Genomic DNA, 144179 nt, shown 5'->3' on the forward strand with positions numbered 1-144179 from the left:
TGTTAGATTGGTATTCGATAAAATACGAAAGACTTTATTGCGAACTGCGTACTGCTGTCAGTACGCTCAACATGAACTCCGAATTGTTCTCCCTGCACTGATATGACAGACCCTGAGCGCTGAGTTCGAGACCATGCTGCATAGTGGGTTTGCAACAAACATACCATGTAGCATGGTCTCGGACTCAGCGCCCAGCGCTCGAAGGCATGTCAGTGGAAGACATCAGCTGGGGCGTTCTTGTTAACCGTCCTGACAGCAGTACAGGGCCTGCAAAGAGTATGCCTTTCAAGCCTTGCATCGTGAGATTTGCTTTCTTTTCCCCTGTCACCTTAGTGCCGCTACTGCGGGAGAGATAATTTTTATATTTTTTTATGAACGGGATGGACAATGCACTGAAGTATGGATGCGTAAAAAAGGGATAGCTAGTCCCATTCCTTGTGAACAGCGGTCTTGATTCTCTTCAGGAGCTCTGAATTCATATCCAAGGTGACAAGGGGAGACTCGTCTCTTTTTGTATTCATTCGCTTACCAGTCCCTCGATGGCAAGAATAAACTACACATCGACAGAAAACGTAGCCTCATGCTCGAGCTGACCGAGACATTTTCTGGATTTGCATCCAGATAATTCCTTATATAGGAGTATTATCCAGGGTGCAGCGTCAGAGGCAGGGTCTTGCTGGACGTTGAACTGCCCGTTTGGGGGCACTTGAGTTCTGGTAGGGGTTCGTGCTTCGCTTGTAACGTTTAAAGGCGGCGGCTTTTTCAAGGTCGTATTACCTCTGGGCAACTCCGGTAGTTTTTTTCCGTCAGCATTTTGAAGCATCCTGAGCATGTTGTGTGGCTTCGAGAAAATAATAGCGAAAATAGCTCCTCTACTCATGGCAAGATATTACGTCGCTGCAACGGCAGGCATGGTAGTAGACGACTGAAAATCAGGCTGCCGATCAGCTTTAAAAGTTACGGGCCTGACTTGTGCCCCCACACGGAAAAAAACTGAACAGGATCGAACTTCAGGCTTGGTTTCGGTTTTTTCTTCGGCCGCTTGAGGAAGTATTTTTAAACTTCGCAGAAAACTTGTCAACACGGAGCAATCAAGCAAGATTTTGCGCTCAAGGCGGCGTCGTTTTCTTGCACTGAACCTGCACTGACGTAGTTCTCGCGATTTCTAAGCATCGCCGCCCCACTCATTAGGTGCAAGCGCCTACTGTGTACGAGGTGACGACGTCCAATTGTCTAATGTTTGTTCGAATAGAGATTATTGCAGCTCCCAGCTCGGACTTTTGTTCACAACATTTCCAGAAAAACCGACTCCTTTGGGGGCTTCCCTGAAGGTGCTGGACATGTTCTTAACGATTCCGTGCCGCCAACATTGAAGGGAACAGAGCTACCGAAAAAACGGCCATGAGAGCACCTTGTCACTGGACTATGGAGCTCAAAGCGCTGCGCACGATTATTAAGTTTTTTTTTTTGCTTACCGTAAAGTTTACCGTTATGTTTCTGTAAACTGGAAGACTCATTTTAGGCACAGTAATCTAGTCAAAATACGTATATTCCAAATTTTTTTGTCATGCTATTTTCCAACGGGATATGTCGAATAATTTTTCAAATTTTTTGCCGAGGGTCCAAAATTTTTGAAACAGGTTCTTTCTTCGTATAAAAAATATATTGTTTTTCTATTCGCATCATTAAAAATGAAAATTCATTACCTAAGCTATGATTGCTGCAATAAAGTAAAATGTTTAATTTAGTTGCCAAAAAACCTTTATTGCCGTCCTGATTTTGCCTTTCCAACGATAAGGAAGTAGTTATAATATTGCGATTACTATAGTAAATACCATCAAAACAAATGACAAAATACATTGGATATTTGTTTCTTTCAACTCCTTGACATCTCTTTGACTGCACACTGACCTACTAAATACGTTTGCATAAAACGTTCCACCAAAGCCGTCCACGGCTAATGCCTCCGAGCGGCGCCGACCATCCTGAAGAGTCGTTCTCTTTGCTGCCGGTGTTAGCCGTGAATGAGTGCCGCAACATTTATTCATGTTAGCAAACCGGAAAGAAAAGCGCTGTGAGACTACATCATGCGTTGCCATTAAAAATTATTATGTTCCCCAGTTCTCTGTTTTTCTTTGCCACTCTACACAAATCACCCATTTTCATTTCGAACACGCGTGCTCCAGTGAGCCGCTCCCATTCACAGTCCTTGGACGCATTCCGTTCGTCCGTCGCTGACGCTGCCTCCGCCGCGGTGACTGATACCCACTGTCCTCATACGAAGGCGAAGTGAGTGCCCAAAGATAGCGCTGCCGCCTTCAAAGGCAACGCCGCATTATCGAAGGCGACGGTGCGGAGTCCTGAAAGACGTGCTAGCGACTGATTTCCGTTACCTGTGAGCGACCTCCATTGCGGCCAGTTTGGTCGCTAACTTATCATAACTGAAATAGGGATGCAAACCATGCTGAAATCGGTCATTGCACTGGCGGCTTGCAAAAACGTGACGAAGAAACCAAGCCAGCGATACCATAGAGGGAGGCTTGCATAAGAAGGCACGGCAAGAGCGCTGTAGAAGGAATTGTTATGTAACTACAGTGCTGATCAAGGCCATCAGTAGACACTGAATATAAGCAAAGTGAGTTTCTAGGAAGTAGGTAAAGTACAAAACAGGAGGTAAGACCAAAGATTTCCGTGCCATAATCCTTGTAAACTTGTTTTGTTTACTTGTCCCAGCAAAAAGATATTTAAATATTCTGGCAACATAGAGCTGCAGTTTCTAGCCCTGCTGTGTTTCGTTGCACAATAGGGTGCACTAAAAACATAGAATGACACAAAGCGAAGAAGTCAGCTCTCCAGTCACAGGTGACTCGACTCATTGCTGATATTGACTCCTCCTGAAACACCGCACGGGCAACCAAAAAGAATTCTGTGTTTTTTTTGGCAACGATTAGCCCTCTAGAGACACGTCTAAACGAAGCTAACGCCGCTGTCGAGACGCTAGTGCCAGTGGAAGATGCGAAGCATGACTACACCCGAACCATCGAGTATGACGACAAGATCGTTACGTACATCGCGGTGCTCCAAGCTCAGATAAAAGAAATTCAAGGAAAGGGGAAGCCGAAAGAAGAGCCATCACCAAACAACGACGCAGGCGACGCAACCATGGCCTGTCAGATGAAGCTTCAAAAATTAGGACTCGTAAAAATTGGTCGAAAAGATTTGTCCTGAAAAGAATTGTGGCAGCCCTGCGAGTAAGTGATTCGCAAGAACGATCGGCTAACTGCTTGGACAAGTTGGGGTGCTTAAAGTCGGTTGTGCCTGGCGAAGCAGCAGGAACGCTCAAGAGCCTTCCCCCGACATCGCAGTGCTATCGCGACGCCATCTTGCTGCTGAAAAAACGCTTCGATGGTGAGGAGGCCGCCATAAAAGCGCACATGCGAAAGCTCTTGGACCTTGAGAGCGTGCGAAACACCGAATACATACGGCCCTCGGGCCGTTATGCGATACCCCCGTCTCTCGCCTCCGCGGGCTGGACGCGCTCGACCAAAAACACAAGACCTACGGCACGCTGCTTTGTCCCGTCGTACAACGTGCCCTGCCGAAATAATTATTTCTCGAGTTCCACCAAACCGTGGCGAACGAGGCAACCTAGGGAATGTCAACACAGAATACTGAGCCAAATTGATTTCTGCTGCGAAGAAAATACGCTCCGGGAAAGCCAACAGAAACAGCCACAAAAGGTACTCTGTCTTCATTCTCGAAGTTAATTGTCTTTTTCAGCATTGAAGAGCAAAGCCGCGAGAACCTCGTCGCTAAGCAAGGTACTAGCAAGAAGCACCAAGTATGAATGCCGATGACGTTAAACCCAACTGGGAGTTACAAGAACAGCACTGGAACGAAATCTAAAACATTAGCTGCTGAACTAAAGCAATCAGCCAGAATTTATCATTGTTTCCTTTATAGGAATAATCACGAAATGGCCGCCTGCCATACTGGTAATTCATTAGAAGAAAAGAAGAAAATGCTACGTGCGGGAAATCGGGAAGGCGGTGCTTCCCCTGTTCACCGTTCTAACCAGTGCAGAAGCAGCATTAAATGCGGTGACTGTGTGCGTGGCATACGACAACAATATTCGATCTGAAATTGACCCATCCGAAAGGCAAAGCAAATGCAAACAATGTGACAACAGTACTGTTAAGAACGGTGCCAACAGGAAGAAGCCAGAACCCACGTTTCTCCTGGATGCTTCCGAGAAACCCCAACCGACTCGACGACGTTTGCCTCAAGTCGTGAACGCGAGATTTCCAACACTGGGACGCTCCCAGGGATGGCGTCCAGGCCTGCGTCTCTCAGAGCCTGCACGTCGTCATCGTGAAGCGTGTTGTGCGTTCGGGCAGGTCAGCTACTGGGACGCTCCCAAGGAGGGCGTCCAAGCCTGCCAGGCCAATCAGCCACCAAGACGCTCCTGATTGGACGAAAAGGGGCGGGAGTCTATACCAACTGTATTTAAGGGCTCCCGTCTCCTTTGTTCGTGTAATTCCCTACTGTGTTCCATCTTGGCACGTATCGTGCTTTTCGCCGCTCCTTGTAAATATGTAAATAAATTGTCTTCTTTCGCCACCTCTTTACCGCTTCGCCCAGCGGCACTCCTGTCCTGGTGGTGGGAACGGGTGTCGTCTTGACCGTGTTTCCGTCGAGCCACGACCCGGAACCTTCAGCCTCAACCGTACCAGCGAACTTGCAATCTACAGTTTAAGAAACACGCAAACGAGAAGTACTGCCACAAATTGCAGCGTTGTTGTGTGCTGGTGAAACGAAAGCAGCATACTCACATGCTCTCTTTGACGGTGGAAGCCAACGTTCATTCATTACGAAGTGAGCCTCGCAAAAAGTAGCCGTGGCTTATCTCGGCTAGGCCAGGATATACGTAGCGAGAGCAGTTTCGTCTACGGACATTTGGATAGACACGCCGTCGTTGTCGTTCAGCACCCTGGCGGCGTCGCTTGCGAGACGTTCCTCTCATTCTTCGGACGTCTCGGCCTCCTGCTTTGCCTTTTCTCGCCTCGTTTTCGCGTGGCACGGAAGCTATGCGCGGTGTGCCACCTTCGCCATCTGCTTGACCAACCGCGGGCATTGCGAGAGTGGTTTTCAGGGGCGCCCTATGATGACGCTTCTACTACACGCCAAGGACGGAGGAAATTTCCTACTCGTTTGATTGCGACATCTGTAATAAACATGCTCATATTTACTCATGTAGGCTTTAAAACCTACGTCGAAGATATGAAATTATTGAGACACACATAATATGTGAAGAAAGAATCCCGATACCTGAACTGAGGATCAAGGAACTGCTTAGGCCTTTGGCTGCGGCCGACAGGACCTGCGACAACGAAAGCGCTGACATCGGCCTCCTGATCGGTTCACAGCATTACTAGGAACTTGTACCTGGAAGAAGCAAGCAGCTAGACGGAAAACTCCGGAGCAGTCGGGACTGCCTTTGGGTGGTGAATTCAAGGGCCTGTAAAAGTAAGGCTCACTGTAAGTGCATGCAAACCATTGATCTTCGCATATCCCTTTCCGAGAGTGAGCATATAAACTGCTTGGAACGTTTCTAGACCCTGGAGTCTATGGGAGTCACGGATGACAACTGTGTTGGGCAACAGCTGCTTGGTTCATTCTAAAACAATATTGCGTGTGGAATGAAGATGATGATTCAGCACCGCCACCAACGACGACGAAGCGCTAGCGCCGCCCGTGAAAGGCTCGTGCTGGAGAACTGCCGCTTGTGTGCCGGGCTCTCGCCTCGCTGGTTCCTAGACGACTTGCGCCCGGGTCTTCAATGCCGGCGCTTCAACGTGCCCATAAACCACTCTCAGCCGTTTTCAAGAGCACACTTGTGGAGGATTCCGGCCGTCCCGCCGTGCGGAAACTGCGCGCTGAGCAAAGCCTGCGTGTCCGAGCTCAGCACAAGAACGAGACTTTCACGAGCTACATTGAAGATGTAGTTGACCTATGCAAGCGTGTTGATCCGGCTATGTCCGAAGCTGACAAGATTAAGCACGTCCTGAAAGGCATCGACGACGACGCTTTTCGGATGTTGTTGGCGAAGAGCCCCACCACCGTCGCCTCGGTTTATACCCAGTGCCAAAGTTTTGACGAGTTGCGCAAGCAACGTCTTTGCGCTCGTCGCCCTCCCCCGCCTGCCGACTCCATCTCCGGCCTGGGCATCAACCACTACTTGCTAGCTACAATCAAAGACTTTGTGCGGGAAGAGGTCGCCCGGCAGCTATCGCTCATATCTAACCCACTCCCGTCACTGCCCGTCCTCAGTCCTGAGATCCGGAATGTCATCACGCAGGAGGTCGCCGATGCACTTCCTAGTTTTCGGGAACCGGCACCTGTGGATTTAGTGGATTTCGACACGAAATAGCCCTGGCAGCAAAACACAGATATCAGTGAGAAATGTCTGTCCCAATAGAAAAACCGCCTGCGAAGGACTGAATTGCTGGAAACCTACAACGCTGTCATCAAGCAGTATTGCATGGAAGACATAGCTGAGCCAGTAGTACAAAAAGAAGAGCGGGGAAAGCTTCTACTAAATACTTCATCTACTAAATGCTTCATCAGCAGGGGTTTCCAGAAACGAGCAATATGAAGGCACTTCGAGTGTTTTCTGTTGCTACATCATATGGACATAAGTTAAAGCCACTGAACCAAAACCTAGAGAGTGGATCGAATTTGGCAGCATACCTTATCCCACTGCTACTGAATTTCAGAAGCAACAGAAATGCATTGGTGGAAGGTATTGAAACGGCATACTTACAAATAGAGATAAGAGAGAACGACAAGGATGCATTGCGCTTTCTGTGACACCACAAGACAGCAGGTGCCAGAGAACCAGCAGGCAAAGTACAGACTGCGAATGAAGCGAGTTCCTTTTGGAACCACAACGAGTCCTTTCTTGTTGACAGCAACTCTTCAGCATCATTTCGAGAAAGTAGAAGAGTATCCGAACACATAACCACAGCTGGCGCATTCCTTGTATGTGGATGACCTCCTAACGGGAGCAGAAAATGAAGACAGAGCATTGAAGATCTATGAAGAAGCTAGGACCGTCTTCAGCGCGGCCTCTATGACACTGCACAAGTGGGCATCCAATAACCAGACAAAGACCGAATGGTTTCCGACGGACGATTGTCGAGCAAGACACTTAGGAACCTCCCAGTTATCCTTAAAGTGTTAGGACTGACATGGAATCCCAGCACAGATAGCTTCACCTTCACCCCAAAGTCCAGCAGCCTATCTGAGCCAAGACCAAGTTCAAAAAGGCTGCTTTGAAGACTACAGCAAAACTACATGACCCACTTGGATGGATAGTGCCATTCACGGTCCGGGCAAAGGCTTTAATCCAAGAGCTGTAGCAGAGAAATGTTGAATGGGATGCCAACCTACCTCAGGATCCTGACACGAAATGGATGCGGTGGTGCGAGGAACTAAGTAAATTGAAAAGATTTCAAGTGCAACGCTGATACAAATCAGGCATAGTCAAACACGCCATCAAAACAGTCCTGCGCGTATTTGCTGACACCAGCCTAGTGGCATACGGGGCAGTGGCCTACATCTGCGTAGCAGATGCGGATAGGATTACAAGTTCGAGCATCCAGATTAGCAAATCAAACAAATCCACAAAAGTAAGAGCGAACCACCTCAAGTGACACCTTTTTCGATTGACTCGGTAATAGCATTGCTTTTGATCACGAGAGAGCCTTCTAAGTTGAAACTATTTGCGAGAAATCGCGTGACGGAAATGCAGCGTCTCACCGACACCTCACAGCGGAAACATTTTCCTGGATCCCAGATGCCGGCGGATCTCATTCTCAGAGGAGTTGCACCTATCAGCTTGTTGAGAGTACCACCTGGTGGAAAGGAACGGCACGGATGAAAGTGATTAAAAACCGGGTCCATGTTTCTGGCTACCATGAAACATTCCGACAATGGAGTAAGAAGAAAACTGTGGAAGTCCTTTATACAACTCAAAATTTTTTCCGAGCGCACGAGAATGAAACGAGGACTGAAAGAAGACACACACCTCGTTTCAGTCCTCGTTTCATTCTCGTGCGGTCGGAAAAATTTTTGAGATGTGTAACCAACTAGCCCGCCAGTTCGTCCTGAGCAAATTCCTTTATACAAGTACCGATGAACCTCCACAGCTGTTAGACACGGATCTATACAGCAATGCAACAAGACTCTTCCGAGTTACAGCTTCGATATTACGATACGTCAACAAGCTATATCTGAGCACTAAGGAAGGATCACTGGCGGCAGTTAAACTGGATGACGCCGAGAAGTACTGGAAGGGCAAGCTCAGCGAGAAAAGCCGGAGAGGGAAATTCAATGTGCGAAAAAAAGGAGATGGCTTTCCAGCAGACACGCCGCTGACAGATACTCCAGGGTTTGTTGAAAACGACAGTATTCTCCGTATAAGCGGCAGACTTCAACAGAGTGGCAAGCCGTACAATGATCGCCATCCCATTGTATTGGCGAGGCGACATCACTTGGCAGAATTGCTCGTGCGTCAAGCACATCACCTAGTGCTACACGGGGGAGTACGGGACCCTATGACACAGGTAAGAGAGAAGTACCATGTTGTACGAGCACGAGACCCGGCCTCGGCTTTTAAAGCCGCGTTACTCTTGAGCATGTTTTTTTTTTCGCTCACACCGCCATATGCGAGTCGAAGGGGAAAGGAGTGCGAGCGGCGCCTCTCCTCCCCGCCAATTCCCTTGCGGAAAGTTAGCTCTCGGGAAGCGAGTTGAATACCCGAGTCAGGTTCGTTAATTAAGACCATTTCGCTCGGTGGTCGTCGCCAATTGACCGGAGCAACTCGAATCCTCTTCGCGGCTCGCCATAGTGACCGCGATTTAATAAACCATTTGGTAATTTCAGCCTATCAGTGTAAACAACGGCGCAACAGTATTTCGATAACTCTGTAGCAAAACCGAATTACCACCGACAGCAGTCTATCGCACGGCACATGGCTCTACAAGAATCTGTCGCACGACAGAACCCTCGACAGGCTGTTGTGCCTCGTGACAGATCTCACGATAGCCAGTTTTGTCGCATGACAATAGCCGTGTAGAAGTTTATCGCACGACAGAACCCTCGACAGGCAACTCTTTCAAGGCACGCAGGCTCTGTCGCGCGGCACGACTCTCTCTGTCGCACGCAGTACCTGGGACAGAAACCTGAAGCGCGACAATATCCTACGACAGGCACATTCTTCGCACGACAAAATGCAGGAATTATGACTGTCGTGCCACAGAAACCAATTGAAACACCTTTGTCTCGCGAAAGAACCCACTGCACGAGGCCCTCTCGCACGAGACAACGCGCGATAAGAAAGCTTGTCTCGCGACCAAAAAATTTGTCGCGCGACAGATGCGCGACAGATAATTCTGTCACGCGTTTTGAAAGGGCAGGTCCAGAGAGGCCCCGGCTTGGCGGGGGAAGGGGATGCCGGGCATGAGAGGAGGATACGGGTAACGGTGGCCTCAGGGTGGGAGCACAGGATGCTCACGCTGACATTGTGGAATGCAAGCAAAACAGAGACAGAGAAAGAAGACAACAGGGCAAGGCGCTCGTCCTGTTCTGTTTGTGCCCCCATTGTCAACATGAGCAGCTTCCAACTAGCCCAACTTACCATTCTGCTGAAGCGCAAGATGCATATCAGGGGGGGGGGGGAAGATACTGCCATAATTTCAGAAAGATCGGCCTGTGTATGCAGCGGGCGCGTCTGCAGGCGACGCCAGATTGGCTGATTTCTGGCAGTAAGGCATGGATGGGGTGGTGAATAGATTAGGTGCTCAGCACAGTAGTTTACGATGTGCTCAGCAAACGAATGCATAAGCTGCTTTGAGAAATTGACAACGAGGTGCGCCTGTGCCCGGTTTCTAGATCATCGGGCTAACCAGTTGGTGGCCTCGTTGCCGGGATTTCCCGAGTACGCAGGCGCCGAGATGAGCTCAGTGTGCCGGGTGAGGTTGGGGTGGTCATGTGCAGCAGGCTTTGTGCAAGGGGATGAACCCTGCCCCTGGTAAAGTCGAAGAAACGGTCGTACCAGGGTTTAGTTTCCATTCTGTTCCCTCCGCCCATGTACCACTTTTTGAATTTTGTTCGATCTGGAAACGACATACTATGAAAGTACGTAAAATTCCCCTCTCGCCATGGGCCAAGACATCTATAGGTTGCACAGCGAGACATTGCCTGTTATAAAGTAGTTAGAAAAAAGGGCAGTTTATTGTCTATGGTAATTAGCCGCCTTTGTGATGTTCCAGAAATTCCTGAGCATTGTTTCCTTGATTGCAAAGATGGAAGGCTCATATGCTATATCTTGAAACAAATATTGAAAAATGCAATTTGATTTGACACCGCACTGCACTGAGATCTTTGCATGAATCCTGAGATATGTTCTTGTTTTTTTATTGGACTATGCATGCTCGAGAAAACACGCATGATGAAAGGACTGGGAATCTGTCCTTGCAACAGACCACTTGAGCACAATGGTTGTTCATCTAAAGCTATGCCCAGACATAGATTGAACCTGAGTGGTTACCCCTCCTAGTGCTGTGCGCTCATTGCCCTTTTTCTAGTGAATCGTTCTTGAGGTGTGCAGCATTATGTTGTAGTAGTGACCTACCCTGAGTTGCGTCGTTTCTCGTGCTTGGTTCTTTGCGTGTGGCGTACCACGGCCGCTCGATCTCTCCTCCCTTGGGAGCGGCCTGCCGAGTCGCGGAGCAGACAAAGGGGAGAGTGTGATGCGGCTACTTGCCATTTCGGCCGCTAGGGGCGCCAAGCATCGGTGACACGCTCCCGGCAGACCGGCGCGGTCGGAGGCTCGGAAGCTGAGGCTTTGTGTGTTTTCTCTTGCGTTTACGTGGTGTTCCTGTTCGAACTTCACTGCGCTCACGTACGTGCGTCGAAAACAAGCATTGTGAACTCTTTCTGAGTGTAGCTGCGCACAACACTGGCGAATAACCGTAAACGCGGTGCCTTGTCGTATGCCTTCGTCGAGCGAAAGAATGCTCCTCGGCAAGCTCTGCTGCACGTGCTCTTACCACGTTCCATGGCGTATAAGCTACGTTTTTTGCCAGATCATTTAAGGGGTTGTCGATAATGCCTAAAAACTGTTGTGTGCCGCACTGCCTATCGAATACTGCAAGAAACCCGGAACTTTGTTACCATGAACTACCGTTCAATGCTAAACTTCGGGAGGAGTGGTTACGCAACATCTCGCGGCAAGGTGGTGACAAGGGCAGCCAGTGGCAAGCAAGCTCCAGAGCTGTTGTATGCTCACTGCATTTCAATCAGGAGGATTATCGACAAGGAACGAAGCGCAAGTGCTCAGGCCGACGGCGGTTCCGACGAAGTTTCCCTTCTATCCCACATACAAACAGCCGGTGACTTCAAAGAAGCGGAGGACGCTTTGTCGTGCGCAACCTGACGTTCTTATATCTCAGACGACCGGTACATTAGAAGGTAAATCGAGATGAATGAATGCGGAAGAGAAATCTGCACACTCAGATTTCAGCACTGAACACGGCGGAAGCGAAAGTTTCAGAGTCCAGTCAGATGTAGCAGAAAGCAATTCTTCGGACGATTGCATTGGTGTAGAGGTATGTCGGATAAAGGAGTGTAAAGATGAAGAATGCCAGACGTCATTCAATTTGACAGACTTTTTCGACGAGACTAAAACAAGAGCTCATCGCTTCGAAATGCACACCCGAGTACTTAATGAGCGACTGCAAAAGCTGCAAGAAAGTTATGACGAAGTCCGCCAACGATTGAAACGTTATGAAGATGACCGAGCTGTGCAGGCCGCAGTGAACATGTCCAAGGCTGCAGCAGACGGTGACAAGACTGCAAAGTTTGTTTTGGAACATGTCATGAACTTTGACAAAGCAAGACCAGCTTGGGACAAGCCAACATTGAGAGAGTGTATATTATGGAAAGCTACGTCCTCCAAATTTGGATACGACTTGGTGCGCGGAAGAAAGCATCTGAAACTACCATGCCGAAGCACGCTGCAGAAGCTGTTGAGGCCACTCCTAGCCAACTGGGCAGGAGACGCGAATAGCTCGCTGGAAAGTATCAAAGGTACACGAAGTATCCTTGTGCTGTTGTCAGATGTGCTAATGTGCTCGTCTCGTGAGGAGACACATGTGAAAGTCCGTGAGAAGAAGAATGGTTCGCCTTTAGCCCCTCCTCCTTGACATAATTCACAATATTGTCGCCAACTACAAGACTACAGAGTGAGCAGTGGCGAGTACAGGAGCGCTCTCGCAAGGCCCACCACCACTATTAAATCATGCCATGGCCATTCGCCGTGTAGTCTTGCCTTCGGCTCGCCGTCACGTTACAACATGTATTTATGTCCTGCATAAGCGGAAATGTACGGAGAATCGTTACTGCTCGCCGCCTTTTATATAAATCAACAATACTGAGTAAAAACATTTTCTTGTTATCTGAAGCCGCTCTTTCTTCCAAAAAAGTAATAAGGGCGTCTGTGCCGTAAACAAAGGGCATGAGTTGAGCATGCGTGGACAATGTCAGTAGTCGTTATGGAAATCTCAGTTGCGTGTTCTGCGTAGCTTTCGGTGCTGCGAAATTTACCGACCACGCGGATATCGACAAACATCCGCGTACGCGACCGTGCTCATTTTATTTGCGTTTCCGAAGGTGTGAAATTATACCCGGCCACCCCGTTCCCTACTTTATACCATTACGAATACTAGAGGATAAAGAACCAGTAGATCGAAATATAATTTTTATTCAGTTTTGGAGCCCTAACTCAAAGGACTCCGAGGCCCAGTGCATACCGCGAGGTGCAGTGCATACACCGCAAAACTGCAGGCAACGATTCCGTTAAAATGCGCACACCGCCCCGCCAGCGCTTCTACTCCTTCACCGATAGCCAGCGCCACGGCCGCCGCGGCGGCGCAAGCTGGTACTTCCGCCATCACAGGCCGCGAGGCGCATTCGGCAGGCCGCTCCCAAGGGAGATCGAGCGGCCGTGGGCGTACTATGCATTGTTTTGATCTGCGATTGTTTTTTTCGCGGTTTCTACATAGTTCACGTATATAGAACATTGCATCACTGTTGTAAACACCGTATTAAAAAAAAGCGACCATAGCCTCGTGCACCGGGACCCGACCTTTCAAGCTTATCTGTTTACATCGCTGAAGATTCGACTTTCAGTTGTTTATCTTGATATGTTTTTTTTACCTAGTGCCGTCTTTATATCTAGGCATCGGCATAAGATCATAAGATCAAAGGTGGAAAGATTCTTGCTGGGTATCGGCGAGCGTATGAGTACTTTTGCACTAAAAATTAACAACTTTTAAGCAGCATGTCGATGATTTCTCCTAGTGCGGGGTACACTTGCAGGCCCTGAGGGTTTTGAGGAAACGGTAGGTTACATCGTGCTAGGCCTGTACCATCACATTGAAGTAATAGAGTGCATGAATGCTCCTAATCGCTTTTTTGCAATATATACACACTGAACTTGGCATTTAGGTCAAAATTTTAGTATCGGCTAGTCGGTGGCTCATCTTAAGGAAAGTGTATGCAGCGAAAAAAACGGGGACAGCGCAGGAAACAGAAACAACAGGACTGCCGCTGAACAGCGCCAGTCCTGTTGTTTGTGTCTTCTCTGCTGTCCTTGTGTTTTGGGCTGCATATACTTTCCTTAAGTTGGCTTTTAGAATTCTATGATGTGCTTCGTTCCTTTGGCTTCTGTATCGTTCACCTCAAGGTGAAGCATCCTCTGCGGCAAATTGTCAAAGAGAGTTGGATGTGGCTTGGCTGTATCAAATTTTTGTTGCTTCTTTCGTTCGCCCATTGCTTGCGGATACGATCCTGCTGTCACTAAGCAGCGAATAAGCTCCAGCCCGCTGTTTGTTCTGCGGACGTTTGTGGCACCGTGCGCGATCGCCTTAGGCTCTCTTCTCTTCTCCAAACTTCTATTCTTCTATCGACGTGCGCCCATCGTTTTTTTTTCTGATTCCATCCTGTTGTTTTCTCTGTTGTTTCTGTCAGTAATGCTTGCGGAACTGCCTCCTAGAGGCACTCACCCGAGCATTGATTGATTTTCTCAGATAGCTGCAGTGCCGCAGAATGATGGAGAGATGAAGTTAGGTGCGCTACTAAAACAGATTGATGGCAGGTAACAACACCGTGCCAGTTATATTTCACTGCGTCGGTGGTATAGTACACTTCATACAAAAAGCAATTATTTTCTATCTTTGTGAGTCCTCCGCCTCCCTGCAGACATAAGAGATCTCGAAGGTTCGGGAGCCCGAAAATTACCTTCTGCGGTTACGTCTTTTCGAGGACACACCAGAAAAAATGCCTCTCCTAGATACGAGCCAACATCCACATTCATCCTCAAGAAAACCACGCATACCCGGAACGGAAAAGCAAGGAAGGAATAACATAAAAGAGGCAAGGAGCGGTGATCACTGTAAAAGTAAAATTTTCACCCAGTACTGCTAACGCCAATTTCTCGCATCACACAACGTGAACTTCAGTGCACTTCTTTTTGTATTCACTAACTAATGTTGAGAGCTTTAGTGCAGCCTCCAGAAAAATAGTCCATTCCAATCAAATTGTGCCACATAGCGGCAAATACGAGATAATTTATGAGAAGGGATGAAAAAGAAATTAAAAGTGCTCCCGTGATGAGTTCCCGGGGGCAATTTTTGTTCTTTATTGCCATCTCATATCATCATGCCGGTACAAAATAGCTGCACTCGCAGTGTATTTCTGCTGCGTTTACGAACGTGCAGAAGCGTATTTCCAGCGTATTTCCAGATGTCATTCCAAACTACGAGTGAGCAGCATGCAAATGCTTCGCAGTTTCCCATCGGTAGGTGCTCCTGTTAGGTGGTATTCTCGGGTACTTTTCGCCAAAATTGTCGTTTGAAAAACTTCAAGACGCGCTGGAAAGAGAAATGGGAGGCCCAAGTGAGTACGGTTGATAAAACAAAACTGCTGTGGGCCGAAGTCTGAGCTGGACGGCCACATGAGCCTATAGAGCTGCGCACCTACCATAAACTCTGTATTTATGGCAGATTTGTAGGGATATGGAGGGTCGCAAGGGAAGAAATTGACTATGAGGGTGAGGCGAAGATGTTGGCGCTTAATCGCTTCCTGCTGTGTCAGTGCGCTGCGCGTCTGCGGAAGGCCCGTACCTTCGGGCGACATCTTCTCTTGTTGAATATATTCGTTTTGTTCCTACCGAATCTAGCTGTATCACTGTGCTTCGCAGTCCTGTCTACACCGGGGTAGTATGTGGGGTCGTCACTCTGCATTAACACAAAACAAAAGACAGCTCCGAAAGTAGGAACATAACGTCGAAGCTGTGGTTGTCTTCCAATCTTCATCCCGCCGTTTTCTTCTGCTTCAGAACTTTGCAACCAGAGCTGCTATATCTGTTTGCAGTAGTTTGCAGCAAAGCTGTATGTATAGAGCGCGGGTTTCTTTATAAACAAGGTAGAAGTCATCGCTTCGCGATGATTCTCACTATATTTAGTTTCTTATGCTTTTCCGCCGCATGCTACATGCCTCTAAAAGCCAACGTTGCTGACAGTCCTTTTACAACGAGGTCTCTTGTAACCCGTCGAATGAGAATTAACGCCCCGAAATTAAGACGGTCGCACAATCTCCATACGCAGTCATGGCGAGCCGTGTATTCCTGCTGGTTCTGCTGAGACTGGCTGTGGCCAGCGACCTGCACGTGGTCAGGCAGACTGCCAGGGGCCCTGTGCGTGGCACGATCCTGCACGTGCTCGGACGACGCATCGAGCAGTACAAGGGCATCCCTTTCGCTGAGCCGCCTGTCGGCGAGCTTCGCTTCCGGCCCCCGCGGCCAAAAGAGGCCTGGACGGGCACTCTCGATGCCACCGCCTCTACCGCAGCCACGGGCTGCCCCCAGGTAGGCGCCTACCAGCTACCAGACCACTTGCAAGTGCGACTAGGAGCTGCTTTGTGTAGCATTTCTTCTCAGCAAGCAGGCAGAGGCCAAGGGCAAGAAAATGAAGAAATACATTCTTTAACTAATTCCACCAGTTCTTCTTGCAAAAACCTGTGCACGAATTTGTGTAACAAAGAATGGCGGCGATGTGCTTGTACGAAAAGAATAATTTTGACTTAAGGCATCCTAATTCGTCTTGTTGATAAAACAATTCATTGATGAAGGCAGGCGGAGGGGAGTGGTTAGTCATTCCGACAACTCAATCGCATCCTTCATGCGACTACGCTGGTCCTGTCAGGAAAGTGATGCAGTTATATCAGTAAAATAATGTTGATTCAACATATCGATGTCTTGGAGATGAGCATAAGAAAACTTATACCTGGGCAGCCCGTACAGAACCCTGCTTCGAGTAGTGCAGTAGAGGTCGACTGACTTACTACGCGCAGCCCTGAAGGCTATAAAAACACCCATTAGAACTTACTCCTGCGCCTACACCCCACCAGGGAGCCCACGGAACGCCATAGCCCGTTCATCTGTACGCCTTGATCATCGGTAAATTGGTTTTTGAGGAAAGGAAATGTATATCTCTCGCATATCTCGATGGACACCTGAACCTCGCCGTAAGGGATGGGATGAATATCGAAGTGAACGAAGACACCGTGTTCACTAGACGCGCCTTTGCTCCATTCAGCCTGAGGACATCATCATCGTCATCCTTCCAAACCCTGGAGCTGGGATGGCTAGGGAGAAAGACGAAAACGGCGTTCCGAGCGGAATTCCCCCATCATGTGGTGCTTTCTACTGATGCCTCCGTCAGCTGCCAAAAAGCTGCAGTTGGCATCTTTTCGCAGGATTTAGCATGGAGCTATTCTGTCCGCATCCCAGATTATATCCCCATATTCTTTGCGGAATTTTTGGCTCTTGGAATGGCCCTGCACAAAATTCCATGTCATATTCCCCATATTCTTTGCGGAATTTTTGGCTCTTGGAATGGCCCTGCACAAAATTCCATGTCATATTCCCCATATTCTTTGCGGAATTTTTGGCTCTTAGAATGGCCCTGCACAAAATTCCATGTCATGTATCTCACGTTATCATCCTGGCTGATTGTTTGTCAGTTTTAGTCTCCCTTGAAACTTCCCAAAAAGATTTTTTGTGCCGCTTCCAGCTATTTTTTGTCCCGTCCACTTTAAAGGAGGTCCGTTTTGTCTGGGTTCCTGGTCATGCAGGCATTCATTCCAATGAGGTGGCTGATTATTTAGCAAGGTCAGCTCTTGACGGGCCAGTAACGCATCCCGTCCCGAATTTCAGTCTGCTGGCGATCTCCAGGTTTCAGAGGTTCCAACACATATCAGCCAGGTTACGAGATCCCCTACTAAATACTGCTGATTATGAGCACTTAGCGTATAAATGGAACGTCCATTCGTGTAAAACCAGGCAGTGTGAGGTATCAATGACGCGACTGCTGTGCAGGATTCCCAGTTTAAATTTATACCTATGCAGATGTGGGTGGTCTCCGACAAACCTATGTGACTCATGCGGGGTCGTTGAATCTGTGGAATATTTCCTGCTCTACTGTCCAAAGTTCGCACTTCAGAGAAAGATTTACCTGGAGGTCCCTCTCTCCAGGTTAGGGCTCCCGTTATCTCTGCCAGTGTTGTTATCGTTCGGAGCGAGCGCCAAAGGATTTGCATTGAGTTCAATTTGTGGGAACCTCCATGATTACATAATTGCAACTGGTAGGTTGATTTGCTAACTCCTTTAAAAGTCTCGGAGTGTTTTTTTTAATTATTATTATTCTCGCCAAAATGTTCTTTGTTATTTCGCTTCAAATATTCTTCTGTCGTTTTTCATGAATACATTTTTCAAAATTCACGTTTAATCCCATGAAAATTTTCTTATGTATACCACTACACCTTGGCCAATCCCCCCACGTGGGTATGTGCCATTATAAAGAGGCGAAGAAGAAGAAGAAGAAGAATGGTCGAGTTTTTGATGCTCTCCGCAGAAATGGATAAATCGGCTCTAGGCCGAGGTACTGTTGCGGCTTCTGCTGCCAGTAATACTTACCGTACTGTTCTTCCCCGTCTGCCTGCTGGTAAGCTGGTTTTTAACTCCGTATTTCTGCATGCGGACCTTGCTGGCCGTCCCTATCGTGCCCAGGACTTTAGAGATGCCTTACGTGGTGTCATTGACCTCTGTGACATCAGCTCTATCGGACAGTTTCAGATGTCTCACGTATGGATGATAACATGCAAGACAGCGTTTGCGAAAGCTAAGCTCGCGAGCACTCAGGAGTTACAAGTGAAAAACCGCCGTTTTCTAGTGATTGACCCGGAACCGAAGACAGTAAAGCTCAAGATACTTTGGCTCCCAGAACATCTTGAAGATTTTTACATTCGGGACGCCCTTCGCGCTTGCGGAACGATTACGTCCATCACAGTGGAGCACTGGAGGGTTCCAGAAATGGAGGGCATGCGCACCTTGAATCGAGACGTTGCCTTGACTCTTGCTGATGGCGTCACTGTCAACGACGTGCCTCATATTTTGACAATTTGCAGTGTACAATGTCTGGTTTTAGTGCCAGGAAGGCCACCACTGTGTCTCCGTTGCCACAAGTTTGGCCATATACGCCGTCATTGCCGCACTCCTCGGTGTGATGATTGTCGGCGTTCCGGCCATACTACAGAGGAGTGCGTAGTGTCGTATGCTGATAAGCTACGCGGTGGCACCCGTGCCATGGACGACGCATTGCAGGAGCACTTGATGGAAGCAACAGAAGTTTTGCATGCTGCTGGTGGCACGCCAGCCGTTGCGTCCATTGAATCAGCGACTACTGACCCGCTGTCTGGCCCCGTTCCTGCTGTGCAGCATGAGCCTACCCAGCATTCACAGATGGAGCAGCTGTCTGCAGGTGATGAGCGTCGATGCCCGGCGGAGCAGGATCCAGCTATATGCAGTGTCAGTGATGGTACTCTTGGCGCACGTGCCTGTGCTGTGCGTGGGCCAGAGGAAGACAAGGACGACGGTGTGGCTCCGGCGCCGAGTGCCTGCACTGCTACATCTTCTGAGGCTCCTGCCGGATGTGCCACACAGGTAACAGAGTGCCAACCTGGCACTTCACTCCCCGACGGCAACTGTGATGCCGATGAGCAAATTTTAAGTGTGGCCTCGAAGCGCGGTGTGTCTCCGAGTTCTACCTCCTCTGAGGAGGACAGTGTGCCCGCCAAGCACAAGTCCCGCCGTCGAAAGTCAAAGAATAAGAAACCTCCTCGGCGCTCCAGATCAAGGAGAAAGGGCGTCAACTCTAGGGAGGTCTCACCTTCCGGAGTGATGCCCCCAGACGTCGTGGATGCCTGATTGAACTCAAGTTAGCCACCATGGCGTCTAACCAGCAGTTGACTGTCGCAACACTCAACATATGTGGACTCTGTTCAAGGCAGAAACAGGTACAGTTACGCCGAATGCTTTGGGGCAATCGGCTAGACATTGTCGCTATTCAAGAAACTAAGATAGAAAGTGAAGTGGACACAGAGACAGCCCTGCGACCTTTCCTAACTGATTACAACGTCTGTGTGTCGCACTCAGTGGGTCTTTCGGCAAGTTGCTTTCTTTTCGTAAAGAGTCTACCTATTTCTTACTTTAAGTACCAGGTTGACACAGAAGGGCGTCTGATATGTTGTGACTTTCGACTGCATGGCGAGTCGTGGAGGGTTATCAATGTGTATGCTTCAAATAATCCGGTGCAACGAGCAGTTTTTTTTTCATGACATTGTTACTCTCCTAGGATGTGATCGTTATTTCGTTTTCATGGATGACTTCAACTGTGTGTGCGACCCACGCGATCGCACAGGTCCTAACCAAAAGGCCGATAAGAGCTCTGGTATATTATTGTCTATTACGGAAAACGAAGGTTTAATTGATGCCGGATTGTCATCCGCATTCACATACATCAGAGGAGCCTCACATTCACGCCTTGATCGCATTTACGTTTCCGTAGATCTCCTTAAACGGCACATTTCATGTGATGTCAAGCCTGTTTCTTTCTCAGATCATGCTATGGTCATTGCGTGGATTGGAGAATGCGCCCGTCCCAAATTTCAGCCGCAGTGGGAACTGTGGAAGCTTAATTCCGATCTTCTAAATGATGAGCATTTTCAGCAGCGAGTGATGACAGCTTTGGAATCTTCCTTGGTCATGGATGTCCGATATTTGCAGCTTGGGAGATGTTTCAGCTAGAAGTTCGTAGCATAGCTATTGAGATCGGCTCCGTGATGTCTTATCTTAAGCATGGTGAGGAGAAACGGTTACTTCAGAGTCTTTATAATCTACTTGCGCTTGAATGTGAGGCTCCTGGCTTGTACACAGAGGAAATTGGTGCTGTTAAGTGCAACCTTCAGAAGTTTGATGCAGAACGCTATCGCGCGGCCCGTGTACGATCCCGCAGCAACCGTGCTCTGCACTCTGAGGAGCCTACTAGACAGGCCTTGCTAGATGAGCGTAGTCACGTGGCTGCCAAGCGAATTTGTGAGCTCTACTGTGGTGGTGCCCTGGTCACAAGTACAGATGTCATAGTTACCGAGTTTGAAAACTACTATAGCTCTCTGTTTGCTGCCACGTCTAGCACTGCTGATGATGATCATATAGCGCGATTGGTGTCCATGATTAACCCACTCAATGAGGATGAGTACAAGGCAATAAGTGGCTCTTTAAGCTTGGGTGAATTGCAAGATGGAATTGATCAATTGCCGCTTTCGAAAACCACGGAGCCTGACGGCATCTCAGGAGAATTTTACAAGGCATTTAAAGCCGTTCTAGCCCCTGTCCTCCTCCAAATTTTTGAGACAAGTATTGATGTTGAATTTCTGCCTCAGTCATTTACGAAAAGTCACATTGTGTTTATACCAAAACCCGAGGATAAGGAAAAACTTCGATTTGTAGATAGTTACAAACCAATCACGCTTTCTAATGTAGATTATGAGATTTTGCTAAAGTACTGTCAAATCGGCTGCAGCTTGCAATGTCTACTTTGATTGGGCCTCATCAAACATGTGGCTTGCGGGGACGATCAATACAATCTAACCTCCATGTAGCGCGTACGCTGTTGCAGTATTGCAATGACGCTCAAGAACAATTAGCAATTCTGCAAATTGACCTGGCAAAGGCATTTGATCGAGTGTGCCATTCATTTCTTTTTGCACTTTTAAATCACGTAAATCTCGGTTCAATACTTTCTACTGGCATACGCCTTTGTTACAAATCCAGTACCACGCGCTTGATTGTTAATGGCTGTCTCTCGCAACCAGTCCCAATTCAGTCTTCGGTGAAACAAGGGTGCCCACTGTCTACGCTCCTGTTCGCATTATACTTGGAGAAACTTTGCATGAGTGTTATAAACAGTAGAGCTGTCAATGGTTTCCGAATAATGGGCCACGAACTGAAGGTATTGGCTTATGCAGATGACCTTGCGTTTTTTGTACTGAGAAGCCAGGCATCGATGAGGTTATTCGTTTAACGGGGGACTTTGTTTCGGTGTCAGGAAGTCGGATTAATTGCTCTAAGTGTTGCGGTCTTCGGTTTGGTAGCTGGGGTTCGACACCTGCTGAATATGCTGGTATGACATGGACATGCAGGCCACCAAAGTACCTTGGCGTCCCTTTGAGTACCTATAAGCATAGCGCACATTATTGGAAAGACCGTGTGTCAACTCTTCAGCTATGCTGAAACGTTTGTCCCCCATGGCCTCTCAAGTTTTGGCAGGGCGACCGCCTGTAATCTGTTTCTCGCCACTAAAATATATTATGTAGTGCAAATTATTCATTGCGTAAGACTTCCTATCCAGCGTTTTCATAGGGTTTTCGCTACTTTTGCGTGGGATTCGTCTTTTGAATCCATGACGCATGATAACCTTTTTCGGCCTGTAAGCGCTGGCGGCCTTGGTCTAGTTCACTATATGTCCGACAGATAGTGTCAGGTTTCATGTTTATCCGTGACACTACACACCCAATAGTACGTTCATTCCTGCAAACAAATTTAGTTCATGGTTTACTCAACCTCATTGTGTCTTCCAATGTTTGTGACCGTCCGTGTTTTTGGGGCAAAATGCAAGAGGTGTATTTGGCTGTCCGTTTCCTACTTGTTCGTTTTTCTCCTGAGTTCCTTTTTTTAGTGTCGTGGAAAAAGTTGTATAAGGATTTCATTAGTATGCTCTTCCCTCCGCCCATGTACCGCTCTCTGTATTTTGGTTTACTGGGCCATGAAGTACTCAAAAGAGTACGTAAGATGCCAGTCTCGCCGTGTACAAAGACCTTTTTCTTTATGTTACATACCGGTACGTTGCCCGTTAGAACATGGTTAGAGAAAAAGGGCATTTTTGTGTATACCGTTAATTGCCACCTTTGTGATGAACCAGAAACAATTGAGCATTGTTTCATCAGTTGCAAAGATGCAGTACTCTTCCGGGATATCCTGCAACGCACATTTAAAAAAAGAATTCATCTGACTCCACATTCTGTTCGCTATCTCACTGCGCTGCCATTTGTTGATGAACCCATGGACATGTTCTTTCTGATTGGACTGCACAGCGTCTGGAAAACCCGCATGATGAACAGACATTGTGAACCTGTTGTGTCTACAAAGGATCACTTCAGTCGAATGGTTGTTCATCTAAGAGACGTGTATGCCCAGACTGAGTACGAACCGGAGTGGCACTCACTATTACTGATGTGCTCTGCATTGCCCCTTTTCTAGTGCATGGTCTTTTCAATATGTATTGTTTAACACTGTTTTCATAATGGCTTGTATATAGTTCATGTACATAGAACAATACATCACTGTATAAATACCATGCTGAAAAAAATATAAAGCTGGGATGGCGAAGTGGTTAGCGTGCTCGTCTCGCACTCCGGAGACCCTCGTTCGATTCCCCAACTTGACCGATTTCCTACTCGGTCTTATTTGTTTATTTTTTATTTTTTTAATTGCAGCATAACTACACCATTCCTTTAATTGGTTGCATGGTTACTAGCCAAAGTGCATTTAGCCCCGTTTGAAATTCGCGAACTGTGACGTCACGACCATTTCGACCAATTGAAACGCGTGACATTTCTGTCGACAAATCCTGCTTACAACGATGAGGCATTAACGGCTTCCGCTTTAATAAACATAGTGCCGGCAAGCCTGAACTGGGAAATTTCTCTGGTATATATAGATGACGTAGTTATCTTCGCCTGACACTTAGAAGAGCACCTAAAGAGGCTTCGAAAAATACTAGAGGCAATCCAGTCATGCTGCTTGACCTCGAAAGCAGAAAAGTGCCCGTTTGCTTATGAAGAGCTGCTATTTATAGGCCGCATCGCTTGCAAGAAGGGAGTACGGCCAGACCCGGAGAAAACCCCTGCTATCGCACTGTTTCTACCACCGGCAGATAAGAAAGCTGTGCGCAGATTCCTCGGACTGTGCGCGTATTATTGACGATTTGTCAAGAACTTTTCTCGAATCGCCGATCCTCTGACCCAAATGACGAAGGCAGACGTACCATTTAAATAGGAACCGCCAGAAGCGGAACCCTTCAAGGAACTTCAGCATTGTTTACAGTCCCCTCCGATCCTCGCACACTTTGATGGAAATTTCTAGACTGAACTTCATAGAGGCGCAAGGAGCGTGGGCCTAGGCGCCATCCTCGTTCAGAAATTAGACGGACGGGAGAAAGTAATCGCATACGCTAGCTGCTTTTCTCAAAGGCAGAGGCTAACTATTCGACAACAGAAAAGGACTACCTTGCCATCATCTCGGCTACGTCGAAATTCCGGCCCTACCTTTACATGCGACCATTCAAGGTGGCAGCGGTCACCACGCACTGCGCTGGCTTGCCAGTTTGAAGGACCCCTCCGGCCGCCTCACTCGATGGAGCTTCTGGCTCCTGGAGTTTGACGTCGCCGTTGTTTACAAGTCCCGACACAAGCACTCTGGCGCCGACTGCCTCTCAAGAGCCCCTGCACTTGTACCGCCGCCGGATGACGCTGACGACGCCTTCCGGGACCCTCTTTTGCACAGCAGAAACGCTCGGACCCCGGCCCGAAACGCCTCATTGAGAACTTGGAAAGCAAGGTACCGCCGCCGGATGACGCTGACGACGCCTTCCTGGGACCCTCTTTTGCACAGCAGAAACGCTCGGATCCCGGCCCGAAACGCCTCATTCAGAACATGGAAAGCAAGGTACCGCCGCCGGATGACGGTGACGACGTCTTCCTGGGATCCATCAGCTCTAGCTCTTTTGCACAGCAGAAACGCTCGGACCCCGACCTGAAACGCCTAATTGAGAACTTGGAAAGCAAGGTACCGCCGCCGGATGAGGGCGAGGACGCCTTCCTGGGACCCTCTTTTGCACAACAGAAACGCTCGGACCCCGGCCCGAAACGGCTCATTCAGAACATGGAAAGCAAGGTGCCGCCGCCGGATGACGGTGACGACGCTTTCCTGGGACCCATCAGCTCTAGCTCTTTTGCACAGCAGAAACACTCGGACCCCGACCTGAAACGCCTCATTGAGAACTTGGAAAGCAAGGTACCGCCGCCGGATGACGGTGACGACGCCTTCCTGGGACCCTCTTTTGCACAGCAAAAACGCTCCGACCCCGGCCCGAAACGCCTCATTCAGAACTTGGAAAGCAAGGTACCGCCGCCGGATGACGGTGACGACGCCTTCCTGGGACCCATCAGCTCTAGCTGTTTTGCACAAGAGAAACGCTCGGACGCCGACCTGAAACGCGTCACTGAGAACTTGGTAAGCAAGATACCGCCGCCGGATGACGGTGACGACGCCTTCCTGGGACCCATCAGCTTTAGCTCTTTTGCACAGAAGGAACGCTCAGACCCCGGCCGGAAACGCCTCATTGAGAACTTGGAAAGCAAGGTACCGCCGCCGGATGACGCTGAAGACGCCTTCCTGGGACCCTTTTTGCACAGCAGACACGCTCGGACCCCGACCTGAAACGCCTCATTGAGGACTTGGAAAGCAAGGTACCGCCGCCGGATGGGGGTGAGGACGCCTTCCTGGGACCCTCTTTTGCACAGCAGAAACGCTCGGACCCCGGCCCGTAACGGATCATTCAGAACTTGGAAAGCAAGGTGCCGCCGCCGGATGACGGTGACGACGCCTTCCTGGGACCCATCAGCTCTAGCTCTTTTGCACAGCAGAAACACTCGGACCCCGACCTGAAACGCCTCATTGAGAACTTAGAAAGCAAGGTACCGCCGCCGGATGACGGTGACGACGCCTTCCTGGGACACTCTTTTGAACAGCAGGAACGCTCGGACCCCGGCCCGAAACGCCTCATTCAGAACTTGGAAAGCAAGGTACCGCCCCCGGATGACGGTGACGACGCCTTCCTGGGACCCATCAGCTCTAGCTCTTTTGCACAGCAGAAACGCTCGGACCCCGACCTGAAACGCCTAATTGAGAACTTGGAAAGCAAGGTACCGCCGCCGGATGAGGGCGAGGACGCCTTCCTGGGACCCATCAGCTCTAGCTCTTTTGCACAGAAGGAACGCTCGGACCCCGGCCGGAAACGCCTCATTGAGAACTTGGAAAGCAAGGTACCGCCACCGGATGACGGTGACGACGCTTTCCTGGGACCCTCTTTTGCACAGCAGAAACGCTCGGACCCCGGCCCGAAACGCCTCATAGAGAACTTGGAAAGCAAGGTACCGCCGCCGGATGACGGTGACGACGCCTTCCTGGGACCCATCAGCTCTAGCTCTTTTGCACAGCAAAAACCCTCGGACCCCGACCTGAAGCGCCTCATTGTGAACTTGGAAAGCATGGTACCGCCGCCGGATGAGGGTGAGCACGCCTTCCTGGGACCCTCTTTTGCACAGCAGAAACGCTCGGAGCCCGGCCCGAAACGGCTCATTCAGAACTTGGAAAGCAAGGTGCCGCCGCCGGATGAAGGTGACGACGCCTTTCTGGGACCCATCAGCTCTAGCTCTTTTGCACAGAAGGAACGCTCGGTCCCCGGCCGGAAACACCTCATTGAGAACTTGGAAAGCAAGGTACCGCCGCCGGATGACGCTGACGACGCCTTCCTGGGACCCATCAGCTCTAGCTCTTTTGCACAGGAGAAACGCTCGGACCCCGACCTGAAACGCCTCATTAAGAACTTGGAAAGCAAGGTACCGCCGCCGGATGACGGTGACGACGCCTTCCTGGGACCCATCAGCTCTAGCTCTTTTGCACAGAAGGAACGCTCGGTCCCCGGCCGGAAACGCCTCATTGAGAACTTGGAAAGCAAGGTACCGCCGCCGGATGACGCTGACGACGCCTTCCTGGGACCTATCAGCTCTAGCTCTTTTGCACAGCAGAAACACTCGGACCCCGACCTGAAACGCCTCATTGAGAACTTGGAAAGCAAGGTACCGCCTCCGGATGACGGTGACGACGCCTTCCTGGGACCCTCTTTTGCACAGCAGGAACGCTCGGACCCCGGCCCGAAACGCCTCATTGAGAACTTGGAAAGCAAGGTACCGCCGAAGGATGACGGTGACGACGCCTTCCTGGGACCCATCACCTCTAGCTCGTTTGCACAGCAGAAACGCTCGGACCCCGGCCCGAAACGGCTCATTCAGAACTTGGAAAGCAAGGTGCCGCCGCCGGATGACGGTGACGACGCCTTCCTGGGACCCATCAGCTCTAGCTCTTTTGCACAGCAGAAACACTCGGACCGCGACCTGAAACGCCTCAATGAGAACTTGGAAAGCAAGGTACCGCCGCCGGATGACGGTGACGACGCCTTCGTGGGACCCTCTTTTGCACAGCAGAAACGCTCGGACCCCGGCCCGAAACGGCTCATTCAGAACTTGGAAAGCAAGGTGCCGCCGCCGGATGACGGTGACGACGCCTTCCTGGGACCCTCTTTTGCACAGCAGAAACGCTCGGACCCCGGCCCGAAACGCCTCATACAGAACATAGAAAGCAAGGTACCGCCGCCGGATGACGGTGACGACGCCTTCCTGGGACCCATCAGCTCTAGCTCTTTTGCACAGAAAAAACCCTCGGACCCCGACCTGAAGCGCCTCATTGTGAACTTGGAAAGCATGGTACCGCCGCCGGATGAGGGTGAGCACGCCTTCCTGGGACCCTCTTTTGCACAGCAGAAACGCTCGGAGCCCGGCCCGAAACGGCTCATTCAGAACTTGGAATGCTAGGTGCCGCCGCCAGATGACGGTGACGACGCCTTCCTGGGACCCATCAGCTCTAGCTCTTTTGCACAGAAGGAACGCTCGGTCCCCGGCCGGAAACGCCTCATTGAGAACTTGGAAAGCAAGGTACCGCCGCCGGATGACGCTGACGACTCTTTTCTGGGACCCATCAGCTCTAGCTCTTTTGCACAGGAGAAACGCTCGGACCCCGACCTGAAACGCCTCATTAAGAACTTGGAAAGCAAGGTACCGCCGCCGGATGACGGTGAAGTCGCCTTCCTGGGACCCATCAGCTCTAGCTCTTTTGCACAGAAGGAACGCTCGGTCCCCGGCCGGAAACGCCTCATTGAGAACTTGGAAAGCAAGGTACCGCCGCCGGATGACGCTGACGACGCCTTCCTGGGACCCATCAGCTCTAGCTCTTTTGCACAGCAGAAACACTCGGACCCCGACCTGAAACGCCTCATTGAGAACTTGGAAAGCAAGGTACCGCCTCCGGATGACGGTGACGACGCCTTCCTGGGACCCTCTTTTGCACAGCAGAAACGCTCGGACCCCGGCCCGAAACGCCTCATTGAGAACTTGGAAAGCAAGGTACCGCCGCCGGATGACGCTGACGACGCTTTCCTGGGACCCTCTTTTGCACAGCAGGAACGCTCGGACCCCGGCCCGAAACGCCTCATTGAGAACTTGGAAAGCAAGGTACCGCCGCCGGATGACGGTGACGACGCCTTCCTGGGACCCATCACCTCTAGCTCGTTTGCACAGCAGAAACGCTCGGACCCCGGCCCGAAACGGCTCATTCAGAACTTGGAAAGCAAGGTGCCGCCGCCGGATGACGGTGACGACGCCTTCCTGGGACCCATCAGCTCTAGCTCTTTTGCACAGCAGAAACACTCGGACCGCGACCTGAAACGCCTCAATGAGAACTTGGAAAGCAAGGTACCGCCGCCGGATGACGGTGACGACGCCTTCGTGGGACCCTCTTTTGCACAGCAGAAACGCTCGGACCCCGGCCCGAAACGGCTCATTCAGAACTTGGAAAGCAAGGTGCCGCCGCCGGATGACGGTGACGACGCCTTCCTGGGACCCTCTTTTGCACAGCAGAAACGCTCGGACCCCGGCCCGAAACGCCTCATACAGAACTTGGAAAGCAAGGTACCGCCGCCGGATGACGGTGACAACGCCTTCCTGGGACCCATCAGCTCTAGCTCTTTTGCACAGCAAAAACCCTCGGACCCCGACCTGAAGCGCCTCATTGTGAACTTGGAAAGCATGGTACCGCCGCCGGATGAGGGTGAGCACGCCTTCCTGGGACCCTCTTTTGCACAGCAGAAACGCTCGGAGCCCGGCCCGAAACGGCTCATTCAGAACTTGGAATGCAAGGTGCCGCCGCCAGATGACGGTGACGACGCCTTCCTGGGACCCATCAGCTCTAGCTCTTTTGCACAGAAGGAACGCTCGGTCCCCGGCCGGAAACGCCTCATTGAGAACTTGGAAAGCAAGGTACCGCCGCCGGATGACGCTGACGACGCCTTTCTGGGACCCATCAGCTCTAGCTCTTTTGCACAGGAGAAACGCTCGGACCCCGACCTGAAACGCCTCATTAAGAACTTGGAAAGGAAGGTACCGCCGCCGGATGACGGTGAAGTCGCCTTCCTGGGACCCATCAGCTCTAGCTCTTTTGCACAGAAGGAACGCTCGGTCCCCGGCCGGAAACGCCTCATTGAGAACTTGGAAAGCAAGGTACCGCCTCCGGATGACGGTGACGACGCCTTCCTGGGACCCTCTTTTGCACAGCAGAAACGCTCGGACCCCGGCCCGAAACGCCTCATTGAGAACTTGGAAAGCAAGGTACCGCCGCCGGATGACGCTGACGACGCCTTCCTGGGACCCTCTTTTGCACAGCAGAAACGCTCGGATCCCGGCCCGAAACGCCTCATTCAGAACTTGGAAAGCAAGGTACCGCCGCCGGATGACGGTGACGACGCCTTCCTGGGACCCATCAGCTCTAGCTCTTTTGCACAGCAGAAACGCTCGGACCCCGACCTGAAACGCCTAATTGAGAACTTGGAAAGCAAGGTACCGCCGCCGGATGAGGGCGAGGACGCCTTCCTGGGACCCTCTTTTGCACAACAGAAACGCTCGGACCCCGGCCCGAAACGGCTCATTCAGAACATGGAAAGCAAGGTGCCGCCGCCGGATGACGGTGACGACGCTTTCCTGGGACCCATCAGCTCTAGCTCTTTTGCACAGCAGAAACACTCGGACCCCGACCTGAAACGCCTCATTGAGAACTTGGAAAGCAAGGTACCGCCGCCGGATGACGGTGACGACGCCTTCCTGGGACCCTCTTTTGCACAGCAAAAACGCTCCGACCCCGGCCCGAAACGCCTCATTCAGAACTTGGAAAGCAAGGTACCGCCGCCGGATGACGGTGACGACGCCTTCCTGGGACCCATCAGCTCTAGCTGTTTTGCACAGGAGAAACGCTCGGACGCCGACCTGAAACGCGTCACTGAGAACTTGGTAAGCAAGGTACCGCCGCCGGATGACGGTGACGACGCCTTCCTGGGACCCATCAGCTTTAGCTCTTTTGCACAGAAGGAACGCTCAGACCCCGGCCGGAAACGCCTCATTGAGAACTTGGAAAGCAAGGTACCGCCGCCGGATGACGCTGACGACGCCTTCCTGGGACCCTTTTTGCACAGCAGACACGCTCGGACCCCGACCTGAAACGCCTCATTGAGAACTTGGAAAGCAAGGTACCGCCGCCGGATGGGGGTGAGGACGCCTTCCTGGGACCCTCTTTTGCACAGCAGAAACGCTCGGACCCCGGCCCGTAACGGATCATTCAGAACTTGGAAAGCAAGGTGCCGCCGCCGGATGACGGTGACGACACCTTCCTGGAACCCATCATCTCTAGCTCTGTTGCACAGCAGAAACACTCGGACCCCGACCTGAAACGCCTCATTGAGAACTTAGAATGCAAGGTACCGCCGCCGGATGACGGTGACGACGCCTTCCTGGGACCCTCTTTTGAACAGCAGGAACGCTCGGACCCCGGCCCGAAACGCCTCATTCAGAACTTGGAAAGCAAGGTACCGCCCCCGGATGACGGTGACGACGCCTTCCTGGGACCCATCAGCTCTAGCTCTTTTGCACAGCAGAAACGCTCCGACCCCGACCTGAAACGCCTAATTGAGAACTTGGAAAGCAAGGTACCGCCGCCGGATGAGGGCGAGGACGCCTTCCTGGGACCCATCAGCTCTAGCTCTTTTGCATAGAAGGAACGCTCGGACCCCGGCCGGAAACGCCTCATTGAGAACTTGGAAAGCAAGGTACCGCCACCGGATGACGGTGACGACGCTTTCCTGGGACCCTCTTTTGCACAGCAGAAACGCTCGGACCCCGGCCCGAAACGCCTCATACAGAACTTGGAAAGCAAGGTACCGCCGCCGGATGACGGTGACGACGCCTTCCTGGGACCCATCAGCTCTAGCTCTTTTGCACAGCAAAAACCTCGGACCCCGACCTGAAGTGCCTCATTGTGAACTTGGAAAGCATGGTACCGCCGCCGGATGAGGGTGAGCACGCCTTCCTGGGACCCTCTTTTGCACAGCAGAAACGCTCGGAGCCCGGCCCGAAACGGCTCATTCAGAACTTGGAAAGCAAGGTGCCGCCGCCGGATGACGGTGACGACGCCTTTCTGGGACCCATCAGCTCTAGCTCTTTTGCACAGAAGGAACGCTCGGTCCCCGGCCGGAAACGCCTCATTGAGAACTTGGAAAGCAAGGTACCGCCGCCGGATGACGCTGACGACGCCTTCCTGGGACCCATCAGCTCTAGCTCTTTTGCACAGGAGAAACGCTCGGACCCCGACCTGAAACGCCTGATTAAGAACTTGGAAAGCAAGGTACCGCCGCCGGATGACGGTGACGACGCCTTCCTGGGACCCATCAGCTCTAGCTCTTTTGCACAGAAGGAACGCTCGGTCCCCGGCCGGAAACGCCTCATTGAGAACTTGGAAAGCAAAGTACCGCCGCCGGATGACGCTGACGACGCCTTCCTGGGACCTATCAGCTCTAGCTCTTTTGCACAGCAGAAACACTCGGACCCCGACCTGAAACGCCTCATTGAGAACTTGGAAAGCAAGGTACCGCCTCCGGATGACGGTGACGACGCCTTCCTGGGACCCTCTTTTGCACAGCAGGAACGCTCGGACCCCGGCCCGAAACGCCTCATTGAGAACTTGGAAAGCAAGGTACCGCCGCCGGATGACGGTGACGACGCCTTCCTGGGACCCATCACCTCTAGCTCGTTTGCACAGCAGAAACGCTCGGACCCCGGCCCGAAACGGCTCATTCAGAACTTGGAAAGCAAGGTGCCGCCGCCGGATGACGGTGACGACGCCTTCCTGGGACCTATCAGCTCTAGCTCTTTTGCACAGCAGAAACACTCGGACCGCGACCTGAAACGCCTCAATGAGAACATGGAAAGCAAGGTACCGCCGCCGGATGACGGTGACGACGCCTTCGTGGGACCCTCTTTTGCACAGCAGAAACGCTCGGACCCCGGCCCGAAACGGCTCATTCAGAACTTGGAAAGCAAGGTGCCGCCGCCGGATGACGGTGACGACGCCTTCCTGGGACCCTCTTTTGCACAGCAGAAACGCTCGGACCCCGGCCCGAAACGCCTCATACAGAACATGGAAAGCAAGGTACCGCCGCCGGATGACGGTGACGACGCCTTCCTGGGACCCTCTTTTGCACAGCAGAAACGCTCGGAGCCCGGCCCGAAACGGCTCATTCAGAACTTGGAATGCAAGGTGCCGCTGCCAGATGACTGTGACGACGCCTTCCTGGGACCCATCAGCTCTAGCTCTTTTGCACAGAACGAACGCTCGGTCCCCGGCCGGAAACGCCTCATTGAGAACTTGGAAAGCAAGGTACCGCCGCCGGATGACGGTGAAGTCGCCTTCCTGGGACCCATCAGCTCTAGCTCTTTTGCACAGAAGGAACGCTCGGTCCCCGGCCGGAAACGCCTCATTGAGAACTTGGAAAGCAAGGTACCGCCGCCGGATGACGCTGACGACGCCTTCCTGGGACCCATCAGCTCTAGCTCTTTTGCACAGCAGAAACACTCGGACCCCGACCTGAAACGCCTCATTGAGAACTTGGAAAGCAAGGTACCGCCTCCGGATGACGGTGACGACGCCTTCCTGGGACCCTCTTTTGCACAGCAGAAACGCTCGGACCCCGGCCCGAAACGCCTCATTCAGAACTTGGAAAGCAAGGTACCGCCGCCGGATGAGGGTGACGACGCCTTCCTAGGACCCATCAGCTCTAGCTCTTTTGCACAGCAGAAACGCTCGGACCCCGACCTGAAACGCCTAATTGAGAACTTGGAAAGCAAGGTACCGCCGCCGGATGAGGGCGAGGACGCCTTCCTGGGACCCTCTTTTGCACAACAGAAACGCTCGGACCCCGGCCCGAAACGGCTCATTCAGAACATGGAAAGCAAGGTGCCGCCGCCGGATGACGGTGACGACGCTTTCCTGGGACCCATCAGCTCTAGCTCTTTTGCACAGCAGAAACACTCGGACCCCGACCTGAAACGCCTCATTGAGAACTTGGAAAGCAAGGTACCGCTGCCGGATGACGGTGACGACGCCTTCCTGGGACCCTCTTTTGCACAGCAAAAACGCTCCGACCCCGGCCCGAAACGCCTCATTCAGAACTTGGAAAGCAAGGTACCGCCGCCGGATGACGGTGACGACGCCTTCCTGGGACCCATCAGCTCTAGCTGTTTTGCACAGGAGAAACGCTCGGACGCCGACCTGAAACGCGTCACTGAGAACTTTGTAAGCAAGGTACCGCCGCCGGATGACGGTGACGACGCCTTCCTGGGACCCATCAGCTTTAGCTCTTTTGCACAGAAGGAACGCTCAGACCCCGGCCGGAAACGCCTCATTGAGAACTTGGAAAGCAAGGTACCGCCGCCGGATGACGCTGACGACGCCTTCCTGGGACCCTTTTTGCACAGCAGACACGCTCGGACCCCGACCTGAAACGCCTCATTGAGAACTTGGAAAGCAAGGTACCGCCGCCAGATGGGGGTGAGGACGCCTTCCTGGGACCCTCTTTTGCACAGCAGAAACGCTCGGACCCCGGCCCGTAACGGATCATTCAGAACTTGGAAAGCAAGGTGCCGCCGCCGGATGACGGTGACGACGCCTTCCTGGGACCCATCAGCTCTAGCTCTTTTGCACAGCAGAAACACTCGGACCTCGACCTGAAACGCCTAATTGAGAACTTGGAAAGCAAGGTACCGCCGCCGGATGAGGGCGAGGACGCCTTCCTGGGACCCATCAGCTCTAGCTCTTTTGCACAGAAGGAACGCTCGGACCCCGGCCGGAAACGCCTCATTGAGAACTTGGAAAGCAAGGTACCGCCACCAGATGACGGTGACGACGCTTTCCTGGGACCCTCTTTTGCACAGCAGAAACGCTCGGACCCCGGCCCGAAACGCCTCATACAGAACTTGGAAAGCAAGGTACCGCCGCCGGATGACGGTGACGACGCCTTCCTGGTACCCATCAGCTCTAGCTCTTTTGCACAGCAAAAACCCTCGGACCCCGACCTGAAGCGCCTCATTGTGAACTTGGAAAGCATGGTACCGCCGCCGGATGAGGGTGAGCACGCCTTCCTGGGACCCTCTTTTGCACAGCAGAAACGCTCGGAGCCCGGCCCGAAACGGCACATTCAGAACTTGGAAAGCAAGGTGCCGCCGCCGGATGACGGTGACGACGCCTTTCTGGGACCCATCAGCTCTAGCTCTTTTGCACAGAAGGAACGCTCGGTCCCCGGCCGGAAACGCCTCATTGAGAACTTGGAAAGCAAGGTACCGCCGCCGGATGACGCTGACGACGCCTTCCTGGGACCCATCAGCTCTAGCTCTTTTGCACAGGAGAAACGCTCGGACCCCGACCTGAAACGCCTCATTAAGAACTTGGAAAGCAAGGTACCGCCGCCGGATGACGGTGACGACGCCTTCCTGGGACCCATCAGCTCTAGCTCTTTTGCACAGCAGAAACACTCGGACCGCGACCTGAAACGCCTCAATGAGAACATGGAAAGCAAGGTACCGCCGCCGGATGACGGTGACGACGCCTTCGTGGGACCCTCTTTTGCACAGCAGAAACGCTCGGACCCCGGCCCGAAACGGCTCATTCAGAACTTGGAAAGCAAGGTGCCGCCGCCGGATGACGGTGACGACGCCTTCCTGGGACCCTCTTTTGCACAGCAGAAACGCTCGGACCCCGGCCCGAAACGCCTCATACAGAACATGGAAAGCAAGGTACCGCCGCCGGATGACGGTGACGACGCCTTCCTGGGACCCTCTTTTGCACAGCAGAAACGCTCGGAGCCCGGCCCGAAACGGCTCATTCAGAACTTGGAATGCAAGGTGCCGCTGCCAGATGACGGTGACGACGCCTTCCTGGGACCCATCAGCTCTAGCTCTTTTGCACAGAACGAACGCTCGGTCCCCGGCCGGAAACGCCTCATTGAGAACTTGGAAAGCAAGGTACCGCCGCCGGATGACGGTGAAGTCGCCTTCCTGGGACCCATCAGCTCTAGCTCTTTTGCACAGAAGGAACGCTCGGTCCCCGGCCGGAAACGCCTCATTGAGAACTTGGAAAGCAAGGTACCGCCGCCGGATGACGCTGACGACGCCTTCCTGGGACCCATCAGCTCTAGCTCTTTTGCACAGCAGAAACACTCGGACCCCGACCTGAAACGCCTCATTGAGAACTTGGAAAGCAAGGTACCGCCTCCGGATGACGGTGACGACGCCTTCCTGGGACCCTCTTTTGCACAGCAGAAACGCTCGGACCCCGGCCCGAAACGCCTCATTCAGAACTTGGAAAGCAAGGTACCGCCGCCGGATGAGGGTGACGACGCCTTCCTAGGACCCATCAGCTCTAGCTCTTTTGCACAGCAGAAACGCTCGGACCCCGACCTGAAACGCCTAATTGAGAACTTGGAAAGCAAGGTACCGCCGCCGGATGAGGGCGAGGACGCCTTCCTGGGACCCTCTTTTGCACAACAGAAACGCTCGGACCCCGGCCCGAAACGGCTCATTCAGAACATGGAAAGCAAGGTGCCGCCGCCGGATGACGGTGACGACGCTTTCCTGGGACCCATCAGCTCTAGCTCTTTTGCACAGCAGAAACACTCGGACCCCGACCTGAAACGCCTCATTGAGAACTTGGAAAGCAAGGTACCGCCGCCGGATGACGGTGACGACGCCTTCCTGGGACCCTCTTTTGCACAGCAAAAACGCTCCGACCCCGGCCCGAAACGCCTCATTCAGAACTTGGAAAGCAAGGTACCGCCGCCGGATGACGGTGACGACGCCTTCCTGGGACCCATCAGCTCTAGCTGTTTTGCACAGGAGAAACGCTCGGACGCCGACCTGAAACGCGTCACTGAGAACTTTGTAAGCAAGGTACCGCCGCCGGATGACGGTGACGACGCCTTCCTGGGACCCATCAGCTTTAGCTCTTTTGCACAGAAGGAACGCTCAGACCCCGGCCGGAAACGCCTCATTGAGAACTTGGAAAGCAAGGTACCGCCGCCGGATGACGCTGACGACGCCTTCCTGGGACCCTTTTTGCACAGCAGACACGCTCGGACCCCGACCTGAAACGCCTCATTGAGAACTTGGAAAGCAAGGTACCGCCGCCGGATGGGGGTGAGGACGCCTTCCTGGTACCCTCTTTTGCACAGCAGAAACGCTCGGACCCCGGCCCGTAACGGATCATTCAGAACTTGGAAAGCAAGGTGCCGCCGCCGGATGACGGTGACGACGCCTTCCTGGGACCCATCAGCTCTAGCTCTTTTGCACAGCAGAAACACTCGGACCTCGACCTGAAACGCCTCATTGAGAACTTAGAAAGCAAGGTACCGCCGCCGGATGACGGTGACGACGCCTTCCTGGGACCCTCTTTTGAACAGCAGGAACGCTCGGACCCCGGCCCGAAACGCCTCATTCAGAACTTGGAAAGCAAGGTACCGCCCCCGGATGACGGTGACGACGCCTTCCTGGGACCCATCAGCTCTAGCTCTTTTGCACAGCAGAAACGCTCGGACCCCGACCTGAAACGCCTAATTGAGAACTTGGAAAGCAAGGTACCGCCGCCGGATGAGGGCGAGGACGCCTTCCTGGGACCCATCAGCTCTAGCTCTTTTGCACAGAAGGAACGCTCGGACCCCGGCCGGAAACGCCTCATTGAGAACTTGGAAAGCAAGGTACCGCCACCAGATGACGGTGACGACGCTTTCCTGGGACCCTCTTTTGCACAGCAGAAACGCTCGGACCCCGGCCCGAAACGCCTCATACAGAACTTGGAAAGCAAGGTACCGCCGCCGGATGACGGTGACGACGCCTTCCTGCTACCCATCAGCTCTAGCTCTTTTGCACAGCAAAAACCCTCGGACCCCGACCTGAAGCGCCTCATTGTGAACTTGGAAAGCATGGTACCGCCGCCGGATGAGGGTGAGCACGCCTTCCTGGGACCCTCTTTTGCACAGCAGAAACGCTCGGAGCCCGGCCCGAAACGGCTCATTCAGAACTTGGAAAGCAAGGTGCCGCCGCCGGATGACGGTGACGACGCCTTTCTGGGACCCATCAGCTCTAGCTCTTTTGCACAGAAGGAACGCTCGGTCCCCGGCCGGAAACGCCTCATTGAGAACTTGGAAAGCAAGGTACCGCCGCCGGATGACGCTGACGACGCCTTCCTGGGACCTATCAGCTCTAGCTCTTTTGCACAGCAGAAACACTCGGACCCCGACCTGAAACGCCTCATTGAGAACTTGGAAAGCAAGGTACCGCCTCCGGATGACGGTGACGACGCCTTCCTGGGACCCTCTTTTGCACAGCAGGAACGCTCGGACCCCGGCCCGAAACGCCTCATTGAGAACTTGGAAAGCAAGGTACCGCCGCCGGATGACGGTGACGACGCCTTCCTGGGACCCATCACCTCTAGCTCGTTTGCACAGCAGAAACGCTCGGACCCCGGCCCGAAACGGCTCATTCAGAACTTGGAAAGCAAGGTGCCGCCGCCGGATGACGGTGACGACGCCTTCCTGGGACCCATCAGCTCTAGCTCTTTTGCACAGCAGAAACACTCGGACCGCGACCTGAAACGCCTCAATGAGAACTTGGAAAGCAAGGTACCGCCGCCGGATGACGGTGACGATGCCTTCGTGGGACCCTCTTTTGCACAGCAGAAACGCTCGGACCCCGGCCCGAAACGGCTCATTCAGAACTTGGAAAGCAAGGTGCCGCCGCCGGATGACGGTGACGACGCCTTCCTGGGACCCTCTTTTGCACAGCAGAAACGCTCGGACCCCGGCCCGAAACGCCTCATACAGAACTTGGAAAGCAAGGTACCGCCGCCGGATGACGGTGACGACGCCTTCCTGGGACCCATCAGCTCTAGCTCTTTTGCACAGCAAAAACCCTCGGACCCCGACCGGAAGCGCCTCATTGTGAACTTGGAAAGCATGGTACCGCCGCCGGATGAGGGTGACCACGCCTTCCTGGGACCCTCTTTTGCACAGCAGAAACGCTCGGAGCCCCACCCGAAACGGCTCATTCAGAACTTGGAAAGCAAGGTGCCGCCGCCAGATGACGGTGACGACGCCTTCCTGGGACCCATCAGCTCTAGCTCTTTTGCACAGAAGGAACGCTCGGTCCCCGGCCGGAAACGCCTCATTGAGAACTTGGAAAGCAAGGTACCGCCGCCGGATGACGCTGACGACGCCTTCCTGGGACCGATCAGCTCTAGCTCTTTTGCACAGCAGAAACACTCGGACCCCGACCTGAAACGCCTCATTGAGAACTTGGAAAGCAAGGTACCGCCTCCGGATGACGGTGACGACGCCTTCCTGGGACCTTCTTTTGCACAGCAGGAACGCTCGGACCCCGGCCCGAAACGCCTCATTGAGAACTTGGAAAGCAAGGTACCGCCGCCGGATGACGGTGACGACGCCTTCCTGGGACCCATCACCTCTAGCTCGTTTGCAGAGCAGAAACGCTCGGACCCCGGCCCGAAACGGCTCATTCAGAACTTGGAAAGCAAGGTGCCGCCGCCGGATGACGGTGTCGACGCCTTCCTGGGACCCATCAGCTCTAGCTCTTTTGCACAGCAGAAACACTCGGACCGCGACCTGAAACGCCTCAATGAGAACTTGGAAAGCAAGGTACCGCCGCCGGATGACGGTGACGACGCCTTCGTGGGACCCTCTTTTGCACAGCAGACACGCTCGGACCCCGACCCGAAACGGCTCATTCAGAACTTGGAAAGCAAGGTGCCGCCGCCGGATGACGGTGACGACGCCTTCCTGGGACCCATCAGCTCTAGCTCTTTTGCACAGGAGAAACGCTCGGACCCCGACCTGAAACGCCTCATTGAGAACTTGGAAAGCAAGGTACCGCCGCCGGATGACGCTGACGACGCCTTCCTAGGACCCTCTTGCACAGCAGAAACGCTCGAACCCCGACCTGAAACGCCTCCTTGAGAACTTGGATAGCAAGGTACCGCCGCCGGATGACGGAGACGATGCCTTCGTGGGACCCTCTTTTGCACAGCAGAAACGCTCGGACCCCGGCCCGAAACGGCTCATTCAGAACTTGGAAAGCAAGGTGCCGCCGCCGGATGACGGTGACGACGCCTTCCTGGGACCCTCTTTTGCACAGCAGAAACGCTCGGACCCCGGCCCGAAACGCCTCATACAGAACTTGGAAAGCAAGGTACCGCCGCCGGATGACGGTGACGACGCCTTCCTGGGACCCATCAGCTCTAGCTCTTTTGCACAGCAAAAACCCTCGGACCCCGACCTGAAGCGCCTCATTGTGAACTTGGAAAGCATGGTACCGCCGCCGGATGAGGGTGACCACGCCTTCCTGGGACCCTCTTTTGCACAGCAGAAACGCTCGGAGCCCCACCCGAAACGGCTCATTCAGAACTTGGAAAGCAAGGTGCCGCCGCCAGATGACGGTGACGACGCCTTCCTGGGACCCATCAGCTCTAGCTCTTTTGCACAGAAGGAACGCTCGGTCCCCGGCCGGAAACGCCTCATTGAGAACTTGGAAAGCAAGGTACCGCCGCCGGATGACGCTGACGACGCCTTCCTGGGACCGATCAGCTCTAGCTCTTTTGCACAGCAGAAACACTCGGACCCCGACCTGAAACGCCTCATTGAGAACTTGGAAAGCAAGGTACCGCCTCCGGATGACGGTGACGACGCCTTCCTGGGACCTTCTTTTGCACAGCAGGAACGCTCGGACCCCGGCCCGAAACGCCTCATTGAGAACTTGGAAAGCAAGGTACCGCCGCCGGATGACGGTGACGACGCCTTCCTGGGACCCATCACCTCTAGCTCGTTTGCAGAGCAGAAACGCTCGGACCCCGGCCCGAAACGGCTCATTCAGAACTTGGAAAGCAAGGTGCCGCCGCCGGATGACGGTGTCGACGCCTTCCTGGGACCCATCAGCTCTAGCTCTTTTGCACAGCAGAAACACTCGGACCGCGACCTGAAACGCCTCAATGAGAACTTGGAAAGCAAGGTACCGCCGCCGGATGACGGTGACGACGCCTTCGTGGGACCCTCTTTTGCACAGCAGACACGCTCGGACCCCGACCCGAAACGGCTCATTCAGAACTTGGAAAGCAAGGTGCCGCCGCCGGATGACGGTGACGACGCCTTCCTGGGACCCATCAGCTCTAGCTCTTTTGCACAGGAGAAACGCTCGGACCCCGACCTGAAACGCCTCATTGAGAACTTGGAAAGCAAGGTACCGCCGCCGGATGACGCTGACGACGCCTTCCTGGGACCCTCTTGCACAGCAGAAACGCTCGAACCCCGACCTGAAACGCCTCCTTGAGAACTTGGAAAGCACGGTACCGCCGCCGGATGAGGGTGAGGACGCCTTCCTGGGACCCTCTTTTGCACAGCAGAAACGCTCGGACCCCGGCCCGAAACGGCTCATTCAGAACTTGGAAAGCAAGGTGCCGCCGCCGGATGACGGTGACGACGCCTTCCTGGGACCCTCTTTTGCACAGCAGAAACGCTCGGACCCCGGCCCGAAACGCCTCATACAGAACTTGGAAAGCAAGGTACCGCCGCCGGATGACGGTGACGACGCCTTCCTGGGACCCATCAGCTCTAGCTCTCTTGCACAGCAAAAACCCTCGGACCCCGACCTGAAGCGCCTCATTGTGAACTTGGAAAGCATGGTACCGCCGCCGGATGAGGGTGACCACGCCTTCCTGGGACCCTCTTTTGCACAGCAGAAACGCTCGGAGCCCGGCCCGAAACGGCTCATTCAGAACTTGGAAAGCAAGGTGCCGCCGCCAGATGACGGTGACGACGCCTTCCTGGGACCCATCAGCTCTAGCTCTTTTGCACAGAAGGAACGCTCGGTCCCCGGCCGGAAACGCCTCATTGAGAACTTGGAAAGCAAGGTACCGCCGCCGGATGACGCTGACGACGCCTTCCTGGGACCGATCAGCTCTAGCTCTTTTGCACAGCAGAAACACTCGGACCCCGACCTGAAACGCCTCATTGAGAACTTGGAAAGCAAGGTACCGCCTCCGGATGACGGTGACGACGCCTTCCTGGGACCTTCTTTTGCACAGCAGGAACGCTCGGACCCCGGCCCGAAACGCCTCATTGAGAACTTGGAAAGCAAGGTACCGCCGCCGGATGACGGTGACGACGCCTTCCTGGGACCCATCACCTCTAGCTCGTTTGCAGAGCAGAAACGCTCGGACCCCGGCCCGAAACGGCTCATTCAGAACTTGGAAAGCAAGGTGCCGCCGCCGGATGACGGTGTCGACGCCTTCCCGGGACCCATCAGCTCTAGCTCTTTTGCACAGCAGAAACACTCGGACCGCGACCTGAAACGCCTCAATGAGAACTTGGAAAGCAAGGTACCGCCGCCGGATGACGGTGACGACGCCTTCGTGGGACCCTCTTTTGCACAGCAGACACGCTCGGACCCCGACCCGAAACGGCTCATTCAGAACTTGGAAAGCAAGGTGCCGCCGCCGGATGACGGTGACGACGCCTTCCTGGGACCCATCAGCTCTAGCTCTTTTGCACAGGAGAAACGCTCGGACCCCGACCTGAAACGCCTCATTGAGAACTTGGAAAGCAAGGTACCGCCGCCGGATGACGCTGACGACGCCTTCCTGGGACCCTCTTGCACAGCAGAAACGCTCGAACCCCGACCTGAAACGCCTCCTTGAGAACTTGGAAAGCACGGTACCGCCGCCGGATGAGGGTGAGGACGCCTTCCTGGGACCCTCTTTTGCACAGCAGAAACGCTCGGACCCCGGCCAGAAACGGCTCATTCAGAACTTGGAAAGCAAGGTGCCGCCGCCGGATGACGGTGACGACGCTTTCCTGGGACCCATCAGCTCTAGCTCTTTTGCACAGCAGAAACACTCGGACCCCGACCTGAAACGCCTCATTGAGAACTTAGAAAGCAAGGTACCGCCGCCGGATGACGGTGACGACGCCTTCCTGGGACCCACTTTTGCACAGCAGGAACGCTCGGACCCCGGCCCGAAACGCCTCATTCAGAACTTGGAAAGCAAGGTACCGCCGCCGGATGACGGTGACGACGCCTTCCTGGGACCCATCAGCTCTAGCTCTTTTGCACAGGAGAAACGCTCGGACCCCGACCTGAAACGCCTCATTCAGAACTTGGAAAGCAAGGTGCCGCCACCGGATGACGGTGACGACGCCTTCCTGGGACCCATCAGCTCTAGCTCTTTTGCACAGCAGAAACACTCGGACCCCGACCTGAAACGCCTCATTGAAAACTTGGAAAGCAAGGTACCGCCGCCGGTTGACGGTGACGACGCCTTCCTGGGACTCTCTTTTGCACAGCAGGAACGCTCGGACCCCGGCCCGAAACGCCGCATTCAGAACTTCGAAAGCAAGGTACCGCCGCTGGATGACGGTGACGACGCCTTCATTGGACCCATCAGCTCTAGCTCTTTTGCACAGGAGAAACGCTCGGACCCCGACCTGAAACGCCTCATTGAGAACTTGGAAAGCAAGGAACCGCCGCCGGATGACGGTGACGACGCCTTCCTGGGACCCATCTGCTCTAGCTCTTTTGCACAGAAGGAACGCTCGGACCCCGGCCGGAAACGCCTCATTGAGAACTTGGAAAGCAAGGTACCGCCGCCGGATGACGGTGACGACGCCTTCCTGGGACCCTCTTTTGCACAGCAGAAACGCTCGGACCCCGGCCCGAAACGCCTCATTCGGAACTTGGAAAGCAAGGTACCGCCGCCGGATGACGGTGACGACGCCTTCCTGGGACCCATCAGCTCTAGCTCTTTTGCAGAGCAGAAACGCTCGAACCCCGACCTGAAACGCCTCATTGAGAACTTGGAAGGCAAGGTTTCTTCACCCCTGCCTCGTTCAAGTGAGGATTGTCTTCGTTCTGTGCACAGAATGCTGTCCTCGTGAAGAACTTCGCAGCGAACAATCCAGTCTACCTCCTTGTACGTGCAAGACAAATACAACAGACAAATACATGTTGGTAGACAAATACAACCGCAGAATGATAAGCTGAAAATGCAGACACAAGCCTACATACAAGACCGAGTTTTCGAGCTGTATTTTGCCAGGATACGAGGCGGTATGTGTGCACGACTATCAGTGCGGCCGAGCAAAACCCGAATTCATCGCTTATTGAGAGTCGCTGAATGAAAAACAAGCTGTGTCTCCCGTGACAAAGGTTCGCTGTTCGAATCGTGGTGCTGCTGGAATTGGCCACCACCACAGCAAATCTATGTTCTAGTGGAACTGAAGAACTCACATTGAGTAAAGCTGAAATTTGGGCGAGCTTGTAATTATTCATCTTAGGGGGAACAGCGCCACAAAGGCGGGACACACAGAAGACATGCGCTGACTAGGAACTGATTTTATTGAAAGACGGGACGTGGAATATATGCAGGAAAAAACAACAATAAAAACCTAGTCAAATGGAACTATGTCATGTGGGAGGCAAGATAGTCGGTTTTTTTGTTAATCAATGTCACGGAAGGGTCGATGACGCACTTTCAGATTGATTAACAATGATTAACAATTGGCGGGGATGTAATTAACGAAGTATCAGCTGTAAAATATCTAGGAGTCACAATAACATCAACTTTAACCTGGAACAAACATATTGACAGCATATGTTGTACCGCACGTAAGGCCTTAGGGGGGTTCGAAGAAAATGGGTGACAGCCCCAACACAGGTGATGCTCACTGCATACAAATCCCAGGTTAGACCGATTTTGGAGTATGCGTCGTGCATATGGGACCCCTACACCAAAACAAATACAGATAAGTTGGAAAAGGTACAGAGAATGGGCGTCCGTTTTCTTTGCAACCGTTTCAGACGAACAGATAGCGTAACACAGATGGTTAATCTCTTGGATCTTCAGACCCTCCAATCCAGGCGCTTAGAATACAGGCTTAAGTCCTTGTACTAAGAACGAAAACCACGCAAAGGACGATACACAGGGAAGAAGTAGACAGGACGAGCGCGGTCCTGTCTACTTCTTCCCTGTGTATCGTTCCACTCCTGACGAAGTGGAATTCATTGCTGCTTTGAACAGTTTGAATGTATGACATTTTTCTTTGACTTTGTTTTGTATTTTTGGTATTATTGTTGTGTTTCCGCGCTCTTCCTGTCTACTCTTCCCTGTGTATCGTCCTTTGCGTGATTTTCGTTCTTAGTTCATGGATTACCAACTAGCCCCCCATCGTACACTCCTTAAGTTCTTGTACCTCCTGTACAATAATAAGACGCAGATAAACAAGACTCTCCACCTTACCCCTGCACCTCGAGCTAACACACGCTTTAACCACGGGAAAATCTTAAAAGAATACCGAGCTTGCATCGATTCATTTAAATATTCCTATTTTCCTACGACTGTGTCCGACTGGAGTAGGCTGCCTCAGAATGTGGTCAATTCTCCTGACGAAGTGGAATTCATTGCTGCTTTGAAAAGTTTGAATGTATGACTTTTTCTTTGTTTTTGTTTTGTATTTTTGGTATTATTAATGTGTTTCCCACTCCTGCTTGGACTCCAGAAGGAGTCTGCAGTATTCCTAGATAAATAAAAAAAAATAAACTATCGTGCCTCCCACATGACATAGTTTCATTTGGCTAGGTTTTTCGTTGTTTTTTTCCCTGCGTATATTCCACGTTCATTCTTTCAATACAATTCGCTAGTCAGCGAATTTATTCTTTGTGCCCCGCCTTTGTTGCGCTGTTCCCCATAAGATGAACTGAAGAAGATCGCCAGGTCTGCTGCCTTATCCCGACTATTAGCGCCGGGGACCACTGAGGCTTTGGAACTCTAGCTTCAATCTTAGGACCGGAAAATCTGAAGAGACTTGATGAAACTAACCCCCTCACCCGAACAGTATTTGGGCACTCAGGTGCAACCGTTTCAAACATGCTTATAGATGAATATACCATTTAACCACCCTCTGTTTGTCCTCGGTAGCTTTGTGAGCCGTGAGACAGTGGGTGATCTAAGAATATTTAGATAGGCAAAAGTTGACGTTCGAAAGTGAACATGGCAACGTTTAAAGCAAAAATCATTTTCAAAAGAAACTAGCCTACCCCGTCCTACTCATACAGCTATCAGGCGTCATGTAAGAAATTATGATTCATACGACTATGATAATTTTGAGGGATAAGCAGAAGAAGTATATACGGAGGCTTGAGGGGGTAGGCATTCTTTAATCCATTAAAAATGTTCCAGCTAGATTTATCTCACGCGTGAGATCTTATTTCACTAACGTAAAAAAAATAAAATTTCAGCGCGATCTCGCCGTCATATGGAACGCGTTTGACTTTGTTGAGCTGGTTTCATACCTGGCCGTCGGACATATTCACCTGTACAGCACACCATTTATCCCGATCCAGCTGCCCTAAAGGCACTTTGATACGAAATTGCAAAATGCATGTTTACTTGGTATATTTCAAGTCTATCGAGGAATTCCGGCCGACATCGCCTCGTTGGGAGACTATCACTGAGTAGAGACATCCATTGATGATCATTTCTTGATGACTGCAAGTATCTCATTGGCTGTAGAAGTACTGTTGAGGGGCCCCTGATGTAAAAACTATTAAAAATATCAAATTATTTTTTGTTGAGTAGGGTAGTGGGAAACACTTAGTGTAAAAGCCTTGATGAAATATTATCGAATGAAATATTATCGGCAATATTATCGAATTTTAAATCATTAATCCAGATGGTGGCAGCTGTCTTAATTCGGCTTACTCTGAAGATCACTTGGAGGTTTGTACAGGCCAACGCATCTACATAGAGTTATGGTAGCAATATGACTGAAGTTCCTATGATAAATTTATATCTACAATGAGTAAAAAAGTAAAGCAATGCGCAGTGCAACTAACATGTCACTTTATCCCAACATAAGCGGGAAGCCTATAGGCAACGAAGCAACAAAGGACTATGACAAAGGTCCTAGGAATAGCAGGCGCGTATACTAGTTATCGAGGTGTATTTTATTTATTTATTATTTATTACAAATACCAGCAGCGCCGAAGGGCATTATTGCAGGGGGGGAAACAATAACTTCTGCTCATTTGGCCCAAAGTACACATAATAACAGAAATACAATCACACAACTAATAGATGAGGAAAAACATGCACTAAAGGAAGACAACCACGCTCCACAAATAAAACAACACTAATGAAATGAAAAAGACACGCGCAAGACAGCTGCGCGTCACGTCACACATCAGGCGGCATACAGAAGCGGCATATACAGGATGAGGTTAGCCGTAATGCAGGGCATCGGATTAATTTAGGCCACCTGGTGTTATTGAAGGGCGCTGACATAGAACAGCAGATTTCGCAGAAGGAAGTAGTTTACGAGTCATAAATACCTTCTTCAAATGGGAGAACAGGAACTGCCCTCTCAGAAGCGAAAACTGAGATACCAGAAATTTAAACGCACTTTAGACTGCATACCCATGCCGATGTCGTCTAGTCAAGAGTTCGACGGAAATCCGTCTGGTCAGGCATTTTGATGCAACGAAAAAAAAACGAAAAACTTTTCGACTATAGTCAGTGACTGCTACTTCACTTCATTGCCGATGTCGTCCAGAATGTGGAGATGCTTGGGAATGTGAGATGATGCGATCACAGCATGGGAAAGTCCAGCTTTGAATAGGAGTCAAAGTTACTTCTTAGACTCCATGTCCCTGTTAGTTGTTGAGCAGACAATGGAAGGGAAAAGAGGAGCTCGTTATTACTTACATGACAGAAAGCAATAGTCACCAAAATAAGGGAGTATAGGCTATTTCCTTTCTTTTGTGGTGTTCATGAACGCGAAATTAATCATGTTAATCTTTTAAAGATAAATAATTAGAAAGAAGAATAAGAAACGCATGCCGCAGGTGGAATCGGAACCTAGGACCTCCGAATTTTCAACCCGATGCTCTGTTATCTGAGCTACGGTGACGACTGCCCAATGCTGTGCTTTCGGGGACATTTATCCCCTAGTTGAAACGAAACTTTCCAGTATTCACCAGTGCCATCCTCGTCCATAGCCCAGCACAGTAGCGGAGGTGAACTGAGAAAGAAAAAGAATACCACCCGCATGAACCTCATTAATTGTATTGAAATGTTTCGCCGGGCGGTGAGCGAAGAGAAAAAAAAATTCAGGGGGCACTTTTACTCTCTAAAGTGCTGCGAGGCGAAAGCGTTTCCTGGCCACTGTTTGTTTTTATTTACTTTTTTATTTTTATATCTTTTGCTCCTTTTCTTACTTTTATTGTTTTTATTTTTATTTTCACATCTTATTTTTATTTTGTTTTTATTTTTGTTTATTTTCTTATTTTTATTTTTGATTATCCTTTTCTTGACTTTACTCCTTTTATTTGATTTATGAAGCCCATGCATTCACTAAATGCGCCTTTATTCATGCTGGAACCTTGAGCCTTTTAAGCAGTGACGCCGAAAGGCGGACGAATCTGCCGACGCGTCTGTCGACACTCCTGCCGACGCGTCTGCTAACGACAGTATGAGGCATTAAAGGCTTTCGCCTTAAAATTGAGATCATTGCGGCGACCAGGGTTGGGAGAATGCGAAAGCATTCACGCCTTCTCGGCACTCGTCGCCTCTCCTTGCTTGGCTTTATCATATTCTTTTTGTTTGTTAATTTAACAACTTAATTAGCGCAATTATCTTAGGCTTCAGTAAAAGATCAATTTGTTTACTTTGATTATACCTTCTCTTATCTCAATTATCCATTTTGGTTTTTCGAATTTGGCGCCGTGGTTGCTTTCCCGCCCACTTACTATATCCCTGTCCAGACTATTCAAAGGTCAAGTGGTTTTTACTGATACCTAATTAATTATTCTATGTCAAATAGACTTATTTCTCAAGTAATTATCACTCATGAAATACATTTACATTCATTTCAAACTTGATTTTTACTCATTTGCTTATTTTTGCTATATTTTGCCGTCTATGGCTGTTTTCCTGTCCATCACTATATCGACGTCGGCGCTATTTCGGCGTTCCTTCGACATTTTTCGCTGCAATTAATAATCATCCTAGAGATATATATTTTTAGCATCCTCACATCATCCTCTTTCGGTTGCAGCCACTCGTTTCGTGCTACCTCTCCTGAGAAGATCACAACTGTGGCGGACACGTTTTTCGGACACTTTTTTTTGTTCACACGACTCCGTTGACGGAGCATAGAAATACTTTTGCTATGGTAATAAACGGCGGCACTAAGGGCTGTTTAATATGCACTTACTCTCAGCATGCTCAGGGCATTAAACTCTAGAAATGCTGCCATACCAGTAGTTGGCGTTATCGCAGATAATATAATCACAATGACAAGGCAAGGGAGTGGTATAAACTTCGGCAGGGTACAAAGTCCCATCGGAATTGATAGGAACGAAAAAGTAAGCTTGTTCACTAAAAACGCTCACAACAAGGAGCTCATTGCAGTAGCCACTTTCTGTAATCACTGCTCGAAATTAGTACAGTGAACACCTGTGTGATATATTAGTTCACATGGAAAAACTTGTTAGACATAGGCAACAGCTGATAAACGCAATATTTGGATCATGAACGTTATTCAGCCGCGAACGATATTTCTCTGAAGTGGTAAATAATAGCTTCGCATTGAAAACACGCATTCAAACACAATTTCGAACTAATGAATCAAAACATGCCTACCTGAGAAGTATGAGGGGAAATTGCTGCGGTAAATCACCCTGCTTAAAATTTCATCAACTACAAAAACCGTATTTTGCAGGATTTACAATAGTAACATTCTTCTCCATCCTAGAGTGCATCATAGGCGAGAGCGCAATTGAGTTTCTATATGTAAGAAAGAAGAAGACTATTTCCACCATGTACAGTACACACATGGAGGACGACGGAGAAAAGCCGCCAATAGGGGGCTTGACAAGTCCGTCGCCCTAGGGTGCCTCGATGCGCGCGCTCCTCCCGCCGCCGCCGTGCAGGGTGGAGACAACCGCGTCGTCTGCTACGACGTCCGCCATTAGGATGCCCGCTCCGTACGCAGCCAAGGGCGGCGAGCCAGCCAGTGTCACATTCACGGTTTTTGTAATTTCGCGACATCGGCTGTTATGAAGCCGTGGTGGAGGACATCGGAAATTTCGTCCACCTCAGGTTTTTATTAACATGCACCGATATCGACCTAGTACAAGGCACTGTGTTTTTCAGCTCTATCGAAACTCGGCCGCCGCGGCTGTGTCGCGCCCGTGCAGCCGAGCGCCATATACCGCCCAGCGAACACATCCGGGCCACTTTTAATGTTTCTTTGTAGTTTCAAACGTGATTTATAATTTTTGCGGAGCATTACTCGCTAATACTACAAAATAAACGACTTCTGGAACATTTTTGTGTTAAGCTTGAGTATACATATAGGCATGTTCTTTCATTTTACATTACACAATATAGTACTTTACGGCTATTTTATGCTCAGAAAAGCATTCCCATAGCTATTCTGAATTTCGTTTTCCTTTCTTTCGCGTTACTTTCGATATGCAGATGGAGATAAACAAACTTTTTAATACATGCCAGATTACTTGGTGCTTCACACATATGGTTTCTATAGCATTAAATTTTGACTCACGCAGTCACGGACTATAAGCCCTGTTTAGCATATCTTATGCAGCAGTATAATGTAAACTGCTCACTACTATAAATCAGATATCGATGCCGCTAAAATAAAGCAGCCACACGGTTTCTGAACAATGAAAAAAGAAACTGCATCCGATAATTAGCGATTTCCGATGTGATAGCTTGTTTATTTGGTCGGAAACCTTAAAATGTCAAAAACAAGCGCTACAACTCACTGCAAATTAACTGCAGCGCATGTCTTGCTTCCATGCCCATTGACTCTCGCAGCTTCGAGCTGACGCAGGTGAATGCGTAGCCGTACTCTTGCATAACTTGATATCAGTATGTTTGCCAGAGAATCCTTGTGTTGCTGACAGGCCTCCATAGTGAATCGTGTGTTCTTGTTTAAATATTCTGTGACAGCCTTTAGAGGGGACTTAAGGGTGAACAGATTGTCTGTCCAGGACGTGATTCCTTTAAAGTGCTCTTCGCAGGATTGAAGAAGGCTCATAACCGCACCACTCGGATAACACAAGTTCTCATCATCTTGGACGTACTCTTTCAGTGCAGTTAAATATGCATGCTCATGGTTCGTCGAGCCAAGCATTGCAGCCTTGCTCTGCTCGCAGTTCGTTTTCTTCAAAATTCCTTTCACAACAAATCCGCCAATATGATGCAAAATACTGCACTCAATTGAAGTCAGTGCTTCAATGAACAGAATTTCCCCATCGTCAATTTCCTCTTCAACATCTCCAACGTACTCTTTTTTTCCTTGTGAAATCATATCAAGCAGGTACTCAGAATCATCCGTTTCATAGCTTGAGGTTGCTGGTGTGTGCAAAAACTGACTGACGCATACAAGTTTCAAAGCACATTTCATGTCATACGCGTTTGGAACGGGTTTTCTGTGACGCACAACAGAAAAAAGATTCTCCAGGCAGTCCTGTAGCAGTCTCCCGGTGAGAAAGAATTTGTAGCCATCCATTTTAAGCACAATATCTTGCAAACGAAGGACAACTGTTGTTGCAATCATGAGACCTGCCTGTGAGGGCTTCCACTGGGATGTGCTGCCCATCTGCATGCCTTGAATTGTGTCCACTGCCAGGCGCAACATGTGCAAGGCTTCATGGTACTTTGCCATATCTTGCCAACTAAGTGCAACTGACGGATGTCATGAGGACATCAGTTTGTACCATTTTGCGATGAGCTCCAGGAACCATGCTGTGGTTTCAGCTTCTGGTTCGAGCACTTTCTCTCTTATTAGGCAACGAATGGCGGCTGGGGATTCCTTGAAGAACTGAACTGCTATGCCGACCTTCATTTTTGTGAAGTGGCCTTTGCTGACATGAGCTTCAGAAAGTTTGGGTGCAATTTTCAGCTCTTTGCTAGAGTCGTATTCTACGACAGCGCGCACGTGCTCCAGCTTGACTTTGTTTGAGGGTAAGCTATGTTGGCAGACAGTTGCATCGCTCAGCGTAAAGTCAATAGAGTTTAAAAGCTGACCTCGGATATTTTTTATCACGTGAGCCGCGTCCGCAGTGAAAAAGAGTTCCTTTCCCTGAAGCATCGGATGAGGGATTGAGCACACAGTGTTAGAATTCCTATGGCTAGAAAAACCTAACTCGCGCCACATAGCTCTGTTGGACGCTCCCATATCAGAGGTTACCACAAGCACTCTAAGAGAAATGTCAGCGCAAAGCTGCCCGATTTCCAGAACAAAACTCTTAAGCAGACCCCCGTCGACAGAGCTTCCTGTAAAATGGTATGCGATTACCTGCTTCCACCTTGTGTTCAATCCTCCGACCATAAACACTAAGCAATGACATGCAGGTTCATCTGGAACTGCTGGAAATGTTTTCCCTCCAAACACAATGTCTTCAGCACGATCGAGGTCATACCCTTGTGCAATTTCCATTTCATCGAGATAAAGCACACAATCTTTTTCAATATCTTCCATGCCCTCTGCTTTTACTCTGAGAACGTCAATCACTTCAGTTAAGATTCCTGGTAGGAACTTGAGTCCCTGAAGACGACGGACAAGAGTCCTATTAGAAGGCAGTGGGTACCCAAGTCTTCTTAGGGTTTCGTAGCCTGAAGTTCCACTCGCAAATTTGATCTGAAGGGCTTGTTTAATTGTTTTGGACGACCAGGTGGAACCTTTGTTGCTGTTCCGAGACAGGGCTCGCATTTGGTCTTGATTTAGGAACTTGAGTTTTTTTCGTAACATTTCGCTGGCCTTTTCCATTTTTTGAAGCTTCCTTTTAATTGACTTATTTGTAGCACTTGTTTTGCTGTGAACTTCGCTAAGTTTCGCGTATTTTTTCTTCATGTCCTCTAGCTGTTTATTAAGTGTAGCACATGAGCTGTTACTGCACTTCTCTGCACGGGTTGCACGAAGTGCGCAGGCAACTTGCAGGGAATCATCTGTGGCGGGTATTGAAGTTTCTGGAATGGAACTTGGGCGAGGTGAGTTGTTCATCTGACTTTGAGCCGTCTCCCTGTCGTCACTGGGCAATGGCTGCAGTTCTTGATTTGCCGTGTGTGGCATATCAGCCATGTCGTTGACGTATTGGTCCTGAATTTCTGTTGATGTGGTATCAGAAGCACTCTGTTGATGCTGCAGAGTGCCCCTTTGCTCTGCTGCCGCAGGCACCCCTTGTAACCTTTCCTTTGGCGGCTTCCTGTGCTTAGGCATCGCTGAAAAAAGAGAGGCCACACATGCTGCAAATCAGATGGTGCATTATTTTATCATTACGAACGAGCATGCTCCAAGTCTTGCTACGTTTAGACATAAAATTAAATAAAATGCAAAATTGTCAGCATCATGCTTCTGGGCGGAAGGCGCGGCTGATTTACCTCCCTGTAAAAAATGAAAACGAGCTATTCTATTGACCGGAGGTGTGAAGAGAGTTACTGTAATGTGAGCCGCCTAATTCTCTGAAGAAACATTTGTGTGAATTTTATGTTCGTGTTTTTGCACTTTATGCTTTTGTGTTTTGTTCTGAAATTGTTACCCCTCTTGCTAGGACCCTTCACTGGGTCTGCAGTATGATGAAAAAAAAAAAATAATCGCTCCACGTGAGTCTACAAATGGCCGGTCATTACAGTACTAAGTTAGAACAATCAGGCTAAGAATGAAAGAAGCAATAGGATTAGGAAAGAAGCGTTGCAAACTTTCGTTAATGTAGAAATATGTGGCTTATTATACCTCTGAAGGAAAAAAGCGTTGGCACAGCATTGGGCTTCAATTTTTTCCACCCGTCAGCCCTATTCTGCTCAAAGGCGCTTTCTTCAAAATGTGCCTGTAACACAGAACCATGCAATGATCAGACAAACTTATTAATGTTTAAATTGAGAGGGCTTCACACTAACATTCTAAACAGCTAAAAATAAGTAACACAAACAGGGATATGCCCAAACAGTTATAAGTGAAATTCAGGTGCTTGTTAAGATATACTAAGAAAGAGGCAAAAGACCGTCGACTTCTTTCTGAAAAAAAAAAAAAACGGGGAGAGTGCGAGGAAATTATTGGACACTGAAGAGATGTGTGCTTCCCATGTTAAGATACTAAAGGTTCTTGCCTTTGCTGCTAGGTGGAACATGGGCAGTGAGCTAAGAAATTCCTTGAAAAATAAAACGTTGCACTCATATATGTGCGCGCAAGAAGGCAATGCTGTAAGTCAATCCTGGATTTTTCACGACTTCCCGCTTTCGATCATGCTGTCCACAAATTTTGTGGAGCTTCAATGAAACAGCTTTCTCTTTCGTCTGATCCTGTCATCACCATTAAGAAATTTCCGTTGTTAAAGGGCTCCGTAGTCATGAAATCCTCGTCACTCATCTCCAGTCAGATGTTCAGATAATTCACCGGTCATCGAATGGGGAAAGAAAAGCGAATGTCTAGACAAGCGTGATCACAAAACACATATCGATCACCAAGGGCGCTATGCCGGAAGGCCCGAGTTTGGCGCTCGCCCGAGTTTCATCCGAGTTTGCGATGACGGCAGTCAGTGAACGAAGATAGCGCGGAACGTGCGCAGGCAGCGGACAATAAAATGTAGAGATAAAGCCTCGTAAAGACGATACAAGCGCAGCCTGCGCGCCTGTTTAACACTTCAAACACCATACACTGCGCAATACCAGGCCGCAGCGCTACCTGAAGTTATCAGCGCCATGTCAGCAATCGCGAAATCGTGACTTCTCTGCTATCTATCTGCACACTCGCCGCTAGCTTTTTGACACGCCTTTTCGGGCGTGTCAAAGGCGTGTCTTCTCTTTCAGGCTCTATCTGTCTCTCCATTTCCGTAGACGAACAGTGCGCACTAGGTGCACTCTTGTATCAACCCTTTCTCTTCTCTCGAATACATTAAAAGGCAACAGATAATAATATGAACATTTTGTACATTTCCAAATTTATTTTAAAATCTCAATCCAATGAAGCGTTGTTGAAAAGCATAGCTTTAGGAAATTAACAAAGATTTGACACTTTCTGCCGCTAGTGGCGATAGTGAAGCCATTGCTTGCAGCGTGGCTTGCATACGAACTAGAGCGGCAGCCCACCGTGCCGAATACGACAGCTCCTGCGCTGACACGCCGCCGGTAGCGCTGCCTTCGACTGGAAAGACTGGGCAACTACTACACGCTAAATCTGTCCTATTTTTCGGCCATTGCGATAATATATTTTATTGTGTCGTATATCAAAATATAACAGTCATGCATCTTCTGGCTTGCATAATACACAACAGCAAAAAACTTAACTGCACTGCACCCCCCCGCGTCACTGCTGCTCTCTGCAGTGACCTCAGGTGGAGTTCTCCGCTGCTACGGCCGCTGCCGCACCCCGCTATGGCCAACTATTGCGTTTAGTACGCTCTTGGCGAATCTCAGCGGTAGAAATTGGCCGTGCGAGCGGCTGTGATGCGGTGTGGGAAAAAAATTGCTGTTTGGCTGTATTCAATTCAATGATTCAATGATTCATTACGTATGCCTGTTGTGTGTGACGCCTCTTTAGTGCACTGCGGATGCGAAGAGCGTGCTACCCAGCCACACAACTCATCATATATGTCATCAGACGGTGACTAAAAGCTGTGAAGGTGGTGGCGCGCGTATCTGCGTAGTATTTGTTTACGGCGCGCACTTCAAGGTTTTTCGGACTGGTTTTGTCACTAACGTCGATCGCCGTTGTATACCGCAGTGACATCGCAATAATATCGTTCGGGCAGATGAGGGATCCTGTTTGTAATAATGGAATCGGACTTATAACTGAGAAAGGTGTTACGGTTGTGAAGTACGCAGTGCTTGCGTGCTGGAAATTACAAACTCTTTATTGCACTGGGTCTAGAGCAGCGACCGTTTGTCGATCCCGAATGTGTTTGACACATTGATGCTGAGCTTTATCACCGATGAAAGCACGGCCAAGCCAAACACCTGTGATGCCATGTTGTTAGAGTAGGACGGGCTCCAAATCACCGTTTCGTCGTCGTGGTCCGTGTTTGACGCCTTGCAAGCAGGTGTGACGCGCCGTCAGCGTTGTGCTGCGTCGTACGTGGTTGCAACAGGCTATAGTGTTGTGCAATCTTAGTATGCGAGCGAAGAAATCGACGGCTGTCGCCACGTTGCGTGTCCTTCGCAGAGGTGCTTAGATTAATCAGCGATGACGTCCGTTTTGCCTGTTATATTTCGATGGTCAACATCGTCGATGTCTGTCAGCAATCAGCACAGCCGCGCAGCATACCTGTAGCCGGCTGGGATGTTGGGAGTGGCCCAGCCATAGCGCGTACGCCTATAATTTATGTACGGCAAGCCGGGGGCGTGAACAATGGTTTTGATTGACAGGTGAACTCGGAGCTAAACTCGTGAACGGTGAAGTGCCCCGAATTCATCTCGGGACTGTCATGGCGGCAGCAGCAGCAGCCTGGTTCATCGCTTCCTCTGACGGCAAATGTCAGTACGGCCGGCTGGACCTGTTTACTGCCATGGCCGAGGACGAATTCCAGCGACATTTTCGCCTCTCCAAAACATCGGTACGATGGTTGTGTAAAGAGTTAGGCGACGACCCACGCCTGCGGAGAGTGCGTATCGGGCCTCATTCGCTTTCGGTCGAAGAGCAAGTCCTCTGCGCCCTCCGGTTGTTCGCGACCGGGAGCTTCGAGGGGAGCGTCGGCGCAGACCGCTTTATTGGACGCCACCAAAGCACTGTGAGCCGCTGTGTGAGGGACGTCTCTGACGCGCTTATCGACGCGGCTGTGCAGAAGCGATGGTTCGCTTTTCCCCACGACTGCGGCCGAGCGTGCGTATGTTAAGGAGCGTTTCCTTCTGCGCGGCGGCATCACAGACGTCGTGGGATGCGTCGACGGGACTTAACTTGGCGTAAAGGCCCCTTCGAAGTCCAGCCCTGACGTGGCGAAGACCAACTATTTCACCAGGAAGGCACATTATGTATTGAACACAATGGTTGTAAGAATGCTCTGTTTTTGCTTTCATGCATGTCACGGTTAATGGAATGTTCTCCCATTTATTAGTGATAGTGGTCGGTGTACTGTGCAGTGTCAGTGGATGTTAAGGAACCCCATATGGTTGAAGTTATTGGCAGCACTTCACCATGGCCTGCCTCATCGCTTGAGTTTCTTTGGGGCATTAAACCTCAAAAACCGCTTCCGTTTATCAGTAACTGAGCAGTTTTACACACAGTGTAGATGTTTTTTTGATTTACCTCATGTTTGCGCACGTAATAGCTGCAGGGACTTTTCCAGCTATTTCACGCATGCATTTTAATGGGTTTTTAAACGGTAGCATTTGTGTCACTTGGCAGATTGCATTCTTATGCAATATTCATAACCGCAAGTCGCAATAAATGTTTCACTTTGGCTGAAGTGGAAAAGCTCCTGCCGGAAGCACTGGCGTCTGTAAGCCAGGAAAACTGGCAAAACTGTTGTGTTCATGTGGAGCAAGTTGAGGCTGAAGCATGACAACGCGATATGATTGTTGACGCTGAAATTGAACCGGTGGTCTTCAGCATTTCTCACTCGTGCAACTCCTCCTCTGATGAGTCGAGCATCGATTACAGTGATGAAGACTTGAGTGGCATCGAGGAACTTCTCTGATTTGGAATTGATGTGTAATAGACATGCTACCGAGGAAAGAGAGAGGACTCATCGGCTTGCTGTGATCACCTTTGTACATGTGTGGGTGGCAATGTGAAATATGTGTGCATGTTGGTGTGTGTGTTGATCAATCTACCGAAGAAATTGTTACATTTCCATCATATCATTGCATCATTGCAATTCGTTGCATCATATTGTATCGGGCAGTAACTTGTAGTGTAGGTGGTCTTGTTAATAGTGTCTGTAAAAAAGTAGAATTTGTAACGGAGTGCAAATAGTACTTTTTCCAATTAGAATAGGTATACTGGTACACGTCGTCAATGTGTGCTGTTTTTGGAAGATTAATTGCAGAAACATACGGTGGAGCTTAATGAAGCGTTGTGTCAATTATTCGGAAAGTATCTGAAAATTTGAGAGCAAATTGGATTCATTTAAAATAATTTGAACATATACTGTTTGATTCGTTCGACTAACTGAACAGAAATTTATTCAGTTATGCTGTCCAAAATGATCGAACATTCACAAACCCCTAGGCATTGGCCTCATTTTGTGTGTGAGGGTTGGGAATAGTATGTATGGGTGTCTGATCTTCATGTCCTGAAAAGGTATTCCTGGTTTGGTGTTGTCTTGCATTGCTGTCAATCTCTGGTCGTTTTGACATGTTATGCAGTGCCAGTGTTGAGGTAGCCAGTACTGTATGTTTTGTCCTTAATTTTTTGGAGGTGTGAATGATTTCAAGCTGGCTCTTGCTCAGTTGAGTGTGAATTTGTTTCGAGTCACGTCTTTGCTTGTACATTGGTCAGGTTTTCGTTTTGTCAAATAGTGTTGTTCGATGGCTCCACATTTTTTTTCAGTTTTGGAGCACTTGACTGATTGTGTGTTGGTGTGCATCCACTGCACGTGTACTTAAATTTGTATGCACTGTGATCCATGCCACTGGCTGTTTCCAGAATAAACCATTTCTCGCAAACACTGGAGGTGAGCATTTTTTATTGTCGTGTCTCATTTATTGTTTGCTCTTTCGAAATATTTTTTCCTAGCGTTGTACAACTTTTTCTGCATTCTTACTTGACGCTCCCAAAGCTTGGAACTCTTTTTACCTGGCTGCATGAAAATCCTGCCACAGCACCTTCTGCTCTTCTAGGAGAGCAGGGAAATCGAGCCAAGCTGACTCTTGAGGCAGTACTATTTTCTGTGAGTGTGGGAATCAACACTATGTTCAAAATTTAACACTTAACATGGGAAAACAGGCCATATCGAGGTGGTGTATGCACGGTGTATGGTGTATGCGCTATGCGTTAAATGAGCAGATGCATGTTGTTCATTTCAGAACACGGGATAATATTCAAGCGATTCTGAACAAAACGAGTTTTCTCATTCAAGTCACGCGAAATTCAACTTACGATGAAAAAAAAATGTGCGAAAAAAAGTTTAACATGCGGGGTTTGAACCCACGCACTACCATTGCCTGTCGACTTTCCGCAGCGACGCGTTAGACCACACGGCCACAAAACAGCGCGGAGTGATACACCTCTCTTTATTTTTTTTTGCGGACTACTTCCGTAGCCTTCAAGTTGCACATGATGTAGCGTTGGTAGCGTTCCCTCACGCTACAAAGCCAAATTTAATAATGCATGAATCGCTCTAAAGCGCTTTAAATCCAAATCTTGCACACTATAAAATGCTTATAAAGGTGTACTAAGTGCGTTATAAAATTCAAAAAACCTCGTTTGTCTAACTGCACACGCAATGCACTTGGTGGAGCGACACACAAATGAAAAGTGCACCGGCGGTTGGCTCACGTGACCCGTTCTTTATAGACCGCCCAAGAATCCCATGAGGTGGCGCCGATGTGATGATAAATCATGGAATATATCCAGATAACCCAATGAAGCTGGAGGCGTGACGAGGGTGGGATTTTGTCTTGCTACCATTAGTTCACTCATCTGATGGCGTCGCCAGAACTCGGGAAGATTCCGAGTTTCAGCAAACTCGGGCCTTCCAGCATAGCGCCCCAAGTTAAGCGTGCCTTTATACATGCAGTAACTACCAATTAGCCGTTAGTAAACTAGTCATAACGAGTCCTGACATGATTGTCATGGCCACACATGCGTCTTGCTTGGTCATACGCCTCATTTCTTTTTCTCTCTCTCACACACACACACACACAAACGGGCGCGCGCACGCACGCACACCGTCTGAGTTGGACAGCGGCACAAGAATACAACGCCGAGAAAATTCCTCAAAGCGCTCTGTATGTCATAGCATAAAAGGTAACTTAGAGCTCCCCTTACGTTCCACTGCGCACAAAAAAGAAATTGCACAAGGATCCGGTAGCAAAGAGCGCACATCTTTACGCGCTCGCAGTACTACATGTACAACAAGAGATTATAAGAACTAAGCATGTCGTGTTGCCCAGAAATAAACGAGTTAAACACGCAAGCATATGCGCCAGATATCTAGGATACAAGACTGACAAACGCTACGGTATAAAGCATGCAAATGAAAGAATAACTACGAATACAGAAGAAGCATAACTTACGCTGCATACACACGAGCGGTCCGTGGGTTGCCACTTGTCGCGCTTGATTTTTACGAGCCAGAGAAGCCGTCTTTTCGGTTCTTTAGGGAACCGGTACATCTTCCACTCATTTCGTGAGTGGTTCGTGCACTGGGGCACGCAACACCCGGGCATTTTGTCCCAGAAAACGCCGCGCACGTGCCTCTCCCAAGCAGCCGCGGCGACGCGTGGGGAGCGAAATGGCCGCTGCCGCTCCGGAGGCGGCGTTCGCCCCTTCAAAGAATGGCACCACCCTCCAAGAGGGCGCGCGCATCGAGGCACCCTAGTCGCCCCACTTAATGAGCAGCGTTTGGTCAACAGCAATCAATTCATACAGTCAATCAAAAGAAAATGAAAACACTTGATCAGTGCAGAACAGAAGCAAAACAGAGTGGTCCGAAAAATGAAATCCCAGGATAAGTAAAATCAGTTATTCATCCTCAGTAAACATAGAGCGAAGCTTAGCAGTGGAGCAAATAAATAAATCAAAGTTAGTAGACAGATAATGGTTTAACAGTGATGGTAAAGAATAACATAGGCGTTCCATGCCAGAGTTCAAACGGGGTGCAACGATTTTCCAACATTCTCCATGTCTTGTAGCATAATATTGTTCATTCTTTTCTAAATATGCCAGAGTACCAAGGTTATGTATGTTATATCTTACTTCATATTTAAATCTAGTACTCAGACGGTAGAGATATAGTTTATGAGCCGTAATGACATGCGCTCTATGAAAAAAACCTGCAGTTGTTGCATGATAACCAGCGTTGTACACATGACGTAGGTATCGCTTCTGCATGACATAAATTTTTTGTAGATGAGAGAATGTAGTTGTACCCCAGACAAGTTGGCAATAGTTAACATGTGAATAAAAGAGTGAATTATAAACCAATAGTTTAAGTTTTGTAGAAAGAATGTATCTGAGACGACCAATTACTCCGGTTATGCGAGCTAAATTCGTCACTACTAAGTTCACATGAGTTTCCGAGGACATGTGAGCAGTAAATGCCGCACCAAGGCTTTTGAAATGGTCAACAATGTCAACAGGACGAGAGTTAAAAATAATATCGGCACCTAGTGTCCAAAACAAAATAGGTTACACACTTAAGCATTATTTATCAAACACTCTTTTATCGCCGTATCCGGTGAATTAGACCTCAGCTCTTTGTCCACGATGAAATCCAACACAAAACAAATAAATTTAAGGTAGCCCAGCCAGCCGTAGAAATGTAAATGACGGCTGTAAGGTTAAAACGGAGGAAGAGAGACCACAAACGAGATTTATTGTTATCAGAAAACTAAATTTGGAAGAAATATGTCTTAATTACGCAGTCCAGGTAACCGGTAGTCGTTTAGACTAGCGGAGTCGATGCGCAGGCAAGGCAAACGTAATACTTATTAGCAAGGAGACAAATCTGCTAATGAACTTCCAAGGCTTCCAGGAATAGGGGGAGCGTCGCAGGAATAGTACAGAGCTGGTTTGAAATTAATCGGACAGGATTTTGCTCTGCAGTAGATCTACTCAGTTGGAATTCTGATAAGTCCGCTTTCTACTTAGTTAACATGGTGTCCTACCATGTGGCAAACTGTCAGGATTACACACGGCTGCTTTCTGTCTGTCCTTTGCCAGGATAAAGTGTGTAGAAAGCGAAAGAAAAAATTGTAAAAAATTTCTAGAGCTTAGCTCACCTCCTTGGAACACTAAACAGTGAATGCTGTTATTAGTTTGCTTTGGCCATTTATCCCCGCATTCGGCCATGGAATCAAGGCTGCCAACCATAAGAGGAAGTGTAACCATGGTCAGGTGCATCAGCGACTCCTGGTGCGGTCGCCCGTGTCCTCACAACCCTCAGCACTGTCTGCATTCCCTCTCGCACTTGCCCTGCACCCTCCTGTACTCTGAACGTGGAGAGGGTTATAGCCGCTTTCCCCTTTTCAACCTCGCACAGTTTCCACCTGGCAATTATTTTAAACATTGAATTAGATTAATTCGACTGTTTACGTTAGTCGCTACGTTTTAAATCGCTACGTTTTAGGAATAACGGCTGACGGATGTTCCATGGTCGAATGCAGCCTATATGGTTGAGAAAAAGTTGAAACAACTTTCGCTGCATTAAAGTTAAAGTATAAGTTCGAGCACCTAAGAATTGCCGTTGTCTGTAGTATGTAGCTGCGTTCATGCAAGGACACCTAAGTGGACAACATGATCACTGCCTTGAAATTGAGCTGCCTGCTCCACATTGATTTATTGTTAAGAAAAAAAAGCGCCTCAGACACCACGGGGGCTCATTGCAGAGACTGGTGCCGCTTTCCGGCAATGAACGACAGGGGCCGCGCACGGCCACGCGAGACTCTCTTCTTCCGGTGGTGAGCCAGTCACACCACTATGCTGCGTTTACCGCAGCTGAGAACGCTTCGCACGTTGCTTTCGTTGACGCGCGCGTATTCGCGCAGAACTTCAGTGACGCTGTGGGACTGGGCCGCTGTACAGAACTTCAGCTGCGAATTTCTTGTCAACTGCAGTGTCGCTTGCCCGGTGCCCCTTTTTTACTTTAGGAAATGAGATTTTCGTTTTAAAATGTTTGTTTGTTTTGAGAAAAAAAAAAGAACGGGAAAAATGACATTCCTGCCATTAGCTGCAATGTTTCCTGAACAGTAGTTTGCGATGTCTCTATAAGTGCCCAGTTTTTTTTTTTGACCTCCTACGAGGCGATAGTTCCTATTATTGTGAAATGGACAGTGTGGGGGCAGGGGGGGGTGGGGGGGGTGAGAATGTGCACGAATCGGCAGAACGTAACACATAATTTCTTCCATGAACTTTAATATGTGTGAAACAGAGATTTTATTTCTTTATGAAATATGTATTTCCATGATGAATGCATTGTTTAAGGTGTCACTCTAGAGGTACACCATTATGTGGGAGTATTAGCATCGAACTTTGTTGTCATGCAGGTGGAAAATGCCAGGCTTGGGATGCACGGTGTCTCCTACACCGAAGGCTGCCTGCTGCTGAACATTTGGGTCCCCAACCTGGCCGTCCAGTCCGGCACCCCTCGGCCAGTGCTCGTCTGGATCCACGGAGGAGGCTTCCATTCCGGCAGCGCCACACAGGGGAACTACAGCGGTGCCGCGATGGCCGCCATGGCGGACGTGCTGGTCGTTTGTATGAACTACCGCCTCAGCATCCTGGGTTTCATGAGCGCCGACACTCCACAGGCGCCGGGCAACGTGGGTCTCCTGGACCAGGTCATGGCCCTGCAGTGGGTGCAGCTCAACATCGGACACTTCGGTGGCGACCCGCAGCGAGTAACCCTGTTCGGCGAAAGTGCGGGTGCGGTGAGCACACACGCCCACGTCCTATCCCCGATGAGCGAGGGTCTTTTCAGGAGAGCGGTGCTGATGAGCGGCAGCATGTACAGCATAGACCTCTGGGACACGGTTCACGAAAGCATGGTCAAGGGCAGCAGAGTAGCCGACATCGTCGGCTGCTCTAACGGAGGGAGCAAGAATCTGTCGTCACACCCAGATGAAGTCGTAGACTGCTTCAGACGCAAGTCGGCAGAAGAACTGGTTCGAGCTGCCGCCGAAAGCACCGCGCCGAAGATCACCGCATTTCTGCCCACCTATCATGACTCATTCTTGCCAAGGATACCGCTGGTCGCAATCAAGCGAGGTTTTTTTGGATCCATCGACATCCTTGCGGGAGTCACTTCGGACGAAGCAGCGTACTCGTTCCTGGCCTCAGCAAAGCCGGAGCTCTTGGTCGAAGACCTCGACACCTCAGAATGCCTTACCGACGCTCTTAATGCCGTCGTGTCACGGTGGCAGAAGGCGGACACACAGGACATAATCCTTCAGTACACCGCAGACGCTCCAGAGGGCGACGGCAATGCTCTGAGGAGGCAGTACATCGACTACCTCTCGGACCGGTTGTTCAACTGCCCCTTCCGGTTCCTCGCTGAGAAGCACAGTGAAAGGGGCAGCAATGTTTACGCCTATGTCTTCAGCCACAAGTCGCCCACGGCACCTTTCCCCAGCTGGACGGGCGCTCCCCACACTTCCGAATTGGCATTCGCCTTTGGCCACAAGTACGTCCAGCAGCCTGACTCGCCCGACGGGCGCATGAGCGAAGCCTTCGTGCGGATGCTAGCAACCTTCGCCGAAAGCGGGTGCGTGATGATTATGATGATGATGTCCTCAGGCTTAATGGCACATATCCACGGCGGGGGTTTTCTAGGGTGTGGGTGCTTGCCAACCCTCGCGCTTCTGCTTCTTCAGTTTGTTATATCCGCCGGATATTGTTTTCAGCAGCAAGACTACATTTGCTGGAAAACAGATGTAGAAGTAGATAACGTTGGTCAGGCATCAATTCGAGCGTGGCCACTGCCTTATTTTTGGGTCTGAAAATGGCTTCGGAATGGAAACTGAGTTATTTTGAGACAGGTCCTTCTGCGCGGGTCTTCTGAGAGGCAAAAAAGGCGCGCATAAGGCCAGTAGCCTTCTGCAAATATGGTATGGACGCAGGGTGCTTGCTAGAAATGCTGTGCGATCCTCAGTGCTTTTTTGGCCTTAATGGAAACACGATATATATTCGGTCGCATCGCTCTGCATACGTAAATTAGGCTGAGGTGGCAGTGGTTATCAGCTTCACAACCGACAAATCCATCCTCCGCATCCTTGTTTTTCTTAAGCATTAATAGCAGAAGTGAATTCAATTTGATATGTTTAGTTAAAAAGATTGAAGACAGGCGATCTTAAATATTATGAAACATCACAGTGCCCACACGACCGAGCGCAGCTTTTGGGAACTCATTAACAAGGTCACTACGAATTAGCGTGTGCTCTCTCTGAGGCACTTACCCCGCCATCCGGTCATATACTATGAGGCCAGAACAAATTTTCGTTGTCTTTAAAATGCAAACTTATATTTTTGTCCGCCACGTATTGTTGGCCAACAAAAATGAGTCCTCTTGTTACTCATTGAAAACATATTCTTTTGTTGTACAATTTACTTATTTTTTTACTTCGCGTCATCCCTGTTTGGCGCTAGGTCGACGCGACTGGGCGGCGCGCGGAATGTTTTATAAGCGAGCGTGTAGTGGCCTTTCATGGCGTCAACAGAGGCGGAGTTTGCATACACCCTCCACGTTCGTTTTGTTCACGCCACCTAGGTTTACGTCATTGAAAGTTCCGCCGCAAATGCTTCTGTCTTGCCGCACAGACTATGTTCCCGTCTAACAACCAACTAACATGGCACTCATCGAGGCTATGAGGTTCCGTACTCGCATCCCACGAAAAATTCCTGAGTTCGAATGCGACCAATAAAACTTTTTTTTTCTGTTTACGTGACGCAGAAGGACCACGCAAACACACCGCTAAAATCGTTAACCATGGGGAGTAATGCTGACTCGTTAAAAGTCAATAAGAAGGAATGTTTGAGGCTAGATGCCGAGTACAGCCCAAGGCATAAGTAGACGAGAACTAGACGACAGGCCACCGTTCATACTTACTACACTTTTAATAATAATTACCTCAAAAGCATGCACTTAATTGCACATAAAGGAATTTGTCAGCATAGCTCAACAAAATACCCAGGCATCGATTGGCACAAAATAAAGAGGACCTATATCACATGCAAAAGGGCCCTTTGTACGAGAAATTAAGTTCAATAAAGCAAGCTGCTGGGTGGGCGAGTTATGGTGACCATCTTCCCTAGTTACAGCGCGAAAGACAGGACAAGAGAGGACGAAAGAACACAGCGCTGACTCGCAACTGAAGCCTTTTTAACAAACCATTTCTAAGTTGTATGCCTGCCTCAATCGGATTGTTTTAAGAAACGAAGTACCAGTTCATTGTTTTTTCCAGGTTTTTTAGACCTCTCGCTTCATTTCACTTCATCCCAGGTGTGCTAGGATTTTGAGCCGCGTTTTCAAGAACCCATTTTTCCATATTCATCAGCATGTTCGAAGCCAGTGAAAAGAGCAATTGTTCATTTTTAACAATACAGCGCAAAAGACATGTGAGCACAGGCTGCAGCAAAGCTTCAAAACCAAGTACATCACCTAATGCAGACCGGTTACCCTTCAGAAGTTAGGGTTTCCGTGGAAGAAAAACTGCTGATAGAGTTGTGGACAGCAATAAATGGAAAAACTAATAATGAAAAAAGAAAAGAAACGTTGCTGTCATGAATACCTGCACCAGGTTTCACACAACCTGAGGAGAACTGGGAAGCGTGCGGGAGTGGACGTTGCTTTGCGGCGCTTATGCGACTGTGTAGTCTATTCCGGGAAGTGCATTCCTCGAACAGCGAACCTCAAGGCTGCTCGAGGAGGCACGCTGAACGTTTCGTCTCTTGCCAGGAAAGAGTGATTTATCCGTTGCCTGTGTGTCCTGTCGGAAGAAGTACACCGGCTAAAGTGGCTGGTGCGTTATTGAAAGATCGTGTCACGTGTTGCCACCACAAAGCACGTGACAAAGTACTGAGGAGTCTGCAAGAAAGATGAATGTCATCAGGATAGCACTATAAATGGAAGAAACCGCGATGCTTTGGTGAGAAAAATCATGAAAGCACTGATGACAACACGGCTTCACGAGGAATGTATTTGTGTGCTTTCCATGGCTCTGTCAGAGAAAGAAAGACCTTATCTTTAATGTGGCTGTTGACACGTGCCAATGCTTTTTGAAGATCGATGTTTCGTATGCATGAACTGTATCTTCTCGTTGTCAAATCTGGCCGCCAGAGGGGCGGCAAATATTTATACTGACTAGTTTGCCAATAAGGCTTCAGTTGCGAGTCAGTGCTGTGTCCTGTCGTCCTCTCTTGTCCTGTCCTTAGCCCTGTAACTGTGGGAAGTGTCCCTGGCTTCTTTGCTTAGAATTTGGCTCTCAGTCTGGCACTCAAGGCTCAGCTGTTTTGATTCTTCAATTCCTTTACGGAGTGTGTTGGGTACTCATTTGTTCGAAGTTCTCGTTGATGAAGCCCATTCCTATTTTGACTGACGTATACACTAATTGTATGGCTGTATACGATGACTTCAGCTTTTTAACGTCATTCTTGAGTTCTGTCATTACATCCACGAACCTGGAAGTGATGTAATTCAAAACTCTATTTCTTTTATCCTGTTGGGTGCCATTTCAGCGAGCTTGTGTTAAAAATCGGCTAAATCTGTATGTACGGATACAAAATATTATGCATACAAAAACTTTTGTACTTTTTGGTAAGACCACTGCAACGATCTTTCCTTATTCTGTGCACTGCGATCACTTTCTTTATAATTTCTTTTAGTAGAGCTATCTAAGGTAGCGCAGGCCTCGTCAGGCTTTTCTGGATTTTTGATGGTGTTTCTTCTTATTGTACTACTAAAAAGTATATTCAATTTCAACTTGAGACCTAGATACACAAAACCACGCTGCTAGAGTTTCAATCTTCAGGCTGTAGAAATCTTCATCGACTGGCGCCGATATCGACTAGATTAAATTTTCGCTAAAGCCCGATGCACCGCCTACGCTAGGCTTTCACGCCGGTTGAGCATTTCCTTTATTGTGTCTGCCCTAATTCCTTCCACTTTTGAGCAATGAATGGCTACCTTCTGGGAGGTTAACTCGATCGGAAAAAACGCATTAGCTGTTCGTTTAATTTCCAAATAAGGGATATTTTACGCAGGATATCCTCAAAGGCACTCGTCATCTAAGGTGCCATATGTTGCTTTTCATTTTCAAGTTTTTTTTTATTTCCTTAGGGTCTAAAAGGGGGGGGGGGGATGTAAATTATAAAAGTTGGGTAAAAAAATAAAAAGAAGGTTTGGCGAGCAAATAAAGCCGTGACACAGTCGTGACGCAGTCCCTGCGCCCAAGCAGTGTATGTTCATGTAGTGGTGCTGGCATTCCGTCCGTCACGAAGGCAGCAAAGTGGGGTTCCAATAGAAACTGATCCTTGGGCTCACTCGCGCCCAAAAGAACTGAGTAACTCGGGGCTGATACTCACAAGCGGGCACAGCGGTCGTCCAAAAGATTGCCCTCCGCTCTTGGCCATGCTCTATTTAAAGCTGACAACAACCTTTCGAGATAAGGCGTGCAAAGTAGCCACAACTGAACTTAGAACAGGTTCCACCTGGCTTCGAGCACTCGAGGTAAATGAGTTCACTTCTTTAAACATTTACAAAGTGATAAACCCTTGCGAAAACAGCATTCATCCCTGTTCTTATTCGCGCTGTTTAGTGACCTTCTGCGCATTTTTCTCTCGAACTGTAAATCCCGTTTGCCTTTGTACGTACTTAAGTTGAGTACATCATCGTGGGTTGGTGTCCGTACACACAGAAATGCATAAAATAATGAAACGAGTTCAGCACGAAGCAGACATATTTATTTTTAACAACTATGGGCCTAATGACTCCCCAACAGACCAAATCTCACCACTATTCATAACCGCACCCGGAACTAGCGCCCCAAGTTCTTTTTTCTTTAGTAGTGTCCGCGGTTCAGTTTCTTCAGCTAAATAAAATGCAACGACACAACATTCACAGCATTTAGTTGAGGATAAATTTCTTACTCGCAACATTCATTACTCCTTTTTTCTCCTAGCGACCCGAGTTTGTTTTTAATTTTGGATCTCTGGGCAGTTTTCTTTCTGACTTGTCAGAATTGTTTCTTCGAACTATTATGCTCTGGAACTGCTTGCACCACTTCTTAATCAATGTTATTTTCTATACTGTACACGTACTTTACTATGCAAGACTACAGCATGTGTTTTTCCGCAGGTCTCACTATCTTCGGATTTCTGTTGGGTAAACTTCCTTTTTCGAAATGGCTTTTTCTTGTGACATGTGCTGAAACAATCAAATTGCAAAATAATATTGTAAGAGCTTCGAAAGACCCTAGCAATGTGTTTGGTCAAAATGAACAAAAAAGAAATCAAAGGCTGACTGCAGTACGGCGGCTTGAGTCTGAAAGTCGCTTCAAGTGCTCCACAGAATGATGTCATCACCCTACAAAAAAAAGGACTCTGATGCAAGTGCAATGCAAGATGGATAAAACCCATAATAAATAACGATGGTGACAGGGCCGATTCAACGGGTACGCCACGAAGCGGTACGAATGATTTGACCCCGTCAACTCTACTGCACGTTGTAAATCTGCCTTCAAGAGAAGATTTTACGAAATGCGTACTCTAAAAGGCAAACTCAGCACGTGAATGGAACCCAGGATGGCTGCATTACTGATACATGCATTTGCCTACACGACGTCCATAGAGAGGACAGTGCGTACAGATGCGGATATAAGTAAACAGAGTACGCGACTTCGTTCTAAGTGGAATCACGTCTTCCTTGTTGTGTATGTAGAAACATATTTTGTCTATGAAGCATTGGCTTCCTCTACCAACATGCACGCAGAGTAGCAAGTAATTTCAATTAGGCGACGCATGAGAAATGTTAGAATGAAATCGCAGTGCTTCGCTTACTTCTGCCCACACCCGTACACGGTGGCCGCGGTTTGACGAAAAAAATTATTATGGAAACACAGAGAAACCATATTCAGTACCTATTAATGAACGGAAGCTAATTTGGGTGGGTTGTAGAAACTGTGCGGCTGAAGCCACCAGAAGAGGCTTGCATATTTTGAAAAATGCCGGCGCAAAATGGAGAACGGCACGAAAAGCAAGATCACACACACGAGCGCTGTGTGCAATCTTGCTTTTCGGTGCTTGTCTTGCTTTTCTTACTCATCGTTTTTTCGCGCGCAATTTTTCAAACATGCATTCACACCAACTCCGTAATTCAGCACAATCGTACAACTTCCTTGTGGCTAGCACATTCTCTAACAGCTAGCAGAACGTAGCGTTGGCGATGTAGGCAGTATGTTGCCGTCATCCGCTCTTTGCTGCCACATTTGTTGAGTGTAAACGCATTTTATACTTCGCAAACATTGCGAATACCAAAACTTATATCGCGAGCTTCATGTTCCGTACCATCGTGATCGCCTGACTGCTGTCATTAATGGAGTTCGAAATACCGGCCAGTTATCTCTAGACTACTCATGCTTCTCACATTCTAATTTTAATATTTATCTTCAGTCGGAATGCCTCCGCTGGAGGACAAAAGCCACTTCTAATCACCCTAATGACCAGAATGGCACTACTATCATCTGCATTATATTTTGCAGTATCAAGAAGTGACCGAGGAGAGAAGTAAAAAAGGAATATAGCTTAGAAGTGTTATTTTAAGGGGACAGGGTAAGCGCCATCTTTCCCATGTATTTTGGGGCATATTGTGGTACACTTTTCTCAGCAACTAATAAAGACAGCAGCAAGATATTTATTTCATTTTGTTCAGAATTCCATCTTCTAGCCGCTGTATCAAATTCTTATAATATACAAGAAATAAAATTATTAGCGATTTTTTTACTTTCTACACCCTGATTTTGACCAAGTTTTGTATATATTTATTTTTAAAACAAACAATATCATTTGCACGCTGACAATTTTGGTACAGTAAATTGCCACATATATGTACTGTATACACAGAAAAAATCACCTTGATATCTATTGTCATTTCGAAAATAATGGTACCGACGTAACAAAAAATCCCCCGCCGCGGTGGCTCTGTGGCTACAGCACTCGGCTGCTGGCCCGAAAGACGCGGGTTCAATCCCGGCCGCGGCGGCTGAATTTCGATGAAGGCGAAATTCTAGAGGCCCGTGTGCTGTGCGATGTCAGTGCACGTTAAAGAACTCCAGGTGGTCGAAATTTCCGGAGCCCTTCACTACGGCGTCCCTCATAGCCTCAGTTGCTTTGGGACGTTAAACCCCAATAAACCAAACCTTAATAAAAAATCTTGTATTGAGAAAACGGAGTTTAAAGTAAACAAAACCTTCTATTCCTAGATTTCGACTTAGCCAACTCTTTTTGACCAGTTTATACAGTAGGCACCAGCTGCATAGTCATCATCACCTAGATGATGAGAGCTTGGCGCTTCTTTTCCTGCAGTTTTGCTTCAGGTGCCTGTTTAAAGTAAATTCGACGCCGATCGACTTGCTTCAGCCAGCGGACAGCGTTGTTGCCCGGACTTAGTCCGCATGCCTAATGTCTGCAGGCCAGCGAAGACATTTTTTTGAGCACACTCCCATACGACATTGTTGAAGGACTCGTTTGGGTTCTGGAGGGTCGCCAGAGAGCTTGGATAGTTGCCAGAGAGCTTGGATGGTTGCCAGAGAGCTTTTTCTTGCAGCTAAATTTAGTAACAGTTGGAGTTTTTTTTTGGTTTATAGTAAAAATGGAGAAAACACATTGCTCGTAAAGGGGGTGTGTCGCTGACAACTTTGCTTTCAGACAGCTTTTTCAGGTTGATATAAATTGCACAGAATAAAGTGTGATACATCAAACGATGCAGAAAAGACTCTAATTTCATATTTATCAAAAAACTAAAATTGATATTTTTCAGATTTTTTTGCTTACCCTGTCCCCTTAAGCCGCAGAAAACATCAGCTTCAAAGAGAAATTTTTGAAGCAGCTGTCATTCTTCGTTCGTTGACAAACAGATGCGGGAGCAATCCGTCTGTGACGCTTCCCAAGAGAGGATTAGAGTTTCTATCAAAATGATTAGATTTGGGGCATGACGATGTTCGCTTGTGTCACACGTGCCATGGATGCCAATCATTTTGTACCTAGTGCTCTCTTCACTGCATGTTATCTTTTTTTTTTATTTTGTCGTTGATTAGTGCAAAGAATATATTCGTTGACGCGGGTTTCCATAAAATCAGTTGTTAGCTGGCGCTCTGTGGTGTGTTTTCTACGTTTTGTCGCCGTCTGCCGCGCCGAAGCATTTCTTGAAGTAAAAAAGGAATTCGATACTGCTTGGGACGCTGACTATCGTTACTCGGTCTATTACGGAACTAATTCGAGAGCCTCCATTTCTTTTTGCAGCGTTCCTGAGCTGCCAAGTGGACAGGAGTGGCCAAAGTACACCAGGAGCTCCCCCGTCGTGGTAATGATGGGCCGTGGGCAGTTCAACGAGACAAGGAACTTCCGAGGCAGCCAGTGTGAACGTTGGAGGACGCGCTTTTGACGAGTCAGAAGCTTATTTTCGCTTGATACCTGTGTTGTTTAGCAACCATTCAGAGTTGATAAATAGCGAAGAAAGAAAAGAACTAGCGATATTTTTACCTCTTAATGCATATCGACTCTTCTCTACAGCTGGAATTAGCGATGAAGCTCGCCTTAAATGTCAGGCGATGCAACAAAGTATACATAGGGCTGACAGGAAGATGCATAAACATTCGTAGCGAGAACATCTCAAATCTCTCTCCGATACTAACTACTCTCATTTGAAAGACCGCTGTCGTGAATGTGAAAAAGATGGGAAAAAAAATAAAAATAAGAAAACCAAGACCAGTCGCCCTTCAGTACCTAATACAAAGATCTTATTTAGGCACAAAGATAGAACACCAAGCGAACTCATGGTGGCCTTCTTTATCCGAAAAAGACAGTCGTAGTGTGTAAGCTAGCCTTCTCTTATACTAGTTGATAAAGAGGTCTCGTTCCTTGATAACTCCTTATTTTGTCTTTGAGAATTCAAGGGAGGAGGCGGAATTCTGTTCGAGTAGGTTTAGTGTGATGATAATGAATTTCCCCTGGCAAGGTGTCTGTGCAATGCTCTCGATTTGTTGTCAGATGACAGAGTTGCTTAAAATGTGTAATTTTTCATAATAAAAAACTAGTTGCCAGTCAGCGCCTCTCTGTGTCCTCTTTCTGTACGTCTTGTGTCTCTTTCTCACTGTACCTTTCAATATGAACCTTCGAAAAAGATTTTTTTCTGGAAGCCAAAGCATGGAGCTTGAAATTGACGTGGACATTGCACTGCAGCGCTCGCGATGATGCGTCCACCCACACTTCACCAAACTTCGTCGTTACCAGGAGGGACTGGCGTTCACAACAATATAGCGTCAAACTGCTTGAAACTGAAATGATCGCACGGCGCTGTTTCATCGCGCCTGCGCAGTAGCAGCCGCAGCAGTTACTATACAGCAACAGCGGCTACGTGTCACATTAACCGGCTTGCGGGAGCACTATGTATGTAGCCGAGGGGGAGTGTCACGCTGTGAACGCTGCACCCATGCCGGAGTTCATACTTGGACGAATACTCTCACAAAGCTTACCGCAAACGTGCTGCACGATCACAGATGCTGAAGGTCGCGCCTGCACATTTCTAAGAATGTGAAGTCCTCGTTCTAATGCTGCGAAAACCAGAACACAATATGCGTAGCCCAGCATTTAAGATTGCAAGAGCCGCAAAAGCGCAAAATGAACACGCTTGCGCTGGTCGTCTGCATTGCCACGGGTGTAACTGTGAATAAATTTTACCACGCGAATGCATTTATGGGCAAAATGTTTCTCTTTGTCCGCATAATTTCGGCCATCTGTCCGTCCTCACAAAACTAATCTCGATTGATCACAGCCATGAAGAGCTGCATCTACGTTTTTCTAGATTACTGTAGATGATCTTGTCCTGTTATCTCAAAGTTTCCTTGCCGGCTCTAAATTGTGCGATGCCGCGAGCGGCGGACAATCGTAGTTGGACGACTGAGCACGTGTGTTGCTGATGGCCGCCGCCGAGTGATTCAGTTCTTTTGCGGGCGCAAGTCAGCCCAAATAAAGAGCTTCGTTTGCAAGGCTTGTTGCTGTCTTCCTGACTGCTGGATTTCCGTGACTACAACGTGACAATATTTATAGATGTTTTTCTTTCAAGGTGGAGAATGCGATATACAGTTGGGGACAGAAGTCTGTGGAGACGTGTTCCTCAAACGAAGCCGATAGCTCTATTATTAGTCACCTACTTGAGGCCCCACCTGTGAAGATCAAAGAACAAAATCTCGAATTTTACCAATGCTGTGCCCGGCGGTATTGAAACGCTTCAACATCAAATTTGATGGGGGCTGCAGTCTGTGCGGAGCGACATTCTCGGACGTTTTCCGGGTGGTCTGGGCTTGCCCTTCCAATCCCCACCCATACCGTTCCTTCACTTCACACCCTTCTAGGGAGGCACGGGAGGCGGCGCTGCTCAACTGCCTTCACCTACAGTCCCAAATGACCTTGGTCGAAAGGGCGCGAGCGGCGTTAGACGCCATTAAGACTTTGGTTTGGTTTGGTTGATTGGGGCTTAACGTCCCAAAGCGACTCAGGCTATGAGGGACGCCGTAGTGAAGGGGTCCGGAAATTTCGACCACCTGGAGCTGTTTAATGTGCGCTGACATCACACAGTACACGGGCCTCTAGAATTTTGCCTCGATCGAAATTCGACCGCCGCGGCCGGGATCGAACCCGCGTATTTCGGGTCAGCAGCCGAGCGCCGTAACTACTCAGCCACCGCGGCGGGGCCCATTAAGGCTTTGGATTAGGAGCTCTACCAAGATTTGTGAGGACCTGGGCCAATAGGGCCTGGGCCAACACACCTCCTTTTGTGAATAGCCATTAAATGTTTGCCACCACTACCACCAGTAATCTGGTCTCCCGTGGCCACTTCGTAGCAGAGCTATAGTGAGTGAGTGAGTGAAAACTTTATTAGCTCTAGATTCGGTTGTATTCGGCGATTTTGAGATGGCTTCATCCATCTTGCTCAAAGGTCGGTTGCCCTTAGTCCAGGGCTCCGCTGGATGCTGCTGCCAGTTTTGCTCGCCGAATGAGACCTTCTTGGTCGACCCGGCGATCGCTGGATAGCACTCCCTCCCATTGTTCCGCACTCGGGTTTGTTATCACTGGTACCACGGTTATTCTCTGGCATGCCGACGTTATGTGGTACAGCGTGGGGGGTTCTTGGCACCAATGGCATTTGTCATTCTATTGTGTTGGATACATTTTGTTGAGTACGTGTAGGTTTGGGTAGGAGCCCGTCTGCAGCTGCCTCCACGCGACAGAGTCCTCTCTGCTAAGGGAGTTGCCCGGTGGTGGATACCGCTTTCTGCAGCCCTTGTAATAATTTAGAATCGCCGAATAATCTTGGGGTACAGGTTCGTTCCCCTCGAGGTCGCCTACGTTGGATGCTCGGTAATAAGTGTACCCTCGAGCTATCCTGTCGGCCTCTTGGTTCCCTGTTACTCCCGCGTGTCCCGGCGTGTCCCCAGAGCGGAGTATGCGGAGCGCTCTGTGCCGTATTCTGCAGCATAGGTAGTTGCGGCATGCTGTTTGTGAGTCTGTAAGGATTTTTAGAGACCGTTTAGATCGATAGCCCTCCGCTGCCGCTAGAGTGACGGCCGCTTCCTCAGCCTCGACTATCGTACAGTCTTGTAGTGATGCGCTGGTGATCTCGCGTAGGGTCGAGTCAATCACCGTTGTTACCGCATTGCTGTTGTGATGCCCCGCTGTTCTGGTGTATGTGGCTGCGTCCACGTATACCGTCGTTTCTTGGGGTGCTAATGTCTTTTGTAGGTATTCAGCCCTTGCCTCTCTGCGTGCTTTGTGTAGGTTAGGATCCATGTTCCCGGGTATTGACGTTACTTTTAGTGTGGTGCGATATTCGTCCGGGATTGTTTCTGTCCTCTGTATCTCTTGAATTTGATCGGCGCGGCCCAGTTTCTTTACGAGCTCCCTGCCAGATGGGCTCTGTTGTAGTCTGCGCAGTTGGGACACTAGTTGTGCCTGTCTCAATTCATCGAAAGTGTTGTGTAGTCCTAGGGCTAGGAGCTTTTCGGTTGAAGTGCTGTGAGGAAGGTGGAGTGCGGTTTTGTAGGGTTTGCGTAGAATCACGTCCGCCTGTTGTACCTCACTCTTGATGGGATTGTAGTAGGGGAGGCTGTATGTCACTCGGCTGACTACCAGGCTTCTGACCAACTTGAGTGTGTCTTCCTCTCGCATGCCATCATGTCTGTGTGAGATGCGCGTGATCATGTGGATGCTTTGATTAGGGCCAGGGTGTGAGTGCAGCGTTGGTTTGACTGTATCCACATCCCCAAGATTCTTGTGAGTGTTTTTTCCGGCATCGATTTCCCCTCGAGGTAGACGTTCAACTTTAAGTCGTCGCTAGTGGGGACTGTGCGATTTTGTTTTCCTCTCCAAACTCTTAGGAGCTCTGATTTCTCGGTGGAGCATGCTAGCCCTCTTGCTCTGACGTAGTTATCTACGCAGGTGGCTGCCTTTTGTAATTTCTCTTCTTTCTCTCCGAGCGAGCCTGTGTTGACCCAGATGGCGATGTCGTCGGCATACATGACATGGTGTATGCCGTCGATTGCTTCTAACTGTTTTGCCAAGCCAATCATGGCTATGTTGAAGAGCGTAGGGGAGATGACCGACCCTTGAGGTGTTCCTTTATTTGGAGTAAGGAATTTGTCTGATCTGAGCTCCTTCAGGCCAATCGTTGCCGTTCTGTTTCAGAGGAAGGCTTTGACGTAGCCGTAGATTCTCCTCCCGCAGTTGAGGTCGTTCATGCCCGTAAGGATAGCCTCATGACTTGCATTGTCAAAAGCCCCCTTGATGTCCAATGCCATTATTATATTTTCTCCGCTCTTGGGGACGTTCCCAAGCACTTCTTCTTTGATTTGAAGTAGTAAATCTTGGGTCGATAGTTTTGCTCTGAAACCGAACATGCTGTGGGGATACAGTTCTTTGTCCTCCATGTACTGTTGCAGTCTCAGCGTCACCACTCGTTCGTACAGTTTTCCTAGGCACGATGTGAGCGAGATCGATCTGAGGTTTTCAATTTGTAGTTTCTTGCCCGGTTTAGGAATCATGACAACCTCCGCATGCTTCCACTCCTCGGGGACGGTCTCCGCTTCCCAGTGTTTGTTGAGAAAGTCTGTTAATTCTGCGACTAGCTTGTAGAGGATTTGCGGGGTCGCAGCGGAGCACCAGAGAGAGACGACCAGCGTGGCAGGCTTCTCGTTCCGAACTGCCCGTGCCGGGCGTGCGCGCCCAGCACGCGCTGTCCATCTTTATTTTCCTCTAGCGCGGGAACGCCGATCTCAGCGCCTGCGCTTTATAGCGTCGCCGGGCGCTACAGGGCCCCCCGCCTAGACGGAACGTCGGAATGTACGTGCCGACGGGGCAGAGATGGAGTAGCCACGGCAGCCAAGGAGGCAGCTAGAGTAACAGTGTCCCCACGGGGTCGCTCCAAGGTCCGCTAAGTTCAAGTCAGGGGCCGGGAAGAGCAGTAGGGTGGAGTGCGCCGGCTCAGGTGGACGACCCTGGCTGCTGCGCAAGGGGCGAATGATGCAGGGTGCCGAGCTGACAACGAACATGGGAGCAGGGGAGGCCATGGTCGGGACGTCACCAACTGTAGTGCTGCCCGCAGATACAAGTGTCGTCGGTGTGGGGACGTTGGAGCTGGTGTCGGTGGGAATCTGGCGCGCCGAGTACGTCATCACAAGCGCTGGAGTGGGCGAAACGGCTCCGTGGACTGACAGCAGCTGTGTTTTGACCATCGACACAACGGTGACAGCTGGGACGATGCGGGAGGAAGTTGCTGGGCTCAATTCCAGGTGCTTGGGCGAAGCGAGAGTGACAGTCCGGAGCGACTGGCCAGTGCTGATGCGCGTGTGGGCATGGTTGGCTGTAGGTGGCTGCCAGGAGGTTGTGGCAGTGACAGGCCGTGGAGCTGAGACTGCTACATCAGACGGCTGGCTGACAGCAACAGACACAGCTGGTGGATGGACATTTGCTGCACTACTCAGTGTGGGTAGCTCTACCATTCGTTGCTGAAGGTTGCTAAAGTCAGGCACCAAAGCAGACGCTTGCTGCGACAGTGTCGAGCTGCCAGGGTCAGACTCCGAGAAGCGGTTGACAGTAATGGGGGCTTGGGGTGGGGCCTCTTGGGCAGGCGGTGTGGCCGCTGGGGTAGTGGGGCTGGTATTCGGCATATGATGCGGGGGTGGCAATATCACTTCGTCTTTAGCACGATCGCTCAGGTCAGTGACTGACAGCTTTGGCAGAATGGGCGATGAGGTGGCAGGTGAGCTTTCGGCTGGCAGCGATGCTACGCAGTAGGGTACAGAAGTTGGCGGAATGGGGCACTCGTCGAGGAAGAGCTCAACTGACGGTGACACTATTGCAGATGAGAAAAGTTGCTCACCGGGCTGTGCCGTAGACGCTGTATCGTCCATATGGGAGGCGGTATGGCCGGAGGCGCTGAACAGTCTGGCGCGGGGCGCATCTGTCGCTGAGTTCGCTGATGTGGCGAACCGCGGTGGGCCAGGCACCTCCCCGAGCTGCTGAGGGAATGACTGCGGACTCGGGACAGTGGAGTCGTCGCACAGTGCTGCTAGCGTAACAGGGGTAGCAGGATGTGCTGCCGGAAGCGATGCGGCAGCGTCTGGTGCGGTCGGTGGTAAAGAAGCCGGGCCGGAGACGCTGGACTGGAGTGGCGGCGGGGCGGCGAAGGGCTGCTGAGGCGGGCCGGATTCTGATGAAGGCTGCGTGGGCGCGGGCGAGGCCGGAGCAGGGCCAGAGGCTGGCGGCGGCGAAAACGGGTCCGCTGCGTCGTAGAGCGGCGGCGGAACGTAGTAGGCGCCGAAGTCCGCCAAGACGGCCGCACGCAGCTCATCGTATGGCCGGCAGCCGAAGGCAGAGTAGGTGAGCCGACGCAGGAGGTCGGGCGGGAGGATGTCGCAAAGGACTTCGTGTTTGAACGGCTGGATGGTGATGCCGTTCAGGTACATCGCAGCCTCCAGTTGGGCGAACCACCCGCCGACGCCTGCAGGCCGGAACGCCGGGAGCGGCGGGTCGAAACTTGGGTGCTGCCAGTACGCCATGCTAGGACGCCGCTGGGAAAGAAGGCACGGTTCGCCGGGTCACCACTGTAGAGGGTTTGCGGGGTCGCAGCGGAGCACCAGAGAGAGACGACCAGCGTGGCAGGCTTCTCGTTCCGAACTGCCCGTGCCGGGCGTGCGCGCCCAGCACGCGCTGTCCATCTTTATTTTCCTCTAGCGCGGGAACGCCGATCTCAGCGCCAGCGCGTTATAGCGTCGCCGAGCGCTACAAGCTCATCACTGAGGTTGCGGATGAGTGCGTTATTGATCTTGTCTGCACCCGCGGCCGTGTTTCTGGTTGTGTTTCCAATCGCTGCGTAGACCTCTTCTCGCGTGATGGGTCTGTACAGGGTGTCGTTTTCACTTCCCCGATAGCGCTCTGCGTAAGCTGCTGGGTGTGTGTCCCCGAAGCACTTAACACGTACGTTTTCCAGGAGTGCTGAATCTGGTCCCTCGAACTGGTGGATTAACCGGTAGATGGCTTTGTTGCTTTCTGCCTTGGTTTTTGTTGGATCTATGAGAGCCTTGAGTATATGCCACGTCCTCGATGTGCTCAAAAGTCCGTTGAGGGCGTCACTGAATTGTTGCCAGTTTTGCCTTCCCAATTGCGCCGCGTACTCCTCTGCTTTCGCTGTGACTTCTGCGATCTTAAGTATTAGTTTTCTGTTGTACTTTTGTTTCTTCCACCTCTTGGTGAGCCCGCGTCTAGCTTCCCATAGCTTGAGCAGCCTGGCGTCCACCTCGGGTTTCTGCGTCGTTCGCGCGATTTCTTTATTGTACTTGCGCTGTTTTTCTTTCAGCATGTTTCCCCACTCTTCTATCGATTGGATCCCGTTCGCGGCGAGATTCCCGTCGCATGCCTCTCGAAAAGCGCCCCAATCCGTAATTTTTGCCGATCCCAGCTGGCGCTTTAGCCTGTCTGAGGTTACTTGCGTTTTAAGTACGTAACGGTCACTGCCCAGATTTTCTAACAGGTTCTCCCGCACTGCCTGTTCCGCTCCCCGTATGAATGTCAGGTCGGTGCAAGTGTCGGTACTGACGCTGTTTCGAATTCTTGTTGTAGTGTCTGAGTCTGTGAGGAGGTTTCAGTCAGTGTTTTCTGCTGCCGCTGCTAGTGCTTTACCTTTTGGGTTAGCTGTTTGGTATCCCCAGCTTTTGTCCATTGCATTGAAGTCTCCTAGTATGATTAGCGTGTTGTTTTTTGCTAGTTTGCGTGCGCCATGGAAAAGTTCGTCAAATTTTGCTTTCCTCTGTTTTGGAGGACTGTATACGGTCACAATGAAGATGCTGCCCCTCTTTCTTTTCTTCTTTCGTATAATTTCTAGTATAACGTGTTCTACGTCGGTGTCGGCAATCTTGTCATGGTTTATGGCGATGAGCGCCTTACCGACTAGGGTTGCCGTTCTTCCTTTCTCTTGAGTCTCGTAGCACGTATATCCTGCGAGTGTTGGTGTAGTGCCCGTCTCTTGAAACGCTATGATGTCGGGCGGTGCTTGTTGTGTATGAATGTGTTGTTGGAGGAGGCCCTGCTTCTTGCGGTAGCCTCTGCTGTTCCATTGCCATATGTCTAGGGTTTCTTGGTTGCCAAATGTTTTGTTGGCCATATTTAAGCTTCAGTGTTGTTTGTGGCCGAGTTGGCGAGGGCTGCCAGCGCGGTGCGGTGGTAGGCCTTTTCTCTAATGTTATCGGCGAATTTCTGCTTGCGGATGCTACTCCGGAGTTCTGTGACTTGTAGTTGCACTTGCTGCATCATCTGCTGCATCATTTGCTGGATTTCTGCCTTAAATTTAGTGAGATCCTCGTTGCCTGTTTGCGACGGGGCTTGGATTGCTAATGTTTGTGGCTGCGGAGGGCTGTTCGACTTAAGGTCTCGTACTGTCTTCGTGAGCTCTGCTATTTGGCGCTCTAGCTCTGTCTGCCTAGCGCGTGATAGTTCTAATTCGTGTCTCAGCGCTGTTTTATCCGCGTCCTCCTGTCTAGGTTGTTCGCGGTTGCTGTTTGTGTTTGTGTTCTGTTTGTTAGTTATCCCTCCCGAGTGCGGAGCAAACCAGGGGTTTTCGGCTCCCCAGCTCACCTTGACGCCGCCGCTCTTTCGGGTCTGCTTCTGCTTGTTCTGCTGCTGCTGCTGCTGCTGCTGGCTCCCTCCCTTGATGGCCGGGGGTGGCAGGGGCGGAAAGGACCGTGACCGGCTCCGTGAACTGCTCCGTGACGCCCGGGATCTCGAGCGGCTCTGGGAGGACTCCCCCTCCGAGCTGAACCACCTCGGTTTCTTGCCACGGTCGTTCCGGCTGCGGCGTCTGCTTTCGCGTCCGCCGCCGTTGTTGCCGCTGTTGGCCTTGCCTCGCGACTCCCTGGCTTTCTTTAATCGCTCTTGACACTCCCTCGATCCGGTAGCGTGGTCGCCTCCGCAGATCAGGCATCTCGGGGTACACTGGTGGTCTTTTGGCGGGTTTTGCATCCCGCACTGTTTGCAAGCCTTGGCGTCCGGTGTGGGGCACACGTCGGAGCGGTGACCTGGTTGGCAGCAAACGTAGCAGATTTGTCTTGTCGGCCGGTACGGGTAGCACTTGTACTCAGCTCCGCAGTAGATGACATGTTTCGGTGTGATGGGTCCGTCAAAAGTGATGACAGCTGTCTTGGTCTTGCCTAGTCTTCGAGCGCTGTGGATGGTAACACCCTGCGTGCGCGTCCACAAATCGGCTTTCAGTTCCTTCGGTGTCGCTCCGGGGTCAACTCCGTGTATCACGCCACGCCGGGTGTCTTCCGGTGCGGCCACGTAAGCATTCACGTCGTATGAGCGTCCTTCGATCTTGAGGCTAGTGATGCGTCTCGCGAGCTGGGCGGCCTCGTCGTTCGGCGTGCTCACGATTATAATATTGGATCATGTACGGAGCCTGGTGATCAGGTCTCTTCCTTCGAACTTGTTGTTGCATGCCGCGGCTACGGCCCGGGCCACTTGGAATTGCTGGAGCGACTTGACTACAAGTCCCTTCGGTCGCAAAATAATCTTGAAATCGTCCCTGGGGAGCGGGGGCAACCTTCGCCTGGGCTTCCGTTGCGTTTACTTTCCCGTCTTTTTTCAGTGCGCCGGCAGCTGGTGCGCCAGCTGTCGGCGTAGAGGCCGGGGATTACCCTCCGAGGTCACCTTGAGCGGCCGGGGAAATTGCAGCGTTTGCGGCGGCGTTCCGTCCGTTTTTTCTCTGTCGCTTTTTTTTTTGGCGTTTGGTCAGGGCCAATTCCCAATTTGACTCGTCTTCTTTTTGGGTGTCTTGCTGCTCCTGCATGGCGGAGTCCTCGATTCCCCCACCTGCCGAAATCTCGGAGTCGGAGATGTCGAGGTAGGCGTCGTCCACCTCTTGTGCTTCTAACAAATTCTGGGCTATTCTGCTCGTTGATGGCTGAAAATCTGGGCATTCTGCGGTACGGGAGGCGGTGACAGGCTGCATCGCTGTCGCTGAGCGGGCCTGGCTGCCGCGAACGCCGTAGTCGTGCTAAGCCTAAGTAGGCTTAGCAGCGAGCGTTTCCCGCTAAATAGTCGCCCGAGCCACGCGGGGCTTCAAAGTCCGGTAAAACTGCCAAAAATGGTCCTACCGTCTTGAAACCGGTGTCCGGGTGATCCAGCTTGTGAGGTCTTTCATATCCAACTAAAAGTTGGTGGCCCAGTGGGCCGATATAGTCCGTGGGGGTTGAAATCTGGGGATCGCATGCGACGCACGTCCGCACTCGAACGACTCTCACCGTCGCTCCAGAGCTATAGTCTTCGTTCGAGGAATGCGTGGTCCACAGGCTTTTCTTCTCCACTGTACGGCACCTTTGAGGGATGCCAAAGGGATGCAGCATTTTCAAGAGGGCTACCAAAATAACCGGTCAATACAAGCAGCTTCAGTAGCAAGTGCTCAGGAGAGCGACAGTGCAATAGAAGAAGAAAGGTCTCTCCACAAGGCCGTCACTAAAGTGCAAAAGGATGTACCGATAGGTTACTGTTATTGCTATTCATTTAGCAAAGAAGCATACACTCACTTCCTCAGTGTATGCGAGAATTTCAAGTCAGGTTTGTTAGTGGTTTTAACATAAAAGCACCAAACAAAGGATAATGAAAAGCATACGGGACGTCACCAATAAATTGTAGATATTTTGTCAGCGTGAGGAAGTGTATTTACAAGAGGCTAATTGATGAGCACAATTAGTAGCTTGTGTGAGAGATATTAAAAGCAGCTCAAAGGGTGAGGCTCGAAGAGCAATGCGGCAGTGCATGAGGTAGAAATAGCAGCAGCAAACCACTGGTAATGAATACTGAACAATCATTCCATAGAAAGAGAAGGCTGAGTGCACTTTGTAATCATTTGCTCTGAATTAAGCTTGTATATTATTGGTGCAGTCCTAAGTGAATCTGATTCAGTGCTGGCATTGGTGGGTGTTTTCACATTGGCCATCATGCATGAATGCTCCGGTTTCCTCTACTTAATCCAAGCGAAACATTAGCGTACTATGTAGTTTCAAGCCCTCCCTGAGAGCATTTGCATGCAAATAAGCTTGAACTGAATGCTGGATGACCAATAGTAGCTGACGGAACTCATGACGGGAGTGACTGGTAGCTTCCGTCATATATGTCATGACGAGCGCCTCTTTTATCCTCACTCGTCTGCTCTATTGCATAACTGTTATGCATGCAGATCTAGAAATCGTTCCAACTTGGGCTATTTCAGTTTTCATGCAAAAAACTTACGTCTACTTTTTAGTCAAGCATTGGTATGCTTGAGCTATTTCTTGCAAGCTAATTATGCTGCATGCTTTATAAAAGTAGTTTATGCCAATAAATATGATAATACATGTGTTAGCTACTTTTTCTCACACTTAGTAGGGACGGCCCAGTGTGGGCCTGTAGAGACTCGGCTGGAAGCGCTAGCACTACCTTGTTGCGTACATGCTGAGTAGGGTCATGCAACTTGTGTGTTATGTACTATGTGTGGCAGTAAATACTCCCTTGGAAAAGGCGCCTATCTGCCGTACTATGCCAGCGCAGGTCGAAGAACGCAAGTGATACAACTTAGTTTCGGACTCTCCAATGCGGCGTCCTGAAGCGACAGTTTATAGTTTTAATATCTGCGTTGCCACGAGAAGCACCTCCTGCAAGTGATCTGCCTGCAAGGACCAGTAAGTCGCCTTGTTAAGCTTATTCGCTTAACTCGTGAAGAAAAACATACGAGACGTGAGCAATTCATTCTAGATATTTTGTCGGCGTGAGGAAGTGTGTTTACACGAGGCCAATTGATGAGCCCAATTTGTAGCTTATATGAGAGAATAAAAGCAGCTTAAAGGGCGAGGCTCGAAGAGCGGTGCGGCAGTACATGAACCGAAGAAACAGCACTAATGAACAACTTGTAATGAATGTGTGAGCTACTTTTTCTCACGCTTGGTAGGGACGGCCCAGTGTGGGCCTGTAGGGACAAGGCTGGAAGCGCTAACAATACCTTGTTGCGTACATGTTGAGTAGGGTCTTGCAACTTTCTGTAAAAAGTATTTCCAACTAGCCCAAAGCTCCACTTTGTTCATGAATAAAGCCGTAGGCTTGTCGTCGGCAAAATGAAAGAGCAATGTATACGTTATATATGATCTCAACTAATGTCAGCAAGTGGCTAACACTTATCGTGCAAAAAGCGTTCACATTGTTTACTGCCTTGCTTTCCTTGAATGTGTAATTTGTAACTGGATCTACGTGCCTGGATCTACATTACAAATGAAACTGACCTTTTCACATCATGTTTTTGAAAACACCACCATACACAGCATGCATGTTATATATACAATTAACCCATCCATTTATTTATTTTTCTTTGGTCACCTACGCACAAGATTCCAGAATCTGACACATTGCAGTTCTTTCTTAAAATTGCTTAAATACGAAGCCCATGATGCTGCATTTTCCCCCTTTTTCTTGGCTCATTAATACAAGGTCGGTTAGAAAAGTATCCGACCTTATTTTTTTTTTAGAACACCTGATGGATATGAAACAAGCGCGCTTGCATCAGCCGACCTTGAACCGTCGTGCGCATGCACGAATTTTTTCCCGCCTGCCGATGGCGTCAGTCGCTGGGAGGCAGCGTTTCAGTGAAGCAGTGCGCAGTGCTCTCGTCGGTTTTTCAGTGCAAGCAAAATGGCGGTGCGACAGGAGCAGCGCTAATGCATCAAATATTGCCAGAAAAGGGGAGTCAGCCAAGTGGAAACCATTCGGAATATTTAGACGGTTTTCGGTGATGATGCTTAGAGCAGCACACAAATTAAGCAATAGCACAACTGGTTTAAAGATGGCCGCGCATCGGTGGAGAGCGAGCCACGCTCCGGTCGGCCATCAACATGCCGAAATGGCCAGGGCATTGCCGAAGTGAACGCTCTGGTGATGCGGGACCGTCGTGTGACTATACGAGAAATTGCAAAAGAGGTGGACATCAGTAGTTTTTCCGCACATTCCATTATCACCGAAGATTTCGCCATGAAGGCAGTTGCGGCGAAATTCGCGCCGAAGCTGCTCGCGGTGGAGCAAAAGCAGCTTCGTGTTGAAGTCTCACAGGACACGCTGGATTCCACAAAGAGTGACCCCGACTTCATCAACACCATAATCACTGGTGACGAGTCTTGGGTGCACGGATACGACCCGGAAACCAAATCCCAGTCGTCACAGTAGAAGCATTCCACGTCCCCAAGACCAAAGAAGGCCTGCCATATGCTCAGCAACGTCAAAGTGATGCTGACTGCTTTCTTGGACTCTCGCTGTGTGGCACACCACGAGTACGCAGGCCCCAGGGTCAAAAAATGACCAAAGAGTACAACAGGGATGTCCTCCGTCGCCTACGTGATGCTATGCGGCGCAAGAGACCGGAGTTGCGGTCAACAGGAAATTGGCGCATCCACCACGACAATGCTCCTGAACATCCTTCGCACTTGATTAAGACTTTTTTGGCGAAAAACCAGACCCCTGTAGTTCAGCAGGCTTCTTACTCTCTCGATATGGCCCCCTGCGACTTCTGGTTGTTTCCCAAAATTAAGAGGTCATTGAAAGGAGCGCGATTTCACACTAGAGAGTACATTATGGCTGCAACGACAGCTGAGCTAAACTCCATTCCAAAAAAGGCCTTTTCGGAATACTTCCAACAGTGGCAGCACATCTGGGAGAAGTGTGTTGAGTCCCAAGGAGACTACTTTGAAGGTAATTAGGTTTCGAACGCTCCAGTTATGCCATTTTTGTTTCTTCGGCCAAAGGTCGGATACTTTTCTAACGGACCTCGTACACATGCATTGAGAGCTTGAAACCAATGGCCACGTGATATTTACAACACAAGCTTCAAGTCTGGAGTTAACGTTTTGCTCATTCCTTCCACCCGTGTCCCTTTCGCGCCACGTTAACTTCAAACATTAACGAACTGACCCTTCAAAGAAGACTTCTACATGCTTAAAATTCTCGCTTGTTAGCCGATGTTGACACGCGGGTTCTCCGATGTCGTCGGGACGCGGGTCCGCTGTCGCCGACCGGCCGGAGCAATGAAGAGACGGGGGTTTGATAAGGAGCAGCGTGAAAAAAGGTAAATGTATTTACATATTTACAAGCAGCGAGACGCACGATACATGGCACGAGGCTAAACAACAGGAAATGACACAGACAAAGAAGACAGGAGCCCTTAAATAGAGTCGGCACAGACTACCGCCCCTTTTCGTCCAATCAGGAGCGTCCTGGTGGTTGTTTGGCCTGCAAGGCTTGAACGCCAACACCGGTAGCGTTCCGGTAGCTGTCCGGCCCGAACGCACAACGCGCTTCGCGGTGACGACGCGCGGGCTCGGAGCGACGCAGGCTTGGACGCCGTCCTTGGGGAGCGTCTCTGTAGCTCACCGGCCGAACGCGCAACACTCTCCACAAAGACGACGCGCAGGCTCGTTGAGACGCAGGCCTGGACGCCATCCTTGGGAGCGTTCCTGTGTTAGAAATTCACGTTCACAACACCGAGCACATGCAATGAAATGAAGTCTGCATACATATTAACTTTTATGCTCAAATTCTACGGTGCATACTAAAATAAAGTTTTGCTGGATGCATAACAATAAATTGAAACCAAGAGAACATCCAGCAGCTTTAGTTTCACTATGTTACTGTGTGGCTGTATACATATCAAATGCAAGGCACAACACACAAACCGCTCTGAAATCCAAAGAATTTTATAATCGCCAATGTAACTTAGAAAAAAATGCAGCGTCACAGGCGATCGCTCCTGTCTTTTTTTACAGTTCAGATTTTTTTCCTCAACATTCAGAATTAAAACACTGGTCTAATCGATGAGCCCTATCAATCTCATTAATCCGCCGCGGTGGCTCAGTGGTTACGGCGCTCGGCTGCTGGCTCGAAAGACGCGGGTTCGATCCCGGCCGCGCCGGCTGAATTTTGATTGAGGCAAAATTATAGAGGCCCGTGTACTGTGCGATGTCAGTGCATGTTAAAGAACCCCAGGTGGTCGAAATTTCCGGAGCCCTTAACTATGGCGTCCCTCATGGCTTGAGTCGCTTTGGGACGTTAAACCCTAAAAAACCAAAACCAAACCTATCAATGTCATTACGCCTGAGTTCAGGGTCAATGTACTTGGCAGGACGTTTAGAACATTTTTTTTTTCCGTTTGATCCCATGTTTCCTGGTCATCGTGATCAGCGATTTTATGAAACACTAAACTATTTCTACGACTCTAGTCTTCTAATTCATGAATTCGCGCCTGCAACAGTTGAGTGTGTTTGCCAATATCAAAGGCAGTGCATTTTGATAGCCTCCTTCACTTCTTCAATTGCTTCAAGTGCGCGTTCATCAGCCATAAGCTTGGAATTCATATTTTCGAGGGCTGAATCAATACTTTGTTGTCCAGTCCATAATTATTCCGTGATTTTCTTTATATAATTGCTGCTGGATGAAAGCGCGATTGGGGGTGCTTGTAATTCCTTCAAGATACGAAGTATTTCCATGTTTTGTTTCGATTGTGTTAATATCACATCAACTGCATGATTGCTCACCTCGCTCGCCGTGTCTGTGCTCAAATCGTCGGTGATGATCTTCCAACGCGTGTGAAAAGCACCTGCATTCACTTCCACATACCCAGGCAACAGCAAAATAAGACAGCTGTGAAGCATTCAGTCAACACGCTCAAAACTTCCGTGGCCACGGGAGCAGCAACAAGTACCGATCGTCACTTTTCTTCCCACACAAACGAATGCAATTGCGCACCTCCTGCATGGCCAGCAAAAGAAGTCCGTTAGCCATTCCGGCTGCAACGCTGCTGTCCTGCCCTCTGAAGCGGTCTCGTGGACATCAGCGCTTAAATATTGGCATTGAACTTGCAGCCGTTGACCACCCTGCAGCCCAGAAGTTTTTTTTTTACTATTCACGGATATTGAGAGCGTGCCTGATGAATGAATGGAGGCAATGCACAGGAAGCAGGCTGTGTCACGTGGTGTTGAGAAGCAATGTCGCCGATAGATTGGCAGATATTGTAGATGCTGCCCACCACAAGTAGAAGCAGGACCTGTATGGCGGACTAAGGCGGTCCTTTAGCCAGTGCGACGTTGGCATCTGCAGAGCAGGTTTGTCTGACAGCACACCCCAATCCTTCCCAATCCAACTGTCTCAATGTCTGTTGTAAATATACGGCGGCTGTCAGTGCAGAGGTTGCGCTACCCTGCATGACATTTATCCTGATTCGTATTTTGTACAATTTCGATTCCATGACCATTATCACGCTCTGCAGTCCCCAAGGACTTTTTCAGCCATTTTTCAGTACGCCCCTTCCTGGCTCTTATTACGCATTGCCGGCCTCAGTGCTGATGTTTCAACTGAGTTAAAAGCCTCCGCGGTTACTCAGTGGTTAATGCGCTCGGCTGCTGGCCCGAAAGACGCGGGGTCGATCCCCGCAGTGCCAGCGGAATTTTGACGGAGGCGAAATTCTAGAGGAATGTGTATGGTGCGATGACAGTGCACATTAAAGAGCCCCAGGTAGTCGAAATATCCGAAGCCCTACACTTCGGCGACCCTCATAGCCTGAGTCGCTTCAGGATGTTAGATCCCCGTAAACCAAACCAATCCGACTGAGTTAAACCCCTTTACCGCCCATGCTCGGCAAAGTAAATCCAACGTCGTCGGGAAACCGCCGTAAAATGATTGTCATCTGCGCAAGCGGAGCCAAACAGCAACTAAGGAATAGCTTTCCATAGCTATTCATTTTATATCCTTTTGGCTGCGCTTGGATGGATCATAATATTATACTCAAACTTCAGGTATTAAACTAAACATTGGATGAACAAAATTTCTACTTTGAACAGCTGATCAATTTGCTGTTGTCCTAAGCATAATCAAAGCTAAACGACCGCGTTATCTTATGCGTAGTTCGTAGGGCGACTGCCCCGGTGAGGCGGGGGTCCGGGAACGAACACTAATTCTTCTTAAACTTGAGCATGCATCATACATATGCAACCCGCGACAGCTTACATATTAGACATTCTGGCTGGGGGCATTCGCAAGGGAATGCTGGTGAGTAGGGCCCCACCACGGACCCCGCCATGCGCAGCAGCGCAGTGTCTGGGTAAAAGGGGATCTCGGTGGCTTATGCAACGCCGGGTATTTCGACCGTTAAGGCCTCTCGGCAGAGGGGAATTACTTTTAAGGCGGAAGCCTTTAATGCCTCATCGTTGTAAGCAGGTGTTTTCGACAGAAATGTCACGCTTTTCAATTGGTCGAAACGGTCGTGACGTCACTGTGCGCGAATTTCAAACGGGGCAAATTGTACTTCGGCTACTAACCATGCAACCAATTTAAGGGATCGTATAGTGATTCTCCAAGTAAGTGGGACTGAGTGTAGTTAATTGCTTTCTTAATCAATTAGCCTAATTAACCTTTCTAGTCAGACCAGATAGATAAATAAAACCGAGTACAAAATTGGCCGAGCTCGGGACTTAAACTCCGGTCTCTGGAGTGCGAGACGAGCGCGCTACCACTCCGCCATGCCAGCTCGATGGATTGAACAAAGGCGCGTCTAGTGAATACGGTGCCTTCGTTCACTCCCATCTTCCTCCTGGGACCAAAGAGAGGTGGAACTAATATGGGTGCCGGCACACTCGGCGAACAGGGGAAACGAGTTGGCTCACAGTATAGCTCGAGGTTATGTCAGCCGAGCAGTGAGCCGGGTTGAGTCCCCAAATTTCACGAGAGATGCATTCATATCATTTCACGAATACACCAATCAGTTTAAACTGGAAAGGAGGATCTATCCGCCACCAGACAAAAAGCTCGACAAAAACCAGGAGGTAACGTGGCGTCGGCTCGAGACGCGAGCCTTCTTTAGCCCGTCGAGACTAGCACACATGTATCCAACACAATACAACGCTACTTGCAAACAATGCGGCGAGATAGCCGGATATGACCACATTTTATGGAGCTGCAAAAAGGCGCCGCCACCGGCGGACCTACTACCAGTCCCTTCTCTAGAGCGGTGGGAGGCTATACTGGCCAGCTCAGACCCGTTGACGCAAGTCCGGGCCACTGAGTGGGCTCACAAGGTCGCCAAGAGCCATGGGCTCGAAGCCACCTAGTATAATACCCACTAGGGCTCAGTGCTGACAATAAACGTTTTCCAATCCAATCCAATCCTCCCTTCCCGTTACGGCGAGGTTTAGGTGTCCACCGAGATGTGAGAGACAGATACATTTCCTTTCCTCAAAAACCAATTTACCGACGAGCAAGGCGTAGAACCGAACGGGCGATGGCGTTCTATGGACTCCCTGGCAGCGTTGCAAGACGCTGTCGCGTTCCGCTCTGAGAGGCGAAGCTTAACATCTTAACCGCACACCAGTGACACAAGCAGCAACACTGCGCTTAAAGCTTCCGCCTCACTGCACTTTCGGTCAACAAAGTGCCCCCCTGAATATCCTTTTTAGGGAGCAACTCTTAGGCGCCCGTTTCCGTCTTTCGCGGAGTCACCGACGACTGGTCCGTTGTAAGCAGCAGAGGGTAAAAAAGAAGCCTCGTCCCCCCTTTGGCAAGAAACAAAAAAAATAAAACAGCGCCGTGCGTCGTGAAACGCGGGAGAAGGAACCCCTGGAGAGCGACTAGCCTTGTGGGTGCAGCTGCCCCCCTCTCCTACCGCTCGCCGAGGCGGCGGCGGGGGGATTGCCGTCGATTGTCCCAGACACTCCGAGCCGCTTCTACGCGATGTTGATGGACAGGGCGTAGCCTTCCGTGCGCTAAGGGATGCCCTTCACATCTTCACTATCGCGATGGCGGCGGCGCCACGGCTGAAAATTTCACATGCTCCTCGAAGCAACTCTCGGCGTTTGACCAATGATGACGTGCGCCCAGCGCGAGAAGGTGAAGAAAACTACACAGCCGACACTGTCTTTGTGCACCCCTGCCTTGGCGCGAAGAAGAGCCAGACGTGGAGTGAGCCTATATAATAAGGGCGTTGCCCGCCCGAGCCGCCGTTTAAGCTTCAGTGAACAAATTGTGTTTTGTTTGCTTGGCTCTTTCTGCTGTGGTAGTGCACATTAAGTACAATAATTCTTTTGCATTGTAATCTCTCCCAAGTGGAACTTTGCACGAGTTGCATTCGCTTGTTAATCACTTTGTATGTTCTTGTACTAGTTATTGTGAAACCCCCTGTGTCATCTCATTGCTGTATAAACTTTGTTTTGTGAACCTTTGGCTCCTAAACATTCCCTGGCTTGCGACAGGCGAAAGCTGAGCACCAAACGACCAAAAAAATTGTCAGGGGTTTAGCTCTGGTTAAACCGGGTAAACTGCGTAAGCAATGGTGTGCGCGTTCTTCTGGCAATTCTTCGGCGCTTTGCCTTCGCCTGGTAGCATTGCGGCGTTCCTGAGCAGCCAGGTGTTGAGATTTATCGGTGACCGATGACGTGGAACCACTCTTCGAGCAGAACGTTGTCGCCGAGCTGCATCCTTAACACAGATTCTGCTAAATTATCAGCCCACGCGGCGCATTCGCCTAATCTGGACGCCTGCTCATGCCTCCCTTGCTGGTAATGAGGCGGCTCATAACCTAGCTCGAGAACTGTCCCGCCGAGCGGGGTCGTGCAGCCCACCCGCCCTATACTCCGCCAAGGACAGGTTATTTTCTTACAGAGATATCCTGCAGCACTACAGGCTAGCGAGACTCAGATTCTCCCCAGCAGATAAAACGCTCTCCAAGCAACAGGCCAAAGCCTGGCGGAAACTTCAAACTAACAACTATCCAAATCCCCAATTGTGTAGCTTCTATTCGGAAGGACTCTACTCAGACAAATGCAAAAATTGTGATAGCAAAGCCGATCTAAATCATATGATCTGGAACTGACCTCAGTCCCTACCCGCGAGTCAGTTCATTACCGACTCTGCTCATTGGGAGGCTCTATTGCTCAGCCCTGACCTGGGGACACAGATCAAGCTCCTCCAGCTGCCTGAAGACGCCGCCGCTGCCCAAGGGATAGCGGCGGCCGTTTAAGCGGGGGGTGACTTCGTGTCGCTCCTCTACACCCGCTGGAAACAAAGTTTCGCCACCACTACCACGACGCTTTGCAAGACATTCTTCACGCTGTTCTGCCGTCTCCTCTGCGCGTTGTCGCTTTCTCGCTTCTTCCTGTCGTTGTCATTTCTCCTTAGAGAACTGCATTGCAAAGCATTCACGCCAAAGCTAGCGCGCATTTATAGACGCTTAACAGCAAGGGAGCATGGGCGCAGCTATATTTGGTCACGTGACCATTCCGCCAAGCTGCCAGGGAGTCCACAGAACGCCATCGCCCGTTCGGCTGTTGACTTGCTCGTAGGCAGATTGGTTTTCCAGGAAAGGAAATGTACCTGTCTCGCATATGAAGGTGGACACCTGAACCTGGCCATAACGGGAAGGGGGAAGATTGGAGTGAACGAGGACTCCGTATTCACTAGAGGCGCCTTTGTTCATTCCAAACTGTCGAGCTGGCATGGCGGAGTGGTTAGCGTGCTCCTCTCCCACTCCAGGGACCATGTTTCGGTTCCCGAGCTAGACCAATTTTCTACTCGGTGTTATTTTTGACCCCACTACATCGTTCTGTCTAGATTGGGCTCATGGGTCTTCATGTTTCAAAGCGAGTGCATAAAATGCCAATTCCTCCTGCACCAAAACATTTTTCTATAAATTACACACCGAAACTCTACCTGCAACACGTGGCTCGATAGGAAAAACGTTTTTGTGTCTTCTGTAGTCTGCCCCTTTTGCAATGTGCCTAAAAAATTGAACATTGTCTTATAGACCGCAAAAATGCGATTTTGTTTTGTGATGTGTTGCAGAGGACGCTACAAAATATTTTCTCCTAAATTCCTACAGTGTCCGCAACCTTGTTGTTTCCTAACATGATTCCAATATCTTTGATATGATCCTGCTGACTGGACTTCATAGCCTTTGGAATACACACATGCAAGACCGAAACGTTAAACCTGTTGTTTCGCCCCTTGTTGTTGTACTGCCCCTTGCGGAGTGCCTCTCGTGCCCATCTTCACTTGCGTTGTGTGTTTTGTGCCGGTGATAATGTTGACGATTCTGTTCGTAAGGAAATCGCAGGCGTCACTGATGTGTGGTTGAGATGTTACGCTTCGCTTCGCCTCCGAGAGTGGAACTCGACAGCGTCGTGCAACTTGCCAGGGAGAACGCCATCGCCCGTTCGGCGCTACGCCTTGCTCGTCGGTAAATCGATTTTTCAGGAAAGCAAATGTACCTGTCTCGCATATCTCGGTGGACACCTGAACCTCGCCGTAACTGGAAGGGAGGAAGATGGGAGTGGACGAAGACACCGTATTCACCAGACGCGCCTTTGTTCATTCCAAACCATTGAGAGGGCATCGCGGAGTGGTTAGCATGCTCGTCTCGCACTCCAGAGACCCTGGTTCGAATCCCCAACTCGACCAATCTCCTACTTAGTTTCATTTATGGTAAAACAGCGCGGAAAAAAACACGACGACGGAACAAACACGACAACACGAGCGCTGACTTTCAACTGACGATTTATTACGCACATGTGTACATATATTGCATTCCCGCCAAACACTAAACAGAACAAAAAAACACTGCATCATCACTGAAAATATTAAATCTACATATCTACAAATGCATGCTCCAAAAAGGTGATTTCGCGGTTCGCCAGTGATAATGGGGGCTTACTAATGCATGCTGTACCCCCTTTGTCAATGTGATATGCCTCTGCTATTTCCCTTACTATCTAATCCTTATGTTTGAAGATGACGGATCTCTGATGAAGCAATGGGGCGCACGTGTGCTCAGGTTACCTGTAGTGAAGCGCCAAATTCGAACCGCACCACCCACCGCAAGAAAGGGGAATCTTATAAATAACACACTCGATGCACTCAACCCTCCTCTCTACGTGTGCTGTGGTACAACCACCACCGATCCTCCTTCCTAGTAGGGCCTCTCGCTTCCGCTGCACACCTCGGCAAATGTTGCTTAATTTTCTGCGAGACGAAAATACTACATCAATTTGAAATTTTCGCCCCACTTTCTTCAGACGGTGTGAAAATGCGTGGACGTATGAGATGACAGCTATCTTCCGGCGCTTTGAGATTTCATTCGCCTGAGGAACACGCTTATGGTCCGATTTGATTTTGGCCACCTACCTTTCGCATAACCTTCCAATAGTTGCCTCAGGAAAACCAGCGTGCTTAAGCCTGGAAATTTGGCCTTGCACTCCTTCCTCAATAAGATGGACACACGACTTGGTCAGAGCGGCGCGAACACAAGACAAGGCGATGCCTTCCTTTACCAGCTTGGAATGCCCGGACTGAAAACTGAGTAAGGGCTTTACGGAGCGAGGCGAATACAACCAGCAAACGTGTCCGGGCTCAAGTCTCAGCTCCACATCCAAGAACTGAATCCTACCTTGTTTAACGTTCTCCATGGTGAAAGCAAGTCCATGACCATTACTGACAAATGTGTTCACGACATCCTGCGTGCATTCTTCGTTTTTTACAAAAACGAGGTAATCGTCCATGTATCTGTGTACTTTCAGTACGCCTTCCGGTAACTCTCCTGCAATTGCTTTGTCAATTCTACTAAGGAACAAGTCACTTAGCAGCGGAGCCACGCGAGAACCAATGCATATCCCGGAACGCTGTATAAACACACCTTCATTCCATTCAACAATGGTAGACCGGAGGTACATACACAGCACTTCAAGAAAAGCATCAACAGATACACCGAAAACATTGCGGAAGCGCACTTCATCATTTTCCTCACTTATACATTCTGTTTGCTGCGCTTTGTAAGAGAATGTATAAGTGAGGAAAATGATGAAGTGCGCTTCCGCAATGTTTTCGGTGTATCTGTTGATGCTTTTCTTGAAGTGCTGTGTATGTACCTCCGGTCTACCATTGTTGAATGGAATGAAGGTGTGTTTATACAGCGTTCCGCGATATGCATTGGTTCTCGCGTGGCTCCGCTGCTAAGTGACTTGTTCTTTAGCAGAATTGACAAAGCAATTGCAGGAGAGTTACCGGAAGGCGTACTGAAAGTACACAGATACGTGGACGATTACCTCGTTTTTGTAAAAACCGAACAATGCACGCAGGATGTCGTGAACACATTTGTCAGTAATGGTCATGGACTTGCTTTCACCATGGAGAACGTTAAACAAGGTAGGATTCAGTTCTTGGATGTGGAGCTGAGACTTGAGCCCGTTCACGTTTGCTGGTTGTATTCGCCTCGCTCCGTAAAGCCCTTACTCAGTTTTCAGTCCGGGCATTCTAAGCTGGTAAAGGAAGGCATCGCCTTGTCTTGTGTTCGCGCCGCTCTGACCAAGTCGTGTGTCCATCTTATTGAGGAAGGTGTGCAAGGCCAAATTTCCAGGCTTAAGCACGCTGGTTTTCCTGAGACAACTATTGGAAGGTTATGCGAAAAGTTGGTGGCCAAAATCAAATCGGACCATAAGCGTGTTCCTCAGGCGAATGAAGCCTCAAAGCGCCGGAAGATAGCTGTCATCCCATACGTCTACGCATTTTCACACCATCTGAAGAAAGTGGGGCGAAAGTTTCAAATTGATGTGGTATTTTCGTCTCGCAGAAAATTAAGCAACATTTGCCGAGCTGTGCAGCGGAAGCGAGAGGCCCTACTAGGAAGGAGGATCGGTGGTGGTTGTACCACAGCACACGTAGAGAGGAGGGTTGAGTGCATCGAGGGTGTTGTTTATAAGATTCCCCTTTCTTGCGGTGGGTGGTATGTTGGCCAGACTGGGAGATGTCTAAACGAACGCCTAAGGGAGCACCATAATTCTTTGGACAAGGCAGCCGGTTCGAATTTGGCGCTTCACTGCAGGCAACCTAAGCACACGTGCGCCCCATTGCTTCATCAGACATCCGTCATCTTCAAACATAAGGATCAGATAGTAAGGGAAATAGTAGAGGCATATCACATTGACAAAGGGGGTACAGCATGCATTAGTAAGCCCTCATTATCACTGGCTAACCGCGAAATCACCTTTTTGGAGCATGCATTTGTAGATATGTAGATTTAATATTTTCAGTGATGATGCAGTGTTTTTTTGTTCTGTTTAGTGTTTGGCGGGAATGCTATATATGTACACATGTGCGTAATAAATCGTCAGTTGAAAGTCAGCGCTCGTGTTGTCGTGTTTGTTCCGTCCTCATGTTTTTTCCGCGCTGTTTTACCATGGATAATAATAACCAACTTGCCCACCTTTCTGTACTTTAGTTTCATTTATTTATCTGGTCTGAATGGAACGGACATTTAGGCTAATTGGTTAATCTTGAGAAAAACAGCGCTTGCAGACAAAAGACCAGAACATGAAGGACACACAACTGCGCTGACTAACAACTTTTATTACGGAAGGGAGCCGATATAAAAGTTGTTAGTCAGCGCAGTTGTGTGTCCTTCTTGTTCTGGTCTTTTGTCTGCAAGCGCTGTTTTTCTCAAGATGTACCCCAACCAACTCGCCCAGCAACATACCTTGCTTAATTGGTTAACTTACTAATTAACTAAACTCAGTCCCACTTGCTTGGAGCATAACTATACCATCCCTTTAATTGGTTTTATGATTACTAGGCCAAGTACAATTGGCCCCGTTTTAAATTCGTGCATATGACGCCACGACCATCTCGACCAATTGAAAAGAGTGACATTTCTGTCGACAACTCCTGCTTACAACGATGCGGCATTAAAGGCATCCGCCTTAAAAAATTGGCAGTGGCTCAGCTGTGGTTAAGCCTGGATATACAAGCGGAAAGCTTCAGTTACGCTTGGTTTGACGTCATGGCTGCCGACGTTCGCGCACAATGCACAGGGAGCACCACAATAACGGTGGAGGCGTTCTGCCGTCCGCCTGTGCGGAGGCGGAGGAGGAGATGCGCGTGTAGTGAATACGGTAATGTCTTAGAAGGTTGCTTTAGAGACATGTACTGTAGTGTACACCCCTTTCGGGTGTACACAAAGATATGTGAGGCAGGCATTTCCTTTCCTTAAAACCAATTTTCATTTCATTTACTTTTCCTTAAGGCCCTTACGTCATGGTTGTGGCAACCACCGGTATAGGAGAGAGACAGGCGTTGTTTCCTTTCCATAAAATCAATTTTCTTTTCATTTTCCTGCCCTTAAGGCGCGCTTCAGGTGTCCACCGAGATAGTTTAAGCATAAAATGCGTTCAGCTCCCGTTGTAGGCAGTGTGGTGACGTCACGCCGAGACCGGGAGCAAACATCCGGGCAATGAATTCGACTCATCCGGGCACTGAAACGAGAACATCCGGGCACCGCACGAGATTTAACCAGACTCTCTAAGCACTCCTACAAGACCGGGATACAAGCGCCGGTAGCTTTCCGCCGAACGGGTGGTGGCGTACTTCCCTTCCTCTACAGTGCGGTTCGGGTGTCCATCGAGATAGAGAATTACCTGTCCATTTACTTTCCTCAAAATCCCTTGCTTTTAAAGTTCAAGGCATCGCGCCAAACGGGTGGTGGCCTTCTTCCCTTCCTGTGTGAAGTTCGGGTGTCCACCGAGATGACAGAGAGTTACTGCGCCATTTCCTTTCCACAAAAACGTTGCGTTCAAAGGGCCAGGCATCGCGCCGAGCGAGTGGTGGCTTTCCTCCCTTCCTTTACGGTGCGGTTCGGGTGTCCACCGAGATGACAATTACTGCACCATTTCCTTTCCTCAAAAAGCCTTGCGTTCAAAAGGCAAGCATCGCGCCGCAACACGTGCCTCTAATCCACTGCGCCATAGCGGCGATGTCAAGCCGTTGTTCTGAATGAATATTTATAACCAGCCTTAATGTGGCTGCTACCTGCCGGTGGGCGGCGCTGTCATCGCTGGCTGTACCGGCTGCATTTGGCGAAAAGGCCGCCGGGAGGGTGGTGGCGTTCCTCCCTTCCTGTACGGTGCAGTTCGCGTGTCCATCGAGATGACAGAGAATTTCTGCGTAATTTCCTTTCCACAAAAAGCGTCGCGTTCAAAGGGCAATGCATCGCGCCGAACGGGTGGTGGCGTTCCGTGGACTGCCTTGCCGCGCTACAACACGCTGTCGCGTTCCACTCGCAAAGGCGAAGCTTAAGCGTCATTAATTAGCAGTTAATTTGTATTCAGTCATTAATTAGTAAGTAGTCACTACTTAATTATTTGTCATTAATTCGTCATCAATTATGTGTGACGTAATCAAGTGGTGACGTCACCAGTGTCACATAGGCAAAGTGGTGCAAATAACCGAGGAATGCAAACAATGATTACAAAGGTGAAAGGCAAACAGAAACCGGATACAGCTGACGAGGCAGGGTGGAAGAGATTCCCCAGACACTCACAGGAAACGATTGCGTCCACATGGAGCAGTGCACAGTATGTGTGGTGTGGTGTGTTGAACACTAGACCCATTTCAAGATTTTGACTAGTACCATCTACAACCAATGTGTTATGCCCGTAAACATTTCATGCTTACTCTACTCTCGGTTACGGGAGGGGCAGAGTTTTTTTTTATTGCGAAAGCAATACGGCTAGCGGTTTGTGCCTTCAGCGTGGCGCGGCGGTAGTTACCACTGACCTTTAGCTTGACCTCTGTTGTGACGTCACACCAGCTGCGAAAAACCAGGGCCCCAGCTCGCGCTTAGGCTTAGAAAAACTTTATTATATCAGATAATCAGGACGGCGGCCTCGCCATCCCGTCCTTGTCAGACGGCAGAGATCCCCTGGAACCGAGCGGCTTCGAAGGCATATCTGATGGTCTCTTTTTGTTCCTGGAGGTCCTGGCTGCGTAGCAAAACCTCCCATGATTCCTTGCAATTCACTAAAGGACGGGAAATGTAGGGCCTGTGGAGAACGAGCCACCTTAGCCCATATGATGTGGGCATGTGCCTAATCCCGCTCGCGCCGTCAGTGTGGAGCGGCGGTAGCTACCAACAGCGGTGAGCCTCGCGATCCTCCGCTAGGGGCGCCACAGCCGGAGCGACGTCACACCAGCTGCGAAAAACCAGGGCCCCCAGCTCGCGCCGTCAGTGTAGAGCGGCGGTAGCTACCAACAGCGGTTAACAGCGGTGAGCCTCGCGCTCCTCCGCTAGGGGCGCTACAGCCGGAGTGACGTCACACTAGCTGCGAAAAACCAGGGCCCCCAGCTCGCGCCGTCAGTGTAGAGCGGCGGTAGCTACCAACAGCGGTGAGCGGCTGTAGCGCCCCCTAGCGGGAAGAGCGCGAGGCTCACCGCTTTACGGTGCGGCTCGGGTGTCCATCTAGATGACAGAGAATTACTGCGCCATTTCCTTCCCTCAAAAAGCCTTGCGTTCAAAGGGCAAGGCATCGCGCTGAACGGGTGGTGGCGTTCCTCCCTTCCTGTATGGTGCGGTTCGGGTGTCCACCGAGATGACAGAGAATTACTGCGTAATTGCCTTTCCTCAAAAAGCGTCGCGTTCAAAGGGCAAGGCATCGCGCCGAACGAGTGGTGGCGTTTCGTGGACTGCCTTGGCAGCGCTACAACACGCTGTCGCTTTCCACTCCTAAAGGCGAAGCTTAAGCGTCATTAACTATCATAACATCACCCTTACTAAGAGCACCACCAAGACCCACCACCAGCCAGCCTAGGCGCAGCCAGAGGAAATTGCTTTCGCAATTACCGGGCTTAAACAAGGTAAGCCTCAGCCAATTTTTTATTGCGAAAGCAATACTATGCTCATGAACGGCCTTTCGCGTAGCGACGGCCGGTGGCCACGTTTGACCTTTAGAATGACCTCTGTTCTCTCTCTCTCTCCGTCGGTGTTCGTTGTGTGCATTGGCGTTGGCGTTGACCACTTTTTAGACTCCGATCATTTTAAGGAAAGGAAGTGCGCATAATGGCTCCCTGGGTCAGCGGACGCCTAAATCGTGCAAATAGATACGTTGGGTGATGGGAGAGAGATGTGAGCTGCAGGCATTGACAAGGTTGTGCCAGAAACGCGGCGCTGAAGCCAGCGTTCATCGTGTTCATTGGCGTTGGCGTTGGCAACGTTTTACACTCCGATCATTTTAAGGAAAGGAAGGCGAGGCATGCCAGATGATGATTATGATAAACTTTATTTTCCGCCAGATAAGGAAGCCCCCTGCTCCCCGTCCCCGGCGCACTGGCCAGCTGTGCGCAGTGACGTCACTTGCTCCCCGCGCATGCGCAGTATGGCTGTGCAAGAGCACGCGAAACTTCGAGACTGTGGGCATTATAACTCACGCAACAATATATGGCTACGGGCAGATGTTGGTTCCGCAATCTTCCAGGTTTAACCAGACATAAACCACAGCCAATTTCAAGCATGAAATTCTTTTAGCTCCCCTTGTTGGCAGTGTGGTGACGTCACGCCGAAACCGAGAGCAAACATCCGGGCACTGAATTCCACTCATCCGGGCACTGAATTCCACTAATTTGGCCACTGAAACGAGAACATCCGGGTATCGTACAGTATGGTTGTTCAAGAGCACGCGAAAGAGCGAGACTGTGGGCATTATAGCTCACGCAACAATATATGGATACGAGCAGATGTTGCTTCCGCAATCTTCCAGGTTTAACCAGACATAAACCACAGCCAATTCTAAGCATGAAACGCTTTTAGCTCCTGTTGTTGGCAGTGTGGTGACGTCACGCCGAGACTGAGAGCCAACATCCGGGCACTGAATTCCGCTCATCCGGGCACTGGAACGATAACATCCGGGCACCTTACAAAATTTAACGTGACTCTCTAAGCTCTCCTACAGGACCAGCATACAAGCGCCGGTAGCTTCGCGCCGAAAGGGTGGTGGCGTTCCTCCCTTCCTGTACGGCGCGGTTCGGCTGTCCGCCGAGATGACAGAGAATTATTGAGGAAGCTTTTAATGCCTGATCGTCGTAAGCAGTTGTTGACAGAAATGTCACGCTTTTCAGTTGGTCGAACCGGTCGTGACGTCACAGTGGACGAATTTCAAACTGGGCCAACAGTACTTTCGTGAGTAACCATGCAACGAAATAAGGGGATCGTATAGTGATGCCCCAAGTAAGTGGGACTGAGTTTAGTTAATTGCTTAATTGCCGAATTAACCTAATTAAGCCTTCTAGTCAGGTCAGATAAATATATAAAACGGAGTAGGAAACCGGTCGAGTTGGGAATCGAACCCCGGTCTCCGGATTGCCCCTATTGAAAAATCCGGTATCGCGGCAAACCGGATTTTACCGGAACATATCGGTTTTATACCGGTCCCGTATCACTCTCACACCGGCGAGACCCGTCCCGTTTGATGGCTATACCGGTTCATACCGGTCCAGTATCGAACCCAAACCGGACAGACCGCTCCGGTACGGAGCTCATACCGGACAGTCCATTCCCGGTTCGAAGCTCAAATCGGACAGACCAGTCCGGTACGGAGCTGAAACCGGACAGACTAGTCCGGTACGGAGCTCAAACCGGACATACCAGCCTGTATTCAGAGCGATATGTGCTGCGGTTTTGGTGCTTGGTCTGCAGATTGACTGTTGTACGCCAGCAGATATTTTTTAGGGGAAGGGGGGGGGGCAGCGTGCGCATAAATGCGATAATCAACACATACGCGGTTTTGTTGAAAGGGCTAAGAAAAGAAAAGTGCTAAGCGTGAGCTTCGCAGTGGCAAAACATGCAGTTTGTGCATGAAAGGCGGGGGCTGCATGAAGGTGAATTGCGGGCAACCGCCATATTGGCTTCCCGTGCAGCACCCTGACAAAGCCAGGGCGGCTGTGTGCGGGCAAACGGCTAGTATAGTATATATCCGCCAGCAGCCTTTGTAAGTCCTGCGCAGATTACTCTGGATTTCACAGTGCAGAACTTCAAGACTGGCTGATAAACATGGCGAGCCTCCGCTGACTGCGCCAGAGGCTCAAAAAGGTTTGTTACTGTCGCGTTCATTGCAGCAGCTTTCTTAACGTTCGCTAGCGGCAGCCTGTAGCGACGCATCGATGAAGAAAGAAAATTCTTAGTTTTCGTGCAGGAATTCTTTGCACTTCTTCGTCAAGTGATCGCCCATTGATAACGCAACTTGTCCAAGCGTCATCGCGAGCGGCCCCACCCTTCACTCTATCAGGAAGACACACTAATCACAAATCGCCCAGAACATTTCTTTCGACGAACAAGAAAAGGTTAATTCAACGGAGCCGGCAGCTTGGGGTGTTCCCTTAAGGTCGACGCTTCGTGCTTGCTAAAAGATACAGCGCTCGAGAAAACAAAATAAAAACAAAAACCACCTGTAGAAACCTTACACGAGTAACCCGTCTTTGCGCAATTTTTTTTAAGCTTTTTTCTTTTCTCTCCTCACTGCCTTCTCTGCTTTTCCTGGGTCCGGTCGCAAAAAAAAACCCTGCTCATTCCTGGCTTTTCTATCGGCCTTTGTTCCTTCCCCTTGGGCTCCTCTGTGTCTGTCCTGTCTCTCCCAGTGCCGTTCCCCGAAGCGGCGCGGAGGCGCTCACTCTACAACCCACGGCCGAGCATTTTAAGCCGCCCTCCCGACCACGCTCCCCGCGAGGCTTCCATGAAGTGGCGAGAAGTTCCGATTCTGCTTGTTCACTGTGCCCGGTCGCTGCCAACACCACCTTGTCGCTGCGCGGTGACTTTATGCAGAAGTCCTCCCCCGCGTTTCCTGCGTTTGTTTGGAACAGGTTTTTCTTCTCTCCTGCGGCTGGGTTGAGTGTCAAGCGATGAAAGTAACTGCGAAAACACGCTGGCACTCGCTCGTTGGCGTTGAGTTTGTGTTGTACAATTTTTTGCGCCTTTCTTCGTGTTGCCTTGATCAATCCATGATCAAAGATGACATCGCCTTTCATGCGTACGTCCAGTGCAAATATGGTGGAACACTATCATCCTTGTCTCAGTGATGAATGACTTCGCTCCGAAAGACGTGAGTGGTGAACATTTGACCGGTGGAGGCCACGGCGGTGAAGGCGGATTTTATGACGGCGACGTCGTGCTGCTAGGACGCAAGTACGCATTTTAAATCACTCTGTTCTTTAAGTACTGCCTCCGTCTCGGTTATATGCTCGGCGTCAACAGAAACGTTCTAACTTTCCAGTGTCTTTTTGACTAAAACTTTGTAGATTGCACAGCGTAGAGGGACGAAATAGCGCAAAATTTTCTTTCAGTTACATACTGAAATGGCTTGTCCTTCATTATAACACGACTAAAAATAGTTTTATAGTTTGTATTCTTTCTTTACAGAGTCATGTGGTGTACACGTGCGAGAGCAATCATCGATAAGTGTCCTGAGGGGGAGCGGCTCAAACCCTTGAATTCGTTAATGACTGCGACATTGCAACTAGCGTGGAAACACAAGGACAGCGACACAAGAAACCGACGGGACAGCACTAGCGTGCTGTCCCGTCGGTTTCTTGTGTCGCTGTCCTTGTGTTTCCACGCTAGTTGCAATGTCGCAGTCATTAACGAATTCACACCAACTAGCCCAACTGTCTTCCATGATCATAAGCCCTTGAACAAAATCACGCATCGCATCGACGCTGCGGTATGTGCCGTAAATAATGGAGGACGACCACGCAAGCATCGGAATCGTCCGAGCAACCTGTTTACACACCAACAATCTTACGACGCAGATTTTGAATACATTCTTGATTCAAATATGGAAGGCGTGAGGTGCATTCGCGATACTGAGCATTGCCAATGCTCAGGGCCTGGCGTCTTGAGACCCCTGGCTTGTCTGTGGCTTGTCTGCGCCCACGAGGGCCCGCAATTCAGAGCCCCGTTTGGGCTACTGGGGTATGCATTTGTAATTATTTCATACAGGTCCACCTCGGGAATGGAATTTTTATTCCTTCGGCAACGTGGGCAGCAGTTATGGTGGCACCCAAAGATACGCGTTTCTGCAAGGACGCAGCCTTTGCACGACTCCAGAACTCCTGGAAAGGAGCGTGACATGGCAAGCTTGCCATCGGTACCTGAAGTCAGAAGCCTCGACAGTGGGCAGGAAGCCAATGACTCCTGAAAAGCTACAAGCCATTGGCCGTAAGTTGCATGTCACAGTGCTCAATGCATTATGTTGTGTGTCAGTGCCCAATTAAATGATAAGCTAGGGGAATTATGTACTACCAATCATATTTTCTTTTCTGCAGGTGTTTTTGACTACTTCATTGGCCAGCCCCATGTAGAGACCCCAGCGCCGGTAGATCGTCGCAAAGAGATAAATTATTACCTCAGTGTGCTGGTTCAAGACATGCGAAAAAAATAAACATCTTTTGGAGTTTTTGATGCATTATAATACTCACCAAGCTACCAATACTTGGTAAAAGCTGGGAGCAAATAACTCAATTGCACATCGACTGCAATAAGAGTCGCTCATAATCGCAGATTACCAGTTTCTGAGGCTCTGTATATTGCAGCATTTGGCATGCACACTTATGGCCCCAGTTTTTGGGCAGATTTAGTCCAACTGGAATATATTTGAAGCATTTTATTCCTGCCTTTGTCCTGTGACACAGGGCCCTCCTGTATAATACGGGCCTAGCCTGTAGAATACAGGGCTGTCCTCTAATCCGGTATGAATTTTAAACCGGAACCACATACCGGGTTATTGTACAGGATTTGCGATACCGGAGTATCCTGTGCAAAACAGGAGAGTCCTGTATTATACAGGACTGTCCTGTTTTATACAGGATATTCCGGTAATCCGGTATCGCAAATCCTGTACAATAACCCGGTATACGGTTCCGGTTTAAAATTCATACCGGATTTTTCAGTAGGGGCGAGACGAGCATGCTAACCACTCCGCCATGCTAGCTCGATGGTTTGGAATGAACAAAGGCGCGTCTAGTGAATACGTTGTCTTCGTTCACACCCATCTTCCTCCCTTTCCGTTACGGCGAAGTTTAGGTGTCCACCCAGATATGCGAAACAGGTACTTTTACTTTCCTCAAAAACCAATTTACTGACGAGCAAGGCGTACAACCGAACGGGCGATGGCGTTCTATGGACTCCCTAGAGCGTTGCAAGACGCTGTCGCGTTTCACTCTTAGATGCGAAGCCTAAAATCTTAACAAGGCATCAGTGACACAACCAGCAGCTCCCCGCTTAAGACGACGCGCCTCAGCTGTCGGGAAGAGCGCACGTGGCTCACGTCGGCTCCGCAGAATTTAATGTTCTTTTCCCGAAGCATATGCCGAAGCGCTACAACACCAGCTGGCTAATCTTCAAGAACAACGAAGAGGCCACCCGCCCTTGTTCAGGTTGGACTATTTTCCCAAATCCTTCGAGAATTTGAAGACTAAGCGGATCGCGCGAGTTGCTAAGCCTAACAGTTAGGCCAAGACTCAGCTGCCCGCCGCTGCTCCGCGGGAAAACTCTGCCGCAAACCATGACGACCATGATATGATACGACCCGGAGGGGATGCAGATCGTCTACATGCCACAGGCGAAAACCCCAGTTTTCGACAAGGTTACGGAGGTGATTATCCAACGCAAGATAGAAGAGTGGGAACGCGCATCAGCCCGTGACAACCACTCGGCACGGCAGAAAAGTCGAACGCCAGATGGACGCGTCACTGCGGCAGGGGATACGCCACTGCAGCAGACGCCCCGCACGCAAGTCGAGCGTTGGAAGCCTCCTCCGCAGCCGCGTCTGGACAAGCAAGATGCAGTGATCATAATCAAACCTAAAGGGACGCTGGATCTCAGCAAATTCAGGGGAAGCAACGCGGTCGGAAACGCCTTGCAGATTGCAGCTGGCGTCGACAAAGGCTCAGCCGAGCTCAGCGTTTTGCCCATATGGGAACGGAACATCATCGTCGTTGGGGTGCGAGACGCCCAAATAACCAGAAAGATCCTGGTAATGCAAGAAATTCAGCTTGGCGACAAGGCACACGCAGTGTACTCCTACCTACGCCCCTCCGACGACACTTGCAAAGGAGTAATACGAGTGGACCCGAGGGTTTCCGACGAAGACATCACGAAAGCGCTTCGCTCCCAGGACGCACCAGTGGTCAGCGTGAGGAAATTAGGTTCCTCTAACGTGGCGGCCATCACATTTCATGGAAGAAAGGTTCCGTTTCTATTACGGTGAAGCGGTTCCTGTACGCCTATACAAAAAAACAACGCCAGCCTGCGCACTGTGCGGGAAACTTGGACACCGGGCGGATGTTTGCCGTTGCCCTTCGAAGTCTAGATGTCTGCAGTGCGGTCAGCAAGATGTTCCTGAATGCCACGACTGCCAACCCAAGTGCACGGTCTGCGAAGGTTCACATCCCATGGGGTCGAATCAATGCAAGTACAAGTACCGAACATCACCAACAACCAAGCCCAATACAGGACAAGCCAACCACCGGTCAAGATCCAGTCTTCGCAACCGGTCCGGCAGCAGAGGCCCATCGAGCAGCGGGGACCGACTGACCATTTTATTGTAAACTCTCATGAAATAAAATAAAATAAACAAAAAAAATTGGAGAGGAAGCCCGCACCCAACCAGAGGTTATCGCAGGCGATCCAATGAAACATAAAAGAAAAGGGGCCAATGCCCAAGAGAAAATTTAACAAAAACCAATTACAAAAAAAGGCACAAATGATGGGCGGGGAAAAGTGATTTTTAAAACAAGATGCCCCTGAAGGATTAAGAAGTACGAAATGAACATGAAACAGGGATGGGTCCAGCATGCCCAGATTCTGCAGACAGGCTCGCAGGCGGCCAGGAGGAGGGAAAGTGGGGGGATCTGTAAGAAGGAAGAAGAGACAGGAAAAGAAAGCGAGGAGAAAAAAAAAACAAAAAACGAACAAACAGGAGATACTGGGCTTAAGAAAGCAGAAGGGGTACATAAAAAAGGGGAATAGAAAAGAGGATCAAGTAAATGACAAAAAGGCATGTAATAACGCAAGGAAATAGAACGAGCGAAAAGTAAAAAAAAATCAAACAAATAATTAAAACATGAAAATATAACAGCTAGAGAAACGAAAAGGAATGGCAAACAATAAAAATAGACATGAAAAACGAAAAGCAAAGAAAACAAAGATTGTATGTACACGCAAAGCCAGCAAATATCACGGTCCACATACCATCCACATGCCCGTGAGGCAGGGGCAGGGCCACGGCCCACCAATATTGGCCATATGGTGCCCCCAACCACATGAGACATGGGTAGGCACAGAAATGGTAGGGAGGTCTACGAGCCATCAGGGCGGGAATAAACACGAGAGACAGGTGAAAGAAGGGAAGAAACGCGAACAGCAACGCGAATAAGCAACGCAGGAGACCGAGAAGAACCTAACAAAGAGGGAAAGTCATGAGGGGAAAGTGCGGATAGCCGGGAAGCCCTGCTGCTATGTCTGCGGTGAGAGGACAGGCACGCAGATAATGAAGAACATCCCCCACAGCTGCCCCGCATGGACAAGAAGGCGAAGGAAGGAGGGAAAAACGATGGAAGTATGAGGGAAAACGACCATGGCCAGTTAGGAGAGCGACAAGAGATCGGGGTGGAGGGAAAGTGAGCGGGAGGCGGTTAATAGAGGGGACAAAAACAGCCAGGAGGGTGTCAGAATGTTCCGCGACCTAGGTGTCTGACCAAAGCCTGAGTACGGTGGTACGCATGGGGGTGCGCACTGACAAGGGTGACAGCCACGACGGCCGCAGGAGGCCACGCGCCGACGCCAGTGAAGCGGCCCAGTCAGCGAGCTCCTTGCCCCAGACACCACAATGGGCGGGGACATGAAAGAGGAAGACAGGACGCTGAAGAGAAATGGCGGCAAGAGTGGGCTTGATGTCACGGACGCGTAAGTCGTTCGTAGAAAGAGAGTAAAGAGCCTGAAGGAGAGAAAGGCAATCAGAGTAGACGTGCAAGGGTAAAGGAGAGGGGGCGCGCTGGGCGTAACAACAGGCCTCATGAAACGCAACAGCCTCTGCGCAGAAGGCACTAGAGGCTGTCTCTAGACGAATCCGGCCCACGTTCCGCAGCGCGCCGGAAGATGAGAATGCGGCGTAAGCAGCACCCGCAGAGTGGGACGTATAAGAGCCATCCGTGAATATATGAAGGCCGGGAAGGAAGGGCTGAGATGGAAAGTGAGAAGGGAGAAGACGGGCGAAGGAGAATGAGGAAGCCAGAGAGGGATGGTCGCACCAGGGATCAAAGCGGGGCAAGATATCAGACGGTAGGTAAGTGTGACCGCCAAAGGTGACGGGATCTACACCATTTAGAAGGTTGAACTCTGCACAGAGACGATCCAATTCCAAGGGAAGAGGCGGTACCCGGAGTAGAATCTGAAGCGCAGCCGTGCGCGTTGTGCGGAAAGCCCCTGTGATAGCGAGAAGAGGGACCCGCTGCACAGAAACAACCTTTTCCCGAAGGCGGGAATTGGCGCTGCGAGACCACCAAGCGGGCGCGGCATAAGTTAAAGCGGGTTGTATAACTTGAAAATAAAGCCTACGTAGAGAAGAGGAAGGGAGGGAACGGTGGAGAGAGAAAAACGAGACAAGACGCGAAGTGATGATCTCTGCCTTGTCGCGGGGAAAATGAGCATGCGGTAGAAAAGTGAGGTGGCGGTCGCAGACAACGCCTAAAATGTTGAGTTCCTGTTTGAAACTCAAGGGGCGACCCGAAAAGCGAACGGTTGGATTGCGCTTTTCCATTCCGCCCACGCCATGTGAAAACAGCATACAAAATGTTTTTGTCCACGAGATCGTCACCCGCGAATCAGAGACCCAACAGGCTATTCTGTTATGGACATTGGCACACAACTGCTCCAGCTCGTGGCGCGCGCGGGCCGGAACCAGCACAATGGTATCATCGGCATAGGCCTGTATTGTTACGCCAGGAGGCATGGGACATTAGAGAAGATCAGAGATTATGACGTTCCACAAAAGGGGTGAAACGGGTGATCCCTGAGGGCTGCCGAGAGTGGGGTTGGCGGACACCTCCTCACCAGTGCGTGTACGATAGACTACCGTGCGCTGCGAAAGAAATGAGCGCAAGAGGTGATAGAGTTGGAAGGGAGACCGCGGCAGCGAAAGAAGCGAAGGATGACGGGGTGCCAAACGCTATCAAACGCGCCCTGAAAATCGAGTGATATAAGAACTACGGGCGTGCGGGATATGCGGAAGTGTTCCAGGGCCGTTCGCAACGAGGCCAGGGCTTGCACTGCGCTGCGCGAATGGGTAAACCCAAACTGGTTGGGATGGAGATGGCCCTTGGCGTGCAAGAAATAGTAAAGACGGCCGTGAAGTAGGCGTTCTAAAAGTTTACCCAGGATTGAGTTCATCACTATTGGCCGGTAGGAAGTAGGAAGGGAAGAGGGACGGTTTGGCTTAGGAAGGAAGATGATCCGCCCCCTTCGCCACGCGGAGGGAAACTGGCCGAGACGGAGGGCACCGTTGAAAAGGAGGAGAAAGAAGGACGGGTTGGCACGCCAGAGGCCCGTAACCAAGGGCGCAGTCAACCCATCCAGGCCGGGAGCTGTGCCGGTACCGAGTGCGTTCACGGGCAGCTGAAGCTCGTTACGCGAGAACGGGACGTCCGGCGGCACAGAAGGATGGTAAGGCGACTCGACGGATGCACGGAGGGACCCATGTAATGGTGTATCTATCAGAGTTGTCAAACGCGACCTGTGTCCGGAGCAAAAGTGCCGCCGACTCAACGACAGAAGTCGTCAGAACGCCGTCTCCTGTGTCCAGAGGTGGGAGGAATACGGGGGCGCGCAGTTTGGCGAATGCGTTCTTAAAGAGTGCGCCGAAAAGATTTTTTCGAGTCGCATCGTGACAGGCCTGGCGCAACACCGAGTCCTTCGCCTCCCTGATGTTGCGACGGTAACAGGCAAGTGCCGCCTGAAACGCGGTGCGATAGACGGGGCGCAGCGAAGGTTCTGAGCAACGCTGGAAGCGCCTGCGCAATGCTCGAACGCGGCGCCGCTCGATGGTGAGCTCAGGGGACCACCATGGCTTCGGTGCCGGATCACTTACAACTGTACGCTTGTGGCGCTCAATCAGCGTGTTAACGCGGTCGTGGAACCGGTTATATCTACCGGTTGTACCGGAAATTTTGATATAATTTGTGCAATAAACATAAGCGAGAAACTTTTCGTCTAAGGGCTAGTGGGCTGATAGCGATGGATGACTTGATAGCGGTAATGCTGTGGTGAAAATCGTAATCTGAAGTAATGAAGCGTGCCGCACGATTCTGAATGGATTCAATGGTGTTAATTAAGTAAGCCTGGTGAGGAGACCAAATTGCTGATGCGTACTCAAGTTTAATGCGAACGAAAGTCTCGTATGCTAGTTTACGGATTGATTGCGGAGACAGTGAAAGTGACCTTCTAAAAAAACCCATTGTTTTTGATGTATCAGCAACGAGTTGAGTGATGTGTTTTTCCCACGTCAGTTTGCTGCTGATTGTGACACCTAAGTACTTATATGATTCAACCTGCGAAAGGATAGTTGATTGAAGAGAATAAGGATATGTAATATTGAAATCCTTGCGTGAAATTTGCATAAATTTGCATTTAGTGATGTTCAGCTCCATCAACCATTCGGAACACCAATTATCTATTTTTGTAGGTCATTTTGTACGATAACCTGGTCTTCGTGAGAGGAAATGCGACGATATAACACACAGTCGTCAGCGAAAAGACGAATGGACGAAGATGCCGCCGCGGTGGCTCAGCGGTTATGGTGCTCGGCTGCTGACCCGAAAGACGCGGGTTCGATCCCGGCCGCGGCGGCTAGAATTTCTTTGGGGGAGAAATTCTAGAGGCCCGTGTACTGTGCGATGTCAGTGCACGTTAAAGAACCCCAGGTGGTCGAAATTTCCAGAGCCCTCCACTACGGCGTCTCTCATAGCCTTAATCGCTTTGGGACGTTAAACCCCATAAAACCAAACCAAACCGAATGGACGAAGATATGCCGGATGGGAGATCATTGATAAATATGAGAAAGAGCAGGGGCCCAAGCACAGAACCCTGCGGCACGCCTGAAATCACTTCATGAGTTGCTGAATGATAACCGCCGATGACGGTATATTGAAACCGGTTAGTGAGGAAACAGTTAATCCATGATAGTGTGAGGGGATCAATATTGAGGCAAGAAAGTTTTGACAAAAGACGTCGGTGCGGGACGCGATCGAACGCTTTTGAAAAGTCTAAAAATATGACATCGGTTTGAAATAATGATTCCAAATGCAAATGAAGGTCAGTAGTGATTTCAAAAAGTTGTGTCTCGCATGAAAGACCGGGGCGGAATCCATGCTGCTTGGAAAAGAAAAATGAGTTATTGTGAAGGTGGCTGGCGACTAGGGAGTATATAATGTGTTCCATGAGCTTACATGCAATGCACGTTAATGAAATTGGGCGATAGTTGGACGGATTTGAGCGGTTTCCTGATTTGAATACTGGCACTACCTTGCTTAGTTTCCAGTCTTCCGGAAGCGAGCTGTCGGTTAATGACTGGGTGAATATGATTTGCAAGATCAGGCTAGAAATTATTTTAGTGGACTTCAGAATCTTCGCGGGGAGGTTGTCAGGGCCGGGGCTGGTAGAGACCTTAAGGCTGTCAATAAGTTTCTCGATTCCTTCTCAAGAAATATGAATGGGCGGCATCTGGTTGAGGTGTGAGCGAGGTAAGACCGGCGTGCTTTGAGCAGGTTTGTGAGTGAAAATGGATGAGAATTATGAATTCATTACATTGGAGCGCTGCTCTACCGGTACCAGAGAACCGTCTTCGTTAAGCAAGGAAATGTTATGGTTTTTACTACGCGGAGGAGTAAGAACGTTCCAAAACTTTGGGGGGTTGGTGCGGAGGATGCTTAGTAGGTCTAGATGATAAAACTTTTTCTTAGAACTTTTTAAAAGCTTATTGTAATCCCTCAGAGAAGCAAAATATTTTTCCCATTTAATAGCAGAATTTGATATTTTGGCAGCGCGGAAAAGGCGTTTTTTCTTTTGCGATAGCTTTTTCAAAGGATTGGAAAACCAAGGTTTGCCTGCGTCACCACGAATGGAAACGAGTGGTACATAGGTATTAATTAGAGATAAAAGTGTGTGTTTGAAAGCCATCCAGTTTTCGTTTACTGATCTGCTGATAGCAGATTCGCGAAAGGAAAGGTAGAACAGTTCCAACTCTTCGTTGATGCGGGTGAAATCAGCACTATTATAGTCGCGTATGTGTTTAATGGATGGTTGACGAACAGGTGCTTGAATGGATAGGTTGAATAACAGCATTTTATGATCACTCAGACCATCGACACACGACATAGAATCTATTAATTCTGCATCCGTGACAAAAACTAGATCAAGTGTGTTGAAATAACGAGTAGGTGTACTGACTGTTTGAATAAAGTTAAACAGAAGTATTAGATCAAGAAACGCTTTAGACAGACGGGAGGATCCAGTTAAGTTGGCCCAGTTAATATCGGGAAAATTGAAATCGCCGCAAAGTATACAATTAGCGCGGGGAAAGCGACAATTCAATTCGAGCAGGATTGAATGCAATTCGTTAGTAAAGGAAATGTCACAATCAGGCGCGCGATAACAAGCAATCAGTATGTATGTGGTTCCAGAAAATGAAAAGTTAACACACAGGATTCTAATATCAATAGTGAAGGAAGGCGTGCAGGTCTTAATGAAGACGAGAACGCCGCCACCCCTTCGACCGAGCCTATCGCGCCTGTGAATGGTGAATGCTGTAATGTTATCAAGTAGTTCGTCGTTCCGAATCTCAGCAGTCAACCAAGTCTCTGTCAATACCGCGATATCGGTGCTGTTATCGTCTAGAATAGCTTCTATAAATTCCTTCTTGGGCATGAAACTACGTACGTTGGCAAGCAAGGTAGGCATGGCTCGACATTCAAAAACTGTCGCAGGTGTTACAAGTGGCTGCCATGGCGGCAAGAACGGGCGCCGGTACGTTCGCGATGACTGCTATGCTTTAACTTCTTGCACCGTGTCAGATTCATCATCGTAAAAGTACTGTTTGCTGCCAATAATAAGTTTGTCGAAGCGCATCTTGAAGGTTGAGTTCCTCTGCTGGCCGTACGCGAAGAGTTTCCCTCGAGCTAATCTAACACGTGCAGAATAATCTTCGCGAACTTTATACTCCGAATCTTTCAGCTTAGGGCCAGCAGAGAGGATTTCGGACTTCTTTTTGAAGTTGGCCAGTTTTACAATAATGGGGCGGCTTCTAGATTCACGGAACTGTCCCATTCTGTGGGCGCGTTCAATTTCAGCACTTTCGAGAGTTATGGCCAGCTGCTCAGAACAAAATTTGATAATGGATGACTCAGATTCTGCCCAAGTTTCACTCTTAACGTCGGGAATGCCAAAAAAGATCAAGTTAGAGCGCCGGAGACGATTTTCAGAGTCGTCGCATTTCTTCGTGAGCGCCCTAATGTCTGACGATACCTTCCCAATTGTAGGGTTAGTGTCCGGACTAGTTTTGTGTTCCTGGGATTTGTAGGTCTCTACGAATTTTTCAAGTGCGTCAACACGGACAGAAAGACCACTGACCAGGCTGTCTACTTTGGTTTGCGCAGATCGGATTGTTGCAACTTCGGCAAGTATTGCATTTTGGGTGAGTTCTATACGTACTATTGCTGCTGATATGGTTTCAAGAGATGCGGTGGGATCACCGGTGGGACTGGGGTTCAATTCAATGTCACCAGACAAGGCTAGATGCAAAAAAGTGAAATATGCGCTGACGCAATATGAACAAAGCGATTCACAAAGCAATCGGCGACAGGAATAAAGAGCATCAGGGGGCACGACACCGCAAACAAGAAAGGGTTACTCGAGCGAATGCAAGGTTGCGGTAGGTAACTGACCTGCAGTAGAAAGGGTGACTTCATGCCCACATTCATGGCATCGCAGTTAATCCAAACAACACATTACCTCCATCGACGCAACAGGCATGTCCGATGGAAGAAGATAGGGCAGAGCTACACCAGTTAGATGCTAGTGTTGATGATTTGCGGGGTCGCAGCGGAGCACCAGAGCAAGAGGATCAGCGTGGCAGGCTTCTAGTTCCGAACTGTAAGAGGAAGCCAGGACCTCTCAAGCTGTCTATACAGCTTTTTCCCTGGCTGTCCTCGCAACACCCAGTTGCGGAAATAAACCTTCAAACCTTCAAACCTTCAAACTGCCAGTGCCGGGCGGCGTGTTCGCCAAATGCAGCCGGTACAGCCAGCGATGACAGCGCCGCCCACCGGCAGGTAGCAGCCACATTAAGGCTGGTTATAAATATTCATTGAGAACGACGGCTTGACATCGCTGCTATGGCGCAGTGGATTAGAGGCACGTGTTGCGTATGGAAGGTCGGCCGTTCGACTCCGCTCTCTGTACTGTAATTTTATTGTTTTTTAATTTCATTTCTTTTCCAATTTTTACCTTTTAGGTCGCAAATCGTGATGCTTAGTGGCATATAACGCCGTTTAAGAGGATTCATTATCCCTTTTAGGTAAGCCGTTGTGACAATCTTCAGTCACCGTGATCAATTCACCGTGGTTTCAAGCCATGTGGCTGTACAGGCTGCAGTTGGCGAATACGCTGCCGGGCGTGTGCTCCGAGCACGGCTGTCTATCTTTATTTTCTTCTAGCGCGCGCTGTAACGCCGATCTCAGCGCCGGCGCTTTATAGCGTCGCCTGGCGCTATACTAACATCCCCGAGAGGCAAGCAACTGCACCAGACGCACCCCACCAGGCACCAACTCCGCAGGCACTAAAGCAGCAATATACAGAGCACACCCAAACCCAGGAACGCATCACTCGCTTGGAAAAAACAATTCAAGACCTCATTGAAAATAAATTACAAATTATGATCGAGACGACAATCGAAAGCATGTTGATCAGTCATTAAACCCATGATGGAAAACCTCCACCAGGTCTAATAGGATGCAAGCGCAGGAGATTAGAATTGCCCGCAAACTTCAGGAATTATCGGATTTTTCTCACAGCAAGGGCACAAAGCGACAGGGTAAAATGGGAACTCGTCGCCTGCTAAGCACTGAGGTAGATCTACAACCTGAGGGCACACCACATGATGAGACCCACGTTTCTAGTGTTCAACATGGCTCCACAACGCAGACATAAACTTACCATCCTACATTGGAACTGCAGGGGACTAAAACGAAAGGGGGAAACATTACAACAATACATAGACTCTCATGCCCATACGCCGTAAGTAATAGCCCTGCAAGAAGTGAATATGGACGCTAAGAGCCGAGGATACTCAACACATCAAACAAATCTTTCGACATGCGTCTTGGTCCACAAATCATGCACGGCAACCACTGTAGACCTTAATCTAGACACCGACATTGAATATTTCATAAAGCTACTGCCACAGCACAGAAACAGCATGGGCACCTACATAATCAAAATAGTATATAGTCGCCCCAAACAGCACCGCGTTGCCTTTGACGCAATCTTTCTTAAAGCACGAAGAGAAGCCCAAAAAGCTCCCTTAGCTATAGTTGGCGACTTTAATGCTTCTAGCCACCTGTGGGGCTGCCCGAGGGAAGACGCGAAAGGCAGAAAACTAGCATCCACCATCGCTGACATGGCCTTGCCCCTACTCACGGACCCGCAGCACCCGACGCAACTCGGCACCAGCATAACACGGGATAATTCCCCCGACCTCATGCTCGTCCGCAATGCCCGCAACTATGAGTGGCTCAACACGGGAGAAACGCTAGGCAGTGACCACTGCGTGCTACAGACTATCTTCGAAAATAACAACCACAGCAAACCACGAGGGCAAGCCAAAATTACAGACTGGGAGACATTCAGGAAGGACACCAAACTATCAACGTCGGAACAAATAACCAGTTACGAAGATTGGGCGGCCTCCATTCTCGACCTCAAAGAAAAGTTCACAAAATCACTCGCCACCACGGCGGACCACCCAGCTGTTAACAACCACCTCCTACATCTTTGTTAAGCCAGACGGGGTCTTATAAAACGGTGGAAAAAAGGAAGGCACAATCGGAAACTCAGAATTCGGATCGCCAAGCTTACTATTCAAGCAGAACAATACGAATGGCACCTAACTCGCACCAATTCGCTAACAAAGTGCGAATCTCTCAAAGGCCGCCTAGACACCAAGGCCACATGTAGCCTTCTGCGATGCCTAATTGACCCTCCGAAAGCGAAGAGTGAACAACACAGAAATTTGCATCGAGCCCTACACAGCGTCCAAGGCAAAGGTCAGGAACTCGTGGATGGACTCACGCGTCGCTGTATATACACCGCGAGAGACCCACAACCCTACCACAACCCTACAGTACCGAGGGCAACCGAACGAACACCTGGATAGAGACTTAACTTTGGAGGAAATCATTGCAGCACTAGCAGATATGCGCCGAGGCAGAGCCCCGGGACAAGAAAATTTTACCGTCGGACTTCTGGCCAACCTCGGCACAGAGGCTCTGCAGCAACTCACTTATTGCATAAACGAATGCTGGCGCACCGGCACCATTCCACAAGCATGGAAAACAGCCAATGTACACTTTATCCCGAAGCCCGGCAAGAAAATCAGCATCGAAAACCTGCGCCCCATATCCCTCAAATCGTGCGCAGGCAAGCTCATGGAAAAGGCAGTCCACACCCGTCTCTCTAACTATCTTGAGGACAACGAGCTACTGCCACACACGATGTTTGGGTTAAGGGTACACTTGTCCACCCATAATGTGCTTCTGCAAATCAAACGCGTAGTCGTCGATCCCGCACGCACAAACAGTAACCGAGCGCTTCTAACACTCGACCTCAAGGGAGCGTTTGACAATGTCCAACACTCCACAATCCTCAACAACCTCTACAGCACGAACTGTGGCCAGCGAGTCTACTCGTACATCTGTGATTTAGTTATGGACAGAACTGTCAACATCAGCACCGGCACAAAACACACAACGCAAGTGAAGATGGGCACGAGAGGAACTCCGCAAGGGGCAGTACTATCCCCACTTCTCTTCAACATTGCACTCCTAAATCTCGCACCTCTTCTCCATCAGGTACAGGGCATACGCCATGCCCTGTACGCTGATGATATAACTATCTGGACAATCACAGGAAGTATGGGAACGATTGAAGAACAACTACAAACAGCGGCGACAACAGTTCAAAATTATGCACGGGCGTGTGGACTAACGTGCTCACCCGAAAAATCCGAACTCATAGTCTTCCGTCAACGCAAGAATCGGGACACCATAGACAACTCACCCATCAAGGAAGTTCAGACCCTCAAGATACTGGGTCTGTACATAAATAACAACGGCAACAACCTTCTCACCCTCCAGAAACTACGGATCGCGAGAGATCAAGCCGCCAGGATGATCGCCAGGATAACGACGCGCAAATCAGGCATGCGAGAAGACGATACTCTGCAACTGGTGCAGGCTTTCGTTGTAAGCCGCGTCGTCTACGTAGCGCTCTCTCTCCGCCTCAAGAAGCGTGACATCAAAAACCTCGACATCATAATTAAAACAGCCTACAAGAAGTCCCTGGGGCTCCCTCTTGCGACATCGACGGACCGGCTCTTGCGACTGGGTGTGCACAACAGGATAGATGAGCCGATAGAGGCACACCTCACGGCGCAGGTGGTATGGCTCTCCACAACTCGGACTGGCCGACAAGTCCTGAGTGATTTAAACATGAATTGCCCCCGAAATCTAGACACCAAAACCGATATCCCAGCCTCATCGAGAGGACAACTCAGGGCAGCTCCACTACCCAGGAATATGCACCCCGATTTTCACCAGTCAAGACGACAAGCACGAGCCGAAGCCATGAAAAGACACTACGGAGGGCGCGAGGGCATGCTCTATGTCGATTCTGCGGGTCCCGAGCAGGGAATGACGGCCGTCGCGGTAGTGCACCAAGATACAACATTCGACGGACAAGTACTGGCTAGACAGGACATACTGGCTGCGGAAGAAGTAGCGATTTCTCTAGCTGCAGCACACACTAGCTCAGAATACATTCTCACAGATCCACAGACAGCGTATCGCAATTACCTCAGGGGCAGGTTCGCACCGCTAGCAGCTAAAATCCTGCAAGATAGCTACACCCGTGGCTCTACCAATCCACACACAAACACTTAATATGAGCCCCAGGTCACCAGGGCATCCCAGGGAACGAGAGCGCACATGCCTGAGCCCGAGCATTACTCCCCCGGCCACCCAGTGCGGATGCCGTCGAACCTCCTACCCCACTACTAATTTACAATGACATACTTCAGTACTTAAGAATATCCCGTCGGGTCTACCCTTCGCCGGCTAAGACACTAGATAAAGGGGAGGAACAACACCTCCGAAAGGTACAGACCAACACTTACAACAACCCACGAAGACTACATGCCATAGACCCGTAGTCATTTGACTCACAATGCAAATTTTGCGGGGAGAAGGCGGACCTGTACCATATGGTATGGGCCTGCCAACGAAATCACGCGATCACTGTTAATAACCAGCCAACGCAGGAGGGGTGGGAGGCAGCTCAGACCAGCTAGGACGAAAAGAGTGAAAAGAAACTCATCGAAAGAGCCCGGACAGCAGCCTACGCCAATGGGGTTCCGGACTGAGAGCTCCAACCGCCGCTTCAACCTCCTAAACTATTTCATTAAAACATTTTCACTACCACCCCGCTTAAGGCTTGCACCTTACCGCACTTGAGGTCAACAAAGTGCCGCCCCCCCCCCCTGAATTTTTTACACAATTTCTTTTCCTCAAAAAGCGTCGCGTTCAAAGGGCAAGGCATCGCGCCGAACGCGTGGTGGCGTTCCATGGACTGCCTGGCAGCGCTACAGCGCGCTGTCATGTTCCACTCCTAAAGGCGAAGCTTAAGCGTCATTAATTAGCAGTTAATTAATATTAAGGCGAAAGCTTTTAATGTCTCATCGTTGCAAGCAGCAGTTGTCGACAGAGAATGTCACGCTTTTCAGTTGGTCGAAACGGTCGTGACGTCACAGTGCGCCAATTTCAAACGGGGCCAATTGTACTTTGGCTAGTAACCATGCAGGACTCCATGATCACATATCATGATCTCACCAATCATTTTAAACTAGAGAGGAGAATTTTCCCCCCTCCAGACAAAAGACTTACTAAAGAACAAGAGGTTACGTGGCGTCGTCTACAGACGAGATCGATACGCACCCCATCACTCCTCGCGCACATTTATCCAGATCTTTACAACCCAAACTGCAAACACTGTGGCCACCGTGCTACCTACGATCACATCCTGTGGGACTGCAAAATAGAGCCACCTCCGGGTGATCTAGTTACAGCTCCTTCTCTCGAGCGGTGGGAGACCGTGCTGGCTAGCTCTGACCCCAGAACGCAAGTTTTGGCGGTGGAGTGGGCTGACAAAGTCGTCGAGGGCTATGTACTCTCGACCACTTAACGCGACCTCTTGCCAAGCTCTTCCCGGCGAATAAAATGTTTTACAATCAATAGTAACCATGCAACCAATTGAAGGGACCATATATTGATGCTCCAAGTAAGTGGGACTGAGCTTAGTTAATTGCTTAATTACCCAATTAGCCTAATTAACTTCCCTAGTCAGGCCATATAAATAAATAAAACCTAGTAAGAAATTGGTCGAGCTCGGGAATCGAACCCCGGTCTTCGGAGTGCGAGACGAGCATGCTATCCACTCCGCCATGCCAGCTCGATGGTTTGGAATGAACAAAGGCACGTCTAGTGAATACGGTGTCTTCGCTCACTGCCATCCTCCTCCCTTCCCTTCCGGCGAGGTTTAGGTGTCCACCGAGATAGAGAGAAATACATTTCCTTCTCTCAAAAACCGATTTACCGACGAGCGAGGCGTAGAACTGAATGGGCAATGGCGGTCTATGGACTCCCTGGCAGCGTTGCAAGACGCTCTCGCGTTCCACTCTTAGAGGCGAAGCTTAACATCTTAACAACACATCAGTGACCACACTTTAGGTAAAAAAACTGCACCCCCCCCCCCCCCTGAAATTTGACGGGTGTCCACCGAGATATGTGAGACAGTTACTGCGTAATTTTCTTTCCTCAAATACAATTTTCATTTTCTTCACTATGGGCCATCTTCGTCTTTCTTCTTTCACTCCCACTTCCTCCGTTCCTCTACGGTGCGGTTCAGGTGTCTACCGAGATGACAGAGATTTACTGCGCCATTTCCTTTCCTCAAAAACCGTCGCGTTGAAACGGCAAGGTATCGCGCCGAACGGGTGGTGGCGTTCCGTGGACTCCCTGGCAGCGCTACAACACGCTGTCGCGTTCCACTCCTAGAGGCGAAGCTTAAGCTTAATTAGCAGTTAATTAGTATTCAGGCATTAATCAGTAATTAACCATTAATTAGTGATTTGTCATCACTTAGTAATTAGTACTCAATTACATGTGACGCCACGAGTGCCACAGAAGCACTGAAAGTGGTGCGGAAAACGCTTTCGCCTCTATGCACTTTAGACAGTCAAAGTGCCCCCTGAATTTTTCCGCCATTAATCAGTAATTAGTCACTAATTAGTAATTTGTGATTACTTGGTCATGAATTATGTGCCACGTATTCCAGTGCTGACGTCACTAGTGTCACATAGGCAAAGTGGTAAAAATAACCGAGGATGAAAGCAACGATTACAAAGATAAAAGGAAAGCAGAAACCGGATACAGCTGACGAGGCAGGGCGGAAGAGATTCCCCAGACAAGCCGCCGCGGTGGCTCAGTGGTTACGGAGCTCGGCTGCTGACCCGAAAGACGCGGGTTCGATCCCGGCCGCGGCGGCTGAATTTATTTGGAGGCGAAATTCTAGAGGCCCGTGTACTGTGCGAGTGCAGTGCACGTCAGTGCATGTCAGTGCAAGAACCCCAGGTGGTCGAAATTTCCGGAGCCCTCCACTACAGCGTCTCTCATGGCCTTAGTCGCTTTGGGACGTTAAGCCCCATAAACCAACCAACCAACCAGATTCCCCAGACACTCACAGGAAACGATTGCGTCCACATGGAGTAGTGCACAGCATGTGTGGTTTGGGGTGGTGTGTTCAACACTAGACCCATTTCAAGATTTTGACTAGTACCATCTACCACTAATGTGTTATGCCCGTAAACATTTCATGCTTACTCTACTCTCGGTTACGGGAGAGGCAGATATTTTTTTTAACATGCATCCACGTCGCACAGCATGCAAGCGGTTTTGCAATTCGTCCCCATCGAAATGGGGACACTGCAGCCGGTATTTCTTCCCGCGACCTTGGTGTCGGCAGCCGGGCACAATAGACACTGTTAAACAGCGACAAGCACGATGGAAGAAAACACGACGAGCGCTGACTAGCCGCGCTAACTGATCTGACAAGGTTTGTTTCTTCTTTTCTCTCATCCGTCTTCTTTTTTTTTCTCCTGGCGCACTGTTTCTCTTCTATTTCTATTTTATTTCTGATATTTTATTCTTTTCATGTCGTTTTTTATCCTCCTTTCTGTGCTTGTTTTTTTTTTTTATTACAGAGTCGGTGGCCACCTGCGCTGCGCGTGACGTCGCTCGGTTTCGCGCATGCGCAGAAGGGGCAAATCTGACCGGTTCACGCGAAGCGCGGTGTGGTTGAGCCTAGTGAAGCTTTTCGCTTCACTCTCTGCGGTCGACTCGCACGCCGCGAGCGCAGGCAGGAATAAGATACCGGCCCATCCGGTAGAGTGTATGCTTAGGGCTACTCTGCTAGTCGACCGAGTAAGGAAGGGCGGCAGGCAAGATTACATAGGGTGACCAAATGTTTAGGGGAATCCCCCAAGGTGGACTAGATTTGTAAGGGAGTAATTACTCATTGACATCCACCCAAGCGCAGCCATACGGCTACAAAGGAAAGCTATACAGCTTTCTCAGAAACTTCGTAGTTAAAGAAAACTTCGTCCTGGTCCGGGGATCGAACCCGGGACCATCGCTTCACCGGAGCAGTTGCTCTACCAATTGAGCTGACCGGGACGGCAAGCTTATAGTAGGGCGAGAGCGAATTGATCAATAACTCGAAGTGGGAACAGTGTTGACCAAATGTTTAAGGGAATCCCCCAAGGTGGAGTAGATTTGTAATAAGGGAGTAATTACTCTACAAATCTACAAATCTACTCCACCTTGGGGGATTCCCCTAAACATTTGTTCAACACTGTTCCCACTTCGAGTTATTGATCAATTCGCTCTCGCACTACCATAAGCTTGCGGTCCCGGTTAGCTCAATTGGTAGAGCGACTGCTCCGGTGAAGCGGTGGTCCCGGGTTCGATCCCCGGACCAGGACAAATTTTTCTTTAACTACGAAGTTTCTGAGAAAGCTGTATAGCTTTCCTTTGTAGCCATTTGGCAGCGCTTGGGTGGATGTCAATGAGTAATTACTCCCTTATTACAATACATAGGCTGATGCTCATTACGCACTTCACCGCCAAGTGCACAAAAACAATCTTGGTCCCCGATATGATTGCTGCACCACACAATACAGTGCGCTGGCCATTTTTTCCAATGTCTTTGTAAATAGTTATTATAGCAGCTTGTGTGTTCAAAGCAATCCTTCCGGCAAGCTCTGTCCCGCACACCTACCATTATGCACTAATAAACCGCCTAGGGATCAGCATAAAAAGCGTGCTGCTGTTACCGCCGCAATATATGTTCAAAATAAGCTACCAGCAACTCGTCCAGAGAAACAATTACAAAGCAATAAAATTTTGAGGCTTATCAAGGTTGAGCCCAGTGGATGCGAAGCATGTCCTTAGCGTTTGGAGGCATCTCGACCGCATACACGCCCGGCGCAAATACGCTGGCGCGGTTGCGGGCACAGAGACTGACGCGACGGCGGGCGCGCGCCGCCTCGTCCCTGGCGTGACGTCACATATCACGTGATGCAGCGATGGTGGCGCCGCCGACGCGTCGCGCGCGACAGCGCGAACCGAAGCGTGGAGGCCTCCGCCGGGCGACGTCCGACGGCGCGATAAGAGGCCCCATCTGCAGCCGGTGTGACGTCATCACGTGACGTCACATCATGTGATCTCACTTCAAGTTCAATGGTGGCCACCACCGGGAGGCGACCCACAGGCGCGATATGAGGCCCCATCTGCAGCCGGTGTGACGTCATCACGTGACGTCATGTCACGTGACCTACTTGAAGGTCACTTGAAGGTCAATGGTGGCCACCGCCGGGCGTCGCGCGAAGGCCCGAAACCTACGTTATTATCTTCGCATAATAACTCGACCTCCGTTCTTTTAAGCCGTAAAAATTCTTTACAGAACCATCAGTTCCTGCATTAAGCAGAGCTGCGTGACCACAGCTGTAGCCTGAAGTTGACTCCACCGCCACTGGCTCTAGTGATGATGCTCGCGCCCACGTATTACACGTCGTGAAAACGAGACCTGTTCCTGTTGTCTCGCGCTGGCCAAAAAGGTAAGGCAAGTCACCTCGACAACGTTTATACAAGGCGAATAAGTGTAACTCCTAGACAGTGTTGCGAAGTACGGGCTGTGTACTCGGTGAAGCTTAGGAATTGGGTCTTTATTCAGAGAGTTTGGCACAAAAGAAAAGAGGGCCCCAAGCCCTTGGAAGCCACAGACTGGCTGCCCGAGCAGATGCTCTCTTCCGCTGCTGGAGGGACTCACTGCGTTTACTGCCGCTCCCTCGAACGCCCTGTCCACGCGACCAACCTGCCCATTCTCGGAAGGAAGCGTCCTTGGGCGCTGACGGTAGCGTTTTCGAACGCCGAACGTAAGCCCCGCATCCGCGACGAGGCCGGTTCCCTGGGGCGCCCACGGTAGGCCGGGACGCTCACGGTACAAAGAGTTTCAGGGCCCGCAACGTTACAGCGCAAGTTCAAGAAAACACGAAAAGTTATCAAGACAACGCACCAGGAACTAGTTCGCGGAACCCTGCTTTACGCTCTGACGTTCTAGGCAGGAATACATCAATCATCGACATCAGGATTGATTAGCGAATTTCTGCGTTTTCACTTGTGCTCCACTTGCGATAAGCACGTTCGTTTTTTAAAAAGATAACTAGTGAGCCATACAAAAAAAGGATAACAGACGCTTGCGTCATTTTGTTTGGACAGCGCCCCCAGCGAAGGGTTTTGAGCGTGGATTTAAATCACACCATTTCCAAATGCCGTAGCCCTAGAAGAAGGCGTTTCGGCAGCAGCGCTTGAAAGCCCTCCTCGCATAGAAAGCTTCAAGCCTCCGGGCCAGCAGCCTGAAACGAAAACAACGGCGGCAGTGAGCGGCTCACTTTTGGGAGCTGATCTACGCAGGTGTGCCTATTTCGACACATCGACGAAACGCGGCTCAGAATCCTTGCATCAGCAGCGCAGCTGTGCTTCTCCATGGCATCTACGGCAGTGGCTGCACAGACACTCATTCTTGATTCTATCCTTCGCGCTATCGATCCACACCTGCTGCTACGCCTGGACGAAGCGAATATGTCGTGGCTACCGCGGCTGCAGCAACTGACACTTCGCGACATCCGCAGTGCCATCTCTCATGCTGTGCAACAGGCTCTGAGTGACGAAGTTTGCCTCTGGCGCATAGCCTCCCTGCGCTGCTGGCTGCTGCCGCTGCAGCGCCTGGAGGGATGGCGAATCTACTCCCTCATTGTTTCGCTGGACTGGGAGGAGTGTGTCGAGTTGATAGAACTTATGGCAGCTGCCCATCTGCCTGGTGACCGACAAGCAATACCCGCATGCAGAGTGTACGGAAGAGCCCTGACTGCATGCTTCCTCACCGACCAGCAGGATCACCTGTCCCATGACCAGAGCGCTGTTTACGTTGTCCTGCGACAGGGGTGGCGCTTCTTGGCAGTCCACTACATGGGATTCAACAATCAACAGCGAGTGCTAGCCACTCTGCGTGCAGTGCTGGGTTACGGTCCTCGACAGATCGACAGCGTAGATGCCAACATCGACGAGGTCTTCAGCTTCATTGATGACCTGGAGCGCGACTGCGACCGCTTGGCGTAACCGCAGCTCGAGCTGCGGTTAAAAGGGCCCAGACATTCTGCGACGGGTTCTCGTCGTGCAATTTATGCGGGTGCTTTGGCAGAAGCAGGTAAGTACACCTTGGTCTCTTAGAGCCTATTCTGGGAATTCTTTACGAAGTGGAAAATATTCCAGACAGACTTTTGAACATAATTGCAGCTCTTCGGAGCAGCGGGATGAAATTCCTAATAGGTATAACATTGCGGTCTGCATTAGATGGTCTTTCTGCTTTTATAAACTTTCTACGAAGTGCGCATGTTTTGCACGGGCGGAAACCTTGAATTCCCCTTTAACTGCTCATTCGCGGCAGGAGCATGGGCTTTCGGCAGTCACCCTAAAACAACACTCAATTTCCATCACTGAGTGGCCTAAGGTATTTTTTTAGGCTCTGACAGTTTGCCTGTACCTGTAGAAAATTCAGAAATGGCATTACCTAAAAAAACTTTACAGCTCCCCGATTAGTACTCGTTCACCGCAAGCGCGAGATTTCGTCCCTTTTTCGATAAATATTTTATGTTATTCAAAGCTTCAGAATGAACTCTTCGAACAAAGTCAATATCGGAATAGCACGTGCAAGCGAATTAAGCTAAAGTTGCTGCCACTGGAATTTATCGCCAAAATTTTTGAGGCAAGAATAGCGCAAAAAAATGTTTAGACTTTTAAGGTTGTCATCCGTCGTCGCGAATCGCCGAGCTAAAGTCAGGACCTGGTGTTGTATATGGTGTCCCAGCTAACTTAAGCCCCGGTTTAAAAAGATGCCGCGACTCTGTAACACGACGAGATAAAATGCATGCTGCTGCTTGGTGTATGGAACAAGCCTCACTACTTTCCTACACTGTTTAATTGCACAGTTAATGAAGAATAATTAACCAACTTCGCAAGCAATGAAGGTCGGCGACAAATTCTTATGAGAAAGTTGCAGAACGGTCCGCAAAACATCCGACTGAGCAGTTTTGAACTTTACGTCTATTACAGACTAGCTTTTTTTCTCTCGTTGCAGATGCCCGCGATATAGAAATAAATACCACTTGACATACCGCTTGCTCGCCGCGATTGCAGTGCTCTCACACGTTCCGCCTACAACCGAACTGGTCATACCGCCGTGCGTGCTGCCGCTGGAAAGATGCCAGGGCTGCAACGCTGGCGCCGGCTGTGCGATTTACCCCAGCGCAAGCGGTACATGCTGCGCTTGTGTATCGCTATCATGATGCGCCGCAAACAAAGCATACCGCAGGTGAAAATCGCACAGCCAGCTCCTGCGCCGCTGTTCTGCCGCCTTTCAAGCGGCAGCGGACCGGGCTAAATGATCAGCTCGTTCCTACGGTGCAAAAGCGGTGCAATAATGGTGCGCAAGCGGTAATATCATGTGGTATTTCCTATAATCAACTACCTCGTAACTTCTTCCTGGAGTAGCATGCCAGGCCTATAACCAGGCAGACCTCTCCATTATCCATTAAAGCCTCTTTCCTTCCTCGTAATTTCTTATAAACAGACCCCTTTTCGAGGGAATGCAGCGGCTCTTTCCCATGCTTCCACCGAACGAAGGAACAGTTAAAATGTTAAAGTGAAAGTAATACAACTTCTTCAAGATATTCTGCAATGAGGATAACTTTGTTTCTTTCTCCTTCCAACTGCAGCGGCTGGCGCGTTGACCTGCAATGAGTGCGGCTACAATCTCTCATCGCGGCAAAAACTGGACTGGCACCAGTGGCGCGAACGTCCCTAGGTACAAGTACAGCAGCGGTGTTGGACGCTGATAACGACTGGCCTTCGCCAAGGACCGAACTGACGAGCTCCTGCATCTCGGAGCAAGCATTAGAACTCTACTTGCTCCATTAGCCACTTTTATTTTTGCAGCCATTACGATGATGTTTGTCAAATAAAGTTTTGTTTTTAGCCAGCCTTTCGCTCTATACTGAAGTCGTATTCTTGCTGAAACATGTGAGAGCAGCGAGGAGCAATACGTTGGCTCAAATCAGGTACGCTCGTCAGTTGCGCGTCATTCTAAAACACGTGTTACGGCGGGAAAGATAAAAAAGAAATGGAAACGGACACTTCACTCCGCCTTCATGATATGGTACGATAGCGATAGTCAGTTAATGCTCATATATGCAGAAATTGGTCATTTTAACTTTATGTTCATATGTCACCAGGAATTCTTATAAGGCTCCTTGCAGCGGTTAAGGGATCCGCCATTGCCCTGCCATGGCAGGTGCTGCCACTTGCGGGTCTTGTGCGACCCAAGTTGCTCTTCCCGAGCAACCTCTCGCAAACAACCGTTAATATAGCTGCCACCTGTCCGGGTGGTTAGTTGCATCACACTCCGGTGTGTAGGATGGGACCACACCAAGGCCAAGTAAACTAGGATGGTTCTCCGGGGGTAAATGTGGTGCCTGAGGCAAGGTATTTAGCGCTCACAACGCCAACACCGGATCTTCTGCGTAACGAGGCCTATAACGTTGTCTCGTTAGAAATGATGCATTTTCAAGGCTAGAAACTTCGAGGAATGTTTTCGCCAGTCCAGCATAATGAACGACAGGAATTCATCATCACTGTCTATCACAAAAGAGGATTCACATCCAATTCTTATCATTTTCGCTCGCAGCAGAGGGGCGTGCTAAAATAAAACGAGCAGTAACTGACCTCATTCTTTTCTCGTGAGACAGCTCTGGTTGGGCGTTTTTTCTACATCCATTGCACCGGTGAAGGGTGAGTGGCATTCCTAGCATGCTTCGCCATTTCGTTCTTTGAAGCTTCGTACCCTCTCATGATTCTGAAGGGCATCGGTTTCTAGCAAGTGTTCTGCGTGATAAATGATGCAGCGATTCGTTATGTTTCAATAGATTGAGAGGACGCGGCAACGACGAAGGCTGGCACTGCAGAAAATGGCTATCAACTGCTTATTTAGGGCTTAATTTAGGGTGGGATGCAATATTGCTTCGAATAGCGAAACAGGAATGAAAGTAAAGAGAAAGCTGTTTTTGTCACCCTGCGCAGCAAAAGGAGAAGGATGCACAGCAACATAAAGCCGATAACTTTCAAATTGCTTTTTAGTAATCGCCGAACACAGCCTCGACTCCCGCGGAAACCGTGCAAGGGTTATACAAGGTCTAGACAAGAGGCCAAGGGGATGACATAAGCAAACACGAAAAAGAAACGAGCTAAACTACACACTTCTTTCCAGATATCGATACGAACACAGATAGCAGTGGAGCCTACCTCCTCATCATAAAAAGTAATGGTGTCCTAATGTTTAAAGGTCAGCCATGAAGACTGGAGAAGCTTTGTCTCTAAAAAGAAGGACAGAGACGACGCCTAAAAGTTCCAAATGTTCTTTTTTTTTCTCGTGCCAGTACTCGAGAACAATGCGTACAAAGTGAACAGGTAACAGGGCTACAAATTGAGGCGAGTACACGAAAATGCGAAGCTCAAATAGCTAAAATTCAGGTTAGGAAGAAAGTAGGAGGATTCTTTTTTGTTGAACGAATTGGCAAGCTAGTCTTAGAATCTTTATCATGCAAAGGGAAATTGGTCGCATAATATTCAGCTTGCAATTAGCCCGACTGTAACAACAACGTGATGTTGAAGATGGCACCACTTTATTGCGCAGCGAAGCATAAAGAACAAACCAAACATCGATTTAAAATACACTAGACGAGATATATTTTATCCGCTTATGAATGCCCATTATCCTTGCGAGAAGGTCACGTGCAATTCGATGATGACGTTGCAGCGCTTTAGGCGAAAGCTTCACCAGCCTCATCGACAACAAAACGCGGCGTCGGCGTCAATCAGCAGCAGCGGTCCAAAAAATCCCAGATGACGTCACCATGGCATCAAAGAATTATTTTATTCCCAAGTTGCCGGAAATTGAACCCGAAATTTTCAGATTGCGATGCGAGTGCGCAAATCATAGGCCACAAAACCGCGTCGCTTATTGGCGAAGAAAGAGCAATATAGTATATGCGTTACCGAACGACTGTATACTGTTTAGTAGATGTCTCATTAGAAGAAAATGAAGATTAAAAATAAATTAGGGAACAAAATTTTAGAAGAACATAAATGTTTAAAAGCAATGCTTTCGAATTCGAAGCACGTAAGTAGACGTACGTGCCCATTCTAATTTTCGTTGTTTTTAAAAGGGCAGTCTTTTTTATGCGTACTTTTTTTGGTTCGAGTACAAGTTTGTAGCCTACCTCTCACAGGCTCTAGCACGCTCTCGCATATGGTACTCGTGTCCGCCTTCCGCTTTTCGAGTTTAACAGTTTTTGTGCGCCTGGCTGGCTTGTCAGACCCTTAAAACCTCTGTTAATGTATCTGCACCGCCGCTAGCATCATCGTTCCAAACATTTGGCCAACTGACCTAACCTGTAAAGTGCGGAACAATTGGAACGTGAATAAAGTTAAAAACACATGCTTGCCCCGAGGCGCTGCTAATAAGCGATAAATCTAAGCAGACATGCTTAGAGTTAGACAAGGTGCGTTAGCGCTGGATGCTTACGAGTAGCATGAGGAAAAAAAAATGGCAGTGGCTTAGCTCTGGTTAAGCCTGGATATACAAGCGAAAAGCTACAGTTGTATTTTGGTTTGATGTCATGACTGTCGCAGTTCACGCACAATGCACTGGGAGCACCGCGATAACGGTGGAGGCGTTCGGCCTTCCACACACTGCTTGTACAGAGGCGGAGGAGGACACGGAAATGGGCGCGGTAAAAATTCAGGTGCACTTTGCTCTCTAAAGTGCTGCAAGGCGAAAGCGTTTCCTGGCGCACTACTTGTTTTTTTTTCATATCATTTTTCATTTCTGTGGTTTCTTTTGTTTTTAATTTTTTGTTTTGTTTATTCTTCTTTTTCCGTCTATTTTTCATTTCTATTGGTTTATTTCCTAATTTTATTGTTTATTACGTTTCTTTTCTTTTTATTTGTATTTTTCTTCTCGTTCTTTCTTTAATTTTGTACTTATTCTTATTCTTTTATTCCTTTAATTTAATTTATGAGAGCCATGCAATCACTACACCCTTATAAAAATTTCATTAGACAGTCCCTAGACTGCCTATAGACTTTAGTCTATGAAGTGTATAGACTGTCTTTAGACAAATCATATAGACTGGTCTATAGACAGTCGATAGATTTATGGCCATACACTTTTAGTAGACTTTTGTCTATAGACAGTCTATAGACAATAGGGGATATTCAAAATTCCGCAAGTGTGCTTTCCCGCATAGCAATATTGCCCCAAACAAGATGGCCGACTTCGCTATAAAGGAACTGCATGGGCTTCAGAACAGGCGCTAAAGGTGTGGATAGAATGTAAGAAACGTATTTTAGAAGAATCAAACAAAAAACCAGTGTTTCTTGCATTGTTTCAGCTGGAAACGCATGGTCAGCCATCTTGTTTGGGGCAATATTGTTATGCGGGTAAGCGCACGTGCGGAATTTTGAATATCCCCTATTGTCTACTCAAATTCTATAGGTCTATAGGAAGTCTCTCAGAGTTGTCTATAGAAGGGCTATAGACGACCTATAGACTTATGGCCATAGACTTCCTGTAGATTGCTGTCTATAGACAGTCTACAGACAAAAGTCTACTGGTCCAGTAGGCATATGTCTATACACTGTCTATAGACATTCCATAGGTGTGTGGCCTCGCAGTGCTATAGACTTTTGTCTATAGACAGTCTATAGACCTCTCTACTAAACTATTAATAGACCATTATCTATAGACTGGCTATGGACAGACAGCCTACAAACCGTTGAAAAATGTCGCCAGACAGAGTTCACAAATGACACAATCAGTATACTTACGAATCGAGTTCATTTCAAAGCTATCCAGGCCGGGAATATGCAATAAATGCACCATAAGACGCACCACAGTAACATAAATATTGAAAGTAACCGTCCGGCTAGTTTCCTCAGAAGCATTCTTGCGGCCTGCTGCCTGCAGTCAATCATGCGGGCATGTTCACCTGTACGGCACAAAGGAAAAAATAATATAAGAGGAACAGAAAAAAAAATCCCATTCCAACTCAACACGTGTGCTTTACAATGCAAGGCATATCCTGGCTATGTCATTCTAGAAAGGCAATCTTGATTTTTGGTTTGGTTTTATGAGGTTCAAAGACCCAAGGCGACGCAGGCTACGAGACGCTGAAGTGAAAGGACGAACAGACGAACATGATAGCCACTGAGCTATCACGGAGGCTCAACCATTCCAGTAAATAAACGACAGATTACAAGGGTCTTCATAAAACATTGTTACAAAGACCCATAATCCCTGGAGAACTCTACTCTGAATCCAGTACTGATACTGATTTCTGTATGACAATCCTTTTACATTATTTGTAACAGAAGACTTCGAACAATTGTCCCACATATCTGCACTGACTCGCAAGGAGCTGTTGAGAATGCTACCTCCGTAAAATACAGATTAAGTGCACCTTACACACGGATTCAAAAAGGAGAATGCTGCAGCATTTATTCTTATAACCGCTATAGAAGAAGCGCTTCAAAATACCTTGCGTGAAGCCTGGTACACCCGGCCACATTTTTTACTGGCTCGGGTGTTGCATCGCTAAATGCACCTTGTAAAAAAAAAGGTGCCTTACGGCTACACTGCTGGCATATTAAGCACTGTAATTTTACGAGTGAAATGTCATTCGTGGTTCCTTGTTGTTCATATAATGTTTGAGTGGAGTACTTGCGTGTTGAGATCAAAATTATACGAAATATTTGTCAGCCACTTTAGCGGCTGAAGTGGTGAAAGGTGAAAGCCAGACTGCTGAATTCTGCTACGCGATTGTTCACTTCACATTCTGTTGGTGCATTAACTGCCAATTAACGACGCTTCATCTTTGCCTATAGGAGTGGAACGCGTAGCGTGTTGTAGCGCTGCCAGGTTGGTTGGTTGGTTGCGACTGAGAGAAGGATGAAAAGGAAAGTGCACGGGCCTTCCAACTGGCTCAAGCCGAGCCACCACCGCTGCCACGTGCAGATAGAAGAGAGTTGGAAGAGAGGAGTCCCCGAAACGCCACCACCCGTTCGGCGCGACGCGTTGCCCTTTGAACGCAACGCTTTTTGAGGTAAGGAACTAGCGCTTTAGTTCTCTGTCATCTCGGTGGACACCTGAACTGCACAGTACAGGAAGGGAGGAAGTGGAGTGAAAGCAGAAAGAGAACGAGGGGCCGTAATGGAGAAAATGAAAATTGTATTTGAGGAAAGGAAACTACGCAGTAACTGTCTCAGATATCTCGGTGGGCACCAGTCGAAAATTGTATTTGAGAAAAGGAGCAGTAACTCTCTTACATATTTCGGTGGACACCCGTCAAAATTCGCGCGCACTCATGTCACAACCATTTAGACCAATCTGAAACGCGGACAAATTTGCTAACACATCTTGGTCACGATAGTATGAGCCATTAAAGGCTTTAACCTTAAAATCTGAACCACACATCAGTGACACAAACAGCAACACTGCGTTAAGGCTTTTGCCTGACCGCATTTTAGGCTAACAAAGTGCCCCCTTGAATATTTGAGGAAAGGAAATGGCGCAGTATCTGTCTCACATATCTCTGCGGACACCTGAACCGCGCCATAAGAAAAGGGTGGAAGGTGGGAGTGAAAAAAATTCTCTTACAGCGCGGTTCATTTGTCCGCCCAGATATGTGAGACAGATACTGCACCATTTTCTTTCCTCAAAAAGCAAACCCATTTATGCTTAGGGCTACTCTGGTAGTGGGCCTAGTAAGGAAGGCCGGCAGCCAAGAAGACATAGGGTGGGGTGACGCTTATCACGCACTTCAGTGTCATGTGCATGAAAACAATCTTGGTACCCGATATGATTGCTGCACACACAACAGTGTTCGCTCGCCTTTTTTGCCCATTCTCAGTGTAGTCATGAGTATCGCAGCTTCTGTGGTCAAAGCAATGCTTGCGGCAAGCTCTGTCACGAACGCCTACCATTAGGCACTAATAAACCACCTTGGGATAAGCACAAAAAGCGTGCTGCTTTTGCCGCCACAATATATATTCAAAATAAGCTACGAGCAACTCGTCCAGAAAAACGATTACAAGGCAAATAACTCGACTTTCGTCATTTTAAGCCGTCAATATTCTTTACAGAAGCATCAGTTCCTGCATTAAGGAGAGCTGCGTGACCACGTCTGTAGCCTGAGGTTGAACCGCCACTGGCTCTAGTGATGAAGCTCCCACCCACGTAGTACACGGCCTGAAAACGAGGCCTGTCCCTGTTATGTGTCGCGCTGGCCTAGAAGGTAAGGCAAGAAACCTCGACAACGTTTATACAAGGCGAATAACTACAGTAACTCCTAGACAGTGTTGCAAGGTACGGTCTGTGGACTCGGTGAAGCTTAGGAATTGGGTCTTTATTTAGAGAATTTGACACAAAAGAAAAGAGGGCCCCAAGACCTTGGAAGGTACAGACTGGCTGCCAGAGCAGCTGCTCTCTTCCGCTGCTGGAGGGACTCCCTGCGTTGACTTCCACTCCCTCGAACGCCCTGTCCACGCGACCAACCTGCGCATTCTCGGAAGAAAGCGTCCTTGGGCGCTGACGGTCGCGCTTTCGAACGCCGAAAATGAGTCCCGCGTCCGCGACGAGGCCGGCTCCCTGCGGCGCCGACGGTAGGCCCGAACGCTCACGGGGCCAACAGTTTCCCGGCCCGCAACGCAACAACAGCTTAAGTGCAAGAAATCACAAAAATTATCAAGACAACGCACAAAGAACTGGTTACCGGAGCCCTCCCTGCTTTACGCTCTGACGTTCTAGGCAGGAATACATCAGTAATTGTCATCAGCATTGATTAGCGAAACTCTGCGTATTCACTAGTCCTCCACTTTGGAGAAGCACGTTCGTTTTTTAAAAAGATAACTACTGAGCCATATAAAACAAGAAGGATAACATACGCTTGTGTCATTTTGGTAGGACAGCGCCCCCTGCGAATGGTTTTGAGCGTGTATTTAAATCAAACCGTTTCCAAATGCCGTAAACCTGGAAGAAGGCATTTCGGCAGCAGCACTTGAAAGCCCTCCTCGCATAGAAAGCATCAAGCCTCCGGGCCAGCAGGCTGAAAAGAAAACAACGGTGGCAGTGAGCGGCTCACTTTTGGGAGCTGATCTACGCAGGTCTGCATATTTCGACACATGTACGAAACGCGACTCAGAATCCTCGCATCAGCAGAGCAGCTGTGCTTCTCCATGGCATGTACGGCAGTGGCTAAACAGACACTCAGTCTTGATTCCATCCTTCGCACTATCCATCCATACCTGCTGCTACGCCTGGACGAAGCGATTATGTCGTTGCTGCCGCGGCTGCAGGAACTGACACTTCGTGACAAATTCTATAGGTCTATAGGAATTCTCTAAACACAGGTCTATAGACAGTCTATAGACGATCTATAGACTTATGGCCATACATTGTCTATAGAGTTGTCTAAAGACGGACTATATAGACGACCTATAGACATATGACCATAGACTTCCTGTAGATTGCTGTCTATAGACAGTCTACAGACAAAAGTCTACTGGTCCAGTAGACATATGTCTATACACTGTCTATAGACATTCCATAGGTGTGTGGCCTGGCAGTGCTATAGACCTTTGTCTATAGACAGTCTATAGACCTCTGTCTACTAAACTATTAATAGACCATTATCTATAGACTGGCTATGGACAGACAGCCTACAAACCGTTAAAAAAGGTCGCCAGACAGAGTTCACAAATGACATAGTCAATATACTTACGAATAGAGTTTATTTCCAAGCTATCCAGGCCGGGAATATGCAATACATGCACCATAAGATGCACCACAGTAACAAATATTGAAAGTAACAGTCCGGCTAGTTTCCTCAGAAGCAATCTTGCGGCCTGCTGTCTGCAGTCAACCATGCGGGCATGTTAACCTGTACGGCACAAAGGAAAAAATAATATAAGAGGAACTGAAAAAAAATCCATTCCGTCTCTACACATGTGCTTTACAATGCAAGCCGTATCCTGGCTATGCCATTCTAGAAAGGCAATCTTGATTTTTTGGCTTGGTTTTATGGGGTTCAAAGACCCAAGGCGACACAGGCTACGAGACGCTGAAGTTCATGAAAGGCTGCGGAATAATTTCGGCCACATGTGCAGAGTACACAGGCCTTTAGCATTTTGCCTCTATTAAAATGCGACCGGCTAGGCCGGAATCGAACCTACATCTTTCAGGTCGCCAGACAAACATGATAGCCACTAAGCTATCACGCCGGCTCAACCATTTCAGTAAATACACGACAGATTATAAGTGTCTTCATAAAACATTGTTACAAGGACCCATAATCCCTATAGCACTCTGCTCTGAATCCAGTACTGATACTGATTTCAGTATGGCAATACTGTTACAGCCAATACTGATTTCTGTATGGCAATCCTTTTACATTATTTGTAACAGAAGACTTCGAACATTTGTGCCACATATCTGCATTGACTCCCAAGGAGCTTTTGAATATGCTACATCCATAAAACAGATTAAGTGCACCTTACACACAAATTCAAAAAGGAGAAAATTGCAGCATTTATTCTTATAACCGCTATAGAAGAAGTGCTTCAAATACCCTGCCTGAAGCCTGGTACACCCGGCCACATTTTTTACTGGCTCGGGTGTTGCATCGCTAAATGCACCTTGTAAAGAAATGGTGCCTTACGGCTACTCCGCTGGCATATTCAGCACTGTAATTTGATGAGTGAAATGTCATCCGTGGTTCCTTGTTGTTCATATAATGTTTGAGTGGACTTGCGTGTTTAGATCAACCTTATAAGAAATATTTGTCTGCCACTTCAGCGGCTGAAGTGGAGAAAGGCGAAAGACTGAGTGCTGAATTCTGCTACGCGATTGCTCACTTCCCATTCTGTTGGTGCATTAATTAACTGCCAATTAATGACGCTTAATCTTTCCCTATATGAATGGAACGCGTAGCGTTCCGTAGCGCTGCCAGGGAGTCCCCGGAACGCCACCACCCGTTCGGCGCGATGCCTTCCCTTTGAATGCAACGCTTTTTGAGAGAAGGAAATAGCGCTGTAATTCTCTGTCATCTCGGTGGACTCGTGAATCACACAGAACAGGAAGGGAGGAAGTGGAGTGAAAGAAGAAAGAGAAGGAGGGACAGTAATGTAGAAAATCAGAACGGTATTTGAGGAAAGGAAATTACGCAGTAACTGTCTCACATATCTCGGTGGACACCAGTCGGAAATTGTATTTGAGGAAAGGATTAGTAACTCTCTTACATATTTCGGTGGACACCCGTCAAAATTCGCGCGCAGTCACGTCACGACTATTTAGACCAATCCGAAACGCGGACAAATTTGCTAACACGTCTTGGTCACGACGGTATGAGCCATTAACCACACCTCCGTGACACAAGCAGCAACACTGCGCTAAAGGCTTTTGCCTTACCGCATTTTAGGCCAACAAAATACCACTTGAATTTTTGAGGAAAGGAAATGGAGCAGTATCTGTCTCACATATCTCTGCGGACACCTGGACCGCGCCTAAAGCGAAGGGAGGAAGGTAGCAGTGAAAGAAATTCCCTTACGGCGCGGTTCATTTGTCCGCCGAGATATGTGAGACAGATACTGCGACATTTCCTTTCCTCAAAAAGCAAACCAACCCATTTATGCTTAGGGCTACTCTGCTAGTGGACCCAGTAAGGAAGGGCGGCAGCCAAGAAGACGTAGGGTGATGATTATCACGCACTTCAGTGCCAAGCGCATGGAAACAGTCTTGGTCCCCGATATGATTGCTGCACACACAACAGTGTGCGCTCGACTTTTTGGCCCATTCTCAGTGCAGTCATGATAATCGCAGCTTCGGTGGTCAAAGCAATGCTTGCGGCAAGCTCTGTCACGAACGCCTACCTTTAGGCACTAATAAACCGCCTTGGGATAAGCATAAAAAGCGTGCTGCTGTTGCCGCCACAATATATATTCAAAATAAGCTACGAGCAACTCGCCCAGAAGAACAATTACAAAGCAAATAACTCGACCTCCGTCCCTTAAAACCTTAAACATTCTTTACAGAACCATCACTTCCTGCATTAAGGAGAGCTGCGTGACCACGTCTGTAGCCTGAGGTTGACTCCGCCACTGGCTCTAGTGATGAAGCTCGCGCATACGTAGTACACGGCCTGAAAACGAGGCCTGTCCCTGTTATGTGTCGCTCTGGCGAAGAAGGTAAGGCAACACACCTCGACAACTTTTATACAAGGCGAATAACTAGAGTAACTCTTAGACAGTGTTGCAAGGTACGGTCTGTGGACTCGGTGAAGCTTAGGAATTGGGTCTTTATTTAGAGAATTTGACACAAACGAAAAGAGGGCCCCAAGCCCTTGGAAGGTACAGACTGGCTGCCCGAGCAGCTGCTCTCTTCCGCTGCTGGAGGGACTCCCTGCGTTGACTTCCGCTCCCTCGAACGCCCTGTCTACGCGACAAACCTCCGCATTCTCGGAAGGAAGCGTTCTTGGGCGCTGACGGTCGCGTTTTCGAACGCCGAACGTGAGCCCCGCGTCCGCGACGAGGCCGGCTCCCTGCGGCGCCCACGGTAGGCCGGGACGTTCACGGTACAAAGAGTTTCCGGGCCCGCAACGTAACGCCAGCGTAACTGCAATGATGATGAAAACGTTTATTAAAGCCTTAGTTGAAGGGAAGGCTGATCGGGTCCCTAGTCCGGGACGCCGTTGGTGAAAGCCGCTGCCCGTGCTCTGGCGACGAGGGCTCGTTGTTCCTCGAGGTCCGAGCTGGACAGGGCCGCCTCCCAGCCCTCCCGCGTTGGCTGATTTATGATCTCAATGCTGTTATTTTTCTGGCAAGCCTGCAAGAAAACACGAAAAGTTATCAAGACAACGCACCAGGAACTAGTTCGCTTAACCCTGCTTTACACTGTGACGTTCTAGGCAGGATTACATCAATCATCGACATCAGGATTGATTAGCGAAACTCTGCGTATTCACTTGTGCTCCACTTGCGATAAGCACGTTCGTTTTTTAAAAAAGATTACTGAGCCATATCAAACAAGGATAAGAGACGCTTGTGTCATTTTGTTAGGACAGCGCCCCCTGAGAATGGTTTTAAGCGTGTACTAAAATTATACCGTTTCCAAATGCCGTACACCTGGCAGAAGGCGTTTCGGCCGCAGCACTTGAAAGCAATCCTCGCATAGAAAGCTTCAAACCTCCGGACCAGCAGGCTGAAACGAAAACAACCGTGGCAGTGAGCGACTCACTTTTGGGAGCTTATCTACGCAGGTGTGCATATTTCGACACATCGATTAAACGCGGCTGAGAATCCTTGCATCAGCAGAGCAGCTGTGCTTCTCCATGGCATCTACGGCAGTGGCTGCACAGACACTCAGTCTTGATTCTATCCTTCGCACTATCCATCCATACTGCTGCTAAGCCTGGACGAAGCGAATATGTAGTGGCTGCCGCGGCTACAGCAACTGACACTTCGCGACATCCGCAGTGCCATCTCTCATGCTGTGCAACAGGCTGAGAATGCCGAAGGCTGCCTCTGCCGCATAGCCTACCTGCGCTGCTGGCTGTTGCCGCTGCAGCGCCTGGAGGGATGGCGGATCTGCTCCCTCATTGTTTCCCTGGACTGGGAGGAGTGTATCGAGTTGATAGCACTTATGACAGCTGCCCTTCGGCCTGGTGACCGACAACCAACGCTCGGATGCACAACGTACAGAAGAGCACTCAACATCTGCATGCTGACCGAACAGCAGGATCACCTGTCCCATGACCAGAGCGCCGTTTACATTCTCCTGCGGCCGGGGTGGCGTTTCTTGGCAGTCCACTACACGGGATTCAACATTCAACAGCTTGTGCTAGCCACTCTGCGTGCAGTGCTGGGTTACGGTCCTCGACAGATCGACAGCGTAGATGCGAACATCGACGAGGCCTTCAACGTCGTTGATGACCTGGAGCGCGACTGCGAGCGCTTGGCGTAACCGCAGCTCGAGCTGCGGTTAAAAGGGCCCAGACATTCTGCGACGGGTTCTCGTCGTGGAAATTATGCGGGTGCTCTGGCGGAAGCGGGCAGGTACACCTTGGCCTTTTAGACCCTATTCTGGGAATTCTTTACGAAGTGGAAAATATTCCAGACAAAGACTATTGAACATAATCGCAGTTCTTCGGAGCCGCGGGATGAAATTCCTAACCGTATAACATTGCGGTCTGTATTAGATGTCCTTTCTAATGTTATAAAGTTTCTACGAAGTGCGTATGTTTTGTACGGGTGGAAACCTGGAATTCACCTTTAATTGCTCATTCGCTGCTGGAACATGGGCTTTCGGCAGTTACCCTAAAACAAATTCAATTTCCATCACTGAGTGGCCTAAGGCATTTTTTTAGGCTCTGACAGTTTGCCTGTACCTGTAGAAAATTCAGAAATGGCATTCCCGGTAAAAACTTTACAGCTCCCCGATTAGTACTCGTTGACCGCAAGCGCGAGATTTCGTCCCTTTCTCGATAAATATTTTATCTTATTCAAAGCTTCAGAATGAACTCTTCGAACAAAGTCAATATCGGAATAGCACGTGCAAGCGAATTAAGCTAAAGTTGCTGCCACTGAAATTTATCGCCAAAATTGTTGAGGCAAGAATAGCGCAAAAAATGTTCTTAGACTTTTAAGATTGTCATCCGTCGTCGCCAATCGTCGAGCTAAAGTCAGGACCTGGTGTTGTATATGGTGTCCCAGCTAACTTAAGCCCCGGTTTAAAAAGATGCCGCGACTCTGTAACACGACGAGATAAAATGCATGCTGATGGTTGGTGTATGGAACAAGCCTCACTACTTTTCTACACTGTTTAATTGCACAGTTAGTGAAGAATAATTAAGCAACTTCGCAAGTAATGAAGGTCGGCGACAAATTCTTATCAGAAAGTTGCAGAACGGTCCGCAAAACATCGCACTGAGCAGTTTCGAACTTTCAGTCTAGTACAGACTAGCTTTTTTTCCCTTGCTGCAGATGCCCGCTATATAGAAAGAAATACAACTTGGCATACCGCTTGTTCGCCGCGATTGCAGTGCTCTCAAACGTTCCGCCTACAACCGAACTGCTCATATAGCCGTATGTGCTGCCGCTGGAAAGATGCCAGGGCTGCAAAGCTGTAGCCGGCTGTGCGATTTACCCCAGCGCAAGCGGTACATGCTGCCCCTGCGTATCGCTATCATGATGCGCCGTAAACAAATCAAACCGCAGGTGAACATCGCACAGCGAGCTCCTGCGTCGCTGTTCTGCCGCCTTTTAAGCGGCACCGGACCGGGATAAATTATCAACTCGTTCCTACGCCGAACTTTTGAGAGCACTGCAATAGCGGTGCGCAAGCGGTAATATCATGTGGTATTTCCTTGTATTTCGCGGGCATATGAGTGGGAGAAAAAATTTTAATTGGTAAAAGATGTTAATCTACAAATGAATGTTTTGCGGAGCTTTCTAAAAGTTCATTGCTTGCTAAGTTGGAAAATTAATTGTGACCAAATATGCTGTTCAGCACAATCCAAAGAATTGACTTGCTGTACAGAATAGCGACCGACATGCACTTATTTGCGTCGTCTGAGAGTGCTGCGGCATACTTTCAAGCCCTGTTAAGTTAACTGCTCGAAAAGCCATTTGCAATATAATAAGCAGGAGAAGCAGCGAAACGTATGCCATGAACTTTCACTTTCACACATAGAGTTTCTTACTATTACCTAGAGGGAAAGCTGGCAGCCCGTCTATGGGAGTTTGCATGGCGACCCCTCGAGACCACTTCAGCCACCATGGGCGCTCAAAGCATCATGGGGTGGTGAGCTACTTGTTGCGGAACTGCAACTTTTGTCCAAAAAATAATCAAGAAATAAAGCTTTTTGATAACTACAAACGTCCTAACATTGAAAATCTTATCTAATGATTGCAACAAACGAGCAGAAAAGCATTTAAGTGCAAAGTTTGCCCAAAATAAAAGACGACTCGCTCTCCTATTGGCCAAGTAGTGAACACTATAAAAACTAATATTTCGTAATTAACCGGCGCGTTTTTAAAAGGAAATATGTTTTCAAAAAAAATTTAGTTGCTTAAATACTTCAAAAGGTTTTTTAATAGCATTTCGGAAAAGTGAAACCTTTTATTGGCGTTGTGTGTCATTGCGGTTTGACTACTATGGTTTTTGCACACTGCGTTCGCGCGAAAGTCGTCTGCGCACACACAAACAGCGTTTTCGGAATGAAACGTCTTAGTAGTGTCACTATGTATTCCCGAAAAACTACGATCGTCCCGCAACAAATAGCTCACCGCCCCATGATGCTTTGGGCGTCCATGGTGGCTGAAGTGTAGCGCCGTCAGCTTTCCCTCTAGGTAATAGTAAGAAACTCTATGCTTTCACACAGAAAAAAATCAGCAGATCACTTAGAATGTCTAAGCGATGAATATCGTGCAATGACACTACTTACGCTGAGTACATAAGCTGCTTACGTGCTAAAGGCATTTGACAGAAATGACTTTACGACAAAAGCCTTGGACCTAAATTCCTTTACTGAGAAGGCCTTTGACTTATAGGCGTTTACCACGAAGGAATTTTGCTTGAAGGGGTTTGCCCCGCTGAAGGTTCACCAGGAGTATACGCACCGCAGGTTGCCCACAACCCAGTGGGCAGGAGGGCGCCTGCCGGAAAGCATACTTCAGGCGTGTAGTACATACGTCCAATTTTTGAAAATGCGCCTAGTGGTGCTACTGCAATAAAACTCCGAGCTTGCAACTGCCTTCCACCCCGAGAATCTTATCTACTCGTGATCTCTGTCTTGCTAGGTTATTTACAATTAAAATTGTGAAATAATCATTTCAAGCAACCTGTGCAAGAAGCTGACGCATATGCCCGTTGTTCATTCTACTACTTTGAAATTTCTTATAAACAAACCCCTTTTCGGGTGAAGGCATTTGTTCTTTCCCATGCTTGCACCAAAGCAATGCACAGATAAAATGCAAAAATGAAAGTGATGCAAATTGTTCAGGATGCTCTGCAATGAGGATAACTTTGTTTCTTTCTCCTTCCAACTGCAGCGGCTGCTGCGTTCACCTGCAATGAGTGCGGCTACAATTTCTCATCGCGGCTAAAACGGGACTGGCACCGGTGGCGCGAACATCCCTATGTACAAGTACAGCAGCAGTGTTGGATCGCCGAGAGCGACTTCTCTTCGCCATGGACAGACAGTACGAGCTCCCTCTGCTCGAGCCGAGCATTAGAGCTCCGTGGGATTCATCAACAGCTTTTATTTTTGCAGTCATGACGATGATGTTTGTCAAATAAAGTTTTGTTTTTACCGAGCCTTTCTCTCCGTACGAAAGTCGGATTGTTGCTGAAACATGTGAGGGCAGCAAGGAGCAATACCTTCGCTCAGATCAGTTACGCTCGCCGCTAGCGCGTCATTCTAAAACACGTGTTACGGAGGGAAGGATAAAAAAATTCGAAGGGGCACTTCATCTCCGCCTTACTGACTTAATGCCCTTATATTGAGGTAATAGTTTTATGTGCGTAATTCGTCCTTTTTAACTTTATGTTTATATGTTTCTGGGAGTCCATAAAACTCCTTGAGAATTCGTGCATCGGTTAAGGGATGAGCCTTTGGCCTGCGATTGCTGGTGCTGCCACTTGCGGGTCTTGTACGACCCAAGTTGCTCTTCCCAAGCAACCTCTCGCAAGCAACCGTTAATTTCGCTGCCATGTTTCCGGGTGGTTAGTTGGATCACAATCCGGTGTGTAGGATGGGACCACCGTAAGATCAAGTAACCTAGATGGTTCTTCGGGGGTAGAAACACTAGAATCACGCCGGTATCGTGAAAGATTAAAGTTTTATTATTTACTGTAAAACAAAAAAATTCGAATAGACAAAAACCGATATATTCAAACCGCAAATGCGCGTACGACCCGATCATTCCACAAAAGAAAGGTTGCGTATTTCACGTGCAGCAGGAGGAGGAGGATAAATTTTATTTTCGCCGACAAATGTATCTCACGGCGTGGGGTTACAGCCCCATCAAGTGGCCATGAGCCCGTGGCGTTCGGCGACTTCTAGGGCTCTTGTCACAACCCGGATCTGCGTGTCCGAGTTGGAACTGAGCAATGCGGCCTCCCACTGGTCTGTATCCGAGAGCTGCAAGCCTCGAGGGGGGTAGTCTTGAGGGCAAGCCCAGAGTATGTGGGATAGAGTGGCATGTTGGCCACACAGTTGACAGGAAGGGGAGAAGACCCCAGGGTATATGCGGGCATATATCGCGGGGTTGGGGAAGGTGTTCGTTTGGAGTTGCCTCCACGCAACTTCTTGGGGTTTGGTGAGAGAACTATGTGCGGGGGGATATAGAAGTCTACCTAAGCGGTAGTGCATGGTTATGTCATGAAATGTAACCATACGATCTCTCGCCGTCCGCAGGACGGGCGACACCACATCCCGGCCGACGAATCCTCGGGCATAATTGTGGGCCGCCTCGTTCCCTGGATGCGATGAGTGCGCAGGTACCCAGATAAATTGGATCGGGCGGAGTTGAAGTTTGGTGGAGTGGAGGAGAGAGAGGGTGACAGGGGAGACCCGGCCTTTGGCGAAATTACGAATCGCAAATTTAGAGTCGCTGAAGATGGTTTCTGCAGAGGTGGAGACCATCGCCAAGGCTATGGCCGCCTCCTCGGCCTCTTCAGGCGATCTGACGAGAATGGAGCACTTAACTAGCGGCCGTCCACAGTAGTTAACAACCGCGAGCGAAAAAGCTTCGCGGTCGGGGTATTCGGCGGCGTCGACATAGACTGCTGTCCGATCTGTTAAATATTTTTTGTGCAGAGGCTTAGCCCTGTGCTTGCGGCGAGCGACATGATGCTCTGGGTGCATATTTTTAGGAAGAGGGGTAACGATCAGGTTACTGTGGATATGGTGTGGAAGCTGGACCCTGTCGGGTGCGGTGGTTTCGAAGCGTATTCCAAGCTTGTCGAGTATGTGACGTCCCGTGGAGGTGTGAGTGAGACGCTCGCACTGAGAAGTGACATGAGCTTCCGAGAGCTCCGTCACAGTGTTGTAGACCCCTAATGCCTGTAGTTTATACGTGGGGGTCCGGTGGGGGAGATGAAGAGCCGCCTTGTATGCCTGTCGAATAAGGCAGTTAACGCGGTCCTGTTCCTGGCAGCTAAGGTAGAGGCAAGGGAGGGTATATGTGAGGCGACTGATAACAAACGCCTGAACAAGATGTCGGAGGTCAGCCTCTCGCATGCCTCTATGTATATTAGCAATGCGACGAATTAGACGAATGGTCTGCGATACAGAGACTGTAAGTTTAGCTAGAGTGTCGGTGTTTTTCCGATTGCTCTGGATGAGGAGCCCCAATACCCTAATGGTGGATACTTCGCGTATGGGCTGACCACTAGCAGTAATGCAGATGGGAGGATGGCCGTGGAGGCCGGGTTGGCCTCGGATGAGCAGCAGCTCGGACTTCTGAGGGGAGCACGAGAGGTTGGCTGCGGCTACTTGGCGCTCAGTGACATCGACCGCTTGTTGAAGTGCTGATTCGACCTCAGCATCGTTGCCTGTTGAAACCCAGAGGGTAATGTCGTCTCCGTATAAGGTATGGGATAGCCGGGGGATAGCGTCTAATTTAGAAGGCAGCATGAGCAAGGCGACATTGAAAAGAAATGGGGAGAGAACGGATCCCTGGGGGGTGCCATTGCTACCGAGGATTATAGGTTCTGAGAGGAGAGAGCCAAAGCTAAGTTCAGCTGTACGACCAGAGAGGAAAGTACGTATATACTCGTAGGTACGGTGACCAGGATTTAATAGAGAGAGGTTAGTGAGAATAGCTCCGTGCGGGGCGCTGTCAAAAGCTTTAGTTAAATCAAGCCCT

General features: G+C 49.4%; 4 protein-coding genes across 5 annotated transcripts; 2 read left to right on the forward strand and 2 right to left on the reverse strand.

The window, feature by feature from the left end:
* The first annotated feature begins 15733 nt into the window (after positions 1-15733).
* LOC149327446 (acetylcholinesterase-like) lies at positions 15734-71181 on the forward strand. The gene is made up of 3 exons (XM_089563531.1): positions 15734-15991; positions 62075-63291; positions 71040-71181. The coding sequence occupies exons 1-3, from the start codon at positions 15734-15736 to the stop codon at positions 71179-71181; spliced, it is 1617 nt and encodes a 538-aa protein (XP_089419657.1).
* Positions 48808-59231, reverse strand: LOC149327447 (uncharacterized). Its single transcript, XM_089563532.1, has 4 exons — positions 59105-59231; positions 52668-52761; positions 52051-52156; positions 48808-50629 (listed from the first exon to the last, which is right to left on the reverse strand). The coding sequence occupies exons 2-4, from the start codon at positions 52695-52697 to the stop codon at positions 49692-49694; spliced, it is 1074 nt and encodes a 357-aa protein (XP_089419658.1). The 5' UTR covers positions 52698-52761; positions 59105-59231; the 3' UTR covers positions 48808-49691.
* Positions 71182-79454: 8273 nt separating the features above from the next.
* Positions 79455-81294, reverse strand: LOC149327448 (uncharacterized). The gene is made up of 2 exons (XM_089564883.1): positions 81156-81294; positions 79455-80608 (listed from the first exon to the last, which is right to left on the reverse strand). The coding sequence occupies exons 1-2, from the start codon at positions 81292-81294 to the stop codon at positions 79455-79457; spliced, it is 1293 nt and encodes a 430-aa protein (XP_089421009.1).
* A 41000-nt stretch (positions 81295-122294) lies between these two features.
* Positions 122295-126074, forward strand: LOC149327449 (uncharacterized). 2 transcript variants are annotated; one of them, XM_089562614.1, is made up of 3 exons: positions 122295-122701; positions 123558-124350; positions 125918-126074. In XM_089562614.1, the coding sequence occupies exon 2, from the start codon at positions 123630-123632 to the stop codon at positions 124260-124262; it is 633 nt and encodes a 210-aa protein (XP_089418740.1). In that variant the 5' UTR covers positions 122295-122701; positions 123558-123629; the 3' UTR covers positions 124263-124350; positions 125918-126074. The 2 variants fall into 2 exon arrangements, with proteins under 2 accessions (XP_089418740.1, XP_089418739.1); XM_089562613.1 differs by having other exon boundaries at positions 122295-124350.
* The last annotated feature ends 18105 nt before the right edge of the window (positions 126075-144179 follow it).

This window comes from Amblyomma mixtum, chromosome 10 (assembly GCF_055824585.1).
Source record: "Amblyomma mixtum isolate Tamu chromosome 10, ASM5582458v1, whole genome shotgun sequence".
NCBI lineage: Eukaryota > Metazoa > Arthropoda > Arachnida > Ixodida > Ixodidae > Amblyomma > Amblyomma mixtum.

Coding starts and splice junctions, on each gene's coding strand:
- LOC149327446 (XM_089563531.1), top strand. CDS start 15,734: ATGGCGAGCCGTGTATTCCTGCTGGTTCTGCTGAGACTGGCTGTGGCC. Junction 15,992..62,074: donor CAGCCACGGGCTGCCCCCAG/GTAGGCGCCTAC, acceptor GTTGTCATGCAG/GTGGAAAATGCCAGGCTTGG. Junction 63,292..71,039: donor GCAACCTTCGCCGAAAGCGG/GTGCGTGATGAT, acceptor TTCTTTTTGCAG/CGTTCCTGAGCTGCCAAGTG.
- LOC149327447 (XM_089563532.1), bottom strand. CDS start 52,697: ATGCTGTGCCAACGCTTTTTTCCTTCAGAG. Junction 52,157..52,667: donor AACGCTTTTTTCCTTCAGAG/GTATAATAAGCC, acceptor CTCTTTTTTCAG/CGATGCCTAAGCACAGGAAG. Junction 50,630..52,050: donor CAGAGTGCTTCTGATACCAC/ATCAACAGAAAT, acceptor TGTCCTCATGAC/ATCCGTCAGTTGCACTTAGT.
- LOC149327449 (XM_089562613.1), top strand. CDS start 123,630: ATGGCATCTACGGCAGTGGCTGCACAGACACTCATTCTTGATTCTATC.
- LOC149327448 (XM_089564883.1), bottom strand. CDS start 81,294: ATGCAGCCTGTCACCGCCTCCCGTACCGCAGAATGCCCAGATTTTCAG. Junction 80,609..81,155: donor CGACTCCGAGATTTCGGCAG/GTGGGGGAATCG, acceptor CCGCACCGGAAG/ACACCCGGCGTGGCGTGATA.